This window comes from Perca fluviatilis, chromosome 24 (genome assembly GCF_010015445.1).
Source record: "Perca fluviatilis chromosome 24, GENO_Pfluv_1.0, whole genome shotgun sequence".
In the NCBI taxonomy this organism is placed as follows: Eukaryota; Metazoa; Chordata; class Actinopteri; order Perciformes; family Percidae; genus Perca; species Perca fluviatilis.
The window spans coordinates 19294513-19438691 of NC_053135.1; the positions used below are offsets into that span (position 1 = coordinate 19294513).

A 144179-nucleotide genomic window follows, 5' to 3' on the forward strand; every position below is an offset into this window, starting at 1 on the left:
TAGTGTTCTTTAGTGCAGCCACTACATTTTAAATCATTTAATTCTATAAATCCATTTCATTTATCTATATCCTGCTTTGGAAAATGTTACACACTTTGTAGTACACGCTTTTTGTGATCATGTGATATGTGTATTGTTTGCTCTATATGTCACCTTTTTGTTGCACACTTTCTTAACGGAAAAAGAAAGCATGACAGGATGACTTCAACCTGTAATCATGTACTTCAGATGTTCACCGCTGCCTTTTATCAGCGCTAAAGTTTAACTTCCATGGAACTTGAACCAACAACATTTTCATTTTCGGTACCACAGTGTTTCTTTTATTACTGCTGCTACAAAAAGATGCTTCTCTTCTTCGAAACACTCAAATCCTTCCCATAAATCACACTGCTGCGTGTGGAAAAAAAGAAAAAAAGAAATAAAATGTATATATAATTCTGCTTCCTTAAATAGTTTTTTGTCATTTGTTTTTTTTATTGAGCATCGCATCTTATCAGCAGTTCTCACAATCATTTTTGGATTGAAAACCTTTACGGAGTGATACAAATTTTCAGATTTAAAACAGAATAATATTACTATAATACAAACAGAACACGGTGTGTAAACTCCACTTGGAGTGTATAAGAATCAGCATGTATATGAATAGGGGGAAAAAAGGATAAAGAATTGAAATAAATAGATAAAAGGAAGATTTAAACAAAAGAAGGCCCCCCCAGATGTTTTCAAATTTACTAACTTGGATTTTTGTTTTAATATAAAACACTTTGCTTTGTTGTTCAACAATGCTTTAAGACTATGATTGCCTTGCCTTCAATTAGTGACCATCCTACATCACCCAGAATGCAATTCTTCATAAAGAACCATACGCTTATAGAGCAAACCAGTTGTAATGTAGATGTGAACTAACGGTAGTTTTCTGTGTTTCTCTGCACAGACCAGAGAGTTATTGCGAGGCGACAGCAGCTGGTTGAGTCATTGCTATTGATCCATAATGTGATCCAAATTCGTGATGGTTATTTTGTGCTGTGGGCCAGTTCAACTCATTGGAAATAAAGTACCGGGCTCCCAGTCAGCGTTTGCCGTGACCTCGGGGGTGAAACGTGTGCATCCGGCCTTCGCCTGCCGCAGTTTGATCCCCCACCAGATTGATATACCAAATAGGAGATGACACACATTACTAAAGATGCCAATGGTAATTAATTAGCATCTCATTTTGACCGCGGCACAACAGGATGCGGAGCTTGCTTCTCGATGCCATTTCCCCTCTAGGCTTTGTATTATCAGGGTCAAAAATCCCGGCTCGGCGCTCTGAGGGCCGCTTAATAAATTGAGGAGGGCACGTTGACAGTCGGATTTCCATGGCGCGTCCCCTGTCTCGCTGGTTCCCAGTGCCCCTGGCTATGACAAACGGTACCCAGCTTCACCGCAGCTCAGGAGATCAAAAGGTGGACGAAGGGGGGGGGGGGACTTAATGCGTCTCGTTGGAGTTATTAGCTGAGAGATGTTTCATTTTGACATTCTCTGATTGAGATGGAAAGATTTCAAACACTACTAAGGTGTAGTATGTTTTTAAAATGTGAATTATTTATAAGTTTGTAGGAAAAAAGTATTGTATTTGTATTTACGCCCGTGGTTGGGCTTAGTTTTTTAGAAACAGGGCTGGGGAACAAGCTTTGCTTGGAATAAGGATGTCCACACACGGTGTGACCTGTTCATTAGAGGCCCAGCTTGGATCTGTACATGCTTTAGTAAGAGAGGCCAAAGCTTCCACAGCTTTAAAAGATGGAGTCATGTGTTGAACAGCAAACGCATATCTATTGTATTAGACACATTTTAAACTAATTCTATGGTGAAAGACAGACTAGGGGTGTGCAAAAAAATCAATTCACATTCCAATCGCGATTCAAGCTCTACCAATTCAAAATTGATTCATAGAATTCCAAAAATCGATTCATATTTAAAAAAAATTTTTTTATTTTTTTATTGTATGTCTGCTGCAATCACATGCGAAAAGTAACCACATTTACATACTGTCAATTGTTTTTCTTTAAATCAAGTATCGTTTTTGAATCAAATTGATTTTTGAATGGAATCTTGACGTTTTCTGAGGCGTGCACCCTTAAGAGACGTTATTCTGCTTTGAGTAACACACTGGCAAAGAGTTGTCTCACCTCTGAAGTTGATCATTAGTATTTGTTTATTGTGTCAAAGCGGGACACGGAGACACTTATTAATCTGTTAGGGCTGACTTAAAATAATGGATTCTTCAATTAAAATTGATCTTTGTTTGAGTGATCTGATATCGATTCATCAAATTCAGATATGGATCTTTTAATATCTGCCTTTTCACCATGGATGTATAAGTCAAAAGTACTATGTAACAAACTTTTTGGGGTTTCAATTCTTAACGTTAAAACATTAACCTGGTGCATTATGAAAAAAAGATTTGATGGTTGCTTCTTGCTTGGAAAATTTCCAGCAGAAGTTCCCTGAGAATCTCTTTTATATCCCAGCTAAACTGGTATTAAATAGAATCGGGACCCTGTGAATTGGAATCAAATGGAGAAATCATTGGCGATAATCAGTCCAAACCACCCTGAACACGGACTGTATATAAAGTGCAATAGGACACTGCACAATATAATACAGGAGGCCCATCAGGACAGCTTATATTTTCTTTATGCCGAGATATATTAAGCTGTTAAACATACCTGTAGTACTACATCTGTAATCTCAAGGGCGTAGGTTTTGTTTCAACATTGGTGGGGACACATAACACTTAAAAAAAAACGTTGAAAAAAACGCTCATATTTAGAAAAAAAAGAGACAAAAACATCGGAAAAGGGTCAAAAACGTCAAAAAAAAGCAACAATAACTCAGAAAATGCAAGAAACAAATACCGTCGTCTTCCAGAAGAAATTGAGCGCCAGTACTAAAACCCCTGGAGTTGGTTGTCTTTCATATTTTTTGAAATCCACCTCTTCTAAATATTGTTAACTATGAAACTACAAAGTCTGAATAAATCTCGCTGTGGTTTGAAGAACAGTTTTTTTAATCGTGTTTTCATTCCTCCATGCATTTTTAAAGTTACTAAAAAAAAAGAAAAAAAAAGCCCAAGGGGTCACAGAGTTGTTGACATATTACAGCACACTAAATGACCATGGAATGGAAAGTTTGAATTCAGGTACGCAAAAGAAAAACACCCGAATTACAGTTACAGGCATTTTCCATGACAGCAGCAATCTAATCCCCTTCTCTTTTTCTTTTTCTTCTTCTTCTTCTTTTGGGGTAAGATGTTTTTATAAACCCCTCGGGGTTTTCGTTGCCTCAACCACACTCTGTTTGTATCCCTCTTTTTTCCTCCTTTCTTTTTTTCTTTTTCCAGCGGTGTGTGTGCAAATAAAGTAAAAAGCTGCAGCGAGGCTCAGAGGTGGAAAGAGAGGAGAGATGACAAAAGACAGAAGAGCAGAACTGATGTGTTTTGATCAAATTATGTTCTCTGGTTTGGACCAAACAGGCGCCGGGCTTAGCCAGAGTCCCGCGGTTTCCCAGTCAGTTTTAAACCTCAACCACCCCTGTCAAAACCTGTTCAAACTTTTATCATCGGCAGTTCGCTCTCTACGCTTCCAGGTCTGCCAATTACAGATCTCCATGTGACGGTTGAAATTAAGAAGACTTGTGTCAACAAAAGCATTCCTTCACTCTCAGGCCAAAGCTGCTGTTTACCTGTAGGCTTTGAGTGTTTTAGGGTCAATGTTTTTAAGGAATGCCTCTGCACTTCTGGGTTTGAGAGAAGAAGGAACAAAGGCCCAAAACATTTGTTGTGAATTAAGTGTTCAGAGAAAAGGCACCTAGGCTGCAGCATGAAGACTGATGGGGGTACAGTAGGTAGATTGGAGCGTCCTGCCTCTGCCAACCACACGGCCACAGTCAGATACCGTGGCTTATTGGATCCAGGCTCTGCGGATTTTGGGGGGAACGAGGCACGGCTTGCCCGCCCAGTCAAACCACAACAGAAGGCATGAAAACAAACTTCTCAGAATAGCAGTCCTCTCCGTCGTTCTGGCTGCCTGTTCAAAGATCTGTGGCGAGATGTTTGATCTTAGTTCAATAATCAGCCATTTGGGTCCAAAAAGCTGCACCAGGCGGCCTAGCACTCTGGTGTCTCCAAACGGCAGCGTGAGGCAACTGCCGTAACTCTAAAACGTGTCAAACTCGAGGCCCGCGGGCCAAATCCGGCCCCTCGCAAATGTTGATCCAAACTAAAAAAGACGGGAATCTTGTTCAAACTGCAATTACGCCACACTCAAAGCAGTTTTTGGCAGATTTGCCGACTTTGAGACTCAGAGATTCCCTCAAAACCAAAGAGTTTGAACGTGTGGTAGCATGCTTTTAAAAAATGTAATAATTGTTTTGCTTGATTTGCTAAACTCTATGATGGCTTAAGAACTTTGTTTCTGACGTTTTTAGGGCTTTATGTCAACCATACTGTAAGTGAAGAAAGCTAAAAGAGACATGCAACAATACAGTCAAAGATATTTGACTTTTAGATCAAATGAAAGCATTTCAATAAACTATTCCTATCCCTGGATGTGATTCTCATTTTCAGTGTGGCCCTTAGTGAAGTTGAGTTTGTCACCCGTGCTTTTAAAGGTGCAGTCCGAAGCTTTTCCCCTACATGGCTATAGGCTGCTATAATTTCAGCGTTGGCCTCCTGGGCTCTTGTGCTTAAATTCCATCCCAGTATTCATTCAATAGTTATTAATCGCATTAATGCAATGATTACAAATCTTTCAAATGCATCAATAGATTCAATCTACTGGATTGAGATGAAGAGAAATAGTACTGCAGGAACTCATCTGTTGACAGTGTTGGGTTGCAGCTATTTCTGCTAACTTTGCTAGTATCTATGCTAACAGTTATCTCTGACAATTAAGACTCTTAAATCAAATTGAATGAAAAAAAAATCTTGAGTCAAACTTGCTAACTGGTTCATGAATTAAATTGAATCGCCATTCAGCCAAAATATTCTTCTTCCAAAATAGTAGCTTTGAATTCTCCGAAGAAAAAGAAATCAGCAAATCACTGTTCACTGCAGCTTTAAGATATTTGATAAAAACAGTAGGAGTTTGATAATAGAATTAAAAACAAACAGCTAAGGCTGGAATAAGGCAGACGAGCAGCGGAAAAGATGATGTACATTATGAGAACATCAATGCATAATAAGCGCCTGCAATTAGCCAGGGCCAGCCATTGGCACATTCTAATTAATGTGCTGCCTGTACGTGGAATCAGTCAAGATGTGGCTCAGTCTAATTTGGGACGTGTGTGTGTGTGTGTGTGTGTGTGTGTGTGTGTGTGTTGTTGTGTGGGGGTTGCAGATCAGATCCTGGGATAATTGTGGGTGACTCCAATCCCTACTCAGTCGGGCGGGGTGGGACAGGGCTCAGGTCTCCAGAGAAACGTCCAAAAACTGTAAATTCCCCCTTCATCATTTGAACATGTGCCCTGCAGAGCTTGCTGCAAGAACACAGACTGGAAGCAGGGGGGGGGGGGGGGCAGAAAGAGCAAAAAAAAATTACATTCACAGATGATCCTAATTTGGTGTGGTTTGGAGTGTAATTTAGATCAAACATAGCCCATGTAAATGAGTCAGGGTTTTCATAATTAGGTGGAGAGCGAAAAAAGGGACGAGCTCGGACCACATGAGTAGGTGTGGCGCAGAGGCCGTGCATCCACCGAGTTGCAGTTTTTTGGTTTTCTCTCTCTTTTCCCCCGTTCGTAGGAGGGGGGGGAGTAAAAAGAGAGTGCGAGCTGCAGCAAGCAGGCAAGGGGTTAGTTTAGGGGAAAACACTCCCAGCGGCACACGGCAACAAAATAGGTCACTCTGCGCCGATTTGGCTTGTCTGTTTCCACTAAGCAACCGACTCGGCTCAGTGTTTGGTACAGAGGAAGGACTGGCCTGCTGCCAGCAGACAGTACACACACACACACACACACACACACACACACACACACAGACACAGAAGAGGCCTGTTTTCCCCCAGTGGGGCCTGTTGATTGAGGATTACCACACTGAAATATTACGGGTATTGTGTAGGTGTGTAATGTTTACATTTATGTTTTGGGTGAAACGGCTCACAATGAGGAGTAGAAAGAGACTTTCTATCAGCAGCGTTACAATCAGCCAACAGGAGGAGGGTTATATAGTCTCTTCACACAGACAATAAATAAGAACAATAAATACATGAATGAAAAAATTTTATAAAATGAAATCCCAAAATGATAGTGCTTCTTTAAAAAAACTAAAAGTCTTCACCTGCGACTCACATCCCGAAGAAAGCACACGTATAAATAACTAAAACTGTGAGCATCTAATTGTAAATGGAATTTAAAAGTCGTTATGCATAATGGAGCATCTTTAAAAAAAAAAGTAAGTAGGCAAGCAAGTAAATATATACCAGGTAAATAATTCAATAGTCAAATTAAAAATGAATTGAAATAAAATCCCCAAATGGTTATGTATGAGACAGTCTAAGAAATGAATAGGGTCATAAATAAGTTAAGTAAATATAAAATCAACAAATGAATGAATGACTAAAAACAAAAGGTGCTTAAGATGCGCTTAAAGTCTTAAATTTAAGTTGGTGGTAGATAATTGGCAGACTTGGGTTAAAACGAAGCGTAAAACATATTTAGTAAACAAACAGCACATGTGACATAAGAAATCAGTCAGCGGGACATTAAATGCACGCTTGGTGCAGCATTTCTGTTCCGCAGGTCTAATGCTGGATGCAGTTTATTGTGCAATTGTAACAAGCAATGCTCTTAGTTAAGCGTGTCAGTCAGAAAGCAGGTCTTAAATACACCTATCGGAGCCGGGTTAAATGGAAAGATTTCACCGGGCATACTGCATTTTTTGGGCCCCCTCCAAATGGATACTTTATTTGGTGCATAAACAAGATTGCTTTTAGCTGTCACATGATTATTAAGCTAATGAATTTATTTAGGTATTTTAATGCATCTGATTTAGGCTTATTTCAAGGGCCTAAGAGAAACTCTTTTTCGTTTTCTTACTTCTTTTTCATTTTCTCTGCTTGGCTGCCCCCGAAAGCATCCCAGAGATGTGGTGGGTACCCGTTACAGCTAGCTAACATACAGAACCGGAGACACGTGTTCCCGCAGTTGGAGTTTTCACTTCACTGTACTTTTTTTTTATAAATAATATAATATATACACTTAAAAGGTATACAAGTTTAGATGAAGTGTTAGATTGGAAAACTACATTTTAAAGTTATTTTTAAAACTATGCAAAAAAAATACTTTGACTTTTCCCTCTTACCGGGCAGGTGCCTAGAATCCTTTTGCCTAGATCCGGCACTGCATATTCGACAGTATGGATATTTAAGTTAGGTTGAGATTAGATAATGAGTTTACAACTGAAGCAGCAGTTGATTGGTTATTTGGAGCTGCCGGCATGCAGAAACTGCAGCTTTCAGTCCGGCTATAACCCCACAAAGAGCCTGGACTCAGGAGCTCAGAGAAGCCAAAGTGTTTCGCCGCCTGTCTGTCTGCACTTCCAGATAAGAATCACATTCTGTTTTTTTTTTTTGCTCTGGAGATGATGCCAAGAGTCTAAAAGTATGTTGTAAAAATGCATGTGCTGTGCAGTTTACTAACATCAAGCTGCTTTGTCTGTGGGTTTTTTCAAGTACAAACAGTTTTCAAACTCTCACTGCCAAAGTGTGCAAAAGTTTCGGCTTAAACCCCGGTGGCAGCCAGTGAAGGGCCAACCGGGGCCACCTGCACAGAAGGTAAATGCAACATGGCGGGATTGTGAACCTCCCTAGGGATGCTGGGATAGCCACATGGCCCGCCAGATCTGCCAGGGTGGCCCCGGTGACACCCGGCTGGGTGCCGTGCTGGGCGACACGCAGCTCAGCGCGGGGATTAGCTTGCGGTGCCACCTATCTGATGAAAGCACAGCCAACGGGATTGTCTCCCCTCTCTGCGTTTATGGCCTCCCCCGACTCCCTCCCTCCCTTTTCCTACTCTCTTTGTTTTCTGGCAGCAGGTTTGAGCACATACATGCTACCATGCTGCTAGTAAAATGTATTGTTGGCTCTGAGCTGGCATTATCTTGGATTGAGGAGGGAATAGCCTGTCCAAGGAAGAGGACATTACCTCACTGCTCCATCTGAAGAGTTGCCTTCCCTCCTCTTAAAAAGTGATTGATAGCCTGCATTTCAAACAGATTAGGTTGCATTTTAAAGGACAGTCAGTCCATTTGATCCTTCCCTGATGAGATGATTGAGAGTTTTAAACCGCATCCTCCATATTTACAGACAAGGGCATAGGTTTTGGGTGGACACGCATTTTAACTGGGGTGGGTCTGGGGGTCGTCCCCAAACTTGTTGAGCATCAAAAATGTAATTTCTTGTGTCTGAAATCATTGTAAAACATATATTTAGGCTACTGGTAATCAGTAGGGCTAGATCCAACAGTCCGACTACACGCTTATTCGTTCGTTGGGTATTGATTTTCAATTTTGGCATTTGTATATTTGCTTTTTGTTTAGTTTTTCCTTCCTTTACTGTAATAAAGTCGGAGAGATTCAACTTTTGGAGAAACGTGCTGGGTCGCCAGTCATTTATCCTGCGACCGCTCAAGTAAGAAGGATATAAACATGTTTGAGCCTCCTGATGGTTATTTTTACATCTTTTGGGGAGTGTGTTCTTCCATTTTTTTTGAGGGGGACAAATATCTCCTGCATCCCCCCGTGAAATCTACGCCTATGTTTCCAGATATGAAATGACATTTCAGTTCAGGTTGTGAGCTCTTTCTTCCCTTGCTGCAGCAGCACTTGAGCTTGTAGTTTAGCTTAAGAAGCAAAACAGTGTCAAGCAGAACAACTGTAACGGTCGGCCGTCATTTTAATGTTATTTGCTCAAACTAAAGCTTTATGTGATGTTTTACAGAAGAGTTCTGTAAAGACGAGAGTAGAGTCCTTGTAAACATCTTTAAACCTGCGACGGCCTTTAAAATGTACGGTGTACGTGCCCGCAGCCTCAGTTAGTGTCTGATCTAAAGGCTGCTTTTAAATTTGAGTCATCTGTGTTAACGATGATGTTTAAATCTTCCAATCGTACACTTGAAGGTCGAGTCGTTGTCTTCCGTGGCTTCAGAGGAGCTTTGTCTGGAAGAAAATAACCCGAATGATGTCATCAAGGTTATCTCATCTTACGCTTGTAGACAAACTTGGGTTGTGGAGTTTGAAAGACAGGGGTGTCAACAAGACAGGGAGGATTTGTTGAAAAGAGGATGTTGGTTGCATTCTGCAATTGTAGGATCCAGTGTCTTTGGAGTTTGACTCATACAATACTCCAGATATCTCACAAACGGATCTCATGCAAAGTCAGAAGTAGCGTGCAGTCTATTTTCATAGAGCCACAAACCTTTTTTGGGAGAGTGTTGGGTGGACTAAAGTGTCTGACTTTGTCACCAGAAACTGCTGTAACCCTAACCCTACTTCTGTGGTCTTTCTCTAACCCTAACCAAGTAGTTTTAGTTGCCTAAACTTAACCAAGCGTTAACCATGTGGATCGTAGAATAACAATAATAATGATAATAATAATGGTCTTTTCTTAAAAAAAATCTGGGACATCACACAACTTAGTAGTTTTACTTAGAATTGATTATGCCACGGCTCACGTAGGTAACTTGAACCTATCATCAAATATGTTAAGGTATTAACTTCATGAGAGGTCAGAACTGTTGCAATCATGTTACTTTCTTGAAGCTAGTTTTCTGAGGTGGCGATAAATCTGGATCGACGACAGTTCATTGACCGTCCATCCACCGTCACCGTATCTTCCGCCAGATGTCCATCGCCTTGCACAACTCCGTTGGTTTCAGGAAACGACAAACTTTGAGCTAGCGAGCTACTCGCTGAAAATGTCAAGTTTAGAAGAAAATGTGGACGGTGCAACAAGTCAGGCCTGCTTGGTTCTTTTAGGGAATGATTGGAAAGATGTACAAAGAATATGTTTAGATCATTTCCTCTCTAACTGGGAGGTTTTATAAAGAATATGTTAGATAATTTCCTCTCTAACTGGGAGGTTTTATAAAGAATATGTTTAGATAATTTCCTCTCTAACTGGGAGGTTTTATAAAGAATATGTTTAGATCATTTCCTCTCTAACTGGGCGGTTTTATAAAGAATGTGTTTAGGGCATTTCCTCTCTAACTGGGAGGTTTTATAAAGAGTATGTTTAGATCATTTCCTCTCTAACTGGGAGGTTTTATAAAGAATATGTTTAGATCATTTCCTCTCTAACTGGGAGGTTTTATAAAGAATGTGTTTAGGGCATTTCCTCTCTAACTGGGAGGTATTATAAAGAATATGTTAGACCATTTCCTCTCTAACTGGGAGGTTTTATAAAGAATATGTTAGACCATTTCCTCTCTAACTGGGAGGTTTTATAAAGAATATGTTTAGATCATTTCCTCTCTAACTGGGAGGTTTTATAAAGAATATGTTTAGATCATTTCCTCTCTAACTGGGAGGTTTTATAAAGAATATGTTTAGATCATTTCCTCTCTAACTGGGAGGTTTTATAAAGAATATGTTAGACCATTTCCTCTCTAACTGGGAGGTTTTATAAAGAATATGTTTAGATCATTTCCTCTCTAACTGGGAGGTTTTATAAAGAATATATTTAGATCATTTCCTCTCTAACTGGGAGGTTTTATAAAGAATATGTTTAGGGCATTTCCTCTCTAACTGGGAGGTTTTATAAAGAATATATTTAGATCATTTCCTCTCTAACTGGGAGGTTTTATAAAGAATATATTTAGATCATTTCCTCTCTAACTGGGAGGTTTTATAAAGAATATGTTTAGATCATTTCCTCTCTAACTGGGAGGTTTTATAAAGAATATATTTAGATCATTTCCTCTCTAACTGGGAGGTTTTATAAAGATTATGTTTAGATCATTTCCTCTCTAACTGGGAGGTTTTGGGACTGATTGGTGGGATTGCTGTGGACCAAGGCCTACACACGGAGATACACTGGTAAGAGCCAATGAGGTTTAACCGTGTATCAGCTCATTTAAATAGCTCACGTTACTGTGTTGTGTCAACAGTTAACTTCATTTAATATTGGATGAGGTGTTTTCTTTTGCGGGGTGCAAATGTTCCACCAGAACCAGTTCCTTCCTGAGACTATTTAGCAGAGCCACCGTCGCTGTGCCACCCAAGATCATTGTGATTGGTTTAAAGAAATGCAAACAACCCAAAGCGTTTTTTCCCCCTCCTATCCCAGAATGCATCGGTGGTGTAGCCAGACCTTTACTCCGCAGCACTGTGGAGACAGAGCTGGCAGTGCGAAACTAGGTGGCAGTGCCTCCAAAATCTGCATTTGTTTTTATATCTTCTGTTTCACCACAAAACCCTGTGCCTTGCTCACACCTCTTCTTCTACTCCTAATTAGCAAACGTTTGTGTCCTCACGTCAACATTACCAATCCATTCGGAGCAGATTTCCTATTGATAGTAATGAGACCGGCTGAAGGATCTCCCCTGTGCCGTATAATGATGTGTCACCGCCGTTGGATTGGTGTTGAGGCCACAGAGCCGCGGGACACACTCGTATCTTTGGCATCTCTGTGTGAACCAGGTAGTCTTTTCATACCTAATTAAAAAAAACATCCTTCTCTACAACCACAGAACATTTCACATGATCTGTTCATCCGTGTTCAATCAGCGGTGGAAGAAGTATTCAGATCCTTAATTAACCCTTCTATCCACCATGAACCTGTTGTCCTTCCGGGTCAAAATTGTAAAACGTTTTTGGCGCTTATTTGATGCTTTTGATACATTTTTGTCACTTTTTTTCAACGTATTTTTTATTTTATTTATGGTCCGTAAACCTAATGTATATGACATTATACCTAATATTTTTGTTTAAAAAAGCAGAAACTATGAATTATTTGGACTTATAGTTAAGATCAGAGGACGGTGAGTGGATCACAGACTGGTTTATGTCAAGGTTTAGTCAGGATGCTGTTTTGAAACCATTTAAACATATTTTTCAAATGCTATAAAATTGAATAAAACCCAAAATTCAATGGAAATAATCACTGATTTTACCTGCGATGATCCATGTTGTTTCGGGGGAATTTGATTGTAAGAAACCCATATTTCTGGAATTTGAAATTTGACCCGAGGACAACACAAGGGTTAAGTAAAAGTACTAATACCACACTGTAAAAAATACTCTGTTACAGTAAAAGTCCCGCATTGAAAATAAAAGTATGTAAGTATCATCAGGAAATGTAGTTAAAGTATTAAAAGTAAAGCCAGTAAGCCTGTCATCAGTGGGATTTTTCACACATAGGCTGATTTATACTGATATACTAATAATATACTAATAATATGCTAGATTCGTATTAAGGCATTTACTTCTTTTTTTTTTTTTAAATAAAAACAAATTACAATAATTCGTTGAGTTCTAAGCGTAGCTGCTTGAGTCCGTCTCTCCTGATCCCACGTCACCTCTGCCTCGCTGATGTGCTCTAAGTCAAATGGAGACCTGTGGGCTGTTTCTGCAGACTGTAAATGAAAGGACTATCTACTGTACACACAGTGTGTTTTGGTTTGAGCTGATCATAGGTCATATCGCTCTTTAATGACTATATGCTGCAGTAGGGAAACTGTTTCATCAAAATATAAAAGAACAAATGCACTATTTACTTTACTAACCTATATTACAATTAGAGATGCACCGATAGACCGGCCGGTGACTGGAATTGGCCAGTTTTCCCGTGCTCGGCCATGACCGGCGAGCGGCAGGTCAGTCTGACATATGCCAATTTCATGCCGGTCAACGCTACAATTAACTGACAACAGAAGTTATACGAGTTACAGTTCTCAAGGACGCACGCACACACAGACGAGACAGCACAGTCTCTTTCTTTTCTCTCAACTTCTCCACCGTGTGTGGTGTGTACCTGCTCGTGGTGTGAAGCGCGTGTCCACGCTATTCTCGCACATGTAGGGAACCTCGTGGATTAACCTGCAACATGTCAGCTGTTTGGAAATTCTTCAGCGTGTGTGCAGAAGATAACAAGTTTGCAATATGCAACACCTGCAAGGAAAAAGTAGGGCGTGGAGGGACGACACCAAAAACTAAAATCTAATTTTGTTAGTGTGATATTGGATGTGAAAAGAAGGAAATGGTTCTAACATTGCTCTTTAGATGTGTGAATTTCCCACACCAGGAGTAATTTCTATAGTTCTATTTTATAGTGATCCATTATCTGTTCAAAACATGTTCTATGTTCTGTGCAAAATGTTCTATTAAAGAAAAGATAGAAAATAAATATTTGTGTGTGCTGTAAAGTGGTTAGAAAAAATGAAATCAGAATCGCCTAAAATCGTTATCGGCTGGCCTAACTCAAAGAAAATCGGAAATCGGAATCGATGCATCTCTAATTACAATCAATACTATGGTGGTCAAACTCAGTTCAAACATGTTTGTAGAAACTAATATCATCCTACATACATTGAATGAGCTTTTGTATGCTAAATTAGGTGTTAAAACGAACCAAAAATGAGGAAATGGTGTGTTCACACTCAAACAAGCAGCGCATCATCAACATAGACATTCATTATCTAGACGATGTTTACTTTCCTTTCAATATTCAAGAACAACAGCAAATCATAGATTCCTTTTTTTTCTCCATTTTTGTTCATTCTCTCACATCCTTAAAAAGTGACTTTTGGCACCAGTCTAGCTTAAACACATATTGTTGGGGGTTTAGAGGACAAAATTACTCAATTGATAGTCTTATAAAGTGACTGCAAATATAATATATTTTCAAAAAGTGAATGTAGTGTTTGAGTTGCCCTTTAGTTAGTTTTATTTTATTTCTGTGCCATGCCAAACATTCGGCCCATACCATATGGGATTACAAGACACCACCAACCTATTTAACATTTAACAATCTTCTGGATATACAAATCATGTGGAGGAAGAAAATGTCTCTTCTCCCAGGCTTTGTCAGGATAACTGGCTCATTTATATGTTTCACATGTGAACAGCCATCTCAGTCTTTGAGCATCATCCATATTTACAAAATCGGTTTCCATCTCGCTGAACAAGGCATCACGCCGTTCACAATAAAAAGGAGAGTAGGAAACAAAATGAAACAGATTTTATACATCATTTAAACAACACATGGGATAGATCCGTGTTTCCTCTTCTACGTTAACATATCGTCCAGTTTTTAACAGACCCTTTAAAGTCCGTAAATGTACTCTTCTTCCGCAGATTTCTGTTCTCAGTGCTTTTGTAATTCCTTTGCTTTTTCACCCTGTGTTTCACACATCCAGTAAGTTTCAAAATGGATCCAGCCCCCACAAAGAGTGTGCACTCACGGACCGAGATTAGTCGCCCTGTAAACCTTTTTCCTAGCCAAACCGCACCGTGTCCCCCCTCCCCCCCTTCCCTCCCCTCACAGAGCGACCCGAGGCCGGGCACAGAAGGCACGAGGCTGCCAAGCACAGCACATGGCTCCCGGTCCAGGGGACAACAGAAGTCGAGGTCCCTGCAGGGCCCTTCAGCTTTTTACAAGGCTGTCCTCTCCCCCTCCGCCCCCCAGCACACACACTCACCCCACACTCAACACACACCTCAGGCGGATGTGGTGGGGTGGGGGGGAAAGCACACAGTGGTTTCCTCCGGGAGAAGTGAGGCGACAGGGACTGTGATTCCTCGGAGCTCCACTCCCCTGTCCTCTCTCTTCTCCCACCTCTTCTCCTGCAGGCTACGGCCTGCACATGTGATAGGACAGACAGTCTCATGCTGCATTACACATACACCTCTCTGTGCCTTGTCTGCTCCGCTCAAAGCCATGTTCCCTGATGCAGCATCAAAACTGGGACACGGACATGACAACAGGAAAGAAAGAAAAGAGACGGTATGGCAACGGTGCAAAATATGTACTTTGTTCTTTTTCTCAATACAGAGCAGGGGCGATTCCAGGATTCCAGTCGGGTGGCATAGGGGTGGAATAATAAAGTTATATCACTATACAGCATAGAAAATCTGCTTAGAAGTATAGGAAATATTGGATAGGATAGAACAAGACAATGTCATTCTGCTAAATAAAACATCACATTCATTATAAATTTCACTTGATTTCATTTTAAACAAATTGTATATCCAAATAAAATACACATTATCTATAGGCTCAGTCTGCAATGTTTAGCAAACAAACAATTCCAGTGCCGGTTCCAGAATCAGAATTTTGGATAGTCACCATGGAAACATTAATTGGTCATGTGACAAGGGCTGGGAAGATTGGCAGAACAGGCAGCCAGGTGACAGGACTCTGATCCAATGGAAATCACCATAGTCAGATTGACAGCACTCTAGCCCAGCGGGGCCTGTGCCCCCCTTCTAGCCCCGTCCCTGCTACAAAGCGTCATCAGGTTGATTGCTACATGCGCTGCTGCTAACCTCTAGTCACATCAATATGGCCAAATGATAACTTAATTTAAATATTGGACGCCGTCCAAAAGTGTACACAATTAGGATTAGAAGCAGTTAGGGGGGGGGAGAAAGGCATTTTGATTGGATGATGTGGACACTGAGGGAGGGACCTGTTCAAACCTCTGGGACACTGTGATTGGTTAGAGGTTTTACTGCAGCTGTCAGGGGTGATGGTGTCAAGGAAGATTGAAATAAATACCAGTTGACTCCGCAAACAAACCAAGCCTGCGTTAAAGGTCCAATATGTAATATTTGTACTGTAATAAATCCCAAAATGACACTAATGCCTCATCAGATATTAAGGAAACATGTTAAACTGAAATACTATCTTTTCTGACAACAATGCTAATGTCAGTATTTTTTCTTTTTTTAAATTTACATTCCGTGACGGAATTTCTGTTTATGTTTTGATCTGTGTGTTGTTATCAACGGCCCAGTTTGACAGCCAGGCCGGGTTGCAAAATTACGAATCCCACTATGGTCACGCCAAGACCCGCCCTACGAAGTAGCTTGATTGGTTGGGGTTAGGGGATTGGTCAGGGGTACATGTAAGCGTGGACGCCTGGCCAATAGTAGTGTGTGAATGCTATTGAAGGGCGGGTTTTGGCGTGGCCATAGTGGGAAACAAAATATCGCGGCTGGGTTGCCAGATATACCTGCAAAAACGTAAACCCAGCGCGCTACAGCTGTAATGGTAGTACAGCAATGAAAGCAGCACACAAACGAACAGGATCAACGGAGACAGATTCTACCCGACCTAAAAAAAAAAAGAAAACAGCATGTTTCTAACAGTTGCGTGACCAGAGACGTAATAACCCCCTGGTAAATATTGGAGATGTATTTGAAAGATGGAGACAGCTTAGATCCCAAAAGGACGCAGAATTGGCTTATTTCCTTCCGAACAGGTAAGCATAGCTTCAGGCTAATTTATCACAGCCACTACGGACGGGCATTTTATGTCATTTCAACATTTGTGTACTCACATTGAATTATATAGCTAGAGTACCCGAGTTGGTTACTCGCAAAAACAATTGAGACACAGCCAGTAAAGTGATCTCTACTGGTCCTGGCTAACGCCGCCATGCTAACCCTGTTAACTGCTAACGTTACCGGTGTTATAGCCCTACTGGTTTCTACACTAGCTAACTAGTTTCCGTATGTTGTGTTTACCTAACAGCTGCCGATGTGGTCCGCCTGTGTCACCAGATTCGTCACACAATCACAATCATCTTTTGTGTAACCTATATGGTATGGGATATAGTAGCCTAATATATACCTCAGAATTTGCAAAACAACGGCTTGTAATACAGTGTTAACCTACTTGAGTTTGGCTGCGAATTAACCAAGCATTGTAATGTGTCTCTAATCGAATCATTCATCCAAACTGATGTAAAGTTGTTCTGAAATCTAACTCCGACACAGCAAAGTAGCTATTGATATTTTTTATTGAGCTTATTCATCTTTAGTGATAGGAGTTTCTCTCTGGGTTTAACCCAGTGCGCCCCTTGTGGACAAATAAAACACCAGCAATTAGGCTACAATATGAGAAACATCACATTCATAGCATTAATTACCTATTACAAGCCACTTGAATGATTATATTGTTTTTAGATCTTTTTTTTTTTTGTAGGTGGCTGTGATGTGGTGATTACTTAGACAAACATTTTTGCGACAGTAGATCTGGGAAACGATTTGAAAATCGGCAGTAATATGTTTATGTGATTGTGTGACGAATCTGGTGACACAGGCGGATGTCAGTACCCGATCCGTTCCACCGGCACGATCCGTTCTGCGCATGTGCAAGATGACACGTATGCCATGACGTAGGCGCAGATGATAATGCTGCGTTCATTCCACCACCACCTTGGAATAACCATTGACATAATAACGGAATTGTTATAACGGCACCGCTTCCACCTGCACGATCCGTTCTGCGCATGCGCAAGATGCACGCTAGCCTCCAGCTAACGTTAGTTAGCTAATAGCTAATTCGGCGGACCGCTAGGTGATTATAGCGGTAGCTAACGGTTAATTCGGCGGACCGCTAAGTGATTATAGCGGTCTGCCGTTAGCCTCCCCCGGGCATCGGCAGCTGTTAGGTAAACACAACATACGGAAACCAGTTAGGGTAGAAACCAGTAGGGCTATAACACCGGGAGGACCAGGCAAGTGGGCCATGGCTGTTTACAACGTGTAGTTCAGCGGCTGGAGCCGACAACGGTGAGTTATTTTAAGCCACGAGAGGGGGGCTGTAAATCGGTAAGAGAGGACTATGAGTTTGCAGTGTGTTTAGCGATTGTTGCCGTAATTCTAAGCCAATGAAGTGTGTTCCGTCGGCAAGGCAGTGGTATTTTTAGCGGTTCCTATTGTAATTCTAAGCCGAGGAAGTGTGCCTGACTGGCGTGTGGAGAGGACGGTGAGGTTGTTGTGTTTTTAGCGGTTCATACTGTAATTTTAAGCCGAAAAAGTGTGTCTGTCAGTTGGTTACAGAGCTCCGCGTGAGCACGGGCTTTTATGACTGTCAATATAGCCAGCATATAACCAACGTTAGCTACTCCGCTGTGCTGTGGAGTAATGTCTGGCTATGTGAGACTAGCATCTAACGTTAGCTACTCTGCTGTGCTGTGGAGTAATGTCTGGCTATGTGAGACTAGCATCTACCGTTAGCTACTCTGCTGTGCTGTGGAGTAATGTCTGGCTATGTGAGACTAGCATCTAACGTTAGCTACTCCGCTGTGCTGTGGAGTAATGTCTGGCTATGTGAGACTAGCATCTAACGTTAGCTACTCTGCTGTGCTGTGAAGTAATGTCTGGCTATGTGAGAAAAGCGTCTAGCAACATTGTTGTGAATGCTGCGGTCTCAGCCTGGCAACCCCCGTGAACTTCGAGTCTGGGCAGGAGGGGGCGGGGGAATCGACTCTCCAGTATTATGAATTGGTAGTGCAGTAACTATTTTAACCGCTAGCTGCCAGTATTACATACAATATTACATATTGCACCTTTAACGTGTAAAAGCCTAGACATCAGGGTTTCCGCGGGGTCTTTAAAAGTTTTAAATTTGCTGAATTGTATTGTGTTTGTGTTCTAGGTCTTAAATAACTTTAAGCCGGTCTTAATTTTCCTACGTCAATGTAACACTACCTCCCGCAACAAACAATATTGTCGTTTTTTGGATTCCGAGGTGTTACAGTTTTGTCTTTCGCTAGAACCAGGGGCGTAGCACAAAGTCCTGGGCCCTGTAGAAAGGCATTTTCTATGGGCCCCTCCCCGCATCCACAGCTATTCATTCTAGCATCTTTTTGGGCCCTCCTCACTCAGTCTCCCCGTCCGTCCGTCCGACGCCCCTGGCTAGAACAGATATAATTTGCTGTATTATGACTACAAATGAGGTCAACATGCAACTCATATTGCAGCCAATCAGCTTTCGTGTTATTGGCACTCTGACATCTGACGTTTTTTTTTGTTTCTTTGATGCATGTCAAATTTGACCCGAGGTCAACAGGAGGGTTAAAACCATCCATTTTCTCCTGGAGTATAAAGGAAAACCTGCCCATTTTCCTCAATAACGTGGTGTTTTACCATGCAAGTGGATTGGTTCATGCAATGTTCCTAATTGGATCAAATGTCCTCGTATGAAGGAGACAACAGTGTAGGTAAACTCGCTGTTATTAATTCCTTTTCAAGTGTTTCTGACGGTGGCTTTAAAGAGTCTTTAAACGGTCTCGCTCGCGCCCCCCTGGGGGGGGGAACTTTAAAGTCACATCAACCTCTGCTTTTATGAGCCCTTCTCCGAGCAAAAAAGGATGACATTGAGCGCACTGAGATCCAATATTCTCGTTCCTGAGTGTACATAAAGACCAATGCTCATCGGCGCCTGCTAGTATTAGTTTTTTGTATTAGATTCCCCCGCTCAATATGGGGGCTCGTTTCCAAGTTCAAAGTCTCCGCTTTTAGAGAAAACGAGAGAAAAAGTTGCAACAAAAGCTGAAGGGGATGATGCTTTTTTTTTTTTGCTTTCATCCCCTCAGATCCACAGAGTTCATTAGCTCTCTCATAATCTGCCGATGTGGCGATAAAAAGTGTGCAGCAACAACAAAAAAAGCACCAAGCCTTTTCCTGACACGCCATTAAACCGTGATGCATGACTGTTGCTGGGAGTACTCTGTCTAAGTATTTCCAGTTGAAAGGTCAGCGGGGAGACATGACAGCGCTACAGAACTCCCCTCGTATTTAATATCCCTCAATATCAGCAAAGGTATAGAGCACATGTGTCAAACTCAAGGCTCGAGGGCCAAATCCGGCCTTTTGCAGTTTTTGATCCGGCCCACCTAGTTTTGTCACTTTTCCCGAAGTTTTTTCCCGACGTTTTTGGCGCTTTTTTTCTACAATTTGTTGCTTCTTTCAACGTTTTAGGCGCTTTTATTTTTTTATGTTTTTGACAATTCAATGTCACTTTTGTTTTTTTCAATGCTTTAGGCATCTTTTTTTTAAAAGACGTTTGTCCCTTTTTACAACCTTTTTTGGCATTTTTTTTCAATACTGTAGGCTTTTATTTTTATTTTTTTTACATTTCTGACACTTTAGTCAATGTTTTTGTCACTTTTTATTTAGAGAATTTTGTCACTTTTTCTGGCCTTTTTTAATCTTTTTTGGTGCTTTTTTCTATGATGGCTTTCGGACTTTTTGGGGTCTTTATGAGGCCCAAACTGTAAGTGAGAAAGCTATATGAGACATGCAAGTCAACATATTTGACTTTTTCTCTTAAATAGAAGCATGTCAATAAACTCTACATGTCTGGCCCTGAATGTGATTGTTGTTTTCCTGTGTGGCCCTTAGTGAAGTTGAGTTGCCGCCCACTGTAGAGATTTGAGTGTTGATATGGCAGAGAGCATCCAGTCCCGATGAAAGAAGGAGGCACAAACAAATCCTCATCCTTTTCACTGTGGCGGTAGGAGCGAGGTTACAGAGCAAGCCTGTGCAGCCATTTTAATTGACTCAACCAGTTTATCTGTAATATATATAATATCTATCTGTCTATCTGTAATAGTCCTTGAGCTCCTGTAACCTCACAATAAAACACCCCCCGCTCATTTTTTGTCTGCTCTTTTTATCTGCAAAAACCAAGTTGTTATCGCATAACACAAAGCGTCGGCCGGTATCTTCCATCACGCCACTACTTCTAATAGCTTTTAAAGTAGTTACCTGCAAAGTCCTGACATTTATTACGATCATTTTCAGAGGAGCCACGCGGCGCAAAAAGGTCCGCTGCTATCAGGAGGCGACATCATTATGAATTATTGTTTTGTGGCCAAGGTAGAAAATTGTACTTTGTGGCTCCGTTCCCCCCCGTGATAAATCAACCAGTCACTTTTCACATCTCGGACTCTCAAAGCTGCTGAGCGCAGGGCTTTTCACCCCCCACCCCCACCCTACACACTGTTTATCCATTTCCTTCTCCCTCTCTGCCGCCGTGAAAAAGCTTCCTGCAGGTTGTTTGCTGCAACAGCCAGTCTCTACCATTTCTCATTCACAGATCTTTGCTCATTCCTGATTATTAGTGCCGGCCTCAGCTGCTACTTTTCAAATATTTATCCAAACCAAAAGGCACATTTCTGCTTCCCAGGAAAGGGGTAAAAAAAAACAGGACAGGGAAATAACTAGACAAAGGGGGGGGGGGGCTGTATTCATCAGTTCCTATCAGATGGCTGTTAACACGGTTCCTGGACTGTCTGTTAGCTTTCGGAGAATGAGAGGTGAAGCGACACTTTATTATAGTAAACTTTATCCCTGACTGCATCTCCTGCTAAAGTAATCCTCTGTGTGGCGGTGGCGTGATAAGGCCCTCGCACACTCGCTCACGGCCCAGACGAGGCGGACTCGGGGAAAAAAGTTGGCCGTCACCGCGGCGACGCCGGGGTAAACGGAGGCGATCATTGCTCAGCGAGCGGAGCCAGAGTCTCTGAGTAGGACACTGATCTTCTGTCAGAGCCAGGGTCAATGGAGCCGCGGAGAGATATGGACCAGAGGGGAGGAAGAAGAAGATGATGATGGGAGAGAGAAGATGGATGGTGCGAGAGAGAAGGAATTGAGAAAGAGGGAAGGGGAAATAATGGAGACCCGACTAGGCAAGAAAGATGGCAAACAGGGTGAAAGAAGAAACCATTAAAAGGAGGAGAGAGAAATGGGAAGAGGAGAAATATGGAAAAGAAATTGAAGCGAGTTTGAAGAATAGGAATGAGGGATAAAAACATCAAATAAGGATAGGGAGAAAGAAGGAAAGCCGCGAAAGAAGAAGACTGGAGGAAGAGAGGGCAAATTAGAGAAATGGAGAAAGCGGGGGGGAAAGATGGATGGTGCATGTTGTGAAGAAAAGAGGGAGGAGGGAGGGAGAGACGAAAACTAATTGGGAGAAGAGAAAGTAGAGATGAAACCAGTTTTGATCTGTATAAAGTTTTGAACAGGGAGACTGGAAGGAGGAGAGGAGGCAGAAAAAAGAAGAATCAATATCGTTGAAGAGATGAAAAGATGAAAGCTGGAGAAAGGAGAGAGAACATGGGAGCGAGGAAGTTAAAGGGAAGGAAGGAGGAGAGGAAAAAGAAAGACGTGCAGGGATAGTCAACGTGGCGGGAGGGGACTCCAAATCTGGCCCCTCACAAATGTTGATCTGGCCCGCAAATCAACGTAGGTTCACCGTAAACTTTGGCCCGTCTAGTTGTGCACCAAACTAAAAAACAGTTTTTCATACTGCAATCACACGACAATCTGTGACGACTTTGAGACGCAGAAATTCCACAGTGGTAGACAGTTTTTAACCCTAAGCCTTGTGTTGACCATGCCACTTTTTGTTTTTCTGGGTCAGAATTTAAAGTTAAAACCCATAAGACACTTTTGTCGCTTTTCCTGTTTTTTTTGTCACTTTTTTTCCCGAAGTTCGTGGTCACTTTTTCCGCTAGATGTCTTTTTTGCGTTTTTGTCAATTTTTCTTTCTTCAAATGCTATAAAATTGAATAAAACACCAAAATCCAATGAAAGTTGGGAACTGATCATTGATTTGACTTGTGAAGAGCGTTGTAGGTAACCATCCACATTATTATTTTGACAATTTGGTTGAAAGAAACCCACCTTTCTGATATAGAAAGTTTTTTTTTTTTTGCTTTATGTCGACCAAACTGTACGTGAGAAAGCTAAAAGGAGACATGTAACAATACAATCAAAGATGTTTGACTTTTTCCATGAAATAAAAGCATTTCAATAAAAAAAAACAAAAAAACAATGATATATGTCTGGCCCTGGAAGTGATTCTCATTTTCCACTGTGGCCCATAGTGAAATTGTGTTTATCACCCCTTGGTCTAGACTCGGTACAAAGAGCGTAATTAACAATAACCAAAACCTGACTTTCCCTTCACCTACTTCAAATAGAGCGCCGCGGGGTTACAGCCAAGCGTTTACCTTGATGTACTGGAGTCGGTACTGCAATCCACCTTCTAGTGCATTCTGATCACTCCGCCGCTCTCCCGCTCCGATTAGGACGATTAATATTAATGGCTTGGCAGTCTGTCTCGGCTGATCAGAGCTCTCGGCTGACTGGTTCCCAGCGTGGCGCCACACCTTGCTGTAGGTGACTGTCAGGTTTGATTATAGGCAGATTAAGGGCTCTCTTTCCCCTGCCGCCGCTGTTCGACATACTCGGATAAGCTGCACAAGCTCGGGACAATTATTCACTGTCAGAGAGCGGCGAGAGGGGATGCTGTCCTGCTACACTGTAAAAAAAAATAAAAAATAAAAAGAAAGAAAATTGTTTGCCTCCAGGTGAAGGTTTTTATTGTAAAAACCTAATTAGTTGTACCTGAACATACATAGAAAAGAAGACAAACTGAATGATAAGCATACTGTGATGTCAGTATTTTCTCTAGGTTTTTGGAAGACTTAGGTTCTTGTATTTGGCGAAGGGTTTAAGGATCCTCCCTTAAATAATTTTGGACTGTTATTATCACCGTATCTGTGTCTTAAATGTTGGAAAACGCTACAGCAGATAATACATGAATAAAAAATGTATAATTGCAGGGAAATCCCTGGATGTCACCGATTGTGTTATGGCCAGATGGCACTGCATGCTCAAAAGTTAAGAGCTCAAGCAGTGCAACAGGAGCGTTCCCCGTCATTGCGGTCACATTCCCACTTCTTCAAACTCATTCATTGCCATTCTCTTCCTGTCCACCAGATGCCCTCTGACCGGTTCTCCTGTCGCAGGCTGGATCTCACTTCTCTTGTTTGATATCTCCTCGCTCCACGGCTGAACCAGAAGTTGTTCTGGCCCTCCTTCGTGAAGGCCGTCTCAAAGCTCTTATTCCTGCCCCGAGGAGCGAGGATGGAGGAGGGATCTCTGAGGGAGCTACGAGCGAGGATACAAATTCACGTGACGCATTCAGAGGTAAAGGACGTCTCATCCACATTTCCCTGTTTCCTCTCTCCTTGCATGATTTCCTTGCGTCTCTCCCATCCTTTCTCTGTGGGATGGACTTACGGCCAGCTAAATTGCACGTGTAAAATATGTAGAACGGATGCTCCAACACTACGCTTTCACTATAATCAGGGAAGCGTAGTGTGATCATGTGTTCCTGTCCTTCAGGCTAACTACACACACTATCAGCTGGAACAGACTAAAACGTAACAAAATGTAACTAAAAAAATAAAAAATAAACTGCACAGAATGAAAAAAATCTGAACCAAATCTGTTACATTTGGAAGCTTTACAAAACCAATAATGAGGGCAGGAATATCTCATTTTCAACACTACCAATATGGCTGCCAGAGGGTCTATCATGTGATCTCGGGGGACTGTATGGGTCTAAGTGTGTCCAGTGTGATGCAGAGCAGGAGCAGAGAGCTTTATGGTAAACAGCATTCACAGGCGTTTCCAGAGTGATGGATGAGGCTGATAGTGGCTGAAAGGTAAAAGTGTATCCAACACTTAGGGAGGGGGGGATGTGGAGTCCGTCCACCAGCCGCCGTTCAAACCATTTGTAACACATTTATTGCTGAATCTGCATTCTTTAGCGTCCGACTGCCACTTTTTTTCCATCACGTGATGTTGCTGCTGGATCTGCTGTGATTTGTGGATCCTTTTCGCTCTGTAGGTAGGAAAGTAAGAACCTGAACCGGATGAGGGGGTGTTGATTCATCTCATCGTTTTCTCAGCACCACGGTACATTTGCCTCAGTAACGTTTATGGAGGGAAACCGTTGAGTCAATAAGTTTGAGAATCTAGCCTGTGACAAGACATTAACTAAGGGTTTCAGGACTGTACTGATGCTAGTTGTTGGCGATTTTGTTTAAATGTGCCGATTTCTAATTGTATGGCTGATTGCTGTTTTGGACAGTTAGGCTACTGGTCAACTGCTCATTCTTGCCATAGCAACACTTAAAATATGTGCTGCTGGCAGGCAACATATTCAAGCTACGCTGTAAACACACATGAGACTTGTTGTATTTAGCACATAATTACATTCATGATTTTAGTAGTCAGCAGGGTAACACTTTATGATATGAATTATAACATTACTAGTCTTGACCTTCCTCCACAGCGCTGTAGAGGAAGGTCTGGCTAGTCCACACTAGTGTTAATTTCGTCAGACGAGACGAGACTAAATATGTTCGTCAACAACCTTTTTTTCCATGACTAAGACAAGACGATGACGAGACTGCGCTGATGTCCAAAAAGGCTGACTAAGACTAAATTAACATGCATTATTGTTGACGAAAAAAGACGAGACTAAAATGTTTTGCATAAAATAAAAACTAAGATAAAATCTCTCTTCATTTTCGTCTACAATCGTCTCTACTTTTTCATCATGAGATAGAATATTCAGCTGTTACCGTTATCTACCGGACCTAATAGCAACGCAGATTTTGGTGCTACTTAAATGCCTGCGCTTCTCTCTGATGCTCCTAAACGGACGTTAGAGTCAACCGAAACATCGCTGCATGGGGCGCTAGTTAACACTACACTTGGCAGCAGGTAACGTTAGCATACTGTTAGCTAGCAGTTGGAGTAAATACGGTTACAATGCTGACAGCTAAACGGTGTAAAGGTTTGTCTCTATTTCACTGTGGAGGATTCCAACACAAGACGTACGACAGTCTGCAGCTGCCGTTTTCTGAAAAACAACACATATGTTGCGTTCACTTGAAATACGCATCGCCAGTTTCGTGCTGCATTTAGGCTCAATATTTATATAACTTTATATAATTTATTTATTTTATAAATATTTGAAATGGTTATCAGAAATAATTTATTTAAAAAAAAGACTAAAATGTTTTGACTAAAACTTGACTAAAATGGCGAGACTTTTAGTCGACTAAAACTTGACTAACAACATTTTTTGGCACAAGACTAAGACTAAATTAAAAATAGGTGACAAAATTAACACTCACAGCATTCCGGGATGGGAGAAAAACATGCTCTGGTGTATTGGTATTTCTTTAAACAAATCACAATCATCTTGGGCAGCGCTAAGCTCCGGACGGAGCCATGACGCCTCTGCTAAATAGTCTCAGGAAGGAAGTTGTTTTGGTGGAACATGTGTTCGTTCAAAAGTAGGTTTAGTCGTGCAACAGAAAACTCAGATTGGACAGATTGGATTTACCCTGCAGAGATCAGAGGACCGTAACCATAGTCCTCACAAATCCACCGGAGGTTAGAACGCCAACACAAAGAAAGAGGAAGGGGACGGACATCCGGACTGTGATATCTTCCTTTTGATTTCGTTTAAATCTACCTTTTCATAGTTTGTGCTTCTTTGAGTTTACTCAGTTCTCTTTTTTTTCTTCTATTTTTGTACAAACAAATCAAAAACCTCACTCCCATAACGTCCTGTATATGATTAAACACCAATGGGAACATGTTGCCATTAGCTGGACTTCATTATAGCAATTTGTGTTACATGTGAGCATAATGTGTGAAGAGCATCCCAGATTATTAAATTAATACCCATTTCTGAGCAGAATTAGCTCAAACCCGCCTGAGCTGGACCAGTAATTACAGTAACGGTGTCGGGTCAGGTTGCGGCGGCCCACCTAATCATGCGCTATCAAACCTGGGCTCCTTTTGAGAGCCAATCAGATTGCTTTGGGGGCAAAGAAAACAAGGCTGAGCAAGAGAGGTGTACCCAGCCTCATCCGTCTTCCTCTCGGCAGGGGGGCTGCCTCACCCTTGACCCCCGCAAAGAGCTGCAGCATCCATCACGACATGTTAGGTAATGTGGCTAACTACCTACTTCCTCTGTCAAGACTGGAGCTGCTGCAGGGGATTGTGGAGGAGCTTTCTCCAGGTAGACGAGCCAAAAAGAGCGATCCTTCTTTCTTCCGGCTCTGACAAAGACATCGGGTCATTATGAAGCGATCTGCAGTGGTCGGGGGGGGTGGGGGGTGAGCGTAGTCCATCACTGGTTGCTCTGGCGTTTGAGGTGTTTTCTCCTCCCTCTGAGGTCTTGTGCTGTCATCTGGGGTGTTAAATGGCCTGTCAAGAGTGTGTTTGTGACGCATACAGGATGAAGCACCTCTCCCTTAAAGTGATCCTTGTCTCCGTGGCGTTGCAGATGAATTTGTTTGTTTGGCTCGCCATTGTATTATACTGCAGCGAACGCTGTCTGCGTCGAGCTTTTGAAAACTGTAACCACACTTGCAACCGCTCTATTGGCAAACTGTTGAGGTGTGTGTGTGTGTGTGTGTGTGTGTGTGTGTGTGTGTGTGTGTGTGTGTGTCGGAGCTGAACCCTGTCAACATGCAGAGAGGACAGATAAGCTCGCGCTTCACTAGGGCTGCATGATATAACGTTTTTTTTTATTTTTTATCGTCATTGCGAAATCAAGCGGCGCAATAAACATAAGACGCTGAGACTCTGTTAGTTGAAAGAAAATATCAGCAGAAAAATACATTTTAAAATGTAACTATGCTCTTAAGTACCGAAATTTGGCACCGTTTGATTGCACGTGAATCGGTCCTCAGTAGTACCCAACCCTAGTGGTCGTCCTCCTTTCACCTGCACCGTGGCGACCTGCCTGATTCCCCCTCATCAACATATCGGTCTGCTTTTTGAACCAGTAGATAGAAAAGCAAACATCCACAGGCTCCAACTTCCTGTACAGTTAGGAAGTGAGCTGTGCTGTTTTCCTGGACAAACTCAGCTGCAGTGTGATGCTACTGTATGCACAGAGGGCCTAATTGATTGTGTGCAGTTTCAGTGGCTTAGCATCTGGCGCTCGTGATAATCCCCCTTCTGTCCCGCATCAGTCGGATGTATTGATGAAGCACTCAGGGCTGTAGTGCTACATTTACCCGGCACATTAGCCCATTACAGTTATGGGCAGACAAGTAAGTAGAGACTCTTTACCTGAAGAGGAATCGCTTGTGTAGAGAGAAGCAAAACAGGTTGCATGTGACCGGCTGGCTACTCTGTTAAAATACAAGCTCAAGCTGTTTACATTTGTAGCTTTTCAAAGACAGATTACTACATAAATATATAGGTAAAGTACTCTAGTTTGACCCCTAAAGGCCCCCTCATTCTTGTGTCTTGTGCGTGATTTCTAGATTTCAAATACACTGAATGATTTGGGCTCTGTAACTATTCAACACCATCCTCCTCCAACAGATTGTTAGAATTGCCACTTGATTCAACAAAACAGGAAGCATATAACTGCCCGCTACAGTTTGCTGCTTCGAAATAAAAGGCCAAATGAGATTAAAATGCTCCTTATATCTGTCAAATGTTATAGATTTATGCAGAAACAGATGAGAACAGATTAGTTTGACCAATACATGGCCCGTTTAGCAGCAACTTCTGACTGATAATGGGTCATTTTTTCTGGGGTTTAGAATTACAGAAAGATAGAATCCAAGTATTCCTCTTCCTACAAATGTATTGTACTGTTTTGACCTCTTCAAATATTTAAGACCATCATCTTTTGATACATTTCTGTAAATTGCCATTTTGATGTATGGTTATGTGCACTCAGGGGCATCTTGTGCTGTAATGTTGCAGAAACACATTCAGTCAGGGGAGTCTTTTCTGTTTGTTGTGTCAATAAGCAGCCACCTAAGGCCCTTCAGGAATCCGACAAACACCACTTGATCCGCGGTGCACAGACCATTAGGGCCAGGTATATTGATGGTGGCGCGCTGCCACAACCCAGCTCTCCTAGCGTGAGGCAGCATCCATGCCGAGAGGACACTTGTTCACTGTGTGTTTCCAATCACACGCCGGCCGTGCCGAGATGCCTAATGGCCTTGCGCTCAGCCTGTCGCAGGCAAACTCCCGGCGTACGGCGCATGCGCTCCAGACCAGCCTCCGTCCCACTGGGTGCAGTTCGGGGGCTCAGGCAGATGGGATACAGGCAGTCAGAACAGGGAAGAGGGGGAGGATTTGAAGGGGAGAGTGAGGGCGAAGGGATGGCGTGTGTGTGTGTGTGTGTGTGTGTGTGTGTGTGTGTGTGTGTCCGTGTGTGTGTGTGTGTGTGTGTGCGTGTGTGCGTGCGTGTGTGTTCGCTGCCTCTGCCCATCCGTGCATTCAACATGCCATCTAGAGACCCCCTTTTGCGAACTGCCCACACTTCATTAGGATGCCAGGATAATGGCCAACAAGCAAGCGCCGTGACACCCCATTTCCTGTGCACTGAGCTCTCCAACCACGACAGATGTCGACAGTGCCGCCGCCGCCGCCACCACTACCAAGGGCCCCTTCCACTTCCTGCCTGCTTGGCCGAGCCGTCGTCCCACCGCCGGGGAAGAAGGGGCAGCCGGGGCAGTCGTATACTCCAAAAATGGCACCGTTGCCAATCTGAGGCACTTATGGCATGGGAGATGTTTGTCCATTTTATTTTTTTTTTGGTTTTGTTTTACCAGATAGTTTTCAAATCACCCTTTTGGAGGTAATGACTGATTTACTACGCGCGCTGCGGATTACAACACAGCAAAGCAACATTATGTTTCATTCCCCTCCACGCCAATGCCACCCCTCCAAAAATCCAAATGATGTATCCGTAGACAAAATACAAACAGATGTTTCAATGGCTGTTCGGTGTCCTCACTGGGGATGTGGACAAGGAGTGTGGGGGGTGGGGGTGTGTGTTTTTGCGAGCATCGGGGACAGTGTTGTTTTAAAAGGTGTTATTATGCCTTTGCAGCGTGGCGTGTGCACCGGTAATAACGTCGGGGACAGATTTAGAGTGCTGTCATGGACGCATCAGGAGAGGGAGCAGGGGCCGTGGACCGAGGCTAATGGAGGCAAAACAACCTCCAGCTCCTGCCCCTGCTGTCCAAAAAATCAGCTTTTAGAGGGAAAACACAGGCCACCTCTCAGTGCTCACGCAACACGATACGTCAATATGAGAGGCAATTTAATCCCCTGATTTGAATATGCATCCTCGAGAAAAAAAAGAAAAAGGAAAATAAAGCCCTCCCTCTCTCCCCTACTCTGTGTTTTTGAACCCCGACCAGATTTCAGGATCGTGGGGGGAGGAAATTGTTGTACATTTCCTGACAAATTGAGTTAAACGGACACTAAGTAGGGCTTTAAGAAAACAAATGGTCGTCTTTATCACAGGTGGACACTGATGGCTTAATGGGGGCCTGCGAGCTGATCGTATCACCGGCTAATGGCTTGACAGGATGCATTAAGGTTTTTGTGTAAAGAACCGGCGAGTGGGGGCCAATGCAGAAAGGCGAAAATGCAGACCTGTCAAGAGCTACGTGTCCCCTTTTTTTGTGCAGGGAAGCAGATGTTTGTGTATATACGGTGGACTGGCAGAGGGAGGCCAGCAGCAGATGCCTGTACCGGTGCCAAGGTTCAGAATTGTACAGACGGTGCATGTTCAGGGAGAAAAAGCTGCCCTCTTTCTGCCATAGGTGGCTCCCCAGCTGAACGCCCCCACCCCTTCTTCTGCTTAACCACCGCAGAGTCCGACCCCTTTTATTTATTCATCTATTTGTTTAATTATTTACTCATTCCATCGCTCGTTTGGCCGTTAAATGACCCGCCAGGAGGCACAGGAGAGATGGAGCATTTACTTCAGGGACGGATGACCGTTTATTTCATTTATTGGGAAAATAAAAGCAAACGCTATAACACTATGGGCCGTTACAGTGTGTGCTACAGGGGTGAAGAGTTTCCACACTGAATCGAGAAACCATTCTTATGATGGGCTTTCGATGCTGAGCTTTGTTCCAAAATTGAAGTCACCAAACGCAGACTGGATGTTAATAGTAAGTAAGTGAAGTTAATTTACATTTAAACACTGCTTTAGCCGACCAAAGTGTTGTACAAAGAAGCACCAAGGTGCTGTATAAAGCATTACAAATGTAAAAATAAAAACACGTACAAAAAAGGCTCCCAACAACAACAACAAGCAGCAATTTAGAAATACCGAATTAGGTAGACTAGCTTCTGTTAGCTCTCAGTTCACTTTGAAATTAAACCCCTCCTCATTGTTTGAGTTGCTTTAAAAGGGTCAGTTCACTCAAATTACAAAGTCATATTTTCTCTCCAACTTAGATAGCAACTCTGCCTCCTACAAATGACTTTTATATGGAACAATCAACCACATAATGCAGACCTGATTAGGTTTTCTATTAACGAACAGGAATTAGGATGTGAACCGCAGCGCTTCATTCACACACAAAAACTTTGCCTCTGAACATAATCCAGGTAGCGTTTTTCATCACAACATAACAGAAAGGTGTGGTTTAATGTGCTGTGGTTTGAGGTCATTCTGCCACCGTCTCAATTTAATGGAAGTTGAATATTTGAAATGGACAATGCTCTTTGAAATGAAACTGATAAGACTCGGATTGGTTTGTAGGGAACATTTTTAAGCACAGTTGCAGTTTTGTGCTGAAATCAGATGTTCACAGTTCCAAATATGTGACATCAAATCAAAGTTCTTCATTTGCACCTTAATAGTATTTGAACCTGAGATCGTCAACAGGGGTTACGAGATCCCTAGGGGGTCCTCAGAGTTGCTGCAGGGGGACCACCAAATTATTGTAAATATTTATATATATGCCTGAAAATATACATGAACACAAATCCAACTTATTTGTATCATCTTTTTAATTTACACAACATTGATGAAAGGCTTACTGGCCTATACTTTAGGTAATGTAGCCATCCACAGATACAGTTAAGCTTAAGGATTTACTGTTCCACATTTTAACATTAAAACACGATGTATAAATATGAATATGACAACAAATATTTTAATAGCTTCATATTGTATGCATCATAAAAAGGTATGTATGAAGGCTTTAGGCCGCCCTACATGTTAATGTAGGCCCAGTTTATGATGCAGCTCAATTTTATGCAATATATATATATAGTAAGGGGTTCCTCCTCCGTCTCTCTTTTAGCTGAGGGGTCCTTGGCCTAAAAACGTTAAAGGCCGCTGATTTAAACAAACTCAAAACGTTACATAATGCCTTTTTACCCCTAAAACATGAATGGAATAAACCTTTTTGTTCAGTCTACCGTGGGCAAATAATATCCTTTGCTGTCGAGGTTCATCTCATCTTCTTATTCTTTTGTTATTAACATCCATTGAACGAATACACCAAAGTGTCAGAGCAATAATGGGGAACACCTCAGCCGTTGATTATGAGATGGTCTGCATGTATACGGTGGCGATGCGCTCCGTCGACAGCGGTAATCCCTCTGAGCACTTCGCCGGCCTCGGCTCGCTCTCACTCGCCATTTCCCAACATGGCGCAGGATCACAGCCTCTCCTCTGACACCTCCCTGTAGTTTTGACTTGAAGAGTTCCCCCCCCCCCCCGCCTACACCCCCACAGCTCCCCTGTTTTGGAAGGGAGAGCTCTGCTTTGCGAAGGTACAGCTTGTTTTATTAACATCAACAGCACCCGCGGGAGACGGCAGTGATCAAATTCCCCTCTAATTAAAATGAACCTGGGTTGAGAATGTTGTGCTGTTTAATATGTGCAGAACGGCGCTGATTGCACAAAGCGGCGCCTCCTTTTGTTGGCTGGGATAATGCGCGTCCTGCCGAGACGCCGACGTGGGCGGAATGAGCACACCGTACCTACGGAGCATCCTCCCGATCTGGGTGATGTCCTCATGATGTCAATGGTAGCCCAAGCCTCACCTCGCCTTTAATTTGGACGGTGATTGACGGACCTGGAGGCGATACAGCTGAGAATTCAACTCCTGTCTAGGTCGCCTCGTCCACCCCTTCACCGAGACGGCGCTGTTTGGCAGCCTTTCCCTCGCTGTTGCCTCCCAAGACACCTCTAAACTTTTCTCAGAGTTCAAGTTCACTTTGCTTTTCCTCCTGGGCTTGTTATGTATTTGCTAAAGCTTTCCTTTCCATCCTTTGGGGGTCGAAGAAGGAGCATGTTATTTTCAGCACATACATGTGTAGGATTTGTGAAACAGACAGAATATTTTAAATATAGTACAAGTTAGGGGTCTACCGATACTAGTTTTTTCACCCATAATGGATATTTGGAACCAATATGCATTTACAGTAAAAATCCAAATCGTTTATTCAAAATTAGCATTTTTGAATGTTACAAACTCCAAAACAAAACTTGTTTAAATGCTTTAAGCAATTAGGTGACACAACTGAAACTCTAAACTTAACACAGTCAAACAAAAAAAAACTAAAATAGCTTCCTGAAGTTTAAACATACTAACAGTGTTGCCGACTGCTTACAGAGCCAAAGTAGCGCACTCTTTAATAATTAAACTTCATCTGTTATCGGTAAAATAAAACACAGATAAAGATAATCTGCAAATTGCCAAATATCCGCCCAGGGCCGATAATCACTCAGTCCCTAGTACAAGTACAATATATTTGTTTTGTCAAAGAAAAAGAACATAACAAATCTATAGAAGGGTTGATAAGATATTGTTGGTCATCATCCACAATGGGGTAAGATGTCGGGTCTTCCCGCCCATATTCAACTGAAGCCGGTTTCCAAATAATTCTACTTAAAGACTCAACAACCAGTTATATTAGGTCAACTGATCCTGATACTGAAAATGCAACATCACCAATTATGTTCCAACTCCGACTACGTGAGCCCGTCTCTGTGTAACGTAGAGTTTTTCCTGCGTGTCTCTAGGACGTGTAACGTTAGACAGCCAATCACAGACATTATTAGATCTTGGTAGAATTCTGCTGAATCAGCTGCATGCTGATTGGCTCACTGGTGCTGATGAGATTTACTCCTTAGGTATTGAAATTGGGTATTGAATGATGAAGCATTGTTCGATACTCGATACTTTAGAGGCAATTTGGTCGGTGCCTAAAAAGTATTGAATTCGGTACCCAGCCCTACTTGTGACAAGGATAAAAATTTGTTGACGGAATATCCAAACTCCTTTTTTTCTATCTGGACGTGGAGGAGGGGGGGGGGCCTTAAGATTCACAGGTTTGGTTCTCCGGTTATGACGTTGTAGGGTTTTGCAGAGAGGTGAGATGAGGGATACAAATTCAATTTAGGTGTTTCTGCCGATCAATGACAGCAATCCAACCTTGATCTCAGGTTATGAATACCTGAGCAGATGTTTTCATGTAACGCATACAGATGACACGAGCACTACAACTCTAGATACCCCAAAGGGTTACACTTTATAATTTACCATCGCTAATGAATGGTGAATTGATAGCAGGGTTTTCCCACCATTCTAAGACTTGTGCTGCACCCGAGTCGTTTTTGGCAGCACGTAAGCTGAATAAATGTTAAATCAATGTGAGCATCAAAACTAACTAACTAATGCTCAGAAACTCAGAAGTACTCAGATGTAATGATTGTAGTTGGACTTCTTTAGAAATTTGTCTTCAAGCTATTTAAGTGTTATGTATTTATTATCTGCTCTAGCTTTTCCAAAGTTTTAGGCATATAGATATGGTGATAATAACGCTCCAAAATGGTGCCAAATTTGTTAAAAAAAATATGCAAACATCACATTTACGTCGCACATATCGTTACCTTAGTGTCTCTCCATTATCTCTGCTGATTCCTCTCCTCCGTTTCCACTTTTGTCTTCATAGAAGCTCAGTTTTTTCGGGTCGGCAGCTTTTATAAACTTCAGTTCTGGGTTCTTTACATTGTGGGTAGTCCATATCAGCACACAGGGGCTTTTAGGGATGTTTCTGTTGTTTGCTAGCAGACGGAATAGACGAGGACGCACCTTTACGCTACACAAGTCAACGGAGAGTTGTTTACCCCCCCGGTGGGCGTGGCTTTCAGAGTATGACGCGATGCACTCTGTCTCTATGTAGTAGGATAAATTATTAGCTCACCAAAAACACAAACTGTTTACAAGTGTTTCACTTTTCTGGACAAGTCACAAGTCGATATAGTAGAGCCATGAAAAATCAGATACTAAGGCATCTGGGCAGCACGGCCGGATAGGAATACCAATACATAATTATTCTGAAGTAGATGTTTACTACTCTCACATCATTTTCTGAAGTTTGTCTGTGATTGATTCGATCGAAAGCCTTAAAGGCATCAAAGAAACCCAAACACAAGTAACTAGCCATGCTTTTCTAATAAACCACACATGCCATTAAAAGGTTTTTAAAGCCCAAATCATTTCTATTTGTAAAGACAACTAGTTTTAGCCCTCAACCTTGTCGTAGGCGTATAGTTATCCAGAGACACAGATTGGATATTGTATATGTGATTAGTAATGAATAATCATTTTCAGGTCATGATCTCACTCCAGAATGGACACCCAGAGTCGTTTTTTTGGAACAGAACTCTTCATTTGTGTCCGTGAACATTTGTTAAATGTGCAGCACATAATCAGCACACAGCACCACATTCAGTCTAAGTGGATTCCTGCATGCTGGAATCACATTGGCTTTGCTTTTTTTTTTAAACAGCCGTCCCACCCTGCTGTCAGACCGGAGCAGGTAGCTTGCACTCCATTAAACAAACACTGTGGCCCCTCACTTTTATTTGACATTTTATTTGGCTGTGACAAACGAGCAGCAGTTGGATTATAACATAATTTGTCTCCTCTTTATTACCGGCACAAAGGACACCATTCATTAATTATTCTGCCGTTGCCGCTCAACACTAACTGGAAAGGTCCCTCTTTGGACAGATGGCGAGGACAATGTTATTTATATCAATCAGTCCAAAATGTTCAGCGAGGATTACTATTCCTTGGACCGCTTTTGATTTATGTCTCTGCACCTCACCCCGTACCCAACCTCACCGGCTCCTGCAGGGACACTTTAATCGAATGGGAATTGAAAAACAAACTTGCCATGCAGGCAATGGGTTTTCGCCCATGTTTATTTATACATCTCGTTTTTCTCCCCCCCCCCTCCCCAAGTCTTCTCAACTAAAGTTGTTTCACTGTTGGGTTTCTTTTCAGCGAGGGAGAGCTTAATTTGCAAGACTGTGTCACAGAGGACTTTGTGTGCCACAAGACGGCAATTTAGCATCCTCGAGTATCGATCGGTGTCTACCTGTGTGAGGACAGAAACAGGAAGCTTCACTTGGTATAATACTGAAAGCAGCAGACCTGAGAACACTTATATCATACTTATATATAATATCTGTTTATTTATCGCGAGTAATATTGTTATCGCGGCATTCAACGTTATCTCATATTTTCCTCATATGGTGCAGTCCTATTTTGAATGTTGGTTTTGCACTAAAGCCACTGTGTCAAACATTTCTTGCGTTTGTGAATGTAAATGCCTCCGATTGGGATTTACCTGCATGCAGCAGGTTAACCTCCGCCTGTGCTGCAGTTTGTAGCAGTTGGAATAATGAATGTGAAGCTGCATAATGTTCTCTCGTCGTCGAGTACAAACAGGCAGGCCTGCCCCTGACACCGCCTCTAACAACTCATCATTACCTTTCTTCTCTGCATGCAAACCAGTCCCAGAGCAACACTTGGGAGCTGGGCGCCCTGTGTGGAAAGAGAGGGGGAAAAAAAACATATATTTAGTAATGAATGCCATTTACGATGTAATTAGTTTTATGCAAACTAGTAAAGATGAAAGCAAAAATCTTTATAAATTATGAATCGTGTTATAAGTTATCAAGGGGTGCTTATCACGGCGTTAACGCACCTCCCTGTTAATTAAAAATGTTCACACGGAGTGAAAAGGAGGGAGATAGTTTCGCCCGGCAGACTCATCAGGTAGCTCTGTCTCAGAGAAAAAAAACGATTCTGAAGGAAGCCTTTGTTCTCGCCGCTCACCCTTCAAATCTCAGATCAGGGCCGGCGTTCAGGGCGAGAGAGGTAAACAACAAGAAGGACGCAAGACGAGAGAGAGAGAGAGAGAGAGAGAGAGAGGGACGGGAAAACAAATAGTGCCAGGTGTAAGAACATGGTTGAGCACTGGCAGGAATACAGAGACACAGACAGTGGACAGGAGACATGAGCTCTAGGTAAAACCCACTTTGAATTCCCCCCCTTCTTGTCCCCATTTTCCTGCATCTACATTCTTCCAAACGTTTGCCCGTTGACTAGAAAAATCTCCCCGGGGCCCCTGATGGTCCCTGGCTCGGCGCGAGGATGCCTAGGCGCTACAGCAACGCTCATAAAAACTCAATTCATCAAGACGAGCGTAATTTGCTCCGAACGGAAAGCGGCCACAAAAGGGGGGTGTTGGGGGGGGGGGCTTGTCAGCGAGACAGGTGGCTGGAGATCTCGCTCTGATACTGAGCGATATGAATAATAGATTCTGCTAAATGTACGCCAGGACCCGGGCTGTAAACACAGCTGCCTCCTTTCCCTTCCAAAAGAACAGCTTGGCTGGATGAGAAGCCCAAGCGCTCTGCCTCCACCTGAGGACTGTGGCGGGCGGGGGGGGGGCGATTAACTAATCAAATGCACGGGCTAAATAGGAGACAAGGAGAGAAAGAGGAGACAGACAAAGGGAAGGGGGGAGAGAGAGGTGCAAGTCAGAAGGTTTACCCTCGCCGGTTTTTGCTAAAGCACCGAGCTGCACAAAGGATGTTGATTAGTCAATCCAAACATTTAAAAGACAGAGCAGTGACATTATTGAGCACAATTAACTTCCACAAAACCACATACTTTAATGTATTTTTTGTTGTATAGAATTACAAAGCCTTTCGATGTTTTGTTAAATGAAGCAATCAAGTCAATTTTTTTTATTGGGGGCTGTATTCACATTGCCTCAGTAAATACAGCGTGTAGTTCCTTTTTAGCAACAGTTTGCTTTATTTGCATTTATCGTTTCTTGAAATATATGTCTTATAATTACATTCAAGGATATTTGAGTCTTTGGATCAGAATAAAATTAGTTTTACTACTCAGTGTCAGTTCAGCTTTACATATATCACACATAGCTAATGAACATTACATGAAACAGCTGATTTAACGTCACCGCTCGTTTTACAAACAGTTCAGCGACGAAACAAAACGCTGAGGGAACTTTCCATGTTTTTTTGTCATGTTGGTTTTGAGCGCTATACATCCAGCCATGGTGCCTCTGCTAAATAGTCTCAGGAAGGAACTTGTTTTGGTGGAACATGTGGACGTTCAAAAGTGGTTTTAGTCGTGCAACAGAAAACTCCGATTGGACAGATAGGAGAGGAGCAGTTGACCGTAGTCCTCACAAATCCACCGGAGGTTAGAACACTGACACGACAGTAAGCTCGTCATCTGTCCATGTCTACTAAGTTCTGTGCGAATGCTCCACGCTGAGAAAACGTCAGAAGCGTCGAGCGACAACTTAATTCTTGATTGTTATATTTACTTGCCCCGGGCCATCGGGCAACCCTTACTGTTAAAACCCTGATTGGGCTCAGACCACGTTAATGCACGTATGTTTTTTTTCTGTAAGGTCTTGACACAGCCTCTGGGTACTCTAGAAGGTGTGTTTCTAGTTATTTAGATGATATGACCCTTTAATCCAGGGGTCTTCAACATTTTTTTAAACCAAGGACTCCTTAACTGAAAGAGAGACGGATCAGGGACCCCCTACTACATATATTGTATCAAATTAAGTTGCCTAATAATTTGGGCCTACAGTGTAGGACGGCCTAAATCCTTTATACATACCTTTTTTTTTGCATAGAATACTAAGCTATTAAAATTGCCTAATAATTGTTGCCATGGTTTTATGAATGTGGCACAGTGAACTGTATTTGTGGCTTGCTATCTTAGTGACTACCTTACATACAGTATAGGCCAATAAGCCTATTATCAGTAAGGATTTTTATTTGCTGATAATATGTTGGATGGTCCCCCCTGCATTGACTTTGAGGACCCCCTAAGGGTCCCGCACCCCCTGTTGAAGATCCCTTCTTTAAAGTGTATTAAACGGGCCTGTTCTCTTACCTTGCAACATCTGTGTCCTGGTTTTGGTGTTTCTTAGTCAAACGCGCTGAATAATGCAGAGGCTATGAAATGCGTTTGTTTTAGCAGAAACTCAGCGAGCTGCAGTTCTGCAGGATGAAGTCGCACGTTGTGAGGAACCGCGTAGCGGCTTACTCACGCATGTGTTTACTCGTGAATTGTCGCGTGCTTCTCGCCCTTTGACTCATAGTGGACTACCCTCCCTTGCTTCCTTCCTTCCCGCGCCAACCATCACCACCACCCACTCCCTGACACTTCATCTTCGGCTGCTCCTCCGCACATTTGATGACTCCCCAGATGAAATTTAGGAGGATTTTGCCCATCCGAAGGTAATTAATTCTTCAATTAAAATGTTGTTAAACATTTTTAATGAGTAATTGGCACTGGGGAATCGGATACAAAACTATGTTTAACTAGAGACAGACAGACAACACGGATGTTTCAAAGTTGGTTTCTGCAAAATCTGTTCTTTGACCCACTTTTTACTCTCCCCGAGTATTTGCACGGCGCGGAAATATAAATAAAAAATCAAATGTGAAGCGTCTCCTGGCACAGAGGATGTGTCCTTCATCTCAGGTGACTACTGCTTCATTTGGCTGCCTCGTTTTTTTCCCCACGTTCCCTAATTAGGGCACCAGACGACACACAACAACCTGAGATACAGAGCTGCTGTGAAATATGACATCACACTTAACCTGATTTCACTTCAATGTGAACAAAGACAAGGACAATGACACACTGTACAAATACATAAACGTGCTTCCATTTAAATTAATCCTGCGTGTCAGTATTCCTTCCCTTCATAATGTGTGACAGGAAAAAAATTCAACCTGGTTTTATATTGAAATTTAGGAAAGTTTAAAGGACAGTAACTGTTCGTTTCTGTGACTAAGTGCCTCATAAAATAGTTTTACGGGAAGAATGTTTAAAATGCAAACTCTCTACTGAAATATTGGACTTTTTACTCCACTACATTCATCTGTTCCAGCTTTAGTTACTAGTTACTTTACACATTAAGATTTCTGCACATAAACACATGTAGTTTATAAAATCTGATGTTTGATTCTAAAGTAAACTCGCCAACAATATAACGGCTACAAGTCCAGCTGAGATGATGAGACCATTAAACACACAACTGGTTGGATCCTTTACTCTTTCTACAATGGGAGGAGAGCTCTTTACTTTTTTTACAGTGTGGTATTAGTACTTCTACTGAAGTAGAAGAACTGAATACTTCTTCCACCGCTGGTCGACAGTCCTCCTCTTTGGCTCGGTGTCTGCTTCCCATCATCCTCTGTAAATCCGCCCAAACATCCGTGTGTCTGAAGGGGTCCCTCTTCCTCTGCAGCGGGAGGAAGTGGGAGAGAATTTTTGCTGCGTATCCACGAGCAGCAACGTTGGCTAATCACGACGCTAGTTCAGGGAGCCTCAGTTCATTACGGCGCTGCACTCTGTAGGTTCCTGGCATTGTTCTCTCAATTAGAGACTTGTAAATGTGTTGCTTGCTTAATCACCCAAAAACTGGCCCCTAGGACTTCCCCTTAATGCAACCCCATTAAGAGGGGGCCATCAAAACAAAAAGATCTGCCCCTAATGGCAATAATCCCTCACTTCTGTCACGCCGAAGCCAAAACTTGTGTCTTAAATGAGCGATGATGGATGAGAGCAGGCCTCCGTGTCAAAGAGCTTTATTACTGGTGATGGATGCGCCGGGCACGCCGCACACCCAAAGCCTCGACCGGCAGCCCGTCAGAGCCGGCCCATCCCAAAGTGTGTCTCACTTAACCCCCGCGTCTCTGGAAAGTTCCTATGGCCGCTTGTGGCGCTGAGGGGAAATGGAGAGAGAAATAAGGGCTTATCCAAACAAGCTCATTAGTACAATTAGCGCTCGTTTCTCGCCGACGGATCCCTTGAGCTCTCCGAACAACACACTGTGGTGACTCGGACTCTCGAGTCGTGTGGCCCGGGGAGGGGTGGCGAGCAGCTGCTTTTACCAAGCCAAAGACGAGATCTTAAAGCAGGTGGTGCATCATGAACTGGGGCAGAATATTTCAGTCTGATAGATATTTGTAACAGTCATATGTAGGTGTTTTTTTGGTTGGTTTGTCTTGGAGTTCTGTGTTTCCAGATGTGCAGGCTCTGCCTCATAGAACGCTATCTAATCAGACTCATCAGAGGGGAATCTTCTCACCTGCTTCTTTATGTGCATCTGTTTAACAGTAATGCACTATATCTGTATTTTCTTGTATTTTTTCCTGTTAAATTCCTACTATTATTGCCTGCTTTCACATGAAGCAGTATCATTTTTAGTGCACACTTGACCCCTAGCTGTGCTGTTTCACGACTCATCTTGTTTCTACCAAAATAATTTCTTTTGTCCAACCTTGGCACAAAAACACATACGCTTTATAAACCACATATCATATTAGCCTCATCCTGATTTTCTGCTCTATTTTAACTTGCCTACTCCTGCCTGATACCGCTATGTGTGACCTTTGAGCTTTTGGATTATCACTATTGGTTGCAAGGGTGCCAAACTCAACTTCACTAAGAGCCACACTGGGAAATGAGAATCACATCAAGGGTCAGACATGTAGAGTTTATTCACATGCTTTTATTTTAATAAAGTAAAATATCTTTGACTGTATTATTGCATGTCTCATCTAGTCTTCTGACTGAGTTCGGTTGACATAGAGACCTCAAAAAAGTCAGGATAAAAGTAACTTAGCCATCAAAGAAAAAAAGTGCCAAAAAGGTCAGAAAAAGCAACAAAAGGCAAAAAAAGGGACAAAAACTTTGGGGAAAAAACGTCAGAATAAGTGGTAAAAACATTGAAAAAGTGACAAAAGCGTCTGCAAAAATGACAAAATCATTCCCGAAAACGCGACAAAAACTAGGTGGGCCAAAAAAAATAAATAGTGAACCTACATTGATATGCGGGCCGTTTCAAAATCTGTGAGGGGCCGGATTTGTTGACATGTGTGATCTAGGAGCTGTACCTTCCACCTTCCTAGAGTCTCTGTATAAGAGCATCCTCTGAGGGAATACAGTGTAAATGTCCATGTGAGCATTTCTAAATAAAGCTACCGCTTTTTTCCCTGCGCGCAGCCATTAAGGTGCAGCACAAAGACACATAAACCCTCTAACATCGTATTCCTCTTAATTATATATGGAAGGCATTATATTCCCCAGACGGCCCAGTATATTTAAAGAAACCAGAGTCCTTCAAACACTTCTCCTCTCAGGGATCTCATACTTAACAGGAGATCTGCTCTTAAGGGAGCCTCCTTTGGGTACGCAGGCTGGAAAGAGCCAATCACAACCGCAGCGCTGCTACGCTGTGCCAACACTCAGGCTCATTACATATATTTGAAGAACAACATTCTCGTCTCGGCAGAGAAAAGGTTACCGTGTTCAACAGATAAATTCACATTTTGAATTGCAAACAGCCTTCAAAAAATAGGATCCGTTTGAGAGGTCATGTCATTATTCTATTTCTACTATTTGTGCTAAAGCTGCTATGAGCCAAATTGAGAAAACGCATGTGAACAAAGAGAAAATATATGATCACAGTTTAAAAAGTGGTCTTCAATTTACACAAAGGTTCAGTTCAGTCATTTGTAAAGTCTAAAGGATATGAATACTTCTATTGCAGTGTTTAAATCCATGAGAGATGTCAATTAATCAATCAATCAACATTTATTTATATAACGCTTTACTGCAACCAGCAGGTATCCAAAGTGCTTTATATGACCGACCAATACTAAATCAACATAACTCAACAAAAAGAAAAAAAGAAAAATCTGAAAAGGTTACCTAAAAACAGGAGGAAAAAAGGAAATATGTCACAGCGCTACTATGTATTAAACGCCTCTCTAAGTGAATCAGTTTTGAGTTTAGATTTCAAACGAGCTACGTCTGTAATAGTGTGAATGTCAGGGAGTAACCTGTTCCAAAGTCTCGGGGCAGTTCGCCCACAGTTTGAACCTCGACGTTGGGACTTCTCAAATAAGTTGATTGGATGACCGCTTTGACCCGCTGTTCTCACGAAGGATTCAAATCTCATGCAAATATGCCGGGGCCAAGCAAGTAAAGGCCTTAAAAACAAACATTCAAATCTTAAAACTGATTGTAAAAGGCTCCGGGAGCCAGTGGAGAGTGTGAGGAACGGGGAGTAATGTGTGCACATGTGGAGGTATCGGTTAAAAAGCCAGCAGCCGCATTTTGAAGTTGAAGGTAGGGCGTCATTAATGATTAGGGCTGGGTATTGTTACAAAAACGACGATACCGGTATCGATACAATGCCCTGACTTTGATACCGGTTCCTAAACAATACTTTTTCTATACCAATTTCATAAAATCTATTTTTTTATTTTAAAGATTGTTTTGCCTTTATTGTGACAGCCCAGACATGAAAGGGGAGAGAGAGGGGGAATGACATGCAGGAAAGTGCCGCAGGTCAGAATCGAACCTCCACACATGGGCGCGCTCCACCACTAAACCACCCTGGCACCCTCATAAAATCCATTTTAACAAAAAGAAATTAAATGTTACAGCAGAAATCTTTTTATTTCTCACTTCCTACTTTCTGAGGTTGATGAGATTTTCTCCTTAGAGATTGAAATTGGGTGTTGAATGACGAGGCATTACTAACTAACTAAAGATACTAAAAAACTGACTTTTGCATGTTCATGCGCCAGAAACTCAAAGTGCAGAGAAGCTATTTTCCCTTTTTCTCCTTTTGAGATGAGTTGAGAGTTAATTCAGACACAAACTTTGCAGGAAGACAGCCAGGGGAGGAAAAGGTATGAAAACACCCTGCTTCCAGCAGTACCTCACACTGTAATTAAAGGCTTTCAGCCGCATTAGCAAGCGATTCCAGTGACAGGTAATAAAGCAGATCGGTTAATTGCAAATGAATGCACACACAAACCCCGTTCCATTAGGCATAAATAATTTGGCCACTTGGGTATGTGCCTCCCAAATTACTTATTCTTTTTGTGTCTCAAATTACCTATTCTTTCTGATGTTGCCTTTAGTTGATTAGCGAGCTGTGCGCGACTAGCCATTGGCTTTTTCCAGGTTTCGGTTTTCTCATTTTTTGCATAAGGTGAAGAAGAAGTGTTCATATCGGGGCGGCAGATTTGTTGTTTTTTTGCTTTTTGTTTGTGCACACAAACAGGGGTCAACTTTCGTTACTGGCATGGATCATAATTTATGCAGTTATTCCCAACTTTAGCATTTTTTGTTGGTGTGAATCTGTATATTTTCTTCTCACACCTTGCAGAGTTTTGGCTTGGGGATGGAGGGATGAATATTAAATAATGTCGCAGTGGGCTTTGTTTTCATCTGGTACACACATACTGTATACCCAGTAAAGTACAATTCCTCACATTCATGAAAGATTTATTTTCTGTGCGTGTCTCAAATACACACAAACAACTCGGAGACAAAGGGATCCTTGTTGTTGTTGTCTCCTTGCTGCCCATTGCGTGTGATCCCGGGGATCTCACAGTTAAAGTGGATTCTTCTCTTGATCTCATTAGAAGCTGTTTTCTGTGAACTAAAAGACCTGTAAATGTGGAGCAAGATGGGTTTCCTCATACATGCATATCATCATGTAAATCCCCTATGACATAATCAATTTTTAATTTCAAACAGCCCCTATTTTTAAAATTCATTGGAATGTTCTCTCGCATTTCTTCTTGTTACATGTGACTCGATGTTTAATGAGTTTCATTTTCAACTCTCTGTCCCTTTCTGCAGGCACTTTTGTGCAGATTTCAAGTTGTGTCAGAGTAACAAAAGAAAAGCAGATATAAGTTTTGTCCTTTTGATTTTTTTTATCACTTGATTTCACAATGTGCAAATAGCTTAGCGTGACCTGCAGGCATGGCGGGGGATTCTGAAGGCTTCGAGATGCGTGTCCACGCTACATGTCAGCAATGTGCACATTAGTTATTCAGACATGTTAGCATTAGCTGTCTGCTTTATACTTTTATGGAATGTGGACACATTTTGTACTTCCCAAGGAGAGGAAAACAAGAGGAATCAGCCAATCCTCTTGTTTTCATATCTATTGTTTCAAGGGCGTAGGTTTTGTTTTAACATTGGAGGGGGGGGGCACAATATAACTCGGTGGTCTTTGGGTCTTCCCCCAATACTTGTTCAGTGTCAAACACTTCATTTTCTGTGTCTGAAATGATTAGAAATCATATATTTACTGGTAAGAAGTAGAGCTGTGCAATTAACTGAATTTCGATTTCGGCTCTCAACGATCACCAAAATAGTACAATCGAGAAAAAACGATTATTTTTCCATGTTCTGTTTTGCAAGAACACACTTATTTTGTCTTGTGTTCTGAATGACATGCGCACATCCGCCCCTCCCGAAGCCATAAACTCTCTCAGCCTATACAGTCAGGGAGACAAGTCGTGTGCATATCATCCGCTGGAATTTGAAAACTCAGCGCGAGTAAAGATAGCAGAAGAAGGGCAGCCACAGCAGCGTTAGGTGAGCAAAAAAGGCAAAAACCAACTCCGTTGTCTGGGAACAGTTAACAGTTGTGTGTAAAATGAGCAGGGACGTTAAATCACCTGTCTCACATAACGTTATTCTAAGGTACCGTCTATGTGCTGAATTTTTCCTTAGGTTAGCTAGCAAATAAGCCCACTGACGGCGACATTATAGGCACAATGTTTAGTAATGACTGTAGTAGTGTTCATAGTGAGTGAAAATGTGATGTGAGATGCACATTGTGTTATGTATCTTATGTAATTGTTCATTAGCTGTGTAACGTTATGTGTGATATCTGTAAAGCTGAACTGACTCACAGTAGTAAAACAGATTTTATTCTGATCCAAAGACTCTTTCTGTAAGATAAAGGACACTAACAGATTATAACCTGGACACTATCCATTATATCCAAAGGTTAATGAGTAATCGTGTTTTCCATAATCGAGCAGCCCTGGTAAGAAGTCAGGCTGGATATCCGATTATACGGATATTCGATTTTCAGTTTTTGCCCTCAAATATTTGCATTTTGTTTTATTTTCCTTCATTACTGTAATACAGTTGGAAATATTCAACTTTTGGAGAAACGCAACCTGACCTCACCTTGTGTGATGTAATCACCGACAGCAGTAATCTGCTTCTTTGTCAACCTTTTTGACTTCCTCTTGCCTTTTATACTCTGTAGACAGTAAGGCAAAAACGTTAAATGTTTTAATTTTTTCTATTTCGATATTAAAAATCTAAATTTAACAGTCAATTCTAATTTTGGACGTTGACATAAATGATGTTTACAGTAACTCTTTGTCCTCTGTCCAATCAGCAGCTTCACCTCGTTTTGGTCGGAGCAGGCGTCCATTACTTTGTGTTAGCATTCTAATTTATCAAAATGTTCAACGACATCCAGTGTTTCTCTTATGGCAAGTAGCACTGGGAGAAGTATTCAGATCCTTTACTGCAGTAAAAGTACTAATACCGCACTGTAAAAATACTCAGTTACAGTAAATGTCCTGCATTGAAAATGTTACTTAAGTAAAAGTAGTATGTAAGTATCATCAGGAAAATGTAGTTAAAGTATTAAAAGTAAAGAAAAATACTACATGTGTTTTGTGTGCAGAAATCTTAATGTGTAAAGTAACTAGTAACTAAAGCTGTAACAGATGAATGTAGTGGAGTAAAAAGTACAATATTTCTAGTGTAATATTTCTAGAGTAGAAGTAGAAAGTGGCATGAAAAGAAAAGACTCAAGTAAAGTACAAGTATCTCAACATTTGGACTGAAGTACAGTACTGGAGTAAATGTACTTAGTTACATTTCACCGCTGATGGCAAGCAGAGGAGATTTTAATAGTAAAGCCTTCTCTGCAGATTTAATGTCCCCCCTAAAAATGCAGTGAGATTGCCACCAGTCAAACTCTCCCTGAAAGGTGTGATGGTGACCAGACCCCCCTCCCGCCCCCTCCCTCCAGTCCTGTCCCCCGCCCACCCGCCGAGTGAGCCCGCATGTCGTCCCCAGGTTGCGACAGCCCCTAATTAAAATGTCCTTCCTCATTATCACCGATTGCCCCGCGCGTTTTTGGAAAACAACTGCAGTGCTGAGCTCTGGCAGCGGCCGGCGACGGTGGCCAGATTTAGACATGTGACACTGGTCTTTAGCCCCCGTCAGATGGTCCCGGTCCGACATGAGAGCGAGAAAAGTGGGGCAGCAGCCGAGTCTCCCCAGCGGATGCTGGACCACAGCTCTCTCTCTCTCACACACACACACACACACACACAAACACATACACACACACACACACACACACACACACACACACACACACACACACACACACACACACACACACACACACGACCGCAGATGGCCAGTTCCCCATTCCAGGGTTAATCAGCCACAAGAAGAAAAAAACACACACACACACACGCACACACACATACAAGAAAAACAAACTTCCAGTCATTAATAGTATGATTTATTCATTAGCGTGTGTGTTGGGAAGAAAGTTTGTCATTTATACAATCTGTGGTGATTTTTTTCCAAGAGCTTTACTGGATGCAGGAACAGTCATGAATCCATTAAAATACCTTCTTCAATTATTAATAATGTTGAAATGCGCCATCTAAATGAGAGTATTTTTCAAAAAGACAACTTCTTCTACTCCATTTTAATTCTCAGGCAAATCCTACCGGTTATGAATAACTTAAACAGTAGACTGGATCAACGACGTACCTTCCGCGGGATGTCCGTTGCCTCGCAAAACTGCGTTGGTTTCACAAACAAACTTTGAGCCAGCAAGCTACTCGCTGAAAATGTCAAGTTTTGAAGCGTCCAGAGCTTAGCGCCGCCCAAGACCATTGTGATTGGTTTAAGGAAATGCAAACAACCCAGAGAGTTCATTTCTCCTATCCCAGAATGCATCTTTGGTGTAGCCAGACCTTTACTCCACAGCGCTGTGGCGATAGAGCTGGCAATGCGAGACTACTTAAGCGGTAAATATGAAGGTAAATATGGTGCAAAACGTGAGAGCTTGTAGAATACAATGTGAGAACTTGCAGAACAAAAAAATTTAACTTGTATGTTAAAATTTGCACTTGTAAAATAAAAATTTGCACTTGTAAAATAAAAATTTGCACTTGTAAAATAAAATGTGCACTTGTAAAATAAAAATTTGCACTTGTAAAATAAAAATTTGCACTTGAAAAATTATTCACATTTGAAGTCACAAAAGAAAAAAACATGAGAGCTTGTAAAAAATCTGAACTTGTAAATTGAAATTTGCACTTGAGGAAAAATATTCACAAATGTGTAGATTGATATTTGCATGAACACAATGACAGCTGCAAACTTGTAATGCAACATTTAGTCATGTACTTTTTTTACTCAGGTTGATTTTCCATCACAACCACAACTCAGTGATTAAAACCTCCGAATCTGTCACTGTATGCGCCCCGCATCACAAAGAGGCGAACGCGCCCGACTTTTGCAACACTTGTTGCGATACATTTGGTGCAAAACTAATTTGTACCTGTGGACTTAGGCTGTGGAGCTCTGATCCAACAGAACGGGAAAGCAGGGTTTCTATCGCCAGATGAGGGACAACTCTGTCCGGCTTATTTAGCTATGTCGCATGGAAGCCTGGTTGAAAAAATTACAGGCGTTTAGCTAACCAACCAGCCTGATTCTAAAAAAAATACCTTTTATTATCTTAACACTTTTTATTTAACAGTCAAACTGAAACACTGGCGGTGAGCTCCAGGTCCTGCAGACGGACCGTCACCAGCGGGTATCGGCCAGCGGAGCAACATCGCTATTATTGCCAGAAAGCTTCGCTGCCGACCCGACCTGCAGTCGGAGCTCCAGCGGACACAGAGAGCCCCGCGACCCGGTAGCATCGGGACATCCCGGCCATGACCACAGCTTGCTTTGCTGATGTTGTGCCTCACTGCCAATCATTGCACCCGCTGGCAGCGCAACAATAGCTTCTGCAGAATTACATCCACCTCGCGGGCAGCAGCAATCATTTTTGCGGAATAATGCGTCATCTCTTAACCCTCGTTGCTGCCGGATTTGGCACCCAGGTAGCAAGGAAATGATAGTCTGATAAAACATTGATGTCTCTAAACGTTGTAAAATTATAATCATCATTGATGAACATGACAAAGGAATGTATATAGCCTACATTTTAATTAAACAGTAGCTACTTTGCCTTATAAAATCATTATTTCCCCTTATGGATGGAAGTCTTGGCAGGGATGCAGAACTTGGCACGTGTTACCCGCTGATGACGGTCCGTCGGCGCTGCAGGACCTGGAGCTCACCGCCAGTGTTTCAGTTTGACTGTTAAAAGTGTTAAGATAATTAAAAGGTATTTATTTAGAAGCTGGTTAGTTAGCTAACGCTAGCTTGCTATTCCACCAACACTAGCGGTGAGCTGCTACCGGGTGCGGGGCTCTCCGTGTCCGCTGGAGCTCCGACTGCAGGTCGAGGTCGGCAGCGAAGCTTTCTGGCAATAATAGCGATGTTGCCGCTGGCCGATACCGCTGGTGACGGTCCGTCTGCAGGACCTGGAGCTCACCGCCAGTGTTTCAGTTTGACTGTTAAAAAGTGTTAAGATAATTAAAAGGTATTTATTTAGAATCAGGCTGGTTGGTTAGTTAGCTAACGCTTAGCTTGCTATTCAACCAGGCTTCCGTGCGACATAGCTAAATAAGCCGGACAGAGTTGTCCCTCATCTGGCGATAGAAACCCTGCTTTCCCCGTTCTGTTGGATCAGAGCTCCACAGCCTAAGTCCACAGGTACAAATTAGTTTTGCACCAAATGTATCGCAACAAGTGTTGCAAAAGTCGAGCCGAGATTCGCCTCTGTGATGGAAGCGGATACAGTGACAGATTCGAGAGGTTGTAATCACGGAGTTGTGGTTGTGATGGAAAATCAACCTGAGTAAAAAAAAAGTACATGACTAAATGTTGCATTACAAGTTTGCAGCTGTCATTGTGTTCATGCAAATATCAATCTACACATTTGTGAATATTTTTTCTACAAGTGCAAATTTCACCATTTACAAGTTCAGATTTTTTTACAAGCTCTCATGTTTTTTTCTTTTGTGACTTCAAATGTGAATAATTTTACAAGTGCACATTTTTATTTTACAAGTGCAAATTTTTATTTTACAAGTGCAAATTTTTATTTTACAAGTGCAAATTTTAACATACAAGTTAAATTTTTTTGTTCTGCAAGTTCTCACATTGTATTCTACAAGCTCTCACGTTTTGCACCATATTTACCTTCATAGGTAAACACCCAAACCGTAAAGTTGTGGGCCGTTGAACCAAAAACAACAAGCTGAAAGTAGCTGAAATGTTCCCTACAGCTGAAGGGAACTACAGAAGTAGATGGTCAGTTCTAGGTGGTTAAAAACAACACGCAAGCCCTTTCAAATTAAAGTCATAGTGCATACTTTCTGTTGGCCCCAGGAGAATTCCATGAATGTTGTTGCATCCACATGACACAAGCCTTTCGTGATCACGCACCACCTCCACCCCTCCTCCACACAGTTGCTTGTAACTAAGGAGACACGGAGGATTACAAAAACATGATGGAGTCTTCAGAAGGGGTCATTATCTTCACTCGAGTTTCTGCGTGCGAAGGTTGGCGGATGACACCATTTTCTGAACATAGCCATACTGAGAAATCCAGAGAGAGTTGTGTGTTAGCGTTGTAGCACCTCATTTGACTTGAATGTAACGGACGTTGATTAATATCATAAAGTTACACCGTGGCCTGTAATTGACCTAATCTTTGAATGTATCTAAAGATGGGGAAAAGGCTCAGTACTGCAACATGTTTCCATCAATCATTCATCAGCCAATGTGTGCACTGAAACACGTCAGCCAACAATAAATGATTCATGGGAACATATTGCCTTCCATGAACCATTTTTTTTCCTAATGTTAGATTATTTCTAGGAATCCTGTCCCATGTCCTAACAGGAGGCAAGCACCTCACTTAAAGCTCCTTTTTGTAAATACCAGTGTGCATTTTTTATATTCAAGTCTTTACCCGCTTGATGGACAGATGGGCGGACGAATGGACAGACCGAGTCAGGCAGCGAGACATACAGGCATGTCGGCGGAGGCACGCTGCCGGCTGGCGAGGCAGGAGAGAGGGAGCATCTGCCGGCGGGTTTGAGGAGCAGCCATGGCTTCTGTGAATCAGGAGCTCCCCTGACGCCGGCGGCGGGCCAAGAAGGGCCGCGGCGGTGCCAACGGGTCAGAGGAATCACAAATGGTTCAGAAATATCATCACCTAAAAGGGATCGGGAACATCGAAAAGCTTTTTATCAGATCACCTGCATAGGACTGTTTACTGTTTAAGTCAAATATACACACAAACCAACGCAAATCATTCCTCCGGTGGTTTCTTTAGAGACCATACAAAACAACAGCATATCCCATAATGCAATCTGACTGACCCAGCTACTCACAGCTACTAATCATGTAGTAATAGTTGCCAGCGATGGAATGTAACTAAGTACATTTACTCCTGTGCTGTACTTCAGTCCAAATGTTGAGGTACTTGTACTTTACTTGAGTCTTTTCTTTTCATGCCACTTTCTACTTCTACTCCACTACATTCATCTGTTCCAGCTTTAGTTACTAGTTACTTTAGTTACTCCACTACATTCATCTGTTCCAGCTTTAGTTACTAGTTACTTTACACATTAAGATTCCTGCACACTAAACACATGTAGTTTATAAAATCTGATGTTTGATTCTAAAGTAAACTAGCCAACAATATAACGGCCTACAAGTCCAGCTGAGATGATTAGACCATTAACCTAAAACCTTTTAATACTTTAACTACATTTTTCTGATGATACTTCCAGACTTTTACGGAACTAACATTTTCACTGCAGGACTTTTACTTATGAAGAGAGTATTTTTAACAGTGTGGTATTAGTACTTTAACTGAAGTAAAGGATCTGAATACTTCTTCCACTGCTGATAGTGGCCATGCCATAATCACATCACCACATAGAGGTATTTGTCTTCTTCATGAAACCCTATCATTTAAAGTCAAACAGCGGAGGCAGGACGGTGACAGTCTGCAGCTAAAGACGTGTTGCACCCTTGAAAAAAAATGACTCAGTCTTCTCTTTTGGCAACTCTATTCTATTTGGTACTGTATTTTTTTCATAGTATAGTTTCTCCGAAGCAGTCGGATATACAGTGTAACGGCTCTTTTTTCAACTTCAGTCACGCACATTAACGTACTGTATAGTGTAAATCAACATCGGCATTGAATGAACAGTGAATGAAGAAGACACTGTAGATTATTAGCTTCATGGAATTTGGGTCCCTAAATGTGGAGGGAATGGAACAACTGGGCATGTAGAAAAACACGTATTTTTTATATGCAAGTTACCTTCAACTCCGCCTTCTTCTTTGGCAACTTTATTTTCCTTTATTATATAGTATAGTTTCTCCGAAGCAGTCGGATATGACTCCACTCAATACAAGTTGAGTCACTGATGGCGTATTGTGTCACTCAACATCAGCATAGATTAACTTTAGCTCGGGTAACAACACTTTCTTGTAGATTTTTAGCTTATGGAATTTGTATTTATATATTTGTAGGTCGCAACAGACACCTGGCCCCTGAGAAACAACACAGACGGGGCTTTATGCTGCGTTCACTTGCAATTAAAAACAAAAAAAATTAAAGCCTTGTGGGGCATTCAAAGTTATTGTAAAATACCCTTTTGCCATCTAGTGTTTAATTTTTGTCGTTCAACAGCAATTTACTGGCGAAATAAGTTATTGTATGAGTTTACATTTTAAATGACTCATTTAAATTCGATACCACGTGATTTAGCCAACCTGTAGATGCAACCAGGAATGTGGGGAGGAAGACAGAGTTTTAGTTCAGCGGCTCATGAGCACAAAGGTCAGGAACGGGGCTTTTAATTAACTCGCGCCAACCTGCCAAATGCGGGTGAAAATGGTCTTTGGTGTGTAACATACCTCTCAAGGATCACCGTACCGTGGACAGCACACTTTGTGGCTGTGGTGTGGCTGTAACGTCGTTGTAACCTCCACTCATAAAGGTTTTTATAACTTTAAAGCATTAAATCTTCAAAATATACAGCCATGTGACACAACTATTGAAAGCTTAGCCTCTCATGATTCAATTAAGCCCACACACAAAGCGTAATATGATTTATAGCAGTTTGGCCGGTGATGAAAGAAGCAAATAACTGTTTGAATCTGCCGGTTGCAGAAACCATGTGACAGAGTGCCAGATTGGTCTGTTTTCCGCCAAGACATTTGGGCGGTTTTGTGTGTTTTTGCTTGGAAACATAGTCTTTATGTAGCGACACAGCTCGTAGTTCTTTAACCTACATTTCCCATGAACACTATGTCGCGACCGTTGTCTACGTGCCTAGCGTGCGGTGTCGATTACGAGCTAAGCGGAAACGGAGAAAACGGACCGTAAAGTTTGTTAGGAAAAAACAAACGTGGCTAGTGGAAAGTCTGATTGGCTGCTAACTTAAAAAACTCTGCTAGCCATGTTGGCTTAAAGCCCTGGTCAGGAAGCACTGTAGGTGCAGAGTTTAGTAGCAACAACATGAGCGCCACAAAGTGATTTTTGAAAGCCAGAAATGGATCAGTGACCCCCATCAACCTTCAACAGATAAAGTTCTGCTTATTTTGTCCTTCTGGGGCAATACAAAAATCTTTCATATTGCCCTTTAAAGGCTGAGTGCAACACAGCAGTCACACGTCCGAATTCCCCAAACCCAATTGCCAGAGCTCGCCCGGGTGCTTCTCCTCCCCCCTGCTGGTTATCTACAGAGAGCCACAGAAACCAGAGCACGGGTTGGGTGGGGGGGGTATTACCAAACACAGCCGCAGCCCATTTGACCACAGGGGAGGCCTGTCAATGGCCCAGATAGTTCTGGTAATTTCTTAGCGTTGACTCTGCTGCTGCTGCTGCTGCTGCTGCTGTGTTTTACATATTCAGAGAGGGAATCAAAAATGGGGGGACTCCCTTTGTTCATGTGTGTGTGTGTGTGTGTGTGTGTGTGTGTGTGTGCGCGTGTGCATGCGTGTGCGTGCGCGCTCGCTCGCTGGATCTTCGGGGCAAGGGGCCGCGTTCTCCTCTGAGGATACGCCTTGAAGTCGAGAAAAAGGCGTAAGGTATATTTGAAATACTGAGTGAGGAGAAGAGAAGTAAACAGGATTAGCGTTATCAGCTGCACTTGCAAGGGAATGCACACACAAACAGGCATGCGTACTGTATATGTATGTGTGTGTGTGTATGTATGTATATATATATATATATATATATATAAAAAATATGAGGACGCAAACACAGACACACACAAGGGTTTGCAAATGAAACATGAATAAGTAAAGCAATAAAGCATTCTCTCGACACGCTAGCCTCAGTCAGAGAAATATTACTCTCCCCGGACCATGTGGGCAAATAAGTGTTTTTCCTAATCTAAGTAGTCGAGCATGATTCTGAATGGAATGATAATTGACCCAAATGCTCTTCTTCTGCGAAGGCAGTGACAGCAACTCATGGCTCATGATGCCATGAAAGCGCGGGAGGGCGAATATGAGGGAGGCACCGACACTTCAATTGCAACCAAACAGGCGATCAGTTAAAATAAAAAAATATTTAAAAAAAGCAGCGCCCTCGCCACTCAAAACACGTCAAGAAAATGAGCGCGTCTGCGTTGGCCCCTGCAGCGCGTTGAAGAATGAACGTGATTTTCTGAAAACCTGTTTTCTGCGTGTTTTCTGAATATCAGATATCAACGGGGCCGTTATTTTTTGGAAAATCATCCCACCCCCGTCCCCCACAATACAAGCGGCGGATGGTGCTAATTTCAAAACCATCATCTCCTCCACGCCGAGTTCAGGAAGTTGATTTATAGACGGTGCTCGCGTGAGTTAATTGCAGTGCGCGACACCAATCAGTCTTTGGGGAGATTTTCTAAGGCGAGCGAGGATTAAATCGACACCCAGCACAAACAAACAAACAAACATATTCATATCTCCCATATTTATTTATCAATGTTTTTAGATTGCGGTCTGCCTCCGAGATTGCCCCCTTTTTTTTCCTGCCGAAGATTCAATAAGTTGACAGAAACATTGTCAGCGCCGGGGTGTCGCTTTATATCGCCGCTGCCAACAAATCTGTCTTTGGGAAAAAATGGAAATGTATGTGTTAAGCACGCCCAAAGTGATGCAGAATCCCCCACCCCCAGCACCCCTCCCTTGTTGGATCCACGAGAGTTGCTCCTCCACAAAATGATCCTTGTTGTGTTCGGATGCATTCATCTTGATTATAGAGACAGAAATGCTTTGATAATGATCTGCGGGAGACGGTCGTCAGAAGTTTGTCAAAAAGCACTAAATGTCAAATCCCCGCCGGTGGTATCTAACTATCTGGTGGTGTGACACAGGCTGTCTCACACACACACACACACACACACACACACACACACACACACACACACACACACACACACACACACACACACACACCTCCCCACCCAGTCTTGGCCAATGAGACGTACTCCTCTTATTGCCTCCCATGCCTCCTCACTGTATTGCACTGAGAGAGATGGAGAGCACGCAGCTGCAGACCAGCAGCAGCAGCACTGTGTGTGTGTGTCTGTGTGTGGTGGGGGGGGGGGGCAGAACACGTATGTTCAGGGACACAAAAACACTGCGGGAAAATGGAAACAGGATTCGGCAGCATTTGTTGCAAAGCCGTCAGAGTCGTTTGTGTACTAAGTGGTTTCCGTTTGTCAAATGTGTTTCTGTCAAAGTGAGTAGAGCAATGTTTAAAGGGGGCTTAAAAACAATAAATCATATCACGGATTGATTTTGAGCTCTCAGAATGATTCCAGTAAACATTTGAAAGTCAACATGAAGGATGCAGTGACGTGGACATTTTTAACTCGCTTAAAAAAAACTTTTGAGCTTTTATTGCTGCAACAATGTCCTGTAGGTCAAGAAACACGAGCAGTCACAAGTCCAGAGAGGTTGTAAACAAGGCAACACATTACAGCAGTGGTTCCCAACCTGAGGGTCAGGGCCTATCAGACGAGAGACGAGAGATGAGATCAATGGGTGATAAACCACGTTTCTGCAATTTCTATTTGTTAAACATTTCACTAATCTTTGCTACTTTTGCATTTTTCCTCAAACCTAGATAGTAGGCCTGTAACAATTATTACATAATGGCAGTTTCTTTGTTTAACCGCAATTAATTGCTAACATTAGCTAAGGCTGGTGATTGGTGATTGGGTTTATATGCCAAATTGTAATTATATAAGTCATTTTTGGTCGGACTATATATTTTTATTATTATTCTATTTGTTTGTATGTATTTTGTTGTATAGTTGTTGGCACTTGAGCCTATATACGTTCATAGCAACACAAATAACGCGGGGACATGTGTTTTATGATATTAAAGAGGCGTAGTTTACTTCATAGGCTGTCTATTTGTGTTATTACACATAGTTCACTTCAGGTGAGAACGTGATCCGACCCAAATACAGGAAGTGAACCAATAACAGAGCATTTGCTAGCCTGCAGCTTCAACCTTGCACCCAATTACGGACTTATATGTGATTTAAGGGACGATAACTTTCAGATCCATAACATATCCTGAGCACACATTGCTGGGCGTCTGTGTGACATCATCAGTCTGTGTGACATCATCATCTCTCTCCTTCACTCGCTGTCTGTCAGCTGCTCGTTGTCCACCTTCTTCTTAAATATAAGAAACCCCAAAGCAGAACCAGAAAACTCAAGACGTTATAAATGAGTTTCGGATGTTCTGTCCAATAAACAAGCGACCGTTTCAGTCGTGTGACGTGTGTTTACAGGTTGGTGCGTTTGACAACGTGCAGTGTGAACGCAAACCGAGCCAAATGAAAAATGTTGCAACTTCCGGATCGCACCGAGTCCACTGAACTCTGGGTGTGAAAGCGCCCTAAGATGTCATATCTACCATGTCTGCACAGAGAAAAGCAGGTTTGCACAGGTTTATATATTCTCATTCTGCAGCAAAATACAACTCAATCAGCTTTTGTCTGCCTACTTCACTCTGCTACGCACACGCCGTACATCTGCTTTATAATTTAAATGTTAATGACATCACAGGTTTTCACTTCTTCGGTCTGTGGCTTTGGGAAGAGTCGATCACGCTCACAAATGGCGGCTGGCAGGTACTAAACGGTAAACCAGTGGAGTTCCTCTTTATAAATGCTAATGAGGGCTGAAATGTGCGCGCGTGTGAATGCACTTCACAGCCAGGCGGCCACTGTATATGCATGAGCGCTCCTGTATGTATTTGCAGCTTCTAAATGAACTGCCAGCTTTCAACACGATTACGCCATGTGACCTTTTAAAGGAAACCCTGACATAATACACAGGACTTAGTTCGTTATCGAGCAACGTTGTGCAACGAGGGCTTTTATTTTGTGACAAGTGAGATGACAAGAAAGCTGAGAAAAGATGTTTAAGGGCCTAACTTAGGGTTCAACATTTGTGGGGGTTAAGAGCTTTACTTTTGAGCAAAATTGAAATGTTGAGCATTTCATACACTTCATTTTCTGCATTCTGGCGAATTTTTCTGCAACAATTTATGGTGTAAATGTCTTTATTTATGTTAAGGAAATAATAGGTTTTTTGAGGTGGGTTACACTGGCCAGTTTTGGTTATGGGGGAGGGGGGTAAATTAAATTAAATAAAGGGTTTCCCGGTCACATTTGTCTCCTGATTGAAGTTTGACACAAATCTGCACTTTTCAGTCGATTTCAGGAACCGTTAAGAATCGGGAAAATTTTATTTAAAAACTGATCCATTTGTTTTCAAATTTAACACACACAGGTTTTGGTTTCCGTAGAGACCACCACCGTACTTCCAGCAGGTGCTTGTTGTGTTTCAGCCGCAGAGTACAGGAAACGGCGCTGTGAAGCATGGCTTTATTTTACGTTGAAAAAGCCCTGTAAAAACCCCAAATACCATTTGAATCAAAACAAAATTTTCCTCTCATGTGTAGGTAAGTAAGCACGTGACCCATTTTCAACCCGCCCCCCTTGGATTTAGAGTGACTCCAAGAGGCTTTTTTGTACCTCTTGACATGATACCTATGCATACCAATTTTACTGAGTCTACGTGAAGGTTAAAGGAGGGGGGCTTTAACTTTGAAAACTGTTCTAACCCTAACTGGGGGGTTAGATCCTTATGTTTTTTTTTTACAAATCTCGAATACGTCAGCTGAGTTTCCCGTCGCCCGCCCACCCCTGGTGTTGGTTTTGTCTGGGCATATGGCCGAAGTGGCCGCTGACAGCCTCCCCTGGCTTCCCAGAGAGCAGGCGAACATCTTGAGCGGGTACAAACGTGGACCGACCCTCCCTTTGGCTGACGTCCAAAACTCTGTCTCACGTCTTCTGGGAGAACAAGAGGAGAAATGGAACAACTGGTTTTAATGAAACAATTACAAGACACTAATTATTATGTTAATGTTTTGCTACTATCATCAGCCACCGCTAACAGCCTCCTGCACCTAGAGGTTCAGAGCCTGCCGTGTGTGTGTGCGTGTGTGTGTGTGTGTTTTCTTTTCTGTTAGGTGGGAAGATGGACGTTTTTCAATCGGCAGCCATGTGCACGGCAGGAATGTGTTGAAATGTAAAAAGGGCCACAAAGCACCGGCTGTTGTCATTGAATGTCAGGTACATTAATTCCCATAATGCCACGCGCAAAATAAATTAGCAGCGGGATTGCTGGTGATTCAAAGCCATCAGTTTAAGGTGTGTGTGTGTGTGTGTGTGTGTGTGTGTGTGTGTGTGTGTGTGTGTGTGTGTGTGTGTGTGTGTGTGTGTGTGTGTGCGTGCGTGCGTGCGTGTCAGGAGACAAGCCTGGAGGCGAGAACACACATTAAGCACAAAACACACACGCGCAAATAAACACATGTAAACGACAGACTCATGAATACACACATGTAAAAACATGCATCACAGCTCTGTTGTGGCCATTGTTAATGCAGCAGCAGTTGTACAGGTGTTGTGCATTAAAGGATAATTCCGCGTTCCTAAGCACCAGGTAGGACGACACACCAAACAGATGCTGCCAGAGGGACATCACTGCCACTGCTGCGCGTTTTAGAGCCGCCGAGCTTCTGAAAGAAACCTGACAAGTTGCATTTCTCCCCGCACTAGATGAGTTTGTGGTAGGAAGTGTGACCAAAAGTTCTGCACACTGTCTAACTTCAAAAAATAGTTAAAAGTTTAATAGTAGGAAACGTACTAGACGATCTTCAGTTAAATGGTGTTATATCCTGAGAAGCCATCTTTTGTTTTTCAGAATCACCAATGTGCACCAATCAACAACTTCCACATGAAATCAGGCATAAATACATAACATTCATTCACATATCCATTACTATAGATGGAGCTTAAACCATAAATACAACACCCTCTATAGTAACCATCATAATATATATCATACCAGAGCATTCTATAGTAGATGGATGTCAATTTCTGTATAATGAATGCACACAAAAAATAATATAAAGCATTCATAGACAGGTACTTCCAAAACCTTATCCATTAATAGATGAAAAGAGGAAGAAATATCGCAATAATCAGAACAAGAGCCCTCAGTTAAAAATCAAAGGGCAATAACTTTATACTTTATATTACTTTGTGTGTTAAATAACACTGAAATGTATAGGAAATTAGAAAAAATCGACATCGTAGGTTGGTGTGGCCAAGAAAGGGAGCTTTTCCTTCCTCTTTGACGGAATAATTTAGGAATTCAGAATGTGTCGGAAGTTGTGTTCAGAAGTTTTTATCGTTATCGCGACCCACGACTCCCAGACAATTATGTTGAATGCTTCAGCAAATCGAATCCAAACAATTTTGCATGGCCAGGCACCACTTACACTTTGGCGACATTGAACGTGTAACGTATGCTGACCGTTGGCGGAGTGTATGTGCCGCTGAATGTATCTTTGAACCGGCTCCACCTGCAGCGCCACACGGTGTAGGATTGTGTGAGTCACAGAAACTTGTTGAGCGTCAAACGCTTCATTTCTTGTGTCTGAAATCGTTGGAAAACATAGATTTACTGGTAGAGTTTACAGTAGAGCTGGATAGTTTGGTAGGTGTTCAATTTTCAATTTTGGGATCCAAATATAGTTTTTTTTTGTTTTGTTTTTCCTCCAATGCTGTAATGAAGTTGAGATGGCATCAACTTTTTGGAGAAACGCAGCTCAACTATAAAAAGTTTTCTGAATCTGAATCTTTGATTACGTTAAGTTTTTGTCCCTGTTATCATAGGCTGTGTGTTGTCGACGGCGCTCTCTCGGCCAGGTTTTTGTCTTCCCAGTGGGACTACCTGGCTGAATGATGGGTCAGTGAGAGGCGTAACAATGTCCCACACTGTCTGCCATAAGTCAGTGAAAGAGGTGATTCATGAACAGCGGGCGCTAGGACTTGGCTCGGACTCTTTGATTGAAACCTGTTTAGTAACAACTGCTAATTTCATTACATGGTGTCAGCGCACACTGAGCGGCTCCCGAAGGACTCGCTTTGAACTCTCAGGGCCCCGAACAATGACACGGGGCCAGTCAGGGGGGCCTGATGGGAGCGTGAAGGGTCGGCGGTGGAAAAGGAAAAACAAAAACCTCTCCAAAAAAAAGAGAAAAGGTTTTTCATAATGCTGAAGTCTGTCAAATATTTTGATATGTCCCACACACCATGGTGCCGCTCCTCCTGGGCTCTTTGCCTTTCAGCGGGGAAACAATTGACTTTCTTCGCAATCAAGTTGCCGGCCTCCCCGCCTCCGGTCAAAAGCTTTCATGAGGAGCCATGGCTCGCCGTTGCAGCTGTTCCGCTGGGGTTCTTCCCATGGACACCGGGGATCAAAACTCTTTGAGGGAAGCCACTTCAGTTGTGTGGCCTTGCAGGTTTCTTTTTTTTTTTCGCTCATCCAAAACTTGGCTGACAAGAAACTTTTGGGTTAGTTTTTCTTTGTTGGACTGGGTTTGATCTTCTTTTCTTTTCTTTGTCTCTGTTATGACTTACATGTCACATGACAGTCACGTGACTTATCAAGCACTTTCCTCATTTTGAAAAGGTTCTAGTAAGATTAGAACATCTCTTCTGTTTTTTGTCGCCTTTAACCCTCATGCCCTCCTTAAAAAAACTTACTCTCGACACCTTCGAGGCAAAAATGTCCACACACACAAAAACTGTTATTAAATCATCATATATCAATATTTTTTTCTGCTTTTTTTTCATAAATCACTTAAACAACTTGTAACCTAATCAAAACTACCAAACATTCAATCATTTTCAGGATTTTAACCCTTTAAATGCCAGTTTATGTATTTGAAGTATTTCATTTTTTATTACAAAAAACACAAAAAACGATTTTTTTTCCATATGATGAATAATATCTAGATTTGGCTTTGGTGGGGATTAGAGGCTTGGATATGTCAAAGATAAGCAACAAAATTAATTTGATTGCATTAGTATTTTTTACATAGTTCCAGATACTCCCTTTCGACACCTTCGAGGCAAAAATGTACATGTCCAAAAAACTGTTATTAAATCATCATATATCAATATTTTTTTCTGCTTTTTTTTCATAAATCACTTAAACAACTTCTAAATTGCTCAAAACTACCAAACATTTAATCATTTTCTGGATTTTAACCCTTTAAATGCCAGTTTTAAATCTTTGAAGTAACAATTATTTATGAAAAACCCAACAAAACATAAATTATTTTCCATAAAATAAATCATAGGGGAATGGGGCTTTGGTGGTGATTAGAGGCTTGGATATGTCAAAGATAAGCAACAAAACTGATTTGATTGCATTAGTATTTTTTATGTAGTTCCAGATACTCCCTCTGGACACCTTCGAGGCAAAAATGGCCCCATTGACTTCCATTATAACCACATGTTTTGATCTCACTGCCTTTACAGTATAAAACCATGCATTCTGTAATGTCAGCATTTCATTTGGAAGAAAACTAGTCATATTTGACATTTTTACAGTATTTCACCAGATTCAACCATTTTGCCCTTGTAGGCCGATGCATGAAATTATAGTTATATTATGGAGCTCTGTGTGTGTGTGTGTGTGTGTGTGTGTGTGTGTGGGTGTGGGTGTGCACGCGCACGCACGTGCGTGCGTGCTTGGGTGTGTGTATGTGTGTGTGTGTGTGTGTGTGTGTATATGTGTGTGTGTATATGTGTGTGTGTGTATGTGTGTATGTGTCGAAGGTGTCCACAAGGTACAAAATGAATCATTTAAGTATAAAAGACATGTAAGACTAAAAAACACTGGATTTAAAAAATTTGACTGAAAAGGATTCCTACAAAATTTCATGCCATAAGAAGTAACACAGCAAAAATGATCACAAAATGAAAAAAAAAACTTGAGAAAAATGTACAAAAATGACCGAAGAGGGCATGAGGGTTAAAAAAAGTTTTCATCGTTTTTGAAATTATTGCTGCTTCTTTTGAGCTTTTACCACTTTTTTCACTCTTCAAACCTGATTTTTCTTAGGATGAACAGTTGCTGGATTGAAGCTTGACTTTATTAACTATATAATGTTGAAAATGTGCGTATCAAATATAATTGTATTTTTGTGTTTTAGGTGTCATACATTTTTAAATATTTAATCAAACCTATTAAAGACTTAATAGTATTTTTATTAGACATTTAGAGTAGAAATTTGGGTATTTATATTCATCTCTATCACCATTTTGTCTCCAGTAAAAACATCATACAAATACAAAAGATCAATATTTAATAACGTATTAAAAATACGTATAACATAAAGGTAATTTAAATACAGTACATACATGTGAATGATAACACATTTAAAATAGAAATTATGAATAAATAATGCAACTTAGAATTCGTATTTTTGCTCAGCAAAAATAAAAAATAAATAAAATAAGTTGCCATGAAAGCTACATGTATCATATATGATACCAAACAAACAAAAATCACACATGCATATTTAACACATTGCACATTAAAATAATAGATAATATAATAATTATGTCATGTGTCAGTCTTTACAGGGTTAAGACGAGATTTAGTGTCAAGAAAAGGACAAAAAAATTGAGTAGATGACTTAGTAAAATGGACATTTTTTGCAGTGTGTAGCACGTTTTTGCAGTGTGTGAACATCCTCTCTGACAGAACGCGCAGCCGAACATGCACCATGAAGGTAACTTTGTAAAGTTCACTGCGGATAGAGAAGGCGTATGAATATTCATGAAAAATTACCCGAGCTCGCTGTGGCTGATAGCAGGGCCCTTTCTCTGCCGCAGTATTAGGCCTGTAAAAGAGATGAAAGCCCTGTGAACCATCCCCACTTCCTTCGGCCCTATACTGGGACACAATGGCCAACCAGCCGCTCAATTAGTCTGCCATCTTAGACTGACTGTTTGACAGGTCTAGCTAATTGTTAATCCCGCCATAACTGTTGCTCAGAGTAATTAATCATGTAACAAAGGGGGCTCTCGGAGCGGCAACCCCTACCAGCGCGGATGTGTGTCATACCAGGAAGCCAGAGCTGAGAGGGAGAACACTGCAGTAAAAAGGTTGTCCAATTTGCTGCAGCGGTTTATCAACAAATATTTAATCTTCATTTACCTTTGGCGGTGGCGAGTGTCAGTTGTTTCTCCCCGATGTAAACAAGTGTAAAGTGCGTGCGTGAGATCTCCTGGCTTATGTAAATGTGTCTCCGTGTTCCAGGGGTCAAGTCCCATTCATCATTGAAATGAACAACAATTGCTTTGATGCAAATGGAGGATGATATTGTCCAAAATTACAGGGAGACTTGTTGAATTTGTCAGTGAAATAGCCTTGGAGAGAAATGGCAATAGCAGAAACAGTGTGTTCATTGGACTCCTCTAAATGTCCGTTCTGCTTGGTTTCAAACAGAGTTCATGTCTAATCAGACCACGAAGAACGACTCAATCTTATTCCGAGTCACTTCATTTATCTGTAAAAGTCCCACAAGAAAAACTAAACTGACTTTTTGTCAAATTGGAACCAAATTATGTGCGGAGGCCAATACTGACCCTATAAAGGCCTTGGAGTTATATTTTGATGGGAATTGATTGAGGTTGACCAACAAATATCCAATATTCATTTGCAGCACTGTTGGCGGTGGCAAGCGTCAGTAGTTTCTCCCAGATGTAAACAAGTGTAAAGTGCGTGCGTGGGATCTCCTGGCTTATGTAAATGCGTCTCCGTGTGAGCCCCACAGGAGCCCGGTTCCAGGGGTCAAGGACCATTCATCATGAGACAGGAGTGTCATTTTCTCCACTTCATACGCAGGCAGCTGCTTAAGGGGACCAAAAGAAAAGGAGGTATTCTTTGAGCGGGGGGGAGAAAAGGCAGAGCCAAGCACAATCCAGGCTTCAGAGGGGAGATGGCAGGGAGGTGGAGGGCGAATAGTGAACACAAGGTGCCACTGTGTCAGAAATTCAAATGTGAGCCCGACCGGTGATGTCATTCACCTCCCCAACCCCACCTCGAAGTCACAAGACCAACAGCATTCCTGGGAAACGGGAAACGGACACAAAGAGCCACCGTGTTTTGCAACACTGACTCATTTTGTTGTGACCCATAAGTAATTTTTTTTCCTCGGTGTGTCCAAATGATGATTAATATCTGTTTTCTATCTCCATGCCGAATGGTCCGCTGCGGCAAACAAGAGTACCTCTTGTTCGGATGAAAAGAGGAATTCATGCTCCCAGGCTTATGGGATCTCATAAAGGCCAAATTGGATAATTTGGGGGGAAAATGGACAGAGGTCATATCTCATCTCCATCTTTTTTTTTCTTCTTCTTTTTAGATTTAAAGATAAGTCACGCAAGAGAGTTGGTGGCTATAGATGGATCACGGACCTTTTCTGGGCTGCCAAGAATGTGTTAGGTGTTGTTTTTTGAACTTCACAATGACAGATCAAACTGCTGGGACAAAAGAAGAAGATTAAAAAGTCAGAGCCATCATAATCACCGCTTGAAAGTCTTCCTAATTTTCCAACACTGTACCAAACATCATTGTCCCTCTGCGTGTAACAATCAGCGGTACAAACACAAGCAGCCGAACACGGCAAGAGCTGCTATTGCTACGGCAAAAAAAAGGAGAAAAACCTGATGATTTGAGCGACAAAAACAAAAGCCTTTCAGGGAGCCACTGGCTGTCCTGCCGGTCGACCCACCTCCGCCACCACCGCTCAGGACCAAAGCACAATACCACACACAGAAACCTGCAGACAATAAACAGAAACAGTAGGAAACCTTCCCTAATTTGACTTGCTCCACAGGTGGTCACCAGCTGCCTGCGAACAGGTTACTGGGGGCCCCAACAGAGGAGAGGGGGGGATTTCCATTTTAAAGTGGAACAATAGGCTACCGCTCAGGTCCCAAAACCAGGAGGGTCTCTTTTTTTTAATTCAGTTTTTTATTGGCACTGCCTGGAGGTAAGTCGCAGCTCCGCGGCAGCAGACAGTGAGGGCTTTTGTCTCTACGTCTGTGCACCGAGATGGGGGCTATCAGAAATTCCCCCTGTCTTAGTTCACATGATTCAATGAGTGCCCTGTGTGTCCGTCCGAGGACTGTTCTTTTCTTGTCTATTCATGTCATGCACCGGAGGGAAAGACCCGGCTACGCTTACGGCTGCAGGCCTGCTTTTGCTCATCCAACGAGACAACAAACTCTGCAGAGTTCATTTAACTCATAATGACATGGCTTCGCCATACTGAATGGCGCTTCAGTCAAGCCAGAATGTTTGAAACGAGCAATGGCCAATCTTCTTAAAACTCCTTAAATTTGCTACCATATCTTAGCAAATCTCCACTTCCACATTAATCCTATTGCCTCTGTAGCAGCTCCCACGGATCCAGATAAACACATAAAAAGAGTCTTTTGTCTTTTGGCCCTGGCTGAAGATTCGGAGGCAGGCACATGGTCAGATTCTTGTGTGTCTCCACACAAATGGAAGGTGATTCTAAGCAGAGGATGTCTTGCAGGCAGAGGGGCTTTTCCAATAATCCCTGACTAGATCTTGTACATGGAAACCCAGACTGCACTCCCGAGGCAGAAACAGACACCTGACCGCCCAAGTGTAAGTTTGCATAAGTAATTGTTGGAATGCAAATATGCAACATCTCTCTCAAAGAATATGGGACAGGCTACATAAATATGGAAAAGCCTTGGAAAATACAGAAAAATGTGTTCAAGTCAAGTCAACTTCTCCAAATTTTCAGAGATGGTAAAAACTGCACAGCATTAAATAATCCAAGACTCCCAGACATTAAACTCTACTGGCGACCACTGGGACTGCAACACCAACAGATCTCTGGCACATGGACTGAAATGAACAACAATTTGTTTTATGCAAATGGAGGATGATATTGTCCAAATTACAGGGAGAATTGTTGAATTTGTCATTGAAATAGCCTTGGAAAGAAACAAGGTTTTCTTGGCAATAGCAGAAACGGTGGTTGCTGGCACAACAGTGTGTTCATTGGACTCCACTAAATGTCCGTTCTGCTTGGTTTCAAACAGTTTCCGTGTAATCAAACCACACATCTTCCAAAAGTGAGATAGAAGAACGACTTAATCTTATTCCGAGTCACTTTATTTATCTGCAACAGTCCCACAAGAAAAACTAAATAGACTTTTTGTCACCTTGGAACCAAATTATGTTCGAAAGCAGCAGCAAGGAATTAAAATTAAGATTTTAGAAGTGTCCATTTCTATCGATGCTGTGAGTTGACTGAGAGGTAGGAACCTCCGTCCCCACTTTGCTTGTGTGTGATTGGCCGATTGGTCGGCCCGTCTCACCGATCATCACACCCGCTTTAAGGTATCGCATCAAACATCTAATTGTTGGCTTCCAAAGCATCATTTTATACACCTTTATACGAAATTCACCCTAAAATAAATAGTTTATTGAGAACTTTGGGGCTCGACTTCTGGAATTCTAGACAAAAGAAAATGACACTGCCAAATCTAAATGTAAAAGAATTCTGAATATGCTTGTTGCCCGTAACCAGATGAGTTCTACCACCTAGTAATTGATGTCAATACAGAAGGAAATATTCTGGAGCCTATTTTGCCGTCAATACTGCCGACGTTGTCTTTGCTGTAATCAAATCAGTATATATTTATGTTCAACATGGTATTTCATTTTATCAGTGGGAGGCTAGCAGCAGCAGCACCGCGTCAGACACGTTTCTGGTGTGTAAAGACACGCAGCTGACACGCAACAGAAACGCCACGCAGGCAGTGTGTAACCGGCCTTAGCTGTCAGAGCCCCTAGAGCTCAGAAAAAAAACCTCTCACACGTCATCATTAGCATCTTTTAAATCCCTTCTTAAAACTTTGTTTGATAGGAAAGCGTTTCTGAATATTTAATATGCTGTTGGGTTTTATCATCTCACCCTGCCTCGCCCATTTAATGTATATCTGTGTGTGTGTGTGTGTGTGTGTGTGTTTATTTTGTCAGGTGTTTCGTAGTTTATGATACCTCTGTTTTTTGTATTTTACTTTATTGTTATTGGTTGTGTTCTTGGTTATTATCTGCTGTTTATCTGGAAAGCACTTTTGTAACCTTGTTAAGAAAAGTTATACAGAATGAAAGTTTATTATTATTCATTTCGGCCTGCTGTTGATGAGCTGTGGCGGTGTGCTATTCCTCGGGGTCACCTTAAACCGCGGTCAGGGCGCTGAGCTTCTCCTCTCCTCAGTGCCCTAAAATAAAACTTTCATCTCCCTCATCATCGCATCCCGAACTTGCCCCCGACGTCCCTTCATTTAAATTCACACAGCTGATGTTTGTTGTGAACAGGCGCTGTCAGAGAGGATAAAGAAAGGTTACCTGGTGGCTGAGAGCGAGACGCTTTACACCAGCAGATTTATCCACACTGATGTTTTGATGTCACCGCCGGCTCCTCCGGGCGCTTTTGCTCTTGTAACGAACCAAACCCCAATCAAATCTTTGAAGTAGTCATGTATGCACAAGCGGCGTCTACCTTAATGCTAAATAATTAGCAAGCGAGCGCACGGCTCACTGGGATTGCTACCTCAGGGCTAAACTTGCTTTTCCTGCTTTGATCATTACGTTAATTAAATCTGGCTCCCTTGACAGGTCGTGGGGCTAAAAAACAGGTAGGTGTCATAGCCACCTCGGCGGAGACAGAAGCACCTGGTGTGTGTGAGCGCTCCAGCTGTCAGCGGCGATGCCTTAAGAGTCAGATGGCAGTGGCGTTAATTGGAACCGATGTCCCAAAAGGGGAGGGAGGAACGACTCAATTGTAAGACACCCCGATTCTCCGGTCTGGAGGCGGGCGAGGCTGCAGCTTTGCGGCAGCTTTGGCCAGAGGAGGAAAGAAGTCATGTTGTCAGACCTCAGTGTCAGCTCGCGTCATAACCAGCGCCAGAGGGGCAAATTAGAAGTGTGTTTCCAGAGATGTGTCAAAAGTGTTCTCGGTCCACATCACAGCAGAGGAATCGTGCAAACAGGGACCTAAACCAAAGTCAAATGCCAAGGGCAGCCAAAAGAGGGACTCACCTATGATTTATTTATATCAAGAAGGCTCCAAACTATGCGTCACTATTCATAGTTGGTGTACAAACATTGAAACAAAGGCCGCAGGTCACATAGGTGTAGGTTTGCTTTCAGAAGTGTGTTGTATTACATACAAAAATGCACAATTATTTCAAAAGAGCCAAACTCCAAGCTTCCTACAACGAAAGGGCCAGCACTCATTGGGTCCCAACAAAGGTTGGGGTTTTGGTTTGGGTTTCTGAAGAACTGAAGGAGACCTAGATGATGTGTCTGCTTTAAAATCACCTCAGACCTCATCTGGAACATGAGTAAAATGTAGTCTAAAGCAGGGCCCGGCCATGGCATAGGAAGTATAGGCAAAGGCTAGGCGTGCCGGCAGTGCAAATAAGTAAACAATAAGTTAATGATGATAAGAAAAAAACATTGGAAAGAAACCCTGCCAAAAACGTCGAAAAAAGCTACAAAACTGCTGAAAGTGTCAAAAACATTGGGTACAAAATGTAAACAAAAAAACTGTGGCAAAAACGTGCCAAAAACATTTTTAAAAAAGTGGTGAAAAGCATTGGGGGGGGGAACACACCAAAAACGTCAAAACAAGCGACAAAAACAGCTTAAATCTTGCCTAGAGCACCAAATTGGTTAGGTCCAGCTGTGGTTCTAAAGCCAATTAGCAGGAACATGAGACAACTAGAGGATCCTCTGCACTCCAGCTGCAGGTTCATCAGCCCAAACATTTCTCTGATTGTTAATATTTCAAGTCTGGTAAAAAAAACAAAAAAAAACAAGAAGAGTGTCTTCTCTTAACCCTCATACTCAGGCTGGAAGAGACCCTCTTCCTCCTCTCCTGCACAGAAGCTGACACAGGCTGCAGGGCAGAACGATCTCCCCGTCTGTGATGAAAATAAGGCAAATGACGTTCATTTCATTTTAAATCATTTGGATTGTGTTTGTTGGATCAGCTCGAAAAAAAGAAAAAAACAACTTTCTGTGTGAGCCCGGCGGCCTTTCCTCCACATCGTCATCCAGCGGCCCACACCGCAGAGCGTTCAGTAGTAATTAGTGTCTTCAATATGTTTAACCATCCCACATACCTGTTTAATCAAACCCTTTTCTGGGCATGTATTCAACCTTCAAAGGCAGCGTTTGAAAAAAGGACTCGGAAAAACACAAAAGCGAGTCGTCTGTGAAGCTCCTTTTGATCTAGATCATTAACGTTTTGGAATCAGAAGTTGACATAAGGCCCGGTTTTGTTGCTGCACTCCTGGATGCGTTTCTGTGCGGTGGAAGTTGAAGATGTTTGGAAAATTGCTCCGATTATAGTGTTCATGTGCCATTTGATACCGGTTCCAAGAACAAGGGGAGCCGCAGCCAAAACCAGACTACACCAATAAGAGCTGGCGGAACTGGCCGTCCTTTCATAGACCACATGGTCTCTTTACCGGAGTGGACACATTTTATTATCATGGTAATCGACTTTGTAATTTCGGTGTGAACAGCCCCACCCTGCTCCGTTTACAATGGAGAGCTCTCGACACAGTTAAAGCCAAGTGTATCAAGGAACAATAGTTTACTAGAAAGGACAAATGAACTGGAATCTGAATATTTGAAAGGCTACAAGTTTGTCATAAAAAAACTTCATATTTCAGAGTAAACGTATCAGTATTTGCTGCCGTTTTACCTTCATTGTAGAGCAGCTCATTACAGCTTGGATTAAAAACCTTCACTATACTGATACAACTTGTGAAACGTGCTTGCCGTCAACATACATTAGCTCAAGGTTTGGCTGTGTCCATCAAAGATCGATTCCAATCGTGGAGAAGTCGTCGCTTTGAAGGATGCGTTCAAAGCAAGGCGAAGGGAGTTCTTCATCGGTCTCCAACAGGAACATCAAGTGACGACGACAATACGTTCTCGGACTTCACAAAGATGGCTCGGAGAGAGACGGACGGGCCTCCCGCACTGAAGCTCGCTCCATCTCCAAAAAACATTTTAAACACGAGCCCGTCCATGTCCAACCTCTTTGAGACGGATCCTCTGTGCAACGGACGCATCAAAAACCGAAAAAACACAGCGCTCATCATCACATCAACTGACTCTCCTGCCTATTTCTGTCTTTCTCTCTTCGAGGCCTTGAAGTGGCACGGCGCCCGCGGGGCAGCGTTTCTAAAAAATCACAAGAAATTCATTTCCTCCCCTGGATGGAAAATAACAAAGGCATTCCTTCATGACAGGGCCCTCTTCCTGTCATCTGCAGGCCACAAGTCAACTGATCTATTAATAGAAACCTCTTCCTCTTTGCTTCTTTTATCACGAACAGACTGCAGAACTCCCATCAGGTGATTTGATTAACAAATTACAGACAGGGCAGGAAGTCTGTGAGCAGTTTAGGCAAAGGTAGAAACACACAGATGCTGTGCAGTGTGTTTTTTTTTTTAAGGGGGAAAATGCAGTAGTATACACCATTAAATATTCAGTTAGATTACTCTTTACACAGTAGCAGATTTCTGACCTAGTTCAGAGTAATTAGGTTTACACTGTGCAGCTACTTTAGTAAACAAGGATCCTGGTGAGATAACTTTGCAGCAGCTCTCCATATCTTGGCGCAGAGCCTCAGCGGGGATAATCTTCGATCTGAAGGAGATACCTATCTGTTATGTTGATGTTTCTGCTTTTTAATAATAGCTCCTCGTCCCGCCGGGGAAGCACAGAAAGAGCTCGGTGTGCCAAGATCTTCCACGGTGCGTTTTTTAGTATCTTGATTGTCACTGGTACCGTACAGATGCATGGCTCTGTGTGATGGAGTTTGGTTCATTTGACCTCCGGTTCCTCAGTTGTCTCCGTTTGAACTGCATCATCTCAAACACCCAAGTGACAAACAGTTATAAAACAATATTTTATATATTATGTTAAAACTAGGGCTGGCAATTGATTGTAATATTTAACTGCGATTAATGGCATGTTTTTTTTGTAACTGTACATTAAAAGGGATCATTTTTAAGTTTTTAATGCTCAAGTGGCCATAAATCTGAGGCCCTGGTTCTCAGCAGGAAACCGATGGAGTGCCTACTCCAGGTAGGGAATGAGTCCTTACCCCAAGTGAAGGAGTTCAAATACCTTGGGGTCTCGTTCGCGAGTGAGGGGACAATGGAGCGGGAGATTGGTCGGAGAATCAGCGCAGCGGGGGGCAGTATTACATTCAGTTTATCGCACCGTTGTGACGAAAAGAGATCTGAGCCAGAAGGCAAAGCTCTCGATCTACCGGTCAGTTTTCGTTCCTACCCTCACCTATGGTCATGAAGGCTGGGTCATGACCGGAAGAACGAGATCCAGGGTACAAGCGGCCGAAATGGGTTTCCTCAGGAGGGTGGCTGGCTTCTCCCTTGGAGATAGGGTGAGAAGCTCAGTCATCCGTGAGGAGCTCGGAGTAGAGCCGCTACTCCTTCGTGTCGAAAGGAGCCAGTTGAGGTGGTTCGGGCATCTGGTAAGGATGCCCCCTGGGCGCCTCCCTAGGGAGGTGTTCCAGGCACGTCCAGCTGGAAGGAGGCCTCGGGGAAGACCCAGGACTAGGTGGAGGGATTATATCTCCAACCTGGCCTGGGAACGCCTCGGGATCCCCCAGTCAGAGCTGGTTAATGTGGCTCGGGAAAGGGAAGTTTGGGGTCCCCTGCTGGAGCTGCTCCCCCCCGCGACCCGACACTGGATAAGCAGACGAAGATGGATGGATAATGCTCTAGTGGTGTTTGAGACTCGACGTACTCCGGCAATAACTCAGTTCACCTCGACAGTTCATGCAGATAACTTTAGTCTTGAAACTCAACTTTCCATTCAAAAGGAGCTTTGTTCGTTTTAAGGGACATGAGCTGCTTGTTAATGATCATTGATTTAGTTAATAGTGTGAGTAATAACGTCTGTCACTCAGAACTGGAAGTCAGGATCTGGTTCACCCTCCGAAGCCGTACAGGGTGCGGCATACGCCACAACCATGGCGCTGACTGTCTCCTTCTTGGCGTGCTCAGTGTTAGGTGACGGCATAACTTTCTCCCTTCAGCACGCGGTGGGTCTCCTCGTAGATCAGACCGGAGACACGCTTCGCTCCGCCCTGGCGAGCCAGATGGCGGGTTTGGTGACCCCCTGGATGTTATCACGGAGCACTTTACAGTTTTTGCTAGCCATTCACAATGCATCGATGTACACGTCCTCCTTGATTTTCCAAACTACGGTACGGCCCGATTCCCAAATTACATGCGTTAATCACAAAGGAATTTGTGTTAACTCGTAATTTTGAACGCCCTACAGTTAAAACACACAGCATTTTAAGATTTTTGTTCATAGCCTCTTCTTTCTGTTTTCAAAGTTCATCCTGAAACATGGTGGTTACTTAAAGGATTGTGTCATGCAAATGACATTAAAGCCATGCAGATTAGGTTCTATTTGGACAGGTTTTGACGTATCACTGCCAGGAGATTTGAATCTATTTGAAGCAATCTATCCAAATGTGAAATCAAGCGAGCTAAGCGGAGTGTGTGTGTGCGTTCAATGCCAAACTCCTGCACTCAAATATCAAATTACAAACTCAGTCTGTCTTTTCCGTTGTCCTGAGCAGCAACGTACGCTTTTTCAGTTTGGACAATGTATGCATGTAGATGTGCATTCCTGTTAAATGATAGACATACTATACTCTCTCATCCTCTCCAATGTAAACACACATGAACATGACACAAAGTCTGTGCTGCGAGACGCTACAATACATCCGTCACCCATCAGCGAGCGCGTGCAAACTCTCAGGCAGACAGACAGACGGTCGGCCCGTCCATCCCAACGGTCGATGGTACACTAATATCTCGGGGCATCAGCAGCTATTCCAGAAGCAGAACTAACAAGTTAAGCCCAAACATTGGGTTTGCATGGCAGTGGGGGGAGTTTATATGAATGTGTGTGTATGTGAAAGGGGGGGGGGTGTCATGCATACATCAAACAGCGACGGTCAGTCAATATTGGGGTATGGAGAATCAACACGCTTTTTTTTTAAAAGGAGAGGCTTATGCTCAAACATCACAGTGCCAGTTTGCCGCGGCCCGAGCATTTCCCGAGGCCCGGATCGCCGTTTCTCATTTGTTGCATTAGCGGGGAAATAAAAATTTCCCTGAGCAAGGGAGCTGTCTTTGCATACAAAACAAGGCTGTGTGTAATTTTCAACGGGGCAAGAGGGGGAAATGAAAGTGCACGAAGGGAGGGGGGGGGGGACACATTTAGGAAATTAGCATTTTTTGAAATAGTGTGCTTTAAGCAAACGTTTTCCTGATATGAAAATGAGTAGCGTGAGGGTTAGAGGTTGGACTTAGACATGAAGAAGGTGGAATGTGGCACATAATGTGATTATTTGGATGGTTTTCATGTACCTAGAGGCACTTTTTTTTCCTTGCTTTCACACAAAAAAAGCTTCAATTTGACCCATTTTTTCCCTCTTTATCTCACCTGAACTGCAACTTTTCATGGTCATTTATGTATGAAGTGAGTCTCATTAGGGTGTAAATGTGGGAGCATGCACAGCAGCTTGTGCCATTCACTATTAAAGAAAAGATTAAAAAACGTCTTCAGTCATTTCCGCCCCAAAACAGACTCCTACTTTTACTCACAATTTTTTTTAGAAGCCCAATTGAGCTTTATTGGCCATTCTCCGAAGCGCAAACGCAAACAAAACAGCCATTCCTCTTCAAAATATTAGAGTCTGTGCTGATTGTCGCCACCTGCGTTTTCACACAGGCTACTAAACAGATGCAGGACGAAACGACTTTCGGTGTAGAAAAGCACAGCTGAGACGTGGCGTCAAATCTGGCAGAAATACAACAAGAATCTGTTTGATCGAATGCGAACGTCTCGCAGCTGAAGACATGAAAAAATATCCAGTCCCTGCCCACAGTGTGAGATCATAGAAAACACCTACAAACGCTGCATGTGTAAATGCAAAAATAGTACACTGCTGGTCAAATATAAGTATTTTTAGCTCGGTGTGATGTGAACCTTCTGTTCTCAGTTTTCCTTATGGAAAGATTTATGATGGAAACTAATATTGTTGTCTGTGTCTGATATGTGGATCCTGGGAGACAGGTCATCTTTAAACATTTCTATCACAATTGGAACAAAACTAAGAGCTTTTTGTGTTTCTTTCATGCCTTTAATAACAAACAGTACTTTTAGCATGTATAGAGCCAACATATTTCAACATGTAAATGGGTAAACTACACACTAAAAAATAAAAATAACCCAAAATTGGGTTATTCCCAACCCAGTACCTGGTTCAATATAGGACAGAACACATGCTGGGTTGTTTTGACTTTTTGAACTGGGTTGAAATTTTAACCCAGTATAAGGGGTTGCTTCGCCTAACCAAAATATGGGTAATTCTGACACCAATGTTGGGTTAATGCAACTCATTACTGGGTCAGGCCCACCAGCCCAAATATTGGGTTAAATTGACCCCCTTGTTGGGTTGATATTTGACCCATTCATTTAGTTATTCTTTAATCTATAAAATCCCTATATTTTTAATAATAATAAACAATGCATACACTTCATTAATGTCACTGATTTTATTGAACAATATTAATTTACTCATTTAAAAGAGAAAAACTGGAATAACAATAACAAGCCCAATTCCCTTATCACATGAGCGTTTCCAAAGAAGAAACGCATAGGGCCTACATTACCCCTACCTCATTTCAAAATGTGTATCAAATAACTGGACTAATACCAAGCAACAATTATTAACAATAATTCATTCCCTCCTTACATTCCTCCTAAATATTAGAAATAGAGAGAGAGAGAGAGAGAGAGAGAGAGAATTCCCTTATGCATGAGCATTTCCAAAAAACAAATGCATGTGGCCACATTACTACCCCCAATCACCCCCCACCTCACATAGACAGCCCTTTCTTGAGGAACAGCCAAGCAGAGAAACACTGCTTTGGGAAATTGATATCAAACCAGAGGTGTCAAAAGTATTCACATTCATTACTCAAGTAGAAGTATAGATACTAGGGTTTGAAAAGACTTTTGTAGAAGTTGAAGTATCAACTCAAGCTTTTTACTTAAGTAAAAGTGTAAAAGTACTGGTTTCAAAACTACTTAAAGTATAAAAGTAAAAGTAATGTAAGGCAGAGATCTTCAACAGGGGGTCCTCAGAGTCAATGCAGGTGGGCCTCTTTAAAAAAAATAAAAAAAATGCCTTAACATAATTCCAACATATTATTAGCAAATATAAATTCCCACTGATGATAGGCTTACTGGCCTATAGGTTAGGTAGTCACTAAGATATCAGCCCACAAATACAGTTAATCCTAGATTTACTGTGCCACATATGTAACATTAAAATATGATTTATAAAATCACGCCAACAATTCATATTTTAATAGCTTATGAAAAAAGGGTATGTAAGAAGGCTTTAGGTTGCCCAAACAGTTATTGTAGGCCGAGTTTATTATGAAACTGAATTTCATAGAATATGTAGTAGGGGGTCCCTGCTACATCTCACTTTAAGTTAAGGGGTCCTTGGTTTAAAAATCGTTGAAGACCCCTCATGTAAGGGGGAAAATGCCATTAAAGACAAAAATGTAACCCCAAAACGTGGGGACAAAACCATATGACTATAATAATGTTATATTAAAATCGTACCTGCAAACTCAGGGCTGAAAAAGGTGACACATCTCTTCTGTGTTTTTCAGACAACGGCAGCTACAGTCTGGTGTCACAATCCTCTCCAGTGAAATACAGACACACTTTTACACCGTTTAGCTCTCAGCATTTTAACCGTGTTCACTCCAGCTGCTAGCTAACGCTAGGCTAACGTTACCTGCTGCCAACTGTTGTGTTAACTAGCGTCCCGTGCGGCGATGTTTCAGTTCCCTCTAACGTCCGTCCGTTTTCGGAGCATCAGAGAGAAGCGCAGTCATTTAAGTGGCACCTAAATAAGGCAACGAAATCCGCGTTGCTATTCGGTCCGGTAGATAACGGTCGTTAAAGCACTGGTGCCGTATTAGCACCGGGTCTGTGCAGGTGCGATGGATCGCGTACAAACCAATAGGGTGTCGGAATAGCTATGTTTATACTTCTCATCCAACCACAATCACATTCACTCTCTCCGGATGGAGCGATCTGGATAGGTTTTTTTGTGTGTGTTTTTGAACGATGACGAGCCGGAATGAAAACAAGCCGAACTGAAATGTGAGTAACGAGGCTATTTTTAAAATGTAAGGAGTAGAAAGTACAGATAATTGCGTGAAAATGTAAGGAGTAGAAGTAAAAAGTATGCTGTAAAATAATTACTCCAGTAAAGTATAGATACCCAAAGTTTCTACTTAAGTAAGGTAACGAAGTACAAATACTTCGTTACTTGACACCTCTGTATCAAACACATGTAAACATTTGAAACAAACATGTACAGCTTGGACGTCGCTGTAGTGCTCCAGGGCCGGCCCACTGAGAACGGTGAATGGCTGTGAGCAGCAGTCCTCGCCTCCCAACACCAGGGTGCAGGGGTATGGTCTGGTCTGCTGCCTGAAGGTATCCACCATCCGACCTGCGAATAATAATAATATATAATATTCCATAAAAAAGTACTTGAATGAAAAAGACTCTGACCAGCTGACAGCTAATGTTTTCTAACAGATTTTACATTAAAAGACCTGCATCACTAGATCCAAGGGGCTGTGTGAGTCTAGGACTACTCACAGGCTTAAGATCGATGAAGGCCTTCATGGCGTCAGACACTGTAGTCCTCACGGTCTTTCGGCCCATCCTGAAGACTGCAGGTGGAATCAGACCTGGCAGAACCATCAGGGCAATGTAGTCTTTGGAGCCTGTAAAGAAAGAGAAAATAGTTTGACATAAGTATTATCATAGTTTATTTATCTATTATCATAAAGTAGTTTATGGATCGAAATATGCACAAATCCATACAAATCTAAGGGTTATGTTGATGTTATAATTTCTACCTTGAGACAAAGACTCTGTCTGCACCTGGAGCTCCCCCCCCCGCTGGGCCGCATGAAGAAGCTTCACGCTGAACCTCCTCCAGGTCAAACATTTAGTCTGATGCCTCTTTATGAAGGACCTCGAAGTCCTGCGCAATCTGAGAGGGGGAGATTTAGAATAATTAATTAAATCATATATCATCAAAACAAAAATAATAAGATAAGTGAGAGAAAGGAAAATAGAGAAAGTGTGTGTGTGTGTGAGAGTGTTAGATTATTTTACATAATGATCTTACATGTCAAGATGTTGTACTTCTAAACAAAATGGAGTATTGTGTAGCATACAACTTCATTGGGGATGCATGAGCATAGGGTAACTAATTTTTTTAATGTTGACATATTCAATAATATTAATAATAGGCCTATAGTACAACAATATAACATATTTACCTGCAAAAGTGTCAATCAGCTCCAGAAGTTGCCGTTCTGTTAACTTTAGTTTAACAAAGTCCTCCATATTCAACCGCTATAGGGGAGAAGAACAAGATATGTTAATGTTCAATCAATGTATGGAAGTGTATTTTGCAGTCTGTCTGTCTGTCTAGTGAAAATATAACGAAGTTGCTGTAATCTAGTGCCATGTAGCTAGCTAGCTAGTGGTCTTTTCATAATCACTTAAAACACAATGTGGTATCTCTACAATCAAAGTATGTTAACTGCACTAAACACAAATTACTTTGTCAACAGAATGCATGCAATGCACCTTCAATGCTTCGCTATTAGCTGTACTAGCTACTAGCTAGCTTACAGGATGAGTCAGCAATTAGCGCTAGCTAGCGGTTAGCATTAGCGATCTTTTTAAAACGTTATACTTCATATCATAGTGAATTTGTCTCGTGATTTGCCCCAGACACACACACAAATGTTTATAAAAGCACTGTTTATGTGTCACTCCGTCAGAGAATTAAAAAATAGTCCCCATTTAAATCATAGGTATCATGCTACAATATTAACCTACTAGCTAGCATTAGCGCTATAATACTTGAACTTGCGCTAGCCTTATAGCATGCATGAATCGTAGTTAGCTAGAAATCACTGTTGCTAACTGGATTATCAGAGCTAAAACGCTCCTCCTATCCGGCAATGAATCAAGATCAAGTAAGTAACCAGTAACCGGAGCTAAAGTCTGCTGTTTGCGCGGCAATGAAGCAATGTTGTAGTAAGCATAGGCTCATTGCTAGCTTGCTAGCTGCTTGCTGAATTAGCATCAGTGGTAGCCGTTAGAGGGGCAGGAACGGTTGCTTTCGGCAAAGTAAAGTTCTACAGGCTGCCCCGTTATGGAAATAATGATTATGATTATTATTATATATATTATAACTAACCACTAGCAAGCTCGTGTTTCTGTCGAAGACAGAGGTAGTTTTCTAAAAAAAAATGAGAAATGACAAACCTTCAGCTTTTCCATGAGTGGTCTCCCGCCTCGGAGGAAAAGAAAAAGCGTTGGAGGAGGAACCCAAACTTGAATGTAACCAAACCACTGGGTTAAAATGATCATTGGTTGGGTTATTCAGATCAAGGCACAGTCCAAAACCAGTAACCCAACTACTGGGTTACTGAAAGTAACCCAATATGGGTTGAATATACATAATACAGGGTTAAACAGCCTCAACCCAGTGGTTGGGTTAATAAAATAACCCAGTATTTTTAAGAGTGTAGGTGTTTAAAAAAAACAAACTGAGTTGAGATGGTTGAAAAAGTGAATAGACGCCCAAAACGGCTTTTCATAGTGTGTCTGTCGACTTTGAATGAAGTGTTTTACTATGGTAATATTACAGTACACACACACACACATACATATATATATATATATATATATATATATATATATATATATATATATATATATATATATATATATATATATATATATACATACCTTCCTCTTTCTTTGTGTTGGCGTTCTAACCTCCGGTGGATTTGTGAGGACTATGGTTAACTGCTCCTCAGATCTCTGCAGGGTAAATCCAGACAGCTAGCTAGACTATCTGTCCAATCAGAGTTTTCTGTTGCACGACTAAAACTACTTTTGAACGTCCACATGTTCCACCAAAACAAGTTCCTTCCCGAGACTATTTAGCAGAGACACCGTGGCTCCATCCAGAGTTTAGCACCGCCCATGACGATTGTGATTGGTTTAAAGAAATGCCAATAATCCAGAGATTTTCTCCCATCCATGCTGTGTGGACTAGTCGGACCTTCCTTTGCAGCGCTGTGGAGGAAGGTCTGGCAATACGAGACCAGGTAGTTCCCTATATAGTTTTAGAAAAACACTACATAGGGAGTAGTGAATGAGGGATTGGGATTTTGAACACACCACTTTAAGCCCGACAAGATGTAGCAACACGTTTTTTTTAAACTGAAGTGGGGGTGGGTTGAACACCCTTGAACAACCCGGGCAGAGGCTTTAATAACAACTATTTAAAAGTAGTGTTTTTTTCACTGTTAGTCTTGTTTGCTGTTACAGGTCATTTATGATTATCAGATAAAAAGTTACAGTTTCAGAAACCTTTTAAAAGTTACATATACTGTAGGTACTTTTAAAAAGATTCTTACGAAACCTGTCACATTGCATTGCATATAGGTGTGCAAGAAAATTAAAGATTGTGGTAGTTTTAAAAAAGGCGACGCACTGCCGTGAATGAAATGCTCTCCCTCCACCTCTCCCTCCTGTCATGCCAAATTGTGTTTTACAGCATCTGTTCATTATAGATGGCCGGCATGATGGATATGGTCATAATATTAATGTAAGACTGACACAGCGGAGACATGAATCATGGCCGGTTTTATTTCAAAGCCGGCGTTCCATTGGCCCACCACTAAAAAGTGATATATAAATGTCAGCGAATGGCAGCCGTAAAGCATTATGAAGTACATTTGATGACGCATTTTCGCCGTTATCAACCCACCGTTATTTACTAATGTGTCTTCTTCATGTGACAGCCGCTCTGGACGTTCACATCGGTGTCACTTGCAGATTGTGTACTTAAAGACTCCCACTGTACCTTTTGTCTTCTTCAGGTGCTGCCGGCTGCGCGGGGAGAAGATGAAAAAAAAAGGATGTTCTCGTGTGTAGCGTGCGCCCTTTGGGTATGGAAGTCTAGGAATGACTTTAAATTGAAAGCATTCAATCAAATTGAAATTTCATTTCCCATATGTGTATATCAAACTCAATTTAACTCAGTTTCTCTAAGGGCCACAGTGGAAAATAAGAATCACATCCAGGGCTAGACATGTTTAGTTTATTGACATGCTTTTATTTTGAAAAAGTCAAACATCTTTGACTGTATTATATCATGTCTCATATAGTCTTCTCATTTACAGTTTGGTCGACATAAAGACCCCAAAAAAGTAAATAAGCCATCAAAGAAAAAGGCAACAAAAAAGGTTGAAAAAAGCGACAAGAACATCGGAAAAACGTTTGAAAACAGGCCAAAAACTTCGAGAAAAAAAACGCCAAAAGTGACAAAAAATTAAGAAAAAGCTACGAAAACTAGGTTGGCAAAAATTTATTGCGAACCTAAATTGATATGCGTGCCGGATCAAAATCTGTGGAGGGGTCGGATTTGGCCCACGTTTGACACATTCTGTATATGATGTATGAGAATAGGTCGTTATTCGTTTCTAACCTTGAATTCATCTGTGTTATTGTTTTCAAAAGCAGGTGAAAATACTTCAGAAATCACAAACTCCAGGTGAAAAAAAGAATTTAAAGAACTTGTAGCTCTGTGGTTTAACCATTCATTGTTTATTTGACTCACATTTATTTGCGTTATTCTTCCATTTTTCTCAACACTTTCTTTTATTAGACGCACATTTGACAAGCTGTGCTCATTGCACGGGAAGAAGTTCCTGTTTACTGGGAAATACGGTCAACTGTTTCATATTGCCAAAGGAAAGAGAAATAAAAAGACATGGTGGTAACCCTGGTGACCATGCAATCGCAATATCCTGTCACCTCTCCGTTGTTTGCTGTCAAAGGACAAAAAACAACACCAATAAAAAAAGTGGGTGTTTTTCAAAATTGAATTACATAAAGTGACGATGACTACGTTTACACGCACATTATATTCTGTTTTATGCCCTCATTCTGAAAAAGAAGATATCCCGACTAAGCTGTTTCCACGGCTAATGAAAGAGAATATTCCACTAATATTCCAGTTTACTTGTAGCCGTGCTAAATGGGATGTTTTCAAAGTTTTCCAGCGGTGTGAACACAGCGTCCCTCTTCCATTCCTTCAACCAGCTTCTAGAAAAGGTCGGCTCATATCCAAAAACCTGTTGATATCCACGTCTCTGATAATGTTTGAAAGTAGCTGTGTGTCTTCTTCTTTTCTTTTGGCCGTGCCTCTCTATCACGGCCCTGCAAACTGTCGGCTGGTTGGTTTGTGTCCAGTAACCATAGCAACGCACAGAGCTGACCGTAAGCCTTAAAAACCTAGTCTGGCTATCAGCAGACCAAGCTCAATCCTTTAAGATTGAACATTAGTCTGGGGAGTCTGCTCTGTATTTTCTACTGCACAAGAGGCATGATCAACAGGCATAGTTCAAATGCCTCTGTACGCAATTGGATAGTCCTTCAACCAATCAGAGCAACGATCTGGGGAATCAACGGCAGCGATAGCAACATCAGCGGGTTTCTGCACTTCGGTGGCCGCCATGTTGAATGTAAACAAAAAGCTGCTTGCTGTCACTTCTCTATTCTCATCGTGTTAAACCCACCAATAGCGCGCCAGGTGGATAAGCCAGTTCGTGATTGGTCCCTGTAAAATTGTAACAAAAGCAGGATAGAAAAATGTACAGGTTTCCAGCCTGAGCTGCATGGAGAAATCATCGGGCTGGGTTTACCCAGTCTAGTAAAAACCCTGATTGAGACGCAGATTCTGAAAGCGCTGTATACACTTGGTCGGTGACTCGTCATAGCTGGGGCCATGGCCTGGGGGGGGGAGTCGCCCCTGACCAGATAACATAGTGTTAAACCAGTATGGACTACTCAAAAGCACTTTTACCGCTTGCCAGAGCAAGATACATTTAAAAATCCGTACTGGGTCGGATTGTCCGTACATTAGAAGTGACTGGACAACAACCCAACGGAACGGCCAGAGGTGTCGTTTCCCGTCATTTTTTTGTCAACGTTAGCTGGATATTCTGGAGTGTATAAATTATTAGAGGTGCAGAACGCAACCCAGCAACTTTTCGGCATTGAACCAAGCAAAAAAAGATTAAAGATTAAGATTAAAGACCAACCGCTAACAAGGTCTACACTCATTAATTAGAATGGTTTGTTTTCCTCCATGGCAAAAACGGAAATGAGGTATTAGTGTGCGTTCCCATTAATGCCGACCAAGTCTATACATGCCCAAAGAATGCTTCTACATCCTGAATAATACCGACATATCCTACGTCGTAATCGGAAAATACTAAATTTGGAAAAAGGCCCTATTCTGAATATGCAAACGGAATATGCTGTTTACATGACCTGAATCAAATTTGGAGTATTGTCATATTCTGAATAATAGTGTGCATGTAAACATACTCATGGCGAGCCTTACATTTAGTCTAAATTAAAAAAATAAGAATAATTGGTGACATATCTCTGTCAAACTGCCAACAACACATGTGCTTTGGCCATTCCAAACTATTCCATATGGCAGGGTTTGGCTCCTGACATAAGCTACACTTTAAACTTTAAGTGAAGTTTGAAATTTGATTTGAACTTTTGGCAGCCATAATGGTTTTCTTTTCAAACACGTTGATGAAAACTGGAGTGCATCATGTTTATTTAGTTGTGCATCGTGCACACACATTTGTAAATGTAATGTTCAGTTAATAATGATGATTTGAGTTGGACTTCCATATGAAGCTGTCAGTGGAAGGATAAGAAGCATGATGGGCTAATTGAGTTAGCATCAGTGTCACATTGAGTTTCTGCATGAATGAAGGCGCTCTTGTTTTCAGACGCTGTATGAAAGTTTGTCGATATGAGTCAATGTTTCACTTTTCTGAAACATCAAGCATCAGATCAAACTCGTATGTTTTTGCCAGTGTTTTCTCTCGGTTTGTGGAACACTAAGGTGTGTGTATCTGACTGGAGGTTTAGGTGTCCTCTAGGGCGTAACTTTGGGTTCAACATGGAGGGGGTTGAGATCTCCGTTTATTTGCATGCATTGAGAAAAGCGACAAAAACATTCTAGAAAAATAAGTCGAAAAAAGAGACAAAAATGTTGAAAAATTGTCAAAACAAACTTTAACGTCAAAAGGCGGGAAAAACTTTTGGAAAAAGCGCCAAAAACAATGACAATAAAACTAGAAAAAAAAAAGAGACAAAAACTCTCGAAGCTCGAAACAAGCAAGAAAACCTCCAAAAAAATGCAACAAAAACGTTGAAAAAAAAGGCAAATATGTCCGAAAAAGCATCAAAAACATTGAAAATGCCACAAAAACGCCCAATAAAGCAACAAAAACTTCTGAAAGAAGCCCAGAATGGATTATTGGGGGCGTTGTAACCCCCATCCGCCCTGTAAATTATTCCTGAGTTTCAGACAAGACAAAAGCAATTTTATTTCATTTTGTGGTTGATGTAAAATTACAAAATCAATATTTATTATTTATTTTTATGTTAAAGTTTTTAAAACACAAAGTAAAACTTAAAAGCAATAAAAAAGAAAAACAATCAACTCCCATAACATTGTTGATGTTCAGAAAGGCGTAGGGAGGAGTCGAGAACGTTTCTAGTCCTACCTGCTCTCAGTTTAGATAAAAGAAATTCTATTTGCTTCCATCACCAACTCGTTCGGCCTGAACAAATCAAATCAACAATATCAGACTGTAACAGACTGAAGAACCAGCGGTGAAAGAACAGCCTTTGTCTTCAGGATTTCATTCGGCAGACTCCGGTGTGACCGACTTCCTAAAAACGCCAAACGTCCACCTCAGCCTGTGATTGGCTGCTCGTCTGTGACGCTGTGAATGTGCAGAAGGTTCATGTCAGTTAATGGCATAATCAGTGTGTGTGTGTGTGTGTGTGTGTGTGTGTGTGTGTGTGTGTGTAAGAAATATTCAAATCCTTTACTTCAGTACTAATACCGCACTGTAAAAATACTCTGTTACAAGTATAAACTACATGTGTTTAGTGAGCAGGAATCTTAATGTGTAAAGTAACTAGTAACTAAAGCTGTAACAGATGAATGTAGTGGAGTAAAAAGTCCAATATTTCTCTCTGAAATGTAACGGTGTAGAAGTAGAAAGTGGCATGACAAGAAAAGACTCAACATTTGGACGGAAGTACAGTACTGGAGTAAATGTACTTAGTTACTTTCCGAGTGTGTGTGTGTGTGTGTGTGTGTGTGTGTGTGTGTGTGTGTGTGTGTGTGTGTGTCCGTGTCCCATCCTGCATCGTCACTCGCCCCGGATTCCCTCTGTCTCCGTGTCACCGTCTGTGGGATGAGAACAATCTTTGTCTAATATATTTTTCCATGACATCGAGTAATGTAAATTACAACGGGGGTGTTGGTATGTAGTCTGTAATTACACATCACCCCCCTCCCTCCGTCCCTCCCTCACTCCCCGCTCTTCTTCTTCTTCTTCTTCTTCTTCTTCACTGCGGAGCGTCGGCGGTCTCTGGTGCTCGGGCCTGGATGAGCTCGGCTCCCTGTTTGGAAGACGACTGCTGCACCCTACAGTTTAAAACCCGTCCCTCACTCGGTCTGCCTCAGCCTGCAAAACACTGCTCAGCCCTCTGTCTCTCTCACACCACAATCTGAATCAGACTTATTACCAGGTTAAGTAGCACTTACTAGGAATTTGCTTTGGTTTGGTGTATACATGTAAAGATATTAAAACATTAATATGAAATAAACAAACACTAAATACAGAAACAAATAACACACAAACATATAACTAAATAACATTAAGAAAGGAAAAAAAAAAGAGGCTGCAGGATGTGCAAAAAATATATCAAACAATGTTGATTTTTTTAAATTAAATATAGAATCAACTGAGGCTTTTCTGGCATCATAGGGAGACAAATACAGACTCATCAATCAATCAATCAATAAATCAATCAATCAATCACTCCAACTGTATTTGTATAGAACTTCTCATACAAAGGTCATGCAACACAAAGTGCTTCACATTGTAAAAACAAAGACCCACAACCCCTCCACACACACATACACACGCACACACACACACACACACACACACACATACATACCAGGTGTAATGTTAACGGCAGTTAAAGCACGAGGTGAGGAAACATTATGACCCGGCATAAAACTAAACCCAAACCTGCAGTGAGAAAACACTCGAGGCGTAAGGTGTTATGATATGTGAATATCAACGGTAGAAAGATACAAAAAAAATTAAATAATGAAGTAATAATCATCAGAATAAGAGAATAAAATCTGATGGCACATTTAGTGTTTTGAGTGAACTCATTTGAATACGGTGATTGAATGTCATTTCCCCCGTCTGGTTTCAGTCCCTATGATGCTCCAAATGAAATATCAAAGGCCAGACAAGTCTTAACATTCTATAAGAAGATTCTGAATATTTTGGATAACAATACTTAAGATGTACACAAAATATGGACAAATATTCTTTTTTTATTTTCAGCACCTCAAAAGCTCCTTTTGCTTGAAATATAACAAAGATTTGATGTTCCAGATTTTATAAGCCAACGGTTTAATGCCCCTGTGTCAAATAACTGAATTGTGATTTCTAATAAAAGTATTTTTCTATTTTCCAAAATAAACCAACAATATTGTGCATTAGACACAAAAACATAAATGGACAGTTCTACCGTCAGTGTGAGCATAATATTTTTCCAAAATTTAGGAAAACCCACACACACACTAACACACTCACACTCATATGATTTCATATCAAACTGTGATGCCCAATAATTAGCACGTTAATGAGTATATATGTCGATATTTGCAGTGAAAATATCTGAACTTAAGTACTGAAATATGTTTCATAATGCGTTTCTTTTTATTTGGCCCAATTTTTAATAGAACTTTCGATAGATGCTCTCGCTTTGATTCCTGCTTTTGGAAATATTTATTTAAAATTGTCTAAAAGTCAAAACCATCCCTAGGAAAAACCATCAATTTGCAGATGCTTAGGAACAATACAACGGAGATATATGACTTTTGAGATTGATATGTTTATACATGTATATATAATGTACAGTACACACTCTATAAATACATCTGTGAAATAATAGAAAACGTTCTGGCAGCTGATTACCCATAATTAAAAACGGAAATGATGTGTGTAGCCACAGTGAAAATACAGAACATTTTCTGTTATTTAAAATTCTTTCACACAAAGCTGCTCAGTTAGAAAAGTTCTAAAAAGAAAACCAATCTTAAAAAACGCTTTTCAACTGGCTGCAGTGTACTTCCCGCCTTTTCCTTTATTTTCCCAAGATGCATTTGTGTTAGCAGTAAATACCTGTAATCCATAACATTCGCAGATAGTGTTGTAATAATATTTTCTCCCAGAATGCATTGCCATTTACAGTATGATCCTGTAGAACATTAAAACTGTAAGATACTGTGAGATCTTAGCTGTCCATTTACATCAACAGTTAACAGTGCAGATATTTCTTAGAGTGTATATAATATAATATCTGAAGCTTTGCAGATCATTGTATTGCGATGCAGTTCAGGGTTTTCCTTCCCATTACAATTTTTAGGTGCACCCAAGCCGTTTTGCTTGTTGTGCCGCTGACAGGCTCAGATTAATATTGTAAGTGTCTGACAACATTATGGATAGGATTTCTAAGGAGGTCGACCTTTCTGTTAAAGCGCCCATATTATGCTCATTTTCAGGTTCATAACTGTATTTTAAGGTTGTACCAGAATAGGTTTACATGGTTTAATTTTCAAAAAACACCATATTGTTGTTGTACTGCACAGCTCTCTCTCACTGCTGCAGATCCTCTTTTCACCTGGTTTCTGTTTTAGCTACAGAGTGAGACCTCTTTTCATCTTCTTCTTCTGTACTATCTTTGATTGCACTCGCACATGCTCAGTAGTTCAGATGTAGATCATGTCAGCTAGCTAACTCTAGAGACAGTAAAAGAAAGCCTGTTTCTCCAACTTTGGTCAGTTACAAGGCAGATTAGCTGGGAGACTTCTAAATGAAGTAGTTCTTTTGTAGATTATGGTGAACTTGTTTGTGTTGTAGCAGTGCTTTGCTATTGAGAACGACGTAGCATGCTAGCGTTAGCATTAGCGTTAGCATGCTAATGCTAACGGTTAGCATGCTAACGAGCTAACGGTTGTGGTTAGCCAGCTCATTTCGGACTGTGACGTCACAGTCCGAGCCGATTTTGAACAGCTCACCAGGAGACTGAAGGCAGGACACATTTAGAAACCATATCTCTCTCAAAACAGCATGGATGGATTTTTTTCAAAGTTTGTATGTGTGTGGAAGCACCAGAGACACAAAAGAACACCCCAAATCCCAGAAAAAGTGATTTTTTCATAATATGGGCACTTTAAAGAGTAAGATCCTTTTTTTAAACTTAAAAACATCCACAAAATTGCGTTCACTAAATCCACCAGTCTCCTTGTAAATAATCAGTAATTTTAGCATCGTAAAATACACTTCATTGAAAGTAGGGATGTCACGAGAACCCATTAGCGGTTAGCGGCGGCCACTGAACAGGCTACACGTTGTAAACAGCCGTCGCCACTTTCCTGCTCCTCCGGTAACGTTAGCAGGGTTAGCATGGCGGCGTTAGCCAGGACCAGTCGGGATCACTTCACTGGCTGCGTCTCAATTGTTTTTGCGAGTAACCAACTCGGGTACTCTAGCTATATAATTCAATGTGAGTACACAAATGTTGAAATGACATAAAATGCGCGTCCCTTGTAGCCGTGATAAATTAGCCTGAAGCTAATGCTTAGCTACCTGTTCAGGAGGACTCAGCGTCCTTTTGGGCTCTACGCTGTCTCCATCTTTCAAATACATCTCCAATATTTACCAGAGGTTAGTAACGTCTCTGGTCATGCAACTGTTAGAAACACTGTTGTTGTTTTTGCACAGTGCCTTTTTGAAAAGATGCCTGGAAGTCTGGAATGTGTCTGGGGACACTAGTTGTTGCACTATGACTATTCATTGCACTTTATTATGTTGTTCTATGTTCTATTGCACATGTTTTGTATGTCTTGTTATAACATTTTGATATTTTTCAAATATTATAGTTACAATAAGTACATGGAATCATAGAAAATCCTTTTTCTTTAATGTGGTATTATTTTACTGGTATTGGCACCGACTACTGAATTTTTGGTATCATGACACCCCTACTCTGAAGGGATCCTTTCTATAATTTTGTCAGACACTTAGAATATTAATCTGAGTCTGTCAGCGGCAAAAACAGAACTTTTAGTTGACGCTAACTGATGCTGAACATTAGTCCTTTAGGGTTCCATTACAGCCCGGCCAGTGGCTGCTGGTTACAGCGTTCACGCTCAATACTGGACCATTGTCAAAGATTGTTGTTCCCATCAGTCACTTAGACACAGGAACATAGGAACATAGGGTCCAGGTTGAAAAAAGCAGTAGTTACCCTTTAACCATTTGAAAATGGTTGACAGTTGAAAACATTCATTAATTAGAAATGATTGAAAAGCAATCAAAAAGTAATTAAATGTAATACGTTGAAACAGTTGCACTACTATAGTTTGTATTCACGCATGGAGCCACCTTCAATATTGACTTAGGCTGCACACTCTAATCCCCCCCCCCCTCCCGGACATTTTAAGACGGTTATTTCAAATAATTTCACTTCTGTGTGCAATTCTTTTCTGTTTAATGCGTCTTGTATCTCGGCATTATTGAAAATGAGGGAGACCTCAAAGATTTCAGAGATTTTACAAATAAAGGTTTTAAATAAATAAGTTGAGTTAACCAATCGGTAACTTATTACATTTCCAAAGTAACCTTCGCAACACTGCGTACTATATGCAGTATGTAATTCTGGCATATTATATGCATATGTAACCTTAAAGTGTAATTCTTCTGTATTCCCTCAAGCAGCAGTGACAGCCTCAATAATGTATCTGATGTTTAAGATGGTAAAAGATTAAAGAATATAAAATATACCTGGCAAACAGGACTGCAAATACTTCATATGATATATTTTATTAACGTGTCATGCCACTAAGTGGCTCATTCCACACGGATTTACACATCGCCAATACAAAAGATATTTCATCCACAGCTTCCGGTCCAATGTCCACCCACAACAAAAGTCTACTTTGCACAAAATATAGAATAAAGAAAACATATCACAGCAGCCACGACACGATAGTGTAACCCATAAATGATCCACTTAGAACTAAACATGTCATACATAAAACAACTACTACAGACACAGAACAATAAGTAAATAAATAACAGGGAATGTCACTTCCAGACAGAGATTCATCGTTACTGTAATGATATTTTAACATTATTGTTTCCTTTTTAACCCTCGTGTTTTCTCCCCGTCCACTGTGAACTTGTCGTCATTGGAAATTAATTTTTTTTGTGGCTTTTTAAAAAAAATGATTTGGTCACTTATATGCACCACTAACACCAACTTGTGTTGTTTTAATAATATGTTTTACACTTTTACACTCTTGGAACATGAAATTATGAAATTATACTTAATTGTTTTGTTAAAAAGCAGAAAAGATGAATTATTTAATGTTATAGTTAGGACCAGAGGATGTTGAGTAAATCACAGACTGGTTCATGTCAAAGTTTAGTCAGGAGACCATTTAACAGTTTTTTTTCAAATATTATAAAATTCATTAAATTTACCTGAAGAACGTTTAGTTTTATGGAACAATCCATGTTGTTTTTGGGCAATTTGACCGGCCATCGACCATGCAACTTTGTTTTTTTTTTTGAGTCAAAATTGAAAAAGAAAACTTTTTTTTCTTCGTTTTGGTCGTCGTTTTCAACACTTTTGTCGCTTTTCCCGATGTTTTTTCTCTCCACATTTTTTCGACGTTCTTGCCATTATTTTTTTTTTTTTGCAGCTTATTTGTCACTTTATTTAACGTTCTTTAAAAAAAATCTTTTTCAAATGCTATATAATTGAATGCATATTCAATGAAAGTAATGATCTGATCATTTATATTTTTTGTGAAGAGCGTTGTATGGAACCATCCACGTTATTTTGACAATTTGGTTGCAAGAAACCCACATTTCTGATATAGAAACTAGTTGAAAGAAAAAACAGAAGGGTTAAAGAAAGAATTTCACACATCCAAACAAGTCTTCTGTGCAGGCAAAAACAAGGACTTGAAGAAAGACAAAATCCTGATGTTAAAGTTTCCTTTAATAAATGGTGGTGCTGCAGCAAGAGCAGTGTGCAGGATTTTCTCTTTCTTCAACAACCCGTCGACCGTGCAACTTTTTGTTTTTCTGGGTCGTCTTTTTCAACACTTTTGTTGCTTTTTTTCTGATGTTTTTTGAAGCTTTTCCCGACGTTTTTGTCACTTTCAATGTTCTTTCACCAATCGTTTTCTTCAAATGCTATAAAATTGAATGAAAGTAGTGACCTGATCATTCATTTTACTTGTGAAGAGCGTCGTATGGAACTATCCATGTTATTTATTTTTTTTGACAATCTGGTTGAAAGAAACCCAAATTTGACCCGAAGACAACAATATTGTTAAAAGATGGACATGACAAGTTCAGCTTCTTACCTGCGGTCCAGTTTACTCCCGAACTGAAACTGTGACCCAAACGGGACAGATACGGAGCCAGAATGGACACGTGCCACGACCACTGCTGGGACAGAAAACAAGACAACACACTCACATCCAAGCTTTTCATCCATACCGCTTCAGATCGGACCCAAACGTTTTTGCTTCGTGTTTTTCTTAAAACTGACCCATGCATTTGTGCCTTTTGGGACAATTTTAGAAATCTGGTTTTGAACTTGCAAACTTGTTCTTGTACTTGCTGTACATACCACTGACAATACAACTTTTTTAACACTTCATCACTGAGTGTTAGATACATGCATCACAATACTGCACTAAGTGCAAGGGCGAAACTTTGGGTTCAACACTGGGGGGGTTGGGATCTCCAGCTATCCACGGAGGTCCCGGGACACGTCTGCATGTGTTGAAAAATACTAGCAGCAAAGCAAAAAAAGCAACAAAAGCTTTTGGAAAAAAAACGACAAAGGCGACAAAAATGTAAAGAAGTAAGAAAAGACTCAAGTAAAGTACAAGTACCGGAGTAAATGTACTTAGTTACAAAACAAACTATCTTTATACAGCAGGATGAGACAACAAGCAGCACTAAGTAAATTTTTTTACTAAGTCTTTTTTTTCATGCCACTTTCTACTTCTACTCCGCTACATTTCAGAGAGAAATATTGTACTTTTTACTCCACTACATTCATCTGTTACAGCTTTAGTTACTAGTTACTTTACACATTAAGATTCCTGCTCACTAAACACTTGTAGTTTATAAAATCTGATGTTTGATTCTAAAGTAAACTAGCCAACAATATAACGGCCTACAAGTCCAGCTGAGATGATTAGACCATTAAACACACAACTGGTTGGATCCTTTACTCTTTCTACAATGGGAGGAGAGTTCTTACTTACTTACTTTTAATACTTTAACCACATTTTCCTGATGATATTAACAGACTTTTACTGAAGTAATATTTTCACTGCAGGACTTTAACTTGTAACAGAGTGGTTTTAGTACTTTTACTGAATTAAAGGATCTGATCTGTTTGCAGGTCTGGAAGTCAAAAGCCAAATACATTTTCTCAGTTTCATGAATCTCAAAGTGTATATGCAGTATTTAGCTTTCACATCCTATCTCTGTTACCTGCGTAGTTAAGATATATTCTTTTTTTTCTGAGTGAATATACTATGTAGTCATATGCCCATCCCTTTTAGGGTGACCGTTTTGGTCTAGTATTTGGTGTCAGAAGAAAACCACATTGGGATGTTACAGGTGTGTGTTGTCATGGCTTCACACACCTTTGCAAATACTCAAATTTGCAGCTGAAATGACAAAGAAATGATTGCAATATACGACACAACAGCTCTAGATATAGAATAGTTGACATGCACTTGAGATTTTTGGTAGTCCAAACTAATTTTTTCCTAAAGTTTAAGTGGCAAGTAAGGATGCAAACACAGACTTCCATAAGCAAACGTCTCTGCATGGTCTTTATATTCAGCTTCTTTTTTTAAGATACACATCCGTACAGATTATCTCCAAAACATGCTCTTATTTCCTCAAAAAGGGGACTTAATTTAGGCAATGATCCTTCATTTGTCTTCATTTTGTGTCTTAAATAGTTCCTCTGAGATTACCTGTCACTTGTGTCAGGGGTTGAAGTTTTAGATTAAAAAAAAACGCACTCGCAAGAAGATCTGATTGTGCTCAAGTTTGGATTTAATCCAGCTTTAGTGTCTGAGCACTACTGTGCAAAGCAAATCTACTCGAGGGGAAGAAGGAGATGGCGGGGGGGGGGGTGAAAGTTGGGTAGCACCGAGATGGAGACGCTTTGACTTGACTTTTCTCTGGCTGCCTTTAAGCAAAGCCGCTGTGGAGATAGACGGGAGTAAATAGAAAAAACAGTGATTGCCGTCTCGCTCTGCCTCCCCTCTCTCCCTAATCTGATTGGGCTCGTTCCCGCCGAATCGAGGGCAACGCCAAAAACAAAAGATCACCAATCAGATAGAAGGGGCTCCCACTGAAGTTCTTGGCATGGTGTGAATGCTTTGCCCTCTCATGTGCGCTAGTATCTAGCAGCGAGATTCCCCGTGTCGCTTTTATGTGTTAATCGTCACCGCTCAGTGAGACCATTGTGCTGTCTGCATCGCCGGGGGAGGAAAACCGCAAAAAAGGGTGGGAGGGGGGAGTTTATACGAGGAGTGAATGTGAGCGGCGGAGACTGCCAGCACCGTTTCACACGAGCTGAGAGTCGCCTCATCGCCCCCGTTGACGTGGGTCCAAGAGTGAAATGCGGTGCTCTGCCACCACAGACTTCTCTGATTGGTGGGGAAAGATTTGGGGTGGGAGGATGATTATCACCTGAAGTTTATCTCTAAGATATAGAGGAGCCGGGGGTCAAAAGCTCTGCCAACCACTGAAACGGCGGCCCCTAGACCGTGGAGCGCTTCTCCTCGTGTTTTAAGAGCGGCAACCTTTTTAAAAAGCAGCTAAAGACACATCTCTTTAGTCAGGCGTTCCTTCAGCCACATTGTTGACTGTACTACTATGTATCGTATGCCTTAGTGATTTAATGTAATATATTGTGACTTATGCCTACTGTACACTAGAAGACTTTGAACAGACTACAGTCTGACACCATCTCACATCTAAAAACAATCATCTCACATCTAATGTTAAAGACTGTCATCATATGTAAAGACTTAGGGTCACACATTGCAAGACTACAACTATTGGTTTTGAAAAATGTAACCAAGCTAGCTAGCCACCGCTAGCGTTAGCTGTTAACTTTAAGGTAAAGTCAGCAGATGTTCTGTTCTGCCGTACATGCAGATGAATGTCTCCAGTACCAGGAGGTCTGTGTTTATCCACCGGTAAAACTCCCGTTGGATGACTCTTTAGCGTTTAGCTTAGCGCGGCGCCATAGCAACCATAAACACCACTGGCTCTAGCTGTTTGCTGCTTCCTGATTGGTGCTGGAGGGAGAGCACCCATTGGTTGTTGACAATATTCACGTGATTTAACTTCACTACCAAAACTTCAAACTTAGAATCATATGTATGATGTAACCTAAAATAAAATGAGGCTTCTTGAGATTGAATATTTCAATCTGTGTAAGCATAATAAGTGTCAGGACAAGCAGATACTGAAGTTAGATATATACAAAGTCAAGCATAGTAAAAAGGTGTTTTTCCTATGCTTAAAGTAACTTTTTCAAACTTTGCATGTTTAAGGAGAAATTTTGGGGGAAATCATATCGTGCACACATCCCAAAGTTTCATCATCATCCTGCAAAATGTGTGTGTGTGTGTGTGTGTGTGTGTGTGTGTGTGTGTGTGTGTGTGTGTGTGTGTGTGTGTGTGTGTGTGTGTGTGTGTGTGTGTGTGTGTGTGTGAGAAGCAGATGCCATTCTGCTGATTTCAGTCCACATCCATCCATCTACGACCCAAATCTTTCCAAAGGCCACCGGGACGGGCCGTCCTCCGCAGGTCAGGTGGCGTCCAAACTGTTTGGTCTCTCAGGTCAGTCGACGCCTGACGAGGAACATCTGCCTGCCAAAAAAAAAATCTCAGGCTGCCGCGGAAACATCAACAGTCGCTCGGTTTGTGTCGTCGACCGTGTTCAATGTTGCCGCGCAGTGGTGGAATGTAACTAATTACATTTACTCCAGTGCTGTACTTCAGTCCAAATGTTGAGGTACTTGTACTTTACTTGAGTCTTTTCTTTTCATGCTACTTTCTATTTTTACTCCACTACATTCATCTGTTCCAGCTTTAGTTACTAGTTACTTTACACATTAAGATTTCTGCACACTAAACACATGTAGTTTATAAAATCTGATGTTTGATTCTAAAGTAAACTAGCCAACAATATAACGGCTGCAAGTCCAGCTGAGATGATTAGACCATTAAACAACCGTTGTCTTATTATCTCGCAATGAAACACACACAGACACACACACACAGCAACTTTTCAACTCACTATTGCACATTAATGCTGGCATGTTAGCTGCCTTTCATCTGATCTTTATAGGGATTAAAACGACAACATAGGATTCAACTGTGGCTGCAAATGTGTTACTGTATGAAAAGTATTTCACCTATGTGATACATCTCTTCACCTTTGATACAAGCTGAAAATACATTCGCTATTGTCTATCAAAAACCAGGAGGGAAGGGGGAGGCAGGAGAACAGAAGTTAGGTTTTGACACGGTACCAAGCAGTTATTTTATTGATGTGGGAAGACACAGGAAAACGAGCTGCTTTCACTCTTGCATGTTGAGTCCTTCTGTTGGCGCGCAAATCCAAAACAATTTCAGATTTTTGAGAAATACGGGGGCAGCTGGCATTCCCACAGCCCACCGGAATTAACCGCTTATGCGCTGCAACCCTATCTGCTCTGCACCTGGGCAGCTAGCAGGGCAGCCCTGCACCTTAGACTCGGGAACACAGTCCACTGCTGCAGTGTATGTGGGTGCGTGCGCGTGTGTGTGTAGTGTGTTGTGTGTGTGTGTGTGTGTGCAGTGTCATTGCAAGAGGGAAAAAGTGACTCTCTGCATAGCCTTCCTGCCTGTTTGACACTTTCTTCCTCTTTTTGGTTTGGAAGATTGCTAAAACATATTTTAGTTGCTTTTTGTAAATATATATAAATGTAACTGATTATGGCTAATGGGCTTATGTATCGTCTCGTATCGGCCGCAGGTTCCTGAATTGAATCGGAATAGGTATCATGGCAGACTTTGTGATATCAGAAAATATTGTATTGTTTTTAATAAAATCAATCTAAACATGTGATTTACATACAGTACCTAGTTAAAATGTGAAACCTCCCCAAAGAAAAGTCTAAAGTGAATTAAGGGATATATTTTAAAGGGCACTTTATCAATTTTGCAGATGGAGTTCATTGTATTAGTCGTGGGTAGGGCTGGATATTGAATTCGAGACTTTTTAGTCACCGACCGAATTTCCTCTAATGTATCGAGTATCAAAAAATGCCTTGTCATTCAATCATCTTCAATACCTAAAGAGTAAATGTCATCAGCGTCAGTGAGCCTATAAACACGCAGCATGCTTCTACCAAGATCTAATAATGTCTGTGATTGGCTGTCTAATGTTACACCTTGTAGAGACACGCAGGAAGAAGCACAGAGACGGCTGTAGGAGCTGGAACATAGATAAAAAGATTTGTGCCGTAATGTGTATGTTGTAATTTATTTTCATTTTATAAAATTGGTATCGAAAAAAGTATCTTCAGGAACCGGTATCAAAGTCACGGTATTGGTATCGGTACTGGTAATGAATATTTTTGAAGGATACCCAGCCCTACTCTAAAGAGCCTGAAAGCTTTTTGAAATCTGCAGTTTAACCGTTTGGTCCTTGGCATTAAAACCCCTATGAAAAAGACACATGCTTTTACAGGTCAGATAGATCAGTCAAAGTTGTGTGTCTTAACCCTCAGATTGTATAACCACTATAGTGTTACACTTCTTTTGGGATTTCATGGTCAATAAACCTTCATTTATATGAAATTATACCACGTTAATCAGTAATTATTTTGACTAAAATGCCTTTCCTCGCCACTGTTGCACCAAATGTTTACTCTTTGGGGGGGAATTGTTGTGTCTCTGTAAATTATAGAGTGTGGTCTAGACCTACTCTATCTGTAAATTGCCCTGAGATAACTGCTGTTATAATTTGACACTCAGGGTTGTCGGACTGGGGGTGGAAAAGGGACTGAGTACTGCTAGTTTGAGGAGAGCCCAAAAAGATGCTAGAATGGTTAGCTGTGAATGCCGGGAGGGGCCCATACAGAATTACTTTCTACAGGACCCAGAGTTTGTGCTATGCCCCTGTTGATACTATAAATATAATTGAATTGATATTGAATTCTAGCTACACTGGAAGTCTATAAAACCTGGGATGAGTAAATGTTTAATTAGGAGGACTTCATGAGTCATAAATGCTGTTTGAGAAGCTTTTCCGCGCCGGCCAAAAACCCCAAAACCCAAAGTTTGCAGTGCAATCCCTGCGAGTTGACTGTCTGCTGAGAAAGCTGACAGGCCAGGCGTGGTAAACAGCGGTGCGGAGCGAACATGTTGTCGCCCGTGTTGAACATCTGACCTGGCTGGAACCTGCGGCGAGCGCCACAGCTGAACAGGAGGCCGTCTGGATGGGAGAGGAAGGGGGGAGGGGGGAGGGAGGGAGGCTTGGCTGTACATGCTTGGCTACTTGCCCCGGTCTCATTGACCAGACAGCTGAACTAGCGAGGGAGGGAGGGAGGGAGCAATCGGATGAAGCCTCTGTTTGTTTTTTTATACATAACTAAATAATAATCTGCACTGTTATCAATCATTTAACTTCCGTCTCTGCTTCTACTTTTCCCACACAGCACTTGTGCAATGCTTTGTTTTTACCTCATGATTTCTCTGCTTTCTACATGCAACGTTTGAGAAAAAATTTTATTTTCATTCTCTTGTGTGTGTGTTTTGTGTGTCTATGCTCATGTGTGTACAGCATGTCCATACACTTGTAGGCGTTGCACAGCGTGAGCACGTCTGCATGTTACTCCTCTGCGACTGTTAGTGGGTCCGCATGTGACTGCCTCCGCTGGGTCCCAGCGGGGGGGCTGCGGGTGGCCCCGCCCACCCCAGGCCGGTTCCAGCCAATCAGGTGCTAATGTGCGGGAACAGGAGAGGGCTGCGCTGACAGATGGCCGGCTGACCTGGAAAACCTGCCCCCCTTTTCAGGGTTCAGCAGTCGGCAGATGACAGGTATTATTTCATAACCCAAAGACTGAAGACCCACACGCACGCACACACACACACACACACACACACACACACCACACACACACACACACTCACTTTTTCTATCAGTTTAATTCATTAACTAGTTGCTGAGTGATTTCCTTTTGAGTGGTGTTCACTTTGAGGAGTTAATCTAGCAGTTTTTAACTCTGAGAAATTGTATTTTAATCCACTGAATTCCTCCATGGAAATATTTATACTTATATATAATTATATACTTATATAGCACGTATCTTTCTTGTTTTATCACCTAGAGTTATGTCGATTTAAGGCCTTGGAAAATACAGATATTAGAGGTATTATACTGTTTTTGTAGCACAGTCTTATCTAACCTGCTTCAACATTTGTTGTTAATTATCACGATACAACTTTATTGTCATTTACACTGAAATTAATTTTGCGTTCCCGAGCAGCTCCGCTAAAAAAACCTAAAACATCCTGTTTGCTTTACTTTGCCATTTATTTCCATTATAGCGTTGTCTGTCGTATGTTCTTAAATTCACTAAAAATCTTTCCTGAGGCTGCAGATTCTCTGAATTCAAGCACAGCAGACACACACACACACACACACACACACACACACACACACACACACACACACACACACACACACACACACACACACACAGTGTACACAACAAGTTACACATTGGTGTAGCAGCTCACACACATAATTTCACACTTAGCCATTGACACACACACACACACACACACATACACACACACATTTATCTGAGGCTCCAACCAGCCATGTAACTCTGATGTCAGGGCAAATCAGTCTGGCAGAAAGTGCTTTTTGATGAAGTCGTTCATAAATTTTAATACAACATGTCAGCTAACATGATGTATAGACTGGCTGCTCATTCATATTTCAAACAGTCTGCCGTTGAGCAAACAGCAGGGGTGTACCTTGCTCTACCTTTAGAGTGCTGCTGGTTACGGCTGTCAGAGGAGAGCAGAGAAACACTGCTAGCATTTGATTCTTAGGTGCAGGGATTTTCATTACAAACCAACCGTGTCCGGAGGACTAACGGAGAACTATAGCTGAAATAAAATCCAATAAATATAAAAAACAAATCTCGTCATGCAATATCTTTTAAGATACACATCTTTTATTCGTACTACTTCTAAGAGCTAGCAAGTCATTTACATCATACACAATGCTAGCTTCTACATGTGAGCTAGTGGATCTGTGTTATTTGGCAAGACTGTGGTTGTTGTTGCCATAACAGCCGGGCACTGTCATGTGTAGTAAATGTTACTTAGGGGGCTTTCACACCTGCCTCATGTAGTTGTGTTGAACGGCTCTAGAGTTGGTTTGGGTAAATGCACAACACATTAGGCTCATTCTAGATGAGCCAGGTCTGCAAAGAATCGATCATGCCAGTTAGATTACACTACAAGGCCCAGGGGCATGCTGGGAAATGCCTGGTTCTCAGCTGATCTAGCAGAATCTGCATCAGAATCAACTCAACATGATGACGTTTTATATCAATTTTGTCTGATTTAAAGGCTTATCCTGTACAGAACACGTGTGGCAGATAGTGACGTTTAGAAGTCTGAGACTAAATCTGTTCAGATTCCAGATCATCTCCAGTCTGTTGTTCTCAACGTCAGCAACAGATCGCATGTACAGCATTTTGACAGCTAATCCGTCCTAAACTGATATATGGGTCTGATAACATTTTATGAAATCGTTATCGGACATAACAGCGGATTTTTGTCAACACCTCCTGCTCTCGTCCACTTTACAGGCAAGGCGCAGTTCATCTCAAACGAGCGGATTCTCAGTCCTGTCGCGTCAGGCAGACGCTTGGTCCAGTGCCGTTGGCGTTTGTTACTGACGCAAAAAGTCTCCTTTAGTGTCACATTTAGACGCTCTCGGTCAGGACTCTTGACGTCACTTTGGACGCTCTGGGTCGGGACATGCGGCACAAGCACGGGACAGGTTTAGGAAAAGATGGTGAGCTGGTTTGACCATGGGACAGGACCTTCCTGTATTTACTCTCTTGCTCCCGCCCCCAGACACATCCGACCAATAAGAGGAGTTTTGGTTCGCTTGTATTTTTCTCCTCTGTAAAACGAAACCGAATCCAAGGGGGAAATCGCTCCAATTTTTTAAACTCATCAACTGATGCGGAGCAGAGCAAAACCAACGAACAGGAGGAAAGAATGCATTTGTTGGGGACTACATTCAGTGCCGGATTAATCCACATTTGGTGCTCTTGTGAGGGTTTGTGGCATCACGACGGTGTGTGTGGGATGGAGTAATGAAGGCACATGTCAGTGCAGCAGTAAAACACACTGATGGGTTTTTAGGGTTGCTGTTGTTTTTTTTTAAAGCACAATGTCGCTCTATGGCGGAGAGAAAGAAGACAACCGAAGGCCCTTTTTGAATCCCTATGGATGAAAGATCTCAAACATTGAGTCTTGAAAAAATGTTCAGGAGAAATAAGAGCCAGACAAAAAGATCTGAATTGTGCGATCTGCTCTAAACAGCTGAGCATCATATCGAATTCCCCCTTCACACAACTCGCAGTGATTCTCACATTGCTGAGTGGAAAGGTGGCCCGTATCTAATTTTCCCAACCCTAAGACTCTCGCCTTGTATGAAAATGAGACACATTTCCGCTCCATTAATTGATCCGGGCAGCCGCTTTTGAAATGTGGACCTGCCTGAGAATCAGGAATTAGGGGCCGACTCCTGGGCCAATTAGGCGAGTCTTCGCCGCATCTCGGCCCCCAGCTCCTCCGACGCATCTCAATCAATCCGGACCGTCCGCAGGTGAAAATGCCAGACGGGAGTCGCCAGTTGCCGCCGTGAATGCTAAAGGCGGGCAGCGCCGTAATGCTATTCATGTCCAAAATCACGCCTCGCATACAGCACGGGGGGGGACAAAGGCTAATAGTCTCTCATTGGCTGCTTTTACCTTCCGTGATTCACTCGATATGTGAGAAACCAGCTTTTACCTTCTTCTTTCATCTCTGCCAATAATAGTCGCAGCCGCAGCGCGTCTATGAATAGCAAAGAAGAAGAGATGGGGAGGTAATTATCCCTCTGGGAGAATCTCCCCCCCCCCCCCCCCTCATTCTACTGGATTTGAAGATGAAATACACAACGACTGACAAGTTCTAGCTGTGATTAGAGTTATGTCATGTTTAGTTTTTCTCTTTTGTGTCTTTCACAGAGAGGTCAGAAGTCAGGGCCACAGCTTCACATCGCACACAAGTAATGGAGTGAAAAACCTGCTGTGTAAGTATTTCTTTAACATATTTGGGTTCTCTAGACTTATGTCAGGACAATAGGGATGTCAAAATTGGCCAAAAATTACGTTTGTTGTAATATTGGGTTCTAAATTTTGTTTTTGTTTTTTTTATGATGTTTTTCAATAAACAAAATATGCAATTTGACATCATTTTGGACCGTTATTATCACCATATCTGTGTATAAACTGTCGGAAAAACTAGTGCAGAAAATAGATAACACTCAAAAAACTTGCTACAAAACTCACTAAAGAACTCCAACTACATTCATTAGATCTGAGAAAAGTCTTTTGGTCAGTTTGATGCTTTTTTTCACTGTTTTGGGGCTTATTTCTGTGTTTTTTTGCAGCATGTTCCCTTCATTTAGCTGAGTTGCTGCCAAAAACGGCTCGGGTGCTGCACCTAAGACTTATAGTGGCAGAGACAACCCTGCAGTTTGACAGCTGACTGTCTGTTGGGACGTGTCCCGCCCCTCTAAACCCTGTTGTAATCCCGCGTTCAGACAGCGTGAGCCTTAATTGAAATAATCCCCGCGCTGAGCGGGCCGGTGCTGCCCAGCGCTGCAGCCGGAGCCAGCGCCATGATGGGTCCAGTTTAACCCACGGTGTGACTCTGACCTTTCCCTTGCCGCTCGCTGGGACCGTCTGAAGCCGTCCCAGGAAGGACATCTGGTCCTGGGGGTGCTGGGGAGCGTTTGATCCGCCCGGCTGCTCCCAGAGGCCTCTCAAACCCGATGGAGGGGAACACACTACAGCAACGTTTTTAATGCTTTCTCTTCAACGTTTTTGTCGCTTTTGTCCACGTTGTTGACTCTCTTTCTGCGTTTTTTTCGACATTTTTGAAGCTTTTGTCGACATTAACGAAGTTTTCTTTCGCCGTGTTTGTCACTTTTGTCAACATTGTTGGCTATTTTTCTGCATTTTTGTTGCATTTTTAGCCGTTTAGCTTGGGGCTTTTAAAATGCTTTTTGTCAGTGTGATGTATATTACATATTATGCTGCACTGAATATACTATAAATATAAATCATATCCCTCAAAAACCACTTTATCGCTGTCATAGGAGACCTGTGAGACAACACCAACAGAGACAATGGCACGGAAAACTACGTTTCTATATTAAATGTCTTATTAATAAAGGTCAATGCGACAAATGTCCATATGTCCTGGCAGCCTTTAAAAGAAAAAAAACTCTGACTGAATGTTTCAACACTCAGATCTGAGAGACAGAAGTTAGAGCTACACATCTGTCTGTTTTTTCACATTTTAAACATGCCCCGCTGTGTTTAAACACAGCGCGGTTTGTAATGCATCACCTCTGAGTTATTGTCTACCGTGTGTTTCTGCGCTAATGAACGTGTGTCTCTGTATTTGGTTACTCTGTGTCTGAATGGGTCCATTTCTGCCTCTTTTTCCTGCCACTGTATCTAAAACATCAACATCTGCAGACCATTTAGTGCTGCTGACACCGGGCTAATAACAGACTGTGTGTGTGTGTGTGTGTGTGTGTGTGTGTGTGTGTGGGTGCGTGCGTGCGTGCAGCTTAGCCAACAAGCACAGCTGAAAGGTGTCACCGAGGCTCCTACGCCTCCTCTAACAGTTACTGATTCAGGGGGAGCTTGTTTTTTTTCTTTTTCTTTTTCTGTTTTTTTTTGTTGCGGCCTCAAGCTTTTTAAAAAAAAGATTCATCAGAAACGTTGTACGTGTTCGACATCCAGTCGGTTGTTTCCAGTGGGGTTCGGCGGCCGCAGAGTGACGACGACGCCCACCGTCCCCCACACTTTTTTTTTAAACAATTTCTTTGACATTTTCATAAAGGAAGTGATAACACAAGGGTGTAGCAAAAAACCATGTCATCTTAACTTTTTCAACCCCCCAAACCCACCCCTACATTGCACTAACAACACATCTGAGTTGATTTGAACACACCCTAAGTCGGCGACGCACACGTTACTCAGGTTGCGTCAGTTGATTGATAGACTCCTATAGATACAGGCAAGAATGAAATAATATATAATAAAAATATATACAAACTCATTTAAATATGCAATAATTAAGATCAGTGTATATGTACGTATATGTATACGCCAGAGGCCGCCAAATTTGGGCTATTACGGCTATAACATTTCTCCGGGGAAAATGTATGGCAAACAGTATGGAATGGTTTATGGAAATGTCAGTGTTTCCATCAATCATAAGTAAAATGTAGGGAGAAATGGGAGAGGATCTTTTCAATAAAAATCCTCCTCCGGAACAATCTGTCCCCCTTCATTCTCCCCTGTGTATGCACCTTTCACCGAGGACAATTCCACATAAGTGTACTTATTGTGGCAATAAAACCTTTTCTGATTTCTGCCTCAGAAGGTGGATGCCGGCAACACCCGAGGGACTAGTTTTTCATACGTGTGGGTGAAAAGAGGGAGTGATGGAGCCGGTCGGTGCGTGCAGATGGAGAGGAGGGGTGGGCGTTAAATATCAACAAAAAAAGCATGCAACGCGGTGTCCACACCCCTCGCTTATTCTTTCTCTCTCTCTCTGTACTTCTTTTTTTCTGCATTGTTATATGTCCATTTTTAAAATTATTGATCTTTTACAAATATTTTTCAAGGTGTCTTAATTACTCGTAAAAGAAGCGGCGCCTTGGCCAGCCGACAACACAAACAAGTTGATTTGCATTTTCTGTGTTTGTGTGAGTGTTTTGGCAAGCGCCGCGGCCGTCCAGATTGTAACCCCCTATTTCTGCCTCCAAAAAACCTGCCTTGGAGGAGCGTCCACGGAGGGATTAGGGATTTAGTGGGGAAGGTAAGTGTGACTACAAGCTTTGGCTCGCCATCTGCTCCCCAGCAGAGTTGAGGCCAACCTGTGCAGCCTGCAGCAAAGACCTGGGCACCGTGCTAACTCTGGCTGGAGCCAACCTGGCGCCCGCGGCCCCAATCACCAACAGTCTGCTGATTAGTTGTAAGAAGCACTCCATATGTAGCAAAGTTTCGCTCTCTCTCTCCCTGTCTCCTTCCCTTCCTTCCCTCCCGTCCTTATGTATTCCCTCGCCACATTAAATAAATATGGATGTATGGAATTAGTTTTTTTTTTTTTCGCCTTAGGTTGTCTGTCTGGCGGGGCGAAAAGATGAGCCTGTTCTTCTCGCTCTTTCTCCCTCTCACCTCTGACAGAATATACCGAGCCAGGGAAAGAAAAAAAAAATCCTGGCTGTCCTCCCCTCCTCTTGTCTTCTCTTCTCCTCCTTTCCTTCCCTCGCTCTCTCTCTCGCCTGGCAGCGCCGGGAGACAGATGACAAGGGTTTTGTGGCCGCCCGATCACCCCTGGGTGGGTATTTCCTAATTTGTTTAACGGCAGCTTATTAAAGGAAAAAACACAAAAACAAAACACAAGATGAAGAAGAAGAGGAGGAAGAATGGAAAACACAGGCGGAAGGCAGGTCTCTCGCCCCATTGGCCGGGGGAGTCAAACCCAGCCAAGGAAGAAACCAACGAAGAAGAAGAAGAGGATGCACCGACTCCCCTGGTATGGAGATACCCGAGACAAGCTCAAAAAAGGGGAGGGAAGGAAAAGGAAAAGAAAAGGATAACTGCCATTGTTTAAAGCCATTCCGTTGCAGGAACCTATTTTTCATATGTTGTTCATATTTTATTTAGCTACTCTTGTAGAGCCGGCTAAATTTGGTGGCTGTGCTGCGTCTCGGGGCGGGGAAAGAACTCCACGCGTCCTCTTGCTTGTGTTTGCTTTGTGTTTATTCCGTGCTCCAATGGCTCTGGTTTGTCCTAGGGGAAAAAAAAATTATTTTCCGGTGGGTTTATGGGGGGTTTTTTTGCTATGTTGTCCAGGATAGCACTCACTTTTGATCCGATTAGCCTGGTTCTCTCTTCTCCACTGCGTGTCACATCCATCCCCCCCCCCAACACCTCCATCCGTCTGCTTGTGTACGCCTGTGTTTTTTGCGTTTGTCCTTCTTCTAGTGCTTCTGTTTGCTCCAAATGTCTCTGTCCTTCCTTTATGCTAAAATATTGATTGTATTACATTTTTTTTTTAGGCTGACAGCACTGTTCACTCCTCACCCATCTACTTTCTCTCTTCCTATCGACCAACACTTTATCACACGTGAGAGTTTCCTGTGTTTTGTGTTATCTTTCCCTTTCCTTTCCCTCTTTTTTTTTTCAACATTTTTTTAAAAACTATCTTCATGGTTTAACGTGGCTTTTGGGTGTCATCGTTTCCTGGGATGGTTAGCATATTTCTCATGTCCATCCATTTCGTGCTGTCCACTGTGTCTGTGTGTGTCATATTTGTAATGTCTGTGATTCAGTGTAGTGGTAAAAATAAAATAAACCTTGCTTTCTGGTCCTTTCTTAATTTTCATCTAAAAAAAACAAAAAAAACAAAAGTCTCCTTCAGCGTCCTTGGCCCGCTCTGTGGGGCCCTGTGTTGTTGGTTTTTCGGGGTCCATTTGTGTGTGGGCTATCAAGTTGTTTGCCACTGTTGTCTCTCTCACTCTACTGTTGTCTCTACATGTTGTCTCTACATACCTACTGTTGTCTCTCTCTGTTGTCTCTATTGTTGTCTCTCTACTGTTGTCTCTCACTACTCATTGTCTCACTGTTGTCTCAATACCTCTACTGTTGTCTCTCTATGTCTCTCACCATACTACTGTTGTCTCTACTGTTTCTCTCTACTCTCTGTTGTCTCTCTACATGTTGTCTCACTGTTGTCTCTCTGTTGTCTGTCTGTTGTCTCTGTTGTCGTCTGTTCTCTACTGTCTACTCTCTGCTGTTGTCTCTCTGTTATCTCTCTATGTTCCTCTCTCTACTGTTGTCGCCTCTACATACTCATGTTGTCTCTTACTATCTCTACTGTTGTCTCTAATACACTCCTCTACTGTTGTCTCTACATACTACTCTACTGTTGTCGCTCTACTTACTCTCTGTTGTCGCTCTACATACACTATCTCTACTGTTGTCTATATACTACTCTCTACTGTTGTCGGCTCTACATACTACTCTCTACTGTTGTCTCTATATACCCTCTCTACTGTTGTCTCTCTACTACTATACTCTCTACTGTTGTCTCTCATTATTCTCTCTACTGTTGTCTCTAGTACTTCTCTTACTGTTGTCTCTACATACTACTTTCTACTGTTGTCTCACGCTATACACTCCTACTGTTGTCTCTCTACATACTACTTTCTACTGTTGTCTCTCTACATACTACTCTCTACTGTTGTCTCTATATACTACTCTCTACTGTTGTCTCTACATACTACTCTCTACTGTTGTCTCTACATACTACTCTCCACTGTTGTCTCTATATACTACTCTCTACTGTTGTCTCTATATACTACTCTCTGCTGTTGTTTCTTCGATTCTCTCTCTGCTGTTGTCTCTCTACGTACTACTCTCTGCTGTTGTCTCTCTACATACTACTCTCTACTGTTGTCTCTACATACTACTTTCTACTGTTGTCTCTACATACTACTCTCTACTGTTGTCTCTACATACTACTCTCTACTGTTGTCTCTATATACTACTCTCTACTGTTGTCTCTACATACTACTCTCTACTGTTGTCTCTATATACTACTCTCTACTTTTGTCTCTCTACATACTACTCTCTACTGTTGTCTCTACATACTACTCTCTACTGTTGTCTCTATATACTACTCTCTACTGTTGTCTCTACATACTACTCTCTACTGTTGTCTCTACATACTACTCTCTACTGTTGTCTTTATATACTACTCTCTACTGTTGTCTCTCTACGTACTACTCTCTGCTGTTGTCTCTCTACATACTACTCTCTACTGTTGTCTCTACATACTACTTTCTACTGTTGTCTCTACATACTACTCTCTACTGTTGTCTCTATATACTACTCTCTACTGTTGTCTCTACATACTACTCTCTACTGTTGTCTCTATATACTACTCTCTACTGTTGTCTCTACATACTACTCTCTACTGTTGTCTCTATATACTACTCTCTACTTTTGTCTCTCTACATACTACTCTCTACTGTTGTGCTAACTGTCTGCTGGCTGTAGCTTCATGTTTAATCAATTTTCTCATCTAACTCATGTAACTAATGCCGACCTTACACCAAACGACTTTCCAAGTGATTCCACGGTCGCAGACTACTTTCCAATATCTGAATGAAATCCTGAGAGTCTTGCTAGAGTCGTGGCGATCCCTAAACATTTAAATTTTTTTTGAAGGCAATTCTCTTCATTCTCATTTAAGAAGCCACAGAGACTAGTAATGCCTCTGAGTGTAAACCTACAGCAAATGTACTGCAAGCTTTAAACTAAGTGCATTAGACATCCCACGTTCTTTTGGTGGGAAAAAAGGTGCTGCGCAGCATTTAGCCACACTGGGAAAAAAAGGCAATTAGGTCATAGAATATGCACACATCTTATCTTGCATGCTCTCTGGTCTCCTGCAATTTGGGCAAAAAAAAAAAGCAAAGGTCAGCCACGTTAGTCAGATTGCGCTCAACAAATTCTAAAAAGGCTCGCCGGTCACGCTGAATGTATTCCCTGCAACATAATTAGCCCCCTCAATTCCCTGTCGTGCCAGCTACCGGGTGTCTCACAAAGCCCCACCCCTTTCCCCCAAAATGCCTTTCACCTCTGCTTGCTCTGCGGTGATGCCCCCCCTTCCCTTCCCTTCCTCTCCCCCTCTCACCGCTCTATCACACATTGTTGCTACCCTAAACTTGCTGCAGATGCGGCCGGCCTGACGCATAAATTAGTCATCAACATTAGCATTAGCCGGCGCGAGGCACCCGGTGCCAACTGCTCTCCGAACGGCCATAAAAGGTCATGTTTTGATGACTGAATGCCACACAGGCACCTTGGCTCCCCGGAGGAGGGTTCCCCAGGTGCACGTGAAAGGTTAAAAATTACCTACCCGCCCGCCGCCTGTCTCTGGCGGAGGAAATAATTAGGGGGTTTTTAGGGGAGCGGCAGAATGCCTCGCTGTCAGATGACAGAGCGTTACCTAATGGTCGTATCTGGGGAAGAGTCAAGCGGCCTGTCATTCTCTTGACAGGACAAATGAGCATAATGGTGGCAGGGAAAATGGGCGCCTAGTCCCCCTTATTTTTTTTCCAGACAGGGATGCAGGGAGTAGCAGGGGGGGTAAAATGGCAGCGCCTGAGCAGAATAACACAAGGACTTTAACCTTTTACATAAATCTGTTAACACATGTATGAGTGCTGTTTAAAAAGTGAGGCTTGATGCTCTCCTCCTCCGCGGTGGGCCAAGTGCAAGGGCGTAGCTTTGGTTTCAACATGGGGCAGCACATTGTAACCAGCGTGAGCGTCAAATACAATTTCCTGCATTCTGGGGATATTATGCAACAATTTGTGCCTTTTCTGCATCAATATGGCTCAAATGTCTTTATTTATGTAAAGGAAATTATTATTCTCCTGCATTGTTTAAAACTTTCTGCATATTCAAAACATCACACTTGAATTAGACATCAAATATATTTTCATGTTATCGCTGCACCAAACTAGACTTCTGTCGTGTAAACTTACATCCGCAAAGGCAAACCAAGAACAGAGAGAGCGTAGATTTGTTTTACACAATACACAGTACAATCACAGCTTGATGAAAATAATACTCTATACAGGCTTCACATTCACAGTACAATGGTGTACATGCAATAAATACTTAATATCAAAAGTCATTAGAGAAAACCACACATTTCCCAGTGACTTATGATGCATGGTTTACTGAGTTGTTCTTTCTAAACCACTCATAATTTCCCATAACAAGTTTTCGAACGTTCTGTACATCCTTCATATTAAAAGGCTCACAGCAAAGACAAACGATTACAGCTTGAAGCTTGAAGCAGTGTTAGAAAGTGCGGAATTGAAGACAATCCAACGATCCCTTTTGATTTGATTTGCCAGAGAGGACTGATGGGTAGGATTTGGTTTTCGCCCTCCGAAGCAGAAGGGTCCGTGTACGTTTTGATAGTTTGTTTTTTCGTTTGAACCACAAAACAAAATAACGAGAAACCAGCTGTTTTTGGTTTGTCGTTTCAAACCAAAAACAAAGAAACGGTAAAAAAAGATTGGTTTCTGAATCCAAAAACGAAAAACGACTAAACCAAATTCAAATAACGTTCCGATTTTGGTTTTTTGAAATTCCTTTTTTCATTTCTCTGTTTGAATATCTACATTAAAAGAACGACATGTTGGCCACGTGACCCGGAAGTAATAGTAAATATAGCCTATCAAAATAAAAGCCAATAGCTTTTAGAACGGTTATAATATGCAGCATAACGTTATACCAGAGTAACGTTAGAAAAAAAAAAAGGCTTATATAAACCTGGACCGAAAGAAATATGTTAGCAACAGTAGTTTATTACAGTGATTTAATATCGTGCCTATCAACATACACATCACCAGTCACGTTTAATGAGCGCATTGTTTGGTTCAATACAGTTGGTAATAGTTAACCTAAGAACTTATTGTGTGTGCAGAGTTGTTACTGTTAGCACTATATTATATAGGGGAGAGCAGGGAGAGTTTAAATACTTTTTAATTAAACGTAATTTACAAAGCGATCATTTCGCACTGAAAGCTAATTTTTGAATGGTACTCCCAAAAGGTGTTATTTTAGATAGATTGTTGCTGGGCTATACGTTTTCGTGAATATCTGTTAACAACTCATTGCCGTCACCTTGAAGCGTGTATGAAGCGTTTTTTTAAATATCATGCACTGTCGGTGATGATTCTTTCATTTTTATAGCTAGAACAGTACGTTTTCCCATTTATATCAAGTTTCTATTGTGGGAAATGTCGTTTCACTACGTTTTTACGTGGGTTAAGTCACTGCATTCAAATAAGTGCCCTTAACGACCCACAGCCCATCAGTCTCCATAGGATAACGGGAAAACTCGACCCCCTACCTGGTGGGGCCCAAATATATTTTCATCTTTCTAAAACTGCTTTTCCATCCCCTCCATGAATTATTGTATAAACACAGATATTTGTGCATTTACTTAAAATACATGGAGTTACAGCCAGGTCGGGGACAGTTGAAACAGCTCAACCGTCATAGACATATGCCATAATAACCTGTTTTGCATATAAACAAGCATGCAATATGAAAGTCTGGGATTGTGGAGAACACTAAATAGTCTACCGAATAAGCATGTAGTCGAAACTTTAAATGAAAAACACTCATTAATAATCGAAAAAATGTATCTACCCTAACCGCTAAGGAAGTTTACTCCGTGATAAAAGGAAATAACAGGAAGATATTTGGCTGATAGGAGGTTAACATGGTCTGTGTTTTGACCTAAGGAAGTCTGTCTATCATCATTGCACTCGGAGAAAACTGGAATGTTCCATCCGTCCCGCGTTTCAATCGTCCCGGCTCTCCACTAATTAAATTAATATTTAATGTGGTTTCCACCGTAATGGGCCCCACCAGGTAGGGGGTCGAGTTTTCCCGTTATTCTATGGAGACTGATGGGCTGTGGGTCGTTAAGGGCACTTATTTGGATGCAGTGACTTAACCCACGTAAAAACCTAGTGAAACGACATTTTCCACAATAGAAACTTGACCGACAGTGCATGATATTTCAAAAACGCTTCATACACGCTTCAAGGTGACGGCAATGAGTTGTTAACAGATATTCACGAAGACGTATAGCCCAGCAACAATCTATCTGAAATAACAACTTTTGGGAGTACCATTCATGATATGTAGTAAAATATTGAAGTTGTGGGAAGTTTATATGGCTTAAACCGTATGTTTCATTCGTCACCCTATGCTGTTTCAATCGTCCCCACCAGGAGGGACAAATTAAACATATATAACCACTTTTGCTGTAATAATTCCTGAACGGTTTTGTTCAAAGCTGAAAATGCAACTGTATTTGACAGAGGACAGGTGTAGGTTGCTAGTGACAAAATATTAGCTTTCAGTGCGATATGATCGCTTTGTAAATTACGTTTAATTAAAAAGTATTTAAACTCTCCCTGCTCTCCCCTATATAATATAGTGCTAACAGTAACAACTCTGCACACACAATAAGTTCTTAGGTTAACTATTACCAACTGTATTGAACCAAACAATGCGCTCATTAAACGTGACTGGTGATGTGTATGTTGATAGGCACGATATTAAATCACTGTAATAAACTACTGTTGCTAACATATTTCTTCGGTCCAGTTTATTTTTTTTTTTTTTTTTTTCTTCTAACGTTACTCTGGTATAACGTTATGCCGCTTAACCGTATTATAACCGTTCTATTGGCTATTTATTTTGTAGGCTATATTTACTATTACTTCCGGGTCGCTGCCAACCTGTCTTTCTTTTTAATGTAGATATTCAAACAGAGAAATGAAAAAGGAATTTCAAAAACCAAAATCGGACCGTTATTTGAATTGGGTTGGGTCTTTTCGTTTTGGATTCAGAAACCAAAAACGGAGAACGGCTCTTTTTTTACCGTTTCTTTGTTTTTGGTTTGAAACGACAAACCAAAAACAGCTGGTTTCTCGTTATTTTGTTTTGTGGTTCAAACGAAAAAACAAACTATCAAAACATACACGGAGCCAGAAGGTGGCAGCAGTGCGCCTCGAACTTTGCTGCCACTTGCAGTTTAAAATGGACAGAAGAAGAAGGGGAAAGTAGTGCATGGCAGAAGCTTAGCTTAGGTTTTACTCGTTTTGGGTGAACCACAAACCTATTCAAGGTAAGAAACAGACCTTTCCCATCTGCCATTGCTGTGCAAACATTCCCCCAAAACACAAACCCAAACCAATCCCTTGAAACGGCCGTAGGTTTTGTTTCAACATTGGGGATCCTTCTCCATAAAATTTGGAGCGTCAAACACTTCACATCCTGCGTTCTGATGTAACAATGTTACCGTGCAAATGTCTTTATTTATGTCAAGGAAAGTAGTCTGTTATTCTCCTGTGTTGTTTAAATCTGTCTGCATATTCAAGTCATCACACGTGTTTCGGGATGTTAGTTTTAGGAATCATGTACATCTCAAATCTGTTAGAGAACGAGACTTAGTTAAAGCCACAAGCTGCAAGTTTAACCCTTGTGTTGTGTTCCCATTGACCACGAAAAACCACTTTTGTTTTCCCTATGTCAATGTTTTGTTGCTTTTTTCACATTTTTTTAATTACTTTACTTTTTTTTCCAATGTTTTGGCCACTTTTTTTTCCCACTGTCTTTGTCCCTTCTGGTGATGTTTTGTCACTCTTTTTTTTGTCATTTTTCACACATTTCCAAAAAATGTTATGCTTTTTTTTCCCCCAACGTTTTGTCGCTTTGTTCAACGTTTTCAACGCTTATTTCGACGTGCCGTATTTCTGATATAGAAATACTTTTAAAAAACGTGTCAGATTTGACCAGAGGACAACATGAGGGTTAAATCTACATAAATCTAGCTTTAGTTTTCACTTCCTGCTGTGTTCTTTAACCCCCCGATGTTGCAAAGTAGACATAGTTCCTGTTTTCCGTACGTGTTTTGAGAACGCAGACAGAAAAAGAAGAGCAAAAGTGTAGTTATGGAGACTGAGAGAGAGGGCACCGCAACTACTTAAGGTAGCCGCGGTGCCAAATGTAAGAAGACAGACAGCAGCGTCACATTTTGTATTGTTTTTGCGAAACATTTCACAACAGATTAGTTAATACGCATTGGACTAAAAGTATGCAGGTTTCTGTGCGTGACGAATTTTTAGGAAGACGAAAAAACGCATTTGAAAATGTCAGACACAGTTTGCCTTAACTCTAGCGTAGGGTTCGTTCATTTTTGCAACAGTGGCTCTGCAAAATAGCCTCAGGAAGGAACTTGTTTTGGTGGAACATGTGTACGTTCAAAAGTAGTTTTAGTCGTGCAACAGAAAACTCTGATTGGACAGATAGTCTAGCTAGCTGTCTGGATTTACCCTGCAGAGATCTGAGGAGCAGTTAACCATAGTCCTCACAAATCCACCGGAGGTTAGAACGCCAACACAAAGAAAGAGGAAGGGGACGGACATCCGGCCCAAATGAGGGACATCCGGCGCAATTTCCATCGACAACAGAGCAATCCCAGAAGTGGAACGTCGAGGATATAGACTACTCCTGTAACCTAGCGTCGGGTTAGTCCATATTCGACCCAAGCTGGGTCAAATTCAACCCAGCATTTTTTAGCAGGTACTAAACCGAATGGATCTTATTATGAAGTTAGATGATTTTATGGTCTAGAGTCTAGACGAGAGCTCAGGTGGATCTTGGATCAGCCTCGGCTGTGTCGGTCCCGTCTCCAGCCTGCTGGAAACGGAGCGCCTGTCACACCTCCGATCAGCCTCGGAGGTTTCACCGAGGCTCCGAGGTGCACTTTAACTCTCTGCCGCAGTGCCGTTTGGCTCTTCCTGTGCCACATCCTGCATGCTAACAAACAGAGGGGTTATTAACACAACAAACTTTAAACGCCCTATATAAATAATATGTTCGCACAAATGCAAAACCCCGGCTCAGCTGACACTGTTTAGGCAGCGCCGCCAACATCTGTTTATGAGCACTTTGCCTAATGATATCATCCGATATCATTAACTGTGGCAGTGCGCGCTGCAGCAGCAGGTGCAGCTGTTTATGCCCCCCCCAACACCTCCCCAGTGCTCACACGCACACACACACACACACACACACACACACACACACACACACACACACACACACTTAAAGAGAAAAGACTTTTACAGTCTCCTCCAACACCAGCACCAACCCTTCCCTCCCTTCCACCCCGCCAAATCGCCAAACCGCTCATTAGAACAATTTTCCTCAACAAAAAAGCGGCCCCTATGATTTCAATCTGTATATCACCTGTAATTGTAGTTTTTAGTGAGAGCCTGATTCCATACATTTAGCGGGAGTAAACTGCGACTGCGGGTGCGAGTGCTGAGAGCACGCCGCCAGCTGCAGAGGCTGTTTTTAGATGGCAGGCTCTCATAGGCCTTTGTGTGTGTGTGTGTGTGTGTGTGTGTGTGTGTGTGTGTGTGTGTGTGTGTGTGTGTGTGTGTGTGTGCGTGTGCGTGTGCGTGTGTGTGCGTGCGTGCCGGCGGAGCTTGGGCGGGCCCCCTGCTTTGTTTCCCGACATGGTTTCTGCTCTGTTTAGATGCTGGAAATTATAGAAAATTATTATTTCTGGCAGCAACAATGAGGCCACCGCCTCCTCTTCCTGACCGGAAGGCCGCGTTCAGGGTCTTCGCAGGTTATCCGGAGCCTGATTTGATCGCACACGCGCGGCCGTAATTAGTCAGCTGGTCGATTCAAATGTTGTGCGACACGGAGCTATCTGTTGTATTAGCATTGTACCCTGAGGCCAACGCAGTATTTATAGATCCACAACACTGATGCAACTGCTTCGTGCCGTTCTTTATTTTAACACTATACAATACAATATTTTCCTTTTATTCTAATAGCTTATGTAGGGTCCAGGTCTCAGATCTGTGTGTCAATACGTCAGATACCTGAGTGGATCCAAGTGGATTCAGGTGGTGTGTCTTTATTTTTTTTTAAATGACCAGTGTGTCGCTCCTCTTTTTGACCGCGGCTGCTTGTTAACGGTGGAGCATCGCGCTGCTGTTAGTGTTGGTGTTCTCGCAGTTTGGGCCCGCTGCTTTTGGTCCAATTATCCTGCGTGTTAGTCCTGGTTTCTATTCAGTTAGGGATGTGGCATTCATAAAAGCCTTAAAGCTGTAACTTCAGTGGGTTAAAGCGTAAGAAGTCTTGGTTTGTCTTTCCACTTTTCCAACCATCTCAACTCTAGTTTTGGTTGAAATAAACACATAGTTTACCGATTTACATGTGGAAATATGTTGAGATGGCCCGATACCATTTTTTGCTTCCTGATACCGATTCTGATACCTGAACTTGCGTATCGGCCTATGCAGTGTACCGATCCGATACCATATATCATGTCATATATTTTATTATGTTTTAACAACTGTATACTACTATCCCTGTATGGATGTGATATTATTTCTATATTTGTTGTCTGTCTGGCTCAGGTTAAACGGTTAAAACGTTTTATTATGCAGTTTGACAGTCAGTTATAACGGAAAAAGAACATAAATAAACTACTTTATCGTAGATTTTCTTTAGGGCTTTATTAGGTGGTATCTGATCGCATTAACTCCACTACTTCCCGATACCAGCGTTTTAGGCGGTATCAGAGCCGATACCGATACTGGTATCTGTATTGGAACATCTCAAAAAATATGTTGGTCTATACACGCTAAAAATATAGTTTTTTTAAATGGAGTCTGGTGGGTTTAATGATCTCAGAGCTGTTTCTATTGCAGTCTGGTTCACGGCTGCTGGTTACAGGTTACCCTTTAAGGGCCCAAAAGTTGCAAAACATCCTGGTATGGTCATTTTAATAAAAGCCCAAACATATAGTGATGATTTAAAACCACATGTATATGTAAGGATAGGGTCAGTTACTCTTTGATACTTTGAAACTGTAAATTTCACCGTCCGTCTTGTGCATTTTCTTCCTCTGCAAAGCTCTGACAGTTCAACCCAAAGACGAGCATGTTGGCACCCAGAGGAGTTTTATTTGCAGGCAAAGACCCCGACACTGAACCCGCTCTGAGCACTGAGGGCCAGCAGGGAATACACACACACATACACACGCACAATGTAGTTCTCAAGCTCATATCTACACTTGTTAATGCTGTAGTAGTCGTTTACACATGTGCACACACCAAACAGAAATCTGAACGTGAGAAAACACACACACAGACGTACACAACAAACACACAGTTCTCCCCCTTCCAGCTGTTCTCTAAATGTTGATTACACAAGACACCGGGGGGAGCTGCCTCCTCCTCCTCTTCCTCCTCAATCCGTTATTCGGGGCAATTCCCCCCACAAGGAGGCTGAGCAGGACCAGCTGACCCCGAGGTGCTCAGTGACCCGGGGTTGGGGGTCCAGAGAGGGCCGCGGCCCCGGGGCCTCTTGGCTGGGCTCTACTTCCCACCCCCTTTTTTCTCCTGCCTTCCCTCAGCTGTACGGGCAACCCTTTCTCAGGATGGGAGACATGGGCAGAGACAGCAACGGCCCGGGGACAACTGGACGAGGAGCGCAACGCCAAACTGCAAGAAATTTAAATCATAAAACTCCTCCACTGTCTGAGATGCTCGGGGAACTTTGTGTCAAGTGAAACGGAGACGGGGAAATTAAAGTGCAGTGATTTTTATCGGACATGAACATTCTCAGGCGTTGGAGGCTCTTATCCAGCCAGAGAATAAATTAAAGTGCATGAGGCAACGTGTTTGCATGAAACTACTTTTCATCAGTCTAAAGGCAAGACTCACTTTTTGGCATTACATTATCTGCAACCTTATCATCAAAGTCTGTTGGCGACTGCAAGGGGCTGCAGTGACTCCACTAAGGGCCACACTGAAAAAAGGAGAATCACATCCAGGGCCAGACATGTGTAGATTATTGATAAATATTGGGAAAAAGTCAAATATCTTTGGCTGTATTATTGCATGTATCATATAGCCTTTTTATTTACAGTTTAGTCAACATAAATCCCTAAAAAAAGTCAGCAAAAAAAGTTCCTTAGCCATCATAGAGTTTAGCAAATCAAGCAAAGCAATCATTAGATTTTTAAAAGTAGCTACCACACAGCTTTTCTGAGTCTCAAAGTCTGAAAATCTGCCAAATTCTGCTCTAAAAGTTGCATAATTTCAGTTTGAAAACTGAGTTCTTGGTTTGACACACAACTACGCAGGCCTAAATGTATTGTGAACCTAAATTGAAATGGGAGCTGGATCAAAAAGGGGCCGGATTTGGCCCGCAGGCCTCGAGTTTCACCTATGTGGTTTAGATGAACTGAAGTTGCTGTGCATGTGCACAGAGAAAGTGTGTGACGCCAGACAAAAAAATCAGGATCAGCAGCAGGTGGAAGTTGAGTTTACCCGAGAATAGGTGACTTTGGGCCGGGTACAGAGCACCGTGGGCTGCCAACGTTTCGGCGGACATTACGGTTAACTTTAGGCGAAAAAAGGTGAGCGCCATGCGGTGACGAATATTAAGTTTGGACACCAGAACGACTAGTTAAGATTAGGAAAAATATCGTGGTTTGGATTACAACACTCCCAAGAAAGAGAAAACACATTTCTTGAGTGAAAGTCTTTTTGTTTTCCCCAGGACATGACCTCTGCTACCTGGCTTGAAAGTGCTGTGTTTTATGGGTCAAACATCTCCCCCATACCCACATAATCTGAGCTCAAAGGTCCACTTTAAACTGTATTCCAGCTGTTTTCTTTGACCATTAAAGAGTGCAGGACAGACTTTTGTGTGTTACTGTAGGAATGCCTTTCTGTCGGGGCCTGTGTGATGCTCGCCTTCCTCTGTGACACGGGATGGGACAAAACATGCGCCCGCTTGCTAATCCAGCCTTGTTCCCTCTATACTGTTCACCTTTGTGATTTCTTGCATGTCAGAAAAGCCAATGTCTCGATCAACACCTTTTTAAAATATACTGTTACAGTGTTTTCTCTAGCTTTGCGGAAGACTAATGTGTCGTAGCACGTAAGAAAATGTTATGTTTCTCCGTACATTTTGTGTCTCTTCGTAGGTTTTTGCATCTCTTTGTAGTTGTGGTGTGGCTCTTTTTGGTCATTTGTGTTATCTTTGGGGTTGTTTTTGGTTTCTGTGTTCATTTGGCGTCTCTTTGTAGTTGGTCTGTGTCTCTTTGTGGTAGTTTTGCGTCTCTTCACAGCATTTTGTAACATTAATATCACCATATCCGTTGGAAAAGCTAGAGCAGATAAATAAATAACACTCAAAAAGCTTAAAGACAAATCTTAAAGCTAAAGAATTCCAACTGCAATCATTAGATGTGAGAAAATACTAAGTTACATTAATTTGGCTTAGGTGCTGCACCTAAACCTTAAAATAGCAGAAATGAAATGCCATTTTTTTCTAAATGCATCCAGAATAACAAATCAAACCGCATTTTGCACTTGTTTTCTTTGTGGCATACAAGTAAAAAAAATAAAAATAAAGAAATGCCAAAGCTTGTTTGGAGTAGACATGATGTGCATATACATTGGTTCAGCGTTCAGTTCCTGCATCGGCTGTCTCTGAGTCTGAAACTTCCTCTTAATGTATGCTCACTGTGCGTTTGCACGACCTGTCTGAAGTGATTCCTGACGGCCTTGTTTAATTAGCCGTGTGTGTGTGTGTGTGTGTGTGTGTGTGTGTGTGTGTGTGTGTGTGTGTGTGCGTGTGCGTGCCTGCGTGCGTGAGTGTGTGCATACTTTTATACATATTCATCGGCCGCAGATTTCAGCCCGATTGATGTTTGTAATTGATTCAGAAGGTTTTATAATTCCTGCAAAAAGCAGACCAAGAATTTCAATGACTTTGCACATTTGGGGGAGGGGAGGGAGGGAGGGCTAGGCGTGAGGAGATCTGAGGGTGCCACGTCTACACCTTATGACGGTGTGATTTCTATCGTTTTGCAGAGGAAAAGAGAGCGAGAGAGAGGAATGTCAGCCACTTTGTTGTTCGTCTTTCTGGGAGTAAATTACACATTTAGGATTTATTAAGACAAGAAACCCATTCTCAAACAGTGGATCGGTGAAGCCTCCGCCGAGACGTGCTCATTACTCTGTAGCCCCGGGCCACGCTTGCCGCCTCCCAAATCATCTTTTTTTCCTTTCCTTTTTCCTCTTCCTCTTCCCCCTCAATCTGTGTTTCCTCGGTGCCACGTTGCCGTGCCCGACGCGGTAATGTCACAGCGGTGCGTTCAAAAGCCGCGGCGAAGATTTTGGGCTCCCAGCAGGTGCCGATGCCCCGACGTCTGTTCAATTATTAAAGCGAGGGGCCACGTGGCTGCATTACAGCCGCCGCACCCATTAGATAAAAAGACAACGGCTTTTGACAAGCCCGTAGGCAGCCCGGTGGCAGCCTTGTTGCAGTTTTCCCCCATTTCTATTTAATTATGAGGTTCAAATACTTCATTTTGATGTCCTTGGCCTCACAGATTTAGTTATGAGTGCATGACGTTAGTTGGATTGTTGATACGTTAAGATGTTAAGATGAGCGTCCAGTTGCGCGCTCCTCATTTGCATAATGTTAAATCCAGCCAACTTTATGCAAATGAGTAGCGGCCGGCTCGGCAGGGCGATCCCATCCTTAAAAACAACGCGTAAATGGACACGTACCTTAGATTGTTACATGTTGCCAGTTAACACATTCACAGAAGTGGTGCTTTTAACAAGATTAGAGCTTCGGTTTGGTTTACATCATTTTCTATTTTGGCGGGGGGGAATTTGAATTATTGGCAACTATCAAGTTCCTGGCTGGCTGGGCTTTGCATGTGCATAGCGCTTTTATGGTTTCATTTCTTTGGAAATATCCATTGTGTTGAAGTTGAAGAAGGTTGAACCAAACGTGCCGAAAAGGAAACTGTAAATGCAGAGAATTATCAAAACTTTTACTTTATTATTTTTATTTAAAAAGACAGCTGTTTATTACAACAACAAAAACAGACTTAAACTATGGTCCTTTGACAGTGAAGGGGGGTGGGGGGTCTTTTGAACCCCCCCCCCCCCTGTCTACGGGCCTGTTTGACTTGACACGGCACATGTTTTCCTCTCTGCCTCACAACTCTGCAGCCCTTTCTTGTTGCTTCTTTTTGTTTCATTCGTCACTGTGATTTTTTCCTTTCTGTTAGTATGTATGGGAATATTAAAGAGCCATTTGTTCCCTCTCAGCGTTGTGGGCACAAGAGCTTTGTATCGTGATCTTTTTTATTTCATGTATGCTCCTTGTAGCTCCCTCGTCTCTCTTTTTTAAAGATCTAACCATGAAAACGGCCGTCGCGTCGATCAATAAATCATGGGGCAGACACAAAGTTAAAACCCTGACACGATCTCATCCAGCAGCCGCCCTTTTCTCTTCTCCGTCTTCCTCGAGCGCTCAGAAGTTCAGACTTTTGTTCCGACGCTTGATTGGTCGTTACAGCGTCCTCAAAAGCCAGCGGCAGGCGTCGGACCCAAGTTTTTCTTCCCCCCAAGCACCCTGAACTCTCTTCAAACGCTGCCACCCATCGTTCCGTCTACTTGAAAACACACAAATAATGTATATGTGTAAATGTTCAAAACCCTTTCAAGGTGTACATGCACACGGGTACCATATTCTGCACATGTACAGTACAGGTCACAACAGCCCTTTTCCTCTGTACCAAACGCTGCTTTTTTAAATGGTTTTACTATTTAATGCTGCCTCTTTGTTATGAAATTTTAATGTATGTCTGTTTTTAATTTGTCTCCGTCTGTTATGTGTCTGTAACGTACCTACGGAGAACAACATCTCGCTTCCATGTATGCCGAGTGTGTGTTATGGTAGTGACAATGAAACTGATCCCGAGTCTTTTGATTGTCTTAAAAGATGTGACCTATGAATTCTTCATGTATTATATATTACATGAATATATTATATAGTATAATACTATTTAATATTATTTCTTCCCCTTTAAACTTTATTTTCTCTGTCTGAGTGACAGCAGAACAAAAAGTGCAGGGCGAGAGCCATACGAGAAGCATTCAGATCATTACTAATTACTAATCATACTAATACCACACTGTAAAAACACTGCTACAAGTTAAAGTCCTGCATTGAAAATGTAGAGGAGTAGAAGTAGAAAGTGGCATGAAAAGAAAAGACTCAAGTAAAGTACAAGTACCTCAACATTTGGACTGAAGTACAGTACTGGAGTAAATGTACTTAGTTACTTTCCACTGCTGATAAGATGTGTGTTTTTAAAGGCGGTGTGTTTTCAGCGGAAGGTGAACAGGGAACAGATTCTGTGTGCGGATGAGAAAGCTTGTTTTATTAAAGGATACCTTAGTTTTTTTCAACCTGGACCCTATTTTCTCATGTTTTTGTGTCTAAGTGACTGATGGGAACAACAATCTTTGAAACTGGTCCAGTAGTAGCCGCAAACTGAGCTGCAGTGTAACCCTACGGAGCAAATGTTCAACGTCAGTCAGCGTCCACTAAAAGTTCTGTTGTTGCTGCTGACAGACTCAGATTAATTTAAAAAAAACAATACTTTTAGCTTATAGTTTATAGAGCAAACATATCTTCACATGTAAATCGGTAAACTATGTGTTTATTTCAACCAAAACTATTTGTGATGGTTGGACAGAACAGATCAGTCAGAACAGATGTGTCCGAACATGGACACAGTTACGTTAACATTTGGAAGTGTCTAGTTTCAGTTCCCTAAACCACCGTAAACTAGACACTTTCATTCCTTTCGTTCATGTTTGTCATTTTCAGAGCAAGTTGTTTGGATTTAAAAAAAAATCATTTTGGAAAACATGATAGTCGTAACATCCTCACATTTCTGTTTTTTTTGTTTTTTTTTACGCATTTGTTACTGTTTTGGACGCTTTTGGCACTTTCCACGTTAGTCGACGGTCTTGTCGTTTTTTTCCGACGATTTGGACGCTTGTCGTTTGTGTTGCTTTTTTCGAAGTTTATTTTTATTTTATTTGGAAGTTTAGTTGCCCCCACCTGTCCATAAACTACACACTTTCATTCATTATTGCCATATTCAGAGCAAGTTGTTTGAATTGTACTGGTCAATATGTGATGTTTCAACTTTATTTCAACTTTAAAAAGAAGTCAGATTTTTGTAATATCCAAACACTGCTCTCCCATCTTTTAAAGTGAAGAAAAAAATGACTATGGAGTACTGTGGTATCAGGCCATGCATGCATCTCTCTATAGAGCCAACATATTTTCACATGTAAGTTGTAGTTGTAACGTACTCATTTTTTTCGACACTTTAGACGGATTTTATCAACGTTTTTGGACCTTTTTTTTTTTGTTTCTGTCACTTTTCTAAATGCATTTTTTTAAAACTATTTTTAAACTTTTTCAACGCTTTTGATGTTTTTTTTTCCCCAACATTTCTGTCGCTATTGGTGCTTTTTCCGACAATTTGGAAAGTATCTAGTTTTAGTTGCCCCCACCTGTCCATAAACTACACACTTTCATTCAAATTCTTTCATTCATTTTTGCCATATTCAGTTTTTGTTTGAATTTGTTTAAATTGTACTGATCTGTGTTCTTTACAATGTTTCAGCTTTATTTCAACTTTAAAAAGAAGTCCGATTTTTTTGGAATATCAAAACACTGCTCTCCCAACTTTTAAAGTGAAGATAAGGAAGTATAGTAGAGTACTGTAGTATCAGGCCACGCATGCATCTCTCCACTCCCACACCAACACCCCCCAACCTCTCCTCCTCCCCCTCCTTGTTTGACTCTTCGCTGTGTGTTCTGTACATGCCAACAAATCCTAATTGCACCCCACACTCTTCTCTTCCCACCGATGCTGCGCGATTCGTGCCACCAAATTCCTTGTGTGCTAATTAGGCACGCAACCACGGTGAATCTGCTCCTGACAGGTGCTGCTGGCCTGCCGGGGTCACACACACACACACAGAGACACACACACGCTGGCACACACAGACACACACAAACACGCACACAAACACACACGGCAAGAGAACGAGAGGGACGCCCGTGCTTGCAGCATTAAAAATAAATGGAGAGAGGAGAATAACGAGAGAGGCAAGACGTGTTAATTTCTAGCTTCCATCTGTTATTACATAAGCACTGCCAACAAGTACGCATCTCTGGAAGAACGGCGCAAAGAGAGAGAGAAAGAGGGAGGAGGAGAGGAAGCAAACTGCCATAGCTGGAGTCCTCCTGCATGGGAGAAGAATTCCTCGGGGAGGCCGGTGGAGGAGAGAAATCAGATTGATCGAGCAAATGCAAACGTTAAAGATCCGTTTTGAAGGTTTCGCTTCCAAAACAGTTTGAACACATAACCTGGTGTTCCTTTTTCTCTCAAAATGTGGCCAAAAAAACTAAAACGTGCGGTCTGAAATGTTTGCGGTTTCATAAGTTAAGGCCTCCAGAGAGCTGATATCCTCAGAAAAAAGTTTCAAAGCGAGTTTAGAACTTTTTTCTTGCTTGCAAAATAAGTTTATAAAAGAGAAGAAACAAAGAAAGAAGTAAAGTAGTTGATTAGTACCAGCACCAATCTGCGAGAAGCTTTCGGAAATGCAAAGAAGATAGAAGAGTTTCTAAGAGTTTCTGTTTTTGTGTCTAAATAACTGATTGAAACAATTGCGCACCTTCAATTTACGTCCACAAAAGTTCTGTTGTTGCCACTGACAAGCTCAGATTAATATTCTAAGTGTCTGACAACATTATGGAAAGGATTTCTAAGGAGTTCGACCTTTCTGTTAAAGAGTAAGATCCTTTTTTTAAAACATAAAAACATCCGCGAAATTGCGATCGCTAAAGCCACCAGACTCCTAGCATCGTAAAATACACTTCATTCGAAGTGGACAGTCACAAAATAAAACTATGAAAAGCTGTTTTGGGTTGTCTTTCCACTTTTCAAACCATCACAATCTTTAAACACATAGTTTACCGATTTACATGTGAAAATATGTTGGCTCTATACACACTAAAAGTGTTTTTTTAAATGGAGTCTGGTGGGTTTATGGGCGTTAAAAAAGGTCCATCTCTGTAGCGTTCTCTCTCAATACTCGACCAATTTCAGAGATTTTTGTTCCCATCAGTCACTTACACTCAAAACATAGGAAAATATGGTCCAGGTTGAAAAAAACAACAGAAATTACCCTTTAAAGCTCAATATTTTCCACCAGCTCTTTCCCCGCTGAAGCTGTCCTGTAACAATAATCCAGTGACAGTGAAGACGTACCGTCTGTCATCCAACAGGAACACTTCCCCGTGTGAGGAACAATGGGACGAGGCGAAAACAAAAGGCTCCGCGGAGTGACGAGTGTTTGGGTTTCGGGAATCTTTTCCACCTCCGAGGCACTGAGGCCCGAGACGTGTTGATGTCCCGAGGTGGCGTTTGTTTTCCTGTCACAAGGGGCAGCAGACGGGAACTTTTTTTTTTTTCAGGGTTGTCCCCCGCCATTATAAGTCTTAGGTGCCGCACCCAAGCGTTTTTTGTCAGCACGTAAGCTGAATGAGTGTGAAATGAGGCGAAAAAGCACCAAAGACGGCAAAGAAAAGCGCCAAAAACAGCGAAAAATGCATCAAACTGGCTAAAAGACTTTTCTCAGATCTAATGATTGTAGTTGGACTTCTTTAGCAAGTTTTGTCTTTAAGTTTTTTGAGTGTTCTCTATTATCTGATCTAGCTTTTCCAATGTTTTAGACACAGATATGGTGATAGTAATGGTCCAAAATGATGTCAAATTGCATATTTTGTTTATTGCAAAACATATTACGTACTAACATATTACGTAATAACATACACAATTTTTTTTGAGGAAAGACCCCTAAACCCCACCGCCAAATATACACACCGAAGTCTTCTCCAAACCCAGGGAAAACAGTTTTTTCTGGACAGAAAGACACCAGGAGAAGCTGTGAATGTCTCGCATGTTTGCCAAGATTCTTTCCCAGGGCGGAGGACCGGTGCCTCCAGAGTTCACACGGGTCAACCGTACATCATCGTTTCAACAGCACAAAACAACACACTCAAAGGCCCGCAAGCTGAACCCGGCCCCTTGTACGGCTCCTGAAAACTACAATGCTCAGGACAAAATTGACTTCAGTGACAGTTTGTCTTTTGGCCTAGTTTGTGCTGCAGTTGTAAACTTTAAGTCACATGTGTCAAACTCTAGGCCCGGGGGTTGGGTTAGAGGGCCCAAGTTTTATACGGCCTGCATACCAATTTAAGTTCACAATAAATTTTGGCCTGTCTAGTTTTGCGCCAAACCAAAAAGACAGGGAAAACCTTTTTCAAACTGCGATTACTCGACACTCAAAGCAGAATTTGGCTTTTTTTCTGACTTTGAGACTCAGAAATCCCCCCAGTAGCAGAGAGTTTACATATCCAGGCTGGGAAACCGGTTGCGGGGAGTTGGTTGTGTGGTAGCCTGCTAAAAAAATTTATTTTGCTTTATTTGCTAAATTCTGTGATGGCTAAGAAACATTTTTGCTGACTTCTTTAGAGCCTTATGTCGACCAAACTGTAAGTGATAAAACTATATGAGACATGCAGTAATATTTTTTCGATTTGATAAAATGTCAATAAACTAAACATGCCCTGGATGTGATTCTCGTTTTCCAGCGTGGCCATTACTGAAGTTGAGTTTGACACCCCTGTGTTTCGGAGGGAATCTAAACAGCACAAACAGCCTGTAGCCGCTCCGTCTCTAAGCGGCCGTGTGGGAACACATTATAATTGTTTGCTCAATTATTTTTCTTGGACGCCGCACCTGCACTTCACCAAGTGAACTCCTGAGACCGGAGCGCAATTAGAGCAGCGCTGACGCCTGTTTAAACGGCGTGGAAGGGGAGTCAGATAAATACCTTTTTAGTGCTCAAGGTAACAAGCAAAGAGGGTGACAGTGAGAAGGCTCGCAGGGAGCAATTTCCTGTTTATTTGTCTTCTGATTTGACCTCTCTCTTGACAGGGTTCCAGAGCTTATTATCGTGTCTGTCCTGCGCTCTAATCAAGGCACCATTACAAATGTTGAGCAGGCTGGAAAGTGCCAGATGTGGGTGAAAGGATGCAGGAGGCGGCAAGTTGTGCCGACCGGTGTCGACGCCCTCTGGGTTGTGTTGCGAGGTTTGAAATTTTCACGGATAAGTAGCTCAGATGTTTGCAGAGAATTGTACATTGCGTTTTCCTGACCTTCCACTGACCGTTTTTAATGAGAATCTCTGCAAAGTGAAGTGCAGAGGTGTGAAGTTGTTTCACAGAGAGGAGAAAAAGTGTCCACTCCTCTGCCTCTCTGTGTGTGGGGAGAACAACTGTCACGGTCCTGCGTTGTGGCTAGAAGCCCCTGTACTTTTTGTTGTTTTATGTAACGTTATTTAAGACGTGTGACAGGATTTGTTTCTAGGTTGGGTTTTCTGTTTCAGTCATTGTGTGAGTTTTCTGTGTACCTCATGTGTCTCTTCAGCCCTGCCCTGCATGTCTTCCCTTGTGCACCAGGGCCACGTTCAGCCCCGAGAAAACGTAGCAACGTAGCAGTTTGTTTAAACTGAAACGGGTGCGTTGAACACCCTTTTGTGTGTGCAAGCGCTCTGCCTTTTCATCTCAAGTTTAAAAAACCATCTCTGCTGATTGGGTATCACCTGTGACCCAGACAATAAACGAGGGACACACCCACCAAACATTAGAAAACATAACTCACAGCCCGTTGCACATCGTTACGTTTTGAGATTGAACGTGTCCCTGTTTTGTGTCTTTGTGTTATCAGTCCTCAGCTTGTTTCCACTGTCAAAAAAACTGCCTAAAAACTTCCTTTTATAATTTTCCCCATTAATCACATGACCGGGGATGTTTAACCCTCTGAGGACAAAAGACGCATCGGCGCGTCCAAACAATGTTTGACAAAACTACTCGAAAAGCGATATTAAAACATTTCAATTCAGACGTTTATCTTCTATATTAATCATATATAGCTTAAGAAAAACAATTCGTACAACACGTCATAAGTTAAGGTTTGTTTTCAAAAGAGATTTAAGGAAGTTCAAAAAGCGAACATCAATGTTTTAGCGCCAAATTATCTCTTTACACTTTGCTCTGGAACAAATGTACTACTATACGGAAAGCTGAGTTTGTTCTCATCATTTTGATATCAAACACACGGGGATCAGTTCTATGCAAATACCTTAGAAAGGTCAATTTAAGAAGTTATATGAAAATGCCCTCAGACCTCAGATGGGTTAAACCCTTCCAGTTAAACTCTCTGTCTCTGTTTACATTCACAGGATTTTTTCTATTGGCAGTCAGGCTCACTCTGCACATAGATGCCAGTCAGTGTTTTACAGCTTGCTCTGCATAGCACTGACTCTGTCTTCAGTCACACAGCTATCATCCCAGCCATGCATACCTCCCTCTCTGCTCTCCATGCCTGCCGTCCTGCATGCATTATTCACAGCCAAATTAAAATACCGGGCCGAGAGAGAGAGCTGCATGTGAGGGCAGCTGAATCGGGGAGGTGCCGTCGCACAACAGCTGAAAGTGTCTGTCACAGAGTTATAACTTCTTCCTTTTTTCCCCCCATAGTTCCCCGGCAGTGCAGCTGCCTAAATGAGAGGGATTAAGTTAACTCCCCGCTTAGAGGAAGAGCAGGCCCTGGATTAGGGCACTGGGCATGGACACAGAGCGCATTCAAGCAAGAGCCACAGCTTTTTATTTTAAAGAGACGTGGGAGGGGAGAGCGGAGGGGAGAGCGGAGGGGTGAGCGGAGGCAACAGCGCGCAGCCCTCACAGGGCACCGGCAGCCGAGTTGCTTGAACAAATACATTGACAACAAGTGTAACGCCGCAGCCGCAACATGGCAAAAGTGTGTCGGAGCAAAGAGGGGGAACGCTGGCGGACATGCCGACAATCACAAATGCTCTTTTTTTCTTCTTCTTCCCACCTCCCACTTTCACCCAACTCTCACTCCTCTGTCTACTGTCATGTCCTAAAAATCTGAAAAACAACCCGTTCTCACACCCAACTCGTCACATACAGACGCTTGGTCAGTGTCTCTCAGACAAACTGACAAAAACTGTTAACGGAGGCTCAACGTGCACCTGCGAGCACGTATGGTGGAGCGAGCTAGAGAGTGACCGAAGAGAGGGAGCGCCTCGGACAAAGCCGTGAATCAGAGAAATCAAACGTGTTTTCACCGATTCATCATCACTAGAAATGCAGCTGTAGCAAGCATCTCACTATCACTAACGTTATCCACGTTCACATTTAGACAAATGATATATTTAGCTACGATAAGCCTCGAAGTTGGAAGTTAAGACGGACGTACAAAGAGTCGTTGCTATGGAGATGATACGTCTCGTCTCATTGGTGTGAACTGGCAGCTTTCAGAACGCTGCAGACCGATGCGTTGCAAGTAGCTGCAAGTTTCAACTCGTCTCGTCGCAAATCTTTGGTCTGAACTGGGCTTTAGAGGCAGGGGGTGGATGGGTCAAACAAACACAGGAGACCCTACCAAAAGTTCTAACATGTTTCCTTTGCATAGCACTTTGTTTGCAATTCTGCAACACACTTGCAAAAAGGATATACATCTACATAGTCCAAGCTAAATAAATGCACGCCCTGTTCTCTGAGCTCTGCAAAAGCCTTCACAGAGGGAGAGAGAGAGAGAGAGAGAAGAGAAACCTGGGAAGGAGTGGAGATGAGAACAGGTGGTGAAACAGTGTGAGAAACACGAGGGAGAAAAACAACAGCCACCTGCTGGTGAAACCCAACCTGGTTGCTCCGTCCCATTCCAGCAGAGGTCAGCTGACTGACAGCGGCCGGGGAGGACACACTCAATCTCCGACCCTCCATTATCCTGCTGACAGCGTGACCGTATGACTGGAATAGCATTCAGAAGGCCGATAATATGTCTGTGTACTTTTGAGGACAGACACAACTCTTTTTAGGGTGCAGGATGTCCCTCATTTCTGGCCTGATGTCCGTCCCCTTCCTCTGTCTTTGTGTTGGCGTTCTAACCTCCGGTGGATTTGTGAGGACTATGGTTAACTGCTCCTCAGATCTCTGCAGGGTAAATCCAGACAGCTAGCTAGACTATCTGTCCAATCTGAGTTTTCTGTTGCACGACTAAAACTACTTTTGAACGTACACATGTTCCACCAAAACAAGTTCCTTCCAGAGACTATTTAGCAGAGGCACCGTGGCTCCATCCGGAGCTTAGCCCCGCCCACGATGATTGTGATTGGTTTAAAGAAATGCCAATAAACCAGAGCACGTTTTTCTCCCATCCAGGAATTCTGTGTGGACTAGCCAGACCTTCCTCCGCAGCGCTGTGGAGGAAGGTCTGGCAATGCAAGACTAGTATGGAACGCACCGGGAGGATTTTTCTTTACTTTTAATACTTTAACTACATTTTCCTGATCATACTCACAGACTTTTACTGAAGTAACGTCTTCAATGTTACTTTTACTTGTAACAGAGTATTTTTGCAGTGTGGTATAAGTACTTTTACTGGAGTTCAGGATCTCAATACTTATTCCACCACTGCACATTCCCCAAAAACCTGCCATATAGTTTAAGAATAACGCTGGATGTTTGAGTAGATAACGAAGCGTCGCCTGATGCTCTTCCCCTCTGTCTTCTTCTCTTGTCTTTTTCTTGCTGCAGGGAAAGAGGAAACCTCCGTCATATCAGCTCCGTGACATCGAAGCGACCGCGCCGCCGCAGCACACCGCCGGTGACGGATGCCTTTTTGTCTTGTGCAGTCATGCCGGAGCGCCTGGCCCGCGGACGGCTGTAATCGCACCGACAGGTGACACATCTGTGGAAACCAGAAGATGATGGGGGGAGACTGCTTAGATCCTGTGACCTGCACCGCACACACCGCCTCCATGTACTGTAAGCAAAGGCGTCACTTTTTCGGGGGTTCAACATTTGGGGGTTGACATTGAGATTTCCACTTTGGACCAAACATTTTTTTAATGTTGAAGCATATCAAACACTTCATTTTCTGGAATCTAGGGAAATTTGTCATTTCTCATCAAAATTGTGGTGCAAATTAGAGCTGCGCAGTTTTATCGATTTTGATAAGCCAAGTACCAGCAGCAATATTTTTTGGTAGAAAAAAATAAGTTTATTTAAAGAGGAACAATAACAGTGATGTCAGCGATAGATTTACTAAACAACAGCCTTGGACCTGGAAAACATTTAGATGATGATGAATATTCTGTCCTAGCAGTTGTGTCCTAACAACGCCTAGGCAGATAGCGAACAAGGAAATGAATGAAGCTGGTTTGACGTCTTCTTAAGTTGGAGATTTATTGAAGAGTTCACTCCAAGCAGTTTTCTTTTTTGTAAAACTAAGGAATACAAACAAAAATATAATTACTAAATAGCCAAATATTCCTTTCACATTTTCATTCACGCACATATTAGCCTGTGCATACACATGCAGCTAGCGCTAGCATAACTTACACACAGAAAAAGAATGAGCTACGCTCACATGAAATTACATCTTAACTATTATATTATTACATACATATTCACGTAAGTGTTAATTATGATATCTGCATACAACAACCAAAAGAACACTTACGGACGTACTACTCCAAGGATCCGACATGTATAGAACAGCCGTACAGCAGTATTTCACCTGCTTTCATGTGACACGTGTGGGAACTAAATAGTGTTGACGAACTGACCGAAGAGCCGGTTAATTAACCCGACTCGTGTCACTGAGCCGGGAGAATCGAGTGCCATACGTCAATGAACCGACTCACTCCTGTTTTTTTCTTTTACTTCATTCAGCCGTTGGCCGTTGGCATTATATATATGTCAATGTCCGTCTAATGTAACCGTGCAACCGGTCGGCCCGCTAGACTCTAATGTTACCGTGCAACCGACTCTAATGTAATCAAGCAGTGTCTTGGTTCTCGGCAAGTTTGAGTTATTGACCGAGCCTTGTTTCTGGTGCATCTTAGAGGATTGTGTTCACGGCAATTTACACATTATCGACGGGGAAGTACAGTACATCACATACAAATACACGTCATGTTATCTTGGTAGTTATGTTAAGTTAAATGTTAGAGAAGTGAATGTTGCTACATGGTAGCTAGGCTAGGCTGTCACAAGGAGACCGTAAGGACCGTAACCGAGGGTAGGCTACTGCATGAGTCATGTAATCAAACGGGTGTCTAGGTTCTCGGCAAGTTTGACTTATCAACCGATAGCAGAAGCCTTTATCTCGTGCATTTTAGAATTGTGTTGATGGAAATTCATATGCTACATTACCAAGGGGAATGTATTAGGCCTATATCACTTACAAATACACGTAATGTTATCTTGATAGATATTAAAGTTAAATGTTAGAGAAGTGAATGTTACAGGCTGTCACGAGCAGACCGGGCGGGCACCCAGCTAGTGCCGAGACCGGGAGTCGAGACCGAATGTAACCGTTAACAACCGCTCGAGTATATAAGCAAACGGTTTGTCTAACGGTTCTCGGCAAGTTGGAGTTATTAACCAATAACCAACGCCTTGTTTCTGATGCATCTTAGGTGATTGTGTTCGGAAATTCACACATTATTGATTGGGAAGTGCATCACATACAAATACACGTTATCTTAGTTATGTTAAGTTAAATGTTAGAGAAGTGAATGTTACAGGCTGTCACAAGCAGACCGGGCGGGCACCCGGCTACTGCCGAGACCGGGAGTAGCCGGGTGCCGCAGCCGCAGGCACGTGAACCGTTGACCGAATCTATAGACTCGGTTCGCCAACCAACAACCGTCCGGTTGAACCGACTCGCGTAAAAGAGCCGGTTGTCACATCACTAGAACTAAACTCATCCACTAGTTAACAACAGTAACGTCACAAAATGCACTACCTATTTTCGCCACTAGGCGACGCTCTCGCACATCATGCACAACAGCCTAACAAAACAGGCTCAGAATACTTAAATTGACATTTACATTTCTCGACCAGAACAATGAAAGAAGGCGACAAAAACTTGGGAAAAGAAGGAAGGAAGGCAAAAATAGGTTGAATATACACAAACAAAAACTTAAAAAAAGAGGGAAACAAACTTCAATAAAGCAACAATAACCTCGGAAACAAACAGTTTAAGGCAAAAAAAAGAATAAAAAAAATCTTTTTGAACAATGACAACAACCTTGGGAAAAAGGAAGGAAGTAAGGCAAGAATAGGTCAAAACAAGCGACAAAAGATTCACAAAAAAGTGACAAACTATAAAAACTTAGAAAAAAAAACACAGTAGCAAGAAGGAAGGGAGCAACAAAAGTGACAAAAAAATCAAAAAAGCGACAAACTTTGAAAAAGTGACAAAAACTTGGAAAACAATATTTAAAAAAAACTTTAAAATCAACAAAAATTTCCAAAAAAGCAACAAACTTGGAAAAAAAGATAGAAGGAAGGAAGGCAAGAAAAAGAAGTCTATATAAAGAGGAACAATGGTCTGTTACAACAGCCTTGGAACTGGAAAACATTTTGCTAAAAATCCTCCTACCCACATTTGAGAAACTCTTGATTATTGAGTCTCTTCAGTGGATTTCATATTAAAACATGTAAAAACATGATCATTTTTTTTCCTGTTTTGGACGTGAATCTATTGGCCTGCCGACACACTCCAGCTTCCTCCCTCGATGTCTCCCATGTTGATATGTACGTACTGTAGGTGTGGGTGAAGCAGATATTTGTATTTTGCTCGGCAATCTTCAGAGAAACATTGGTAGAGCTCTTCGTCATCTGTGGCCCAATTAGCAAAGTGATTTCCCAGCAAACAGTTGAAAGAGAAAATAATCTTTGCTCTTGTAGGTAGATCATCAGTTGGAAATAAATGAAAACCCATCCCCTCGATGCTGCGTCCCTCGCACCCCGACTGTTTCAAAGAGTGTGTTTTGTGCCGTCAAATCCCCCCGTTGTTTATTAGTCGGGGGGAAAACTCGATATGCAGCCGCAGAACCCAATCTCAAATCTTTTCCCCTGCTCCTGGTCTCAGAAACATCTAACATCTATAGCCCTCTATTCCTCCCAAAAGGAGCAAAAGACCCTCAGGCCGAAACATCAGGACGCAGTTCGCTCTGAGCCCAGGGGAGGCGGGACCCTGTCCTATTTGTCAAAGCTTTCCATCCTCACTTTCCATCAATCTTGGAAACGACAGCCTTTAAATATTTTGCCCCATTTCTGTGGAATAATTTCCAGAGTAATGTAAAACTTGGATGCATTGATACCAATGGGTTGGTTCAATATTGTGATTAGAGACTTTGTTCACTTTAACTGGGACTGTTTCACATAAGCTAGTCATATAGGTCTTTGTATTTGCGTCAGTGTCATTTTAGAATGCACTTCTCACTTTCTATAGTTGTTTTTATGAATAACTTATTTGTATGAAATCATTTCTCCAATTATGCCTGCATAGGCTACTGCTGTCTACTTGTCTTGATATTTAAATCTTTCTCATTTTCATTTGACTGTATTTTTTTTTTTTATATTTCACTTTGTACTCGGGTATCACTTGCAATCTGGTCCTTTTTGTCAGAGCTTTCCATTGTCACTTTTCATCCAGAGGGGGCAGGCACGCGAGGGGGCGGGGGGGCTCTAATGTACTTGCGTCTTCTTCCTCTCCACATGACTGTTTTCTGTTTGGCTGCTGTCTCTGAGAAAAGACCCATAAGTACTCGCCCTGTATTTTTTCGCTCACACTTTCTCTGTCTCTTAAACACACACACACACACACACACCCTGCGGACGGAGCGATGCGCTCTCCAGGGCCGAGAATTTCCCCCCTCTCTCTGTCTTCATCTGCCGGTGAATGTTGACGGCCCACTGAACACTGATGTCGGACTGTGACAGGCTTAGCTGTTTGTGAGAGAGAAAAAGTGTCGGGGCTGAGAGACTATAAAGGGGCCTCTTGTGTGGTGGTTAGCCCATCATGGCTGCTCGGCTCGCAGTGAAAAAAAGGACCTCTAATACAACCCTTTCTCCGCCGCGGCAGAGGAGGCGAGCGCTCGGCTGCGCTCCGGGGTCGGGCCGGCTCGCAGACCATTAGGGAAATGGCTTGAAGGGTTTCTGGTGTTTCAAACCCGGCTGCACCGTTCAAACTAATGAGGGAGATGGTCGGCGTATGAGAGTTGACGGGTGTGACGAGCGAGGCCCCTGGCTCGGATGCTGAATAAACAAGAACGCTCGGGACAATTGACTTCAGTGACTGTTTGTCTTTTGGCCTAGTTTGTGCTGCAGTTGTAAACTTTTAAGTTTTCAGTTTTGGACGCAGAACAATGTTTTTTTTTTTTCAACCCGTTCTCACTCCCAACTTGTAAAATCCTGACGCTTGGTCAGTGTCTCTCAGCGTCAGATACCGACGCAGTAATCCTCCTTTCATAGTCTGTACACAACGCACCAGGCAGAGCTGCAGCTCTGCAACGCTGTAAGATTATGTAGTATTAAGAGAGACCGCGGTAGAGAGTAGTATGAAAGACTGAAAAGCCGATGGGTCAAACAACACAGGACTTTCTCCCAGGAGGCCGGGTTCATGTCCCGTTCTTGTCCCGCGTGTCACTGAAACGTATATTTTATAACCCCACCCACCATCTTTTCCTAACTGTCCCGTTCTAATGCTGCGTGTCAGTTAAACATACGTCCTACCCAGAGCGTCCAAAGTGACACCAAGAGTCCCGACCCAGAGCGTCTCAATATGACACTCAAGGAGACCAAGCATCGCTTTTTGACGCGATGGGAGTGAGAATGTGTTGTTTTTTTTAAACCAGTTTTCTATCACATCTTTTCAATTTTATAAAACAATGACTCAAACCGATTATCAAAATAGTTGCTGATTCATTTAATAATTGACAACTAAAGGATGAATTGAGTCTTTGCAGCTCTATACACCAGATGAGAAGCAGCAGGATAAAACACACTGAGGATCTAATTTATATTTTTGATTTGTTTTTAAACTTACCAGCTGCAGTCCAGCTGTTGGAAGTGTCACGGGGGGCGCTCACCTCTGCTTGTTTGAAACACTTCCCCCCTCGTGTCTTTTTTTCCTCTCGTGACTTCCTGTGGGAACTGCGTTTGTTGAGCGGTCCCTTCTGAACGACCCGCAGATGCAACAGTCCATAAAGGCACAAAAGACACAAAGGTGAGGACAGACAGTGACCCGCCGGGGGCCGACTGAGCTTTGTCGGTGACAGCGTCTTCCGGCAAACCGTCGCCCTGACACATGGGGAGAAACAATAGAGGCCGCGCCCGCAGGATGGAACTCAGCAGATTAGATTCGGAGTCATCTGGGTTCCTTTGAGTGAAGATTGTGAAATCGTGTCTGTAATGAAGTTATTCGTTACTAATATTTTGACACATTAGTATGCTGTAGCTAATGCCTATAAAGAAGACTTTAAACTTGAATGTATTGTAGTGGGTATACTGTACTATATATATAAATAAATATAAATAAATATGGGCCAGAATCTGCCTTTGGGGAAGGGGAGGGGGGCATATCATAGTGGGGGGTCTGGGTGTCCGTCCCCAGGGAAGTTATGAGCTTCAACAACTTACCTTACCTTTATTTAGCCTATGCTAAGAAAAAGAACACAGATGGCAATTCAAAATATATAAAAAATATAATGGAACGCATGTTGTTTTTAAGTGGGTATATGGAAATCCTGGAGCTTTCTTAGTGGGTATACTGGTTATACCTGCGTATCACATACTACTACTACACCACTGAATTTATCCTCCACCGATAGCCATGATAATTATATGTGCATCACACACACATTAGCACAGAGAGCGAAGAATTCATCATAAACTCCAGTACTTACTGAGGCTTTTCCTATACTGGTATCAGTATCTGAACACCTCTAGTTCACACAGGACTGACATGCTCTCTTTATCTATACGGAAACTTTTCCAACCGCAGCCAAGCACTTTTTTGTAGAATTTCTGGTGTTTTTCCCTGATTATTTGAACGTGTAATGTAATGTACACATGTATGACCCGGTTTGATCTAAACTCACGCACCCTCAGTGAAACAAACACACATCCGGGCATTTAGATTTAGCTCTCACTCGGCTGATCAAACTAAAGCTGAGCTCATCGTTTCTCCTCCACATCCTGAAGGAAGCTGTTCTCTCTCCTCGTCCTCACACACATTTCCACATCTCTGTCCACTTGTTTTTCTTTTCTCTCTCTGTCTCTCTCTCTCTCCTTTCCCCTCCATCTCAGGGAATTCGCTTCACTGTAATTGTTTGACAGTCTCATCCTGCCTTTATGCCGTGGCCGCAGAAGGTGCAGAGGATTTTTCCCTTCTTTTTTTTTGGAGGCATTAATAACATTCCGCTCGACTGATTCCCCAGGGCACAACCTCATTATGGCTTATAGGCAGAAAAAAATAAACTGTCTGTACCGCCTGGCAGCTTCATTCCCCCCTTCCTTTTTTCTCTCCAAGAATGAGGAGTTGAGGTGTAAAGTGTTTGCTTCTTGTTGCGAACTGAAACACATGTCCAGGGTGTGATCTGTCTCCTGGCTGCTGTTGACGGCAGTCTGCACTGGGTGGCAGCACTGTGGGGGAGATTACAGACGCAGCCTCTCCACTGGCTCCCTTTGACACAAAGTTATATGGAAGTAAATAATAGCTACTCAACCCATTCTCACTCCCAACTTGTAAAATACTGACACTTACTGACGCAGAAATCCCCCTTTAGTGCAGGGGTGTCAAACATACGGCCCATGGGCCCGTCAGAGGGTCCAATCAGGCCCACTGGATGATTTTGCAAAGGTGATTCAGCAAGGTGCTGGAAGCATTCTTTAGAAATGTTGGCCCATATTGAGAGGATAGCATCTTGCAGTTGATGGAGATTTGTGGGTTGCACATCCAGGGCACGAAGCTCCCGTTCCACCACATCCCAAAGATGTTCTATTGGGTTGACTGTGGGGACCATTTTAGTACAGTGAACTCATTATGTTCAAGAAACCAATTTGAAATGATTCAAGCTTTGTGACATGGTGCATTATCCTGCTGGAAGTAGCCATCAGAGGATGGGTCCATGGTGGTCATAAAGGGATGGACATGGTCAGAAACCATGCTCAGGTAGGCTGTGGCATTTAAACGATGCCCAACTGATACTAAGGGGCCTAAAGCGTGCCAAGAAAACATTCCCTACACCATTATATCACCGCCACCAGCCTGCACAGTGATAACAAGGCATGACGGATCCATGTTCAAATTCTGTTTACGCCAAATTCTGACTTTACCAACAGAAATCGAGACTCATCAGACCAGGCAACATTTTTCCAGACTTCAACTGTCCAATTTTGGTGACCTTGTGCAAATTGTAGCCTCATTTTCCTATTTTTAGTGGAGATGAGTGGTACCCGGTGGGGTCTTCTGCTGGTGTAGCCCATCCGCCTCAAGGTTGTGCGTGTTGTGGCTTCACGAATGCTTTGCTGCATACCTCGGTTGTAACGTGTAGTTATTTGAATCAAAGTTGATCTTCTATCAGCTGGAATCAGTCGGCCCATTGTCCTCTGACCTCTAGGATCAACAAGACATTTTCGCCCACAGGACTGCAGCATACTGGATGTTTTTCCTTTTTCAGACCATAGACCCTAGAAATGGTTGCGAGTGAGAATCCCAGTAACTGAGCAGATTGGGAAGTACTCAAACCAGCCCGTCTGGCACCAACAACCATGCCACGCTCAAAGTTGCTTAGATCACCTTTCTTTCCCATTCTGAAATTGAGTTTGGAGTTCAGGAGATTGTCTAGACCTGGACCACACCCCTAAATGCATTGAAGCAGCTGCCATGTGATTGGTTGATTAGATAATTGCATTAACGAGAAATCTTACAGGGGTTCCTAATAATCCTTTAGGTGAGTGTATATGGTATGAGCCCCCTGAACGACTTTTTTTCTCTGAATATTTCCCCTCTCTCTCGGGTCCGTAACATTATTTTCTTACAACAGCCTTAGAACAAAATTGTAAGTGTTCAGAAAATGAAAGCTCATTACCCGGACTTTGCCCCTTAATTAAAAAACAGAAATGATGTGGTAGCTACAGTACAAATACAGAACATGTTCTGTTAGGCCTATAGTTACTAAACTTCTGAAAAAGTTGAAAAAACCTTCCAAAATCAACAAAAACGTCGAAAAGAACTTCAAAAATGTCGTAAAAAAAGTGACAACGTGGACTTCCTTAATCTCCCAAAACCCTCTGTGACTTACAACAGTTGTCGGAGCACAAATGATGCTCCTCGAAATTTAACTTTGAATGAAATGATACAGTCATACACAGATATTTCTTAGAGTGTAGTCACGTTGAGAGGCTAATTTACACTTAAATAGATTGTGTTAACTTCATCAGAAAACTCAGATATGTTTCGCGGCTCCAGACAACTTTTCTTTTCATTTTATTGGGGCCAAAAATGTCTCTTTTGAAAGTTCAGAGTTCCTGGATTATTATTTCAAAGGATGAATTTAAAAAATAAGTTCAAAAACACACTTTGTTTCTGTATTTCAAATGAATTTAAAACATACAATGATATGATAATACAGTCAGTATGTCTGACGTGAATTATTCAGAGTTGAATCCAAACTTCTCTCGCATTGAATGTGAGTCCCAAATCGTCCGTGGGTTGAGAGAACACATCAGGATTTTTTATCTCATCCAGTTTATTCAAACTGGAAGCCGGCCAGTGCTCCGCTGCCGGACACACAGCCGCCCTGGGGGGCAAATGCCTTGCCCAGTTGAGTCAGAGAGTACGTCCTCATTGACAGAGAACAGGGAAGGTGTCGGTGCAACACTAGAAAAGGCCAGACAGGCGCTCGGCTGACGGCAGTTTGAATTTTACGAGCAAAGTATTTCAACTTTCAAGACGTCACCTCTGTGACTTTTTGGAGAAGCCGTCGACTCCCGTCGGCCTTCGTATATACTTTGAAAACTATAAAACCGCTCCAGTTCCAAGCACTTTATCAAGCAAGTGGCTCTCCTCTGTTTTAGTTTAACCCTTAGACTGTTAATATTAATGGACAGAGCATGTGTGACGTCACCCATTGGTTTGTGGAGATCTGCTATGAGCCATCCTGGTTGTGGATGTGACGATTTTAGACGAGAGGGAGGGAGGAGCCACGTTACGTTACACACTTTCAATGGCAATCACATCATAGCCACGCCCTAAAACATGCCCTGCTTTATCGCCGATTTTAAAATCAACAAGACCATAATTCAAAAAATGAACATCATTCTGTGTTGGAGAAGACTTAAAACTGAGGTAATAAATCAAGTGAGAAGTGGGTCACTTTCTCATAGACTTCTGCAGAAACCGACCTCCTTTTGCAACCGCATGTGTCGCCCCCTGCAGGAATTCAGATAGAATGCAGGTTTAACTGTACGTACACACCGCCGCCGACTTGAGCTGCAAAAGAAGCTCTGGCCGCCCTGTCTGGCCGCTTGTCAAAAAGTACGGGGAAGCTTTTTGACGCTTTGGCCAGACAATACATTGACACTAGAAACCTTTTATAAATTATATATATAAGGACAGAATTTGAATTGTTTGTTGCTCGCAGTGGTGTCTGTTAGCAGTTAGCTCGCTCGTTAGCCGCTGAAGCGCAGCAGCATGCAGGCAGAGCGAGCAGCCGCCAGCTGTCTATCCGTGCAGGACTTCACTGTGACCGGACTGTTTAGAGACCATGTGACCGGCATGTAACGTTAACTGGTCCCTATATGCAAACAACATCATATCATAAATGATAGGGAACCCAGCAACGGCTTTTCCTCCATTTTCTCGGAAATAGTGTTTTGGTAGGAACAAAAGTTTACATCGTATGTTTCTCCGGAATCAGCCAGTGCGAAGGACGTCTATATTCCGATTGGTTTGCCGCTGAACCGCATCATAGCTCATTACCATAAAGTTGACATACTTTCAAAACGCGACGCCGACAGATTTGCTGCCCCTTGCAGCTGAGAGAAGCTTCCATTGAAAATGGACAAATGGACAACAACTTCCGGTAACTTTAGAAGCTCAAGTCGGCGGCGGTGTGTACGTACAGTAAGGCACATCTGGTCTGGGGTTCCTCTCCCATAAAATATTAAGTGTCAAACACTTCATTTCCTGCATTCTGGTGAGTGTCTATGTACCAATTTATGGCTCAAATGTCTTTATTTAAGTAACGGAAATTCTCCTGTATTGTTTAAAACTTTCTGCATATTCAAAACGTCATCACGTGTTTCTGGATGTTTTCAACGAAAACAATTCTCAAACTGGACAAAACTCATTTCCATTTCTTCCTTCAAATCCGCCATTTCACCCTTGTTCGCCAGCTAATGCAACTGCTTTTCCACATCATCATCTTCCAGTTAATATTTGTACAGTTTCTCCCTCTCTAACTCACCCATGTCGCTGTGTGTTCCTCTCAGCCTACGTGTTGACCGCTGTCTGTGTTGCATTTCAAATTGTATTTTATGTCATTTATTTCTATTGTATTTTATTTTCTAGCCACTCTTCCCTTTCCATGAGCGGCTTTGCCACTTGTCATGCTGCCATCGCCAATAAGAAGCTGTTCTTAAAGACTGAACTGATCCACATACGATACGTGCCACTTAAATATGAAGCTTGACATTTCTTTTCAAGACTTTATTCTCAACCATGTTTCCAGCCAACGGCACGAAACCCAAAACAACCGATGCAAAGCATAAACGCTACAAACCCTCGCTCCACAATTTGTTGCTGCCTGGACGCACACAGCGATTGAATATTCAATATAAAGCAGATTGATACGCTGTATGAGTCATGTACAGTGTGTCACTATGTCTTGTGTCTCTGCTGCTGCTTCACCGAGACAGATTCCCATACACTGAACGTAGACTCTGTTTCTAAAAGCTGTTTTCTTTGCACTCAATTTATATTCATTCCGGTAACTTCAGGGTTTGGGGTTTGTCGGAGAGGAGTTAAGCGTCGATACGACTTCAATCAGCAATTGCATGAATTTTAAGGGAGCATCCGGGCAAGGTCTGCGTCAGATAAAACCCATATTTAGCACTGCTGTTATTGAGTGAAGGGTTGTAATTAAAGGCAGGTTCACTTCACATTGATGAATATGGGTTATTAAACTCAGAAAAAAGGAAAAAAAGATACATACATAATCCTTAAAATACACAAGGAAGCCCTGAAATATGAATGAATGGGAAAGCTAATGGACATGTTGATGGTGGTTTGGGTAAACCCTAATAAGAATTGATTCTTGGCTGTGAGAACATTTTCATTTCTCAAACCTCGGCCCGTGCTTTACATGTGTAATGAACCTGCCTGAGCATTGATCAAAAAACAAAAATTGGATGAGTAAATCTGCTTAAAAAGGGCGCTCTCCTCCCTATCTGCCTGGGCTTTGTCCTGGCAGCAGGCTGGCCAGCACTTACAGAGGTGCTATATGTCTCTTAAATTACTAAATTGCCTTCTGGCCCCCATGCCCCCCCCCCCTTTTTAGGGTGGTTGATGGTTTGCGGGCATTAGTCATAAGTTTGTCCTGCAAATATTTAATCCTTGCCGTGACTGACAATGTTGTCAGACCTCCGGACGGGGGTTTTTAACGCCGTTATTACAAGCGCTCCTCCATCCGTGGCACTTTGGATTATTCAAGATTATGTTGTAATCCCTTTTAAATCCTCATTGCATTAAGATTTCAGTCAAAATACGGGCAACTCGGAAGCAATGAGGTCTTAAGCAGGCGTCATGATTCGGGGCAGCCACCTTCATTTCCTCCTCTTTTTTTTTCCCCATTCCATATTTATTCTCCGGTCTCTCTACATTGTCAACAAGCCGAGCAACAGATCTGTATTTGCTTTGGAGAAGCCACAGTGATTTATTCCAGGCAGTGAAATCACCGGCGAGGAAAAACACATGTTTACCAGCTCGCGGTGTCGAGGCGAGGCAAAGACAAACGGAGGGCGCGGCGCGTTCAAGAGCACGCCGAGCATCCCAGTTTTTTTTCAGCCTGTGTGTCTGCATGGGAACTTTCCCGATCAAATGTTTGTCTCCGGCGGTGCGTCCTGTGGTTTCTGTTCAACTATTTCTCCCCCCGACTGATGTTCTCCCGCTGCTCCATACAGCCCTTATCTCTCCTCGCTTGACTTCCCGCCACGCCAGAGAGCCTCCAGCCAGACTCCTCTGACTGCGTCTCCAAGCTACATGAATAAAAACAAACCAACTCCAACTTTAAAACTATATGGCTCGTTTTGTCCCGTGCCTGCACGTATCTCTAAAATCTGCACCGTGCTGCAGCTGCTTGAGTCTTGACGGGATGCAGGGGTGATTCTAGGATCACAGCTTTAGGGTTGCATGGCATTTTAAACATAATTTTGGGCCATCTTGGTAGAGGAAACACTGAGTTACATGTATGTAACCAGAAAGAAATTTCTGAGAAAACCCTGTGAAAACCAATTCTTTTCTGAGCTTTTTCTTTTGCAATTTTTTAAAGATGGACATGTAGTGTGAGGTTTTTATCCAGTTAGTGTATTTTTGGCTTAACTTTGAAGCTTTCTTACATGATATCGGCAGGTTCTACCAAGACGCATTCGTGGACGGTCGGAATTTTGAGAATCCGATGAACAAAACATGTTTTTTTAAAGCCGTTGGCAGTACTGTATTTGTGGTTAGGAGGGTTAATGCAGAGCCACCGGGCCATTGCTACAAATGTAAGGTGAAAGGGTGTGATGAAATCGGATATCCATCAATGGAAAAGCAGACATTTCCAAAATGCAGTATCAATAACTTTAGGAAATTAGAGATTCATGGGATTTTGGGATTTTTTCTGGCTGACGAGCACTATTTTCTGAAAGTGGCTCCAAATGTTTTTTCCTGAATGATCTCGGCGTCTAGATTCTGGATTTAGTTTCACGATGCTGTGATATTCCTAGGGCAGAACTCCTCAGCTCACAATAGATTAACACAGTTAGTTTTTTAGCAATTTTTAGGGGTGCAGTCCTAAAAAAGGGCTAAAATCGCCCCAGACGGGATGCTAATCAGTTGAAAAACAGCTGGTTTTGGGATGAGCTTAAGCCGCTTTATTTACAAATCAAAATAAATGCGTGTGGTTCAATGATGCGATGGTTTGAATTTTACAAGCAAAGTATTTCAACTTTTAAGACTGTCGTTTTTTTCTCAATGTATTCTATTGACTTTTAATTTTTTTAAGGTTTTACAAAAAATATATAAAAAAAAATTCTTTTAAAAAATGTAATACATTTGTATAGCGGCAAGTCAAAATTGACTTTGGGTAAGAAGTTTGACTGTTATTTTTACGTTAATTTCTTTTTCTTTAAAAGCTTTCAACGGGTTTTTTTGTACAAACCTTTTTTTTACATTTTGTATAAAAACAATTTGATTAGGGGCCAGAATAAAATGACCAGACTGGACAAGTGAAAGAAAATCTTAACGTTGAACCTTGGGATGCACGTACAGAAAGAAATGAGCGCTTTCTCATCCGTACTGACTTGTTTGTGCCGGTGTAGAAGAGCTTTAAGGCTGCAAGAAAAAGAGCATGATGGGCACTGAGGGAGATCTTTAACAGCATCATGTTTAATGTGATCACTGATCCTTACCAACCACAAACACAAACCAGTTCTGCCTCCTGGAGATGTTCTGTTTTTCTTTTCCCTTTGCTTCATCTGGAAGACGATTTTGTTGCTTTTGTTGTTTCCGGGGAGGATTAAATGCTCGGAGGTGAAAGGAGAAAGCGGGTACTTGTCGGTGCCGTGGCTCTCCACTTCAAACCCGATAAGATGTCTAACGCGCCTCAGAGTCCAAACTTCAAACTGTAGCAGCGGGATGATCCTGAGTGGAGCAGATCTTGTTCTCGGTGCCACAGGCCGGCCGTGTGTCAGTGTGTGTGTGTCCGTGTGTGCATGCGTACAGTCACTCCAGTACTGTACTTAAGTCTAAATGTTGAGGTTCTTGTACTTTACTGCAGTAAAAGTACTAATACCACACTGTAAAAATACTCTGTTACAGTTAAAGTCCTGCAGTAAAAATGTTCCTTCAGTAAAAGTCTGTAAGTATCATCAGGAAAATGTTTTTAGAGTATTAAAACATTGTAGAAAGAGTAAAGGATCCAACCAGTTGTGTGTTTAATGGTCTAATCATCTCAGCTGGACTTGTAGCCGTTATATTGTCGGCTAGTTTACTTTAGAATCAAACATCAGATTTTATAAACTACATGTGTTTTGTGTGTAGGAAT

The 144179-nt window shown here is 42.0% G+C and overlaps 2 long non-coding RNA genes across 3 annotated transcripts; one reads left to right on the forward strand and one right to left on the reverse strand.

The window, feature by feature from the left end:
* The first annotated feature begins 23791 nt into the window (after positions 1–23791).
* LOC120554032 lies at positions 23792–101384 on the forward strand. Of its 2 annotated transcripts, XR_005638284.1 has the most exons (4): positions 23792–23989; positions 80625–80693; positions 97839–98095; positions 101320–101384. It is a non-coding gene; the product is annotated as an uncharacterized LOC120554032 (long non-coding RNA). The 2 variants fall into 2 exon arrangements; XR_005638283.1 differs by lacking the exon at positions 80625–80693.
* On the reverse strand, positions 76949–79065 carry LOC120554031. Its single transcript, XR_005638282.1, has 5 exons — positions 78997–79065; positions 77997–78072; positions 77568–77704; positions 77305–77432; positions 76949–77152 (listed from the first exon to the last, which is right to left on the reverse strand). It is a non-coding gene; the product is annotated as an uncharacterized LOC120554031 (long non-coding RNA).
* Positions 101385–144179: the final 42795 nt, after the last annotated feature.